General features: G+C 38.2%; 4 protein-coding genes across 6 annotated transcripts; all 4 read right to left on the reverse strand.

Annotated features, from left to right (window-relative positions):
• Positions 1-529: 529 nt before the first annotated feature.
• Positions 530-58,680, reverse strand: SLC16A10 (solute carrier family 16 member 10). Its single transcript, XM_014055140.2, has 6 exons — positions 58,083-58,680; positions 32,427-32,571; positions 28,322-28,754; positions 15,404-15,547; positions 8,075-8,303; positions 530-7,307 (listed from the first exon to the last, which is right to left on the reverse strand). The coding sequence occupies exons 1-6, from the start codon at positions 58,480-58,482 to the stop codon at positions 7,072-7,074; spliced, it is 1,587 nt and encodes a 528-aa protein (XP_013910615.2). The 5' UTR covers positions 58,483-58,680; the 3' UTR covers positions 530-7,071.
• Positions 58,681-90,677: 31,997 nt separating this feature from the next.
• RPF2 (ribosome production factor 2 homolog) lies at positions 90,678-106,894 on the reverse strand. Its single transcript, XM_087718639.1, has 10 exons — positions 106,768-106,894; positions 104,797-104,929; positions 103,897-103,934; positions 101,919-101,958; positions 98,252-98,333; positions 97,600-97,676; positions 96,315-96,414; positions 95,801-95,903; positions 92,158-92,302; positions 90,678-91,217 (listed from the first exon to the last, which is right to left on the reverse strand). Exons 1-10 carry the CDS (start codon positions 106,788-106,790, stop codon positions 91,041-91,043), a joined length of 918 nt encoding a protein of 305 aa, XP_087574765.1. The 5' UTR covers positions 106,791-106,894; the 3' UTR covers positions 90,678-91,040.
• A 2,118-nt stretch (positions 106,895-109,012) lies between these two features.
• GTF3C6 (general transcription factor IIIC subunit 6) lies at positions 109,013-115,110 on the reverse strand. 2 transcript variants are annotated; one of them, XM_087718641.1, is made up of 6 exons: positions 114,901-115,110; positions 112,880-112,960; positions 111,708-111,771; positions 110,974-111,018; positions 110,776-110,886; positions 109,013-109,664 (listed from the first exon to the last, which is right to left on the reverse strand). In XM_087718641.1, the coding sequence occupies exons 1-6, from the start codon at positions 114,985-114,987 to the stop codon at positions 109,384-109,386; spliced, it is 669 nt and encodes a 222-aa protein (XP_087574767.1). In that variant the 5' UTR covers positions 114,988-115,110; the 3' UTR covers positions 109,013-109,383. The 2 variants fall into 2 exon arrangements, with proteins under 2 accessions (XP_087574767.1, XP_087574766.1); XM_087718640.1 differs by having other exon boundaries at positions 109,013-109,685; positions 114,901-115,086.
• Positions 115,111-118,505: 3,395 nt separating this feature from the next.
• Positions 118,506-138,686, reverse strand: AMD1 (adenosylmethionine decarboxylase 1). 2 transcript variants are annotated; one of them, XM_014066197.2, is made up of 9 exons: positions 138,072-138,686; positions 132,302-132,388; positions 129,700-129,826; positions 126,201-126,303; positions 124,916-124,958; positions 124,677-124,821; positions 122,275-122,367; positions 122,018-122,173; positions 118,506-120,798 (listed from the first exon to the last, which is right to left on the reverse strand). In XM_014066197.2, exons 1-9 carry the CDS (start codon positions 138,203-138,205, stop codon positions 120,664-120,666), a joined length of 1,023 nt encoding a protein of 340 aa, XP_013921672.1. In that variant the 5' UTR covers positions 138,206-138,686; the 3' UTR covers positions 118,506-120,663. The 2 variants fall into 2 exon arrangements, with proteins under 2 accessions (XP_013921672.1, XP_087574770.1); XM_087718644.1 differs by lacking the exon at positions 138,072-138,686 and adding an exon at positions 136,476-136,976.
• Between the last annotated feature and the right edge of the window lie 685 nt (positions 138,687-139,371).

The raw sequence follows: 139,371 nt of genomic DNA on the forward strand, positions 1-139,371 counted from the left end.
ATATGTGTTAGCATGCTTCTTTAAGTACTGTTGTCAAGTTCCCTTTAGGACTTGTAAAAAAAAGGAAAAAGAAAAAAATAGTTCAAAAATACAGAAATAAAAAAGATGATCCAACACAAAAAGGCAGGGATACATTCTCTCATAAAAGTAATAACTAAAGTTTGCTGTCCAAGACTGGTTTGCTTTCTCAACAAAACATTACAAAATCATCTTTCTTAGAAGAAATTTTTGCTGCAATGTAATTAAAGCAGAAAACATCTGATTATAATTATGCCCTGTAGATCTCTATGAGAAGTGAACAAAAATATAAAACAATTTTATATATGCAGGCATCTCAATAGCCTGTGGACAATATTTTCTATCTGTTTAAAACTGAAATTGTAAACAAACACAGACATATACACACACACACCCTCAGAAATGAAATTCTTTATTGTATATGTTCCACTTCTGTAAACCTAGCATAAAATTGGTTGAAGCACCTCCTTGATTTTTCTAATAAATAAAAATCTTAAGATATGAACAGAAGTCCTTCCATGGATATATCTTTTATTGGTAAATACAGAGGTAACCTTTGTCTGTTCAGTGCTTTTGAATCTCCTTTGAAGAAGCCATTTAAATTCATTTGCTACATTTCTGTGCCTCACAAGTCCTGGAGCTAAAAAAACAACAACTAGAAAGACAAAGATGCTGTAATGATCACATTTATTTAGATAATCAATTTACTGGATATGGCAGCCCAATTCAGAGATTGTGACTTTGGGTGGCTTACACAGAAATAAAACAAGAAACAGGAACCAGAAAACAACAGAAAATAGAAGAAAATTGAGCCAAGCCAAAATTATAAACCACTGAAAAATGATTAAACATCTTGTCCCAATGCCCAGAGGAACAGACAGTTTTTCAAAGCAATTGGTGCACAAAATGACTTCTCAAGCAGGAGCCAAAAGTCCAAGACCATCCCTAAATAGGCCACCAGAACTGGAGGCTACAGCAACTTGGGTCTTGCTAGGATTTTGCCGAGTGGCATGCAGTTGCTGAATGTGTGCTAAAATATTGTATATCTTTTACTTAGTAGGATGCAAGCAACAGTATGTTGGCATGCAAGCTAGTCTCTTAGATTGTAGATAACTTAGCTTGCATCACATAGCACAGTGATGGCTAACCTTTTTGTCGTCGCGTGCCAAAAGCATGCCTTGCGCCCCCTGTGCATGTGCACACACCCCCGTGCCCCATTTTGGGCCTAGCAGACCTCTCTGCAGCCTCTTGAGACCAAAAACAGGCTGTGGAGGGTGGGAATGCATGTGCAACTCCTCCCATGTGTCTCCTGCACGTGCCCCACCACCCAACGCATGTGCGGCAGAGACCCGAAAATCAGTTGGCCAGCGGGAGGCACATGCACATGCATGGTGGGGCGACGGTTCATGCCATAGGTTCGCCATCACGGACATAGCATGTATGCATTTAGTGTAAAATGGTTTTGGTTACATTTTTTTTTAGAAAGACAATTATAGTAGTACAGATGAGTTGTTATGGGCTCATCTAGTGACAACGTATGTTAGATTGTGACTTGGAATATAAGAATAAATGAATAAAGAGCATGGATTAATTGATTAAATGAAAGAAGCAAATATAGGTATGTTATATGTCTGTGAAACTAAGGGCTTATCTGCCCTGCCCTGTTGCCCTGTCTGCTTTGGCTAATATCCTTTAATACTACCGTAATCCCAGCAGTTCACTGGCTACATCTTAAAGGCAAGAGTGACCCTCACAGCTTAATCAATGGTTACTCTGTGAGTGTTCCAGAACCATCTTCACCAGGAATGCTAGAATAGTACAATGTTTATAACACTGTTAACAAATATGGTAGAAGGTTGCTGGTTTGGAACCTGGTATATTTTTTTTAATTACTGTTTTTATTTCCCTGAGTCATTTATATTTCCCTGTGAGATTGCAACATTTTTCATTTTTCCAGTCACTCAGGGAAGTAGAATTTAACCCTCAGGTCCAAAGGGTTGCTTTCTACTTCATGACTGTAAAAATGGTAAAACTGCTAATACAGCATTTTTGCTAAAATTCACTCTAAAGGATGTTGGAGACCAACAGAATACTATGAATTTACTTTAAATCTGGTGGTTGTGTCTGTATAGGCATTTTGATGCTTCAACTTTCTATTTATCAATTCTGCCTATCTTATCTGTCTTCTATCTATTCATATATGCCCAGAAAGACCCACCAAGAAAAAGGAATTAGAAACTACTTTCCTAGAACAGAAAAATGGAAGATAGTAGGTACTTCAGCAAGAGAATTGGCAATGGGAGGATGTGGTACAGTGGTGGGTTTCAAATTTTTTTAGAACCTCTTCTGTAGGTGTGGCCTGCTTTGTGGGAGTGGCTTGCTGGCCATGTGACCAGGTGGGAGTGGCTTGCCAGCCATGTGACTGGGTGGGTGTGGCCAACTTGTAAAAAGGGTGAAACTCACTTAACAACACTCTTGCTTAGCAACCAAAATGTTGGCTCAGAAACTCTGGCATTTGAAGCATGCAAGTCGTAAAGCTGTCAAGTTACAAGACCCTTGCACCCCTAACCCTTTAGAAAAAAAATCCCAGGGGTGTTCAAACTTGACAGCTTTAAGACTTGTGGACTTCAACTCTCAGAATTCCTCCTCTTGCTCTTCATCTTGATGATGTGAGGATGGGGGGGGGGAGCTGGAATCGGTTCTAAACAGCACTGTAGCTTTGTGGAACCTCTTCTATAAAAGAGGTTAGAACTGGCAGGAACCCACTCCTGATGTGGTAGTGGTTTGTTAGGACTCAATGCCAGCAGATTGAAAGTGTCTCATTTTGGACAGGATTTTCTTAAACCAAACAAAAATCAAGAAGTGAATGAAGTTACTCTAATATTCGGGGGTTGATGAATACATGCAGAGGAGATATGACAAATGAAAGCTAAAAATCTATGTCAGAAAGGATGAATTGCTGTCAAAAAATGTGATACTTATAAAATTAAGATTCTGTAGGTTGACAATAGCTGTAGGTTAAACTCTAGAAAATAGTGTATATGGCAGTGATGAGTTTTAGTAAAATTGTGCGATGTTCTGAATGAATATGATGTAGGAAAAAATATTTTGTTTGGTAACATCAATGGATGGGTTTGAACAAGGTGAGAGAACACAAAAAACTAAATGACAAGAGAGAAATAAGACTGTTTTGTTACTGGAAAGATACAGGTTGTCAATGAAAGTTGATAATAAAAAATTAGTTGATTTTGGTGATCAATAAGTAGGAATTTAGTAACTCTTAAATTGTTTTAGATTGTTATTAAATGTTTATTCATTAACAAATAATTAACTATAATAACAATAATGAAATGACAATGGATACAGCTTAGTGATATATACATGTACTGGCAAACTAGTAAAAGCAATTTGGATATAAATTGCAAATTGTGACTTGGAAAAAAGACCTATAAATTTTATTAACAAATTTTTATTTAGATCTTGTCACAAAGGTGTAAGTTTTTTTCTTTTTTTGGGGGGGGGTGTCTGATGAGAGGAGATGGGACATAAATAGTAAATGATTTTTAGCCAATTATAATAACAACAAGGAAATGTCAATGGACATTGTTTAATCCTATATACATGCTATGGTATTGGCAAAAGTAACGGATATAAATTCTAAATAGTGAGTTGGGGGGGAAAGTGGGGGGAAAGGTTTAGAAACTTTATTGACTTTTACTTAAAAGATGTCATAAAGGTGTAATGTTATTGGAGGTTTTTTTTGAAATAGCTAATGAATGCCATTATGTGGTTGTGTCTTTAAGTATGAATGATTTGAGGTAAAAGCATGTTCAAATAATTGTAGTCAAATGAGAATTGTGGTACATTGATAGTAAGATATACAAAGATTTTTGATTTAAAGTGTATAATCTAATATGAATTATAAATAATGACTGTGGAAGAAATGCACAAAAGTTATTTGTAACCAATCGACACGCTTTCTATACAAGATGTAATGAATGATGATTCTTTTTTTTGTGTTTTTGTTCAATTAAAATAAAATAAAAACTTTTTAAAAACCCTAAATGAGCAATTTAGAGACCCAAGAACAAGTAAGAATGGTAACTGGTAAATGTCTGCTTAGAAAAATCTGTTTCAAATATGTACTTTAAATGTAAGTTCATTCATGTGCAAAAATGATTATGATGAAAGGTTAAGAGAATTAGTAAAGAATGTAAGGATGTACAGAGAGTATGTTTATGAAACTACCACCATTTTTGAATAGTGTAAAGAATGGATTTGAGAGAAAAGAGAACTTAATGGGGAAAACCCTAAAACAAAATATGACTGAAACTAGAATGACCCCATGAATGAAAAGATGATGATAAGGTGAATGATAAGGTGAAAGGACCTAGACCAGTGTTTTTCAACCTTGGCAACTTGAAGATGTCCGGACTTCAACTCCCAGAATTCCCCAGCCAGCATTCGCTGGAACAGAATGAAAACACTGATACTGAAAGATCAGGTTAGGGGAAGGCTGTCATGGAGAAAATATATCTATCTGGCTGATAAAGAGTCAACACTCAACTGATGGCACATAAGTAATCAATCATTGAGTGCCGCAGAACTATGTGATGTAATGCTAATAGAAAGTATAAAAATAGTAGTTGATAGATTTATCAGGAAAAGGAAAATATATAGTTGAAAAAATGCAGTCAAATAGAGCAAGGATGAAAGAATGCATTCAAGAATGAAAGAGGCAGAGGAAAAGCTTCAGTGAAACTAAAAGAAATATTTTAGAAGTGGGTGAAAATGGTCAAATAATGTAGTAATGGTCAAATAACGTAGTAACAGAATTGGAAGGGACCTTGGAAGTCTTCTAATCCAACCGCCTGCTCAATTTCAGCCTATACCATTCAACCGCCTATACCATTTCAGACGAATGGTTGTCCAATCTCTTCTTAAGAACCTCCAGTGTGAAGCATTTACAACTTCTGGAGGCAAGTCATTCCACTGATTAATTGTTCTGCCAGGATATTTCTCTTTAGTTCTAGGTTGGTTCTCTCCTTGATTAGTTTCTTTGGAGACTAGGTAGAGAAATAGAGTGAATTGATTTGAAGTGATGAAATACTTTAGCATGAAACTAAATCAGATTTAGTCACGTTTCCTTATCTTGAGGCTTTAATTTGACGGGTTCACTATTTCTTATTTTGCACACTGCATAATGTTGCTTACTGCAGGTGAAAAAAAGTATGAGTATGTACATAGTACATAATTGATGGCCAGTTTACATCCTTCAGCTGGAGGCCTAAAGAGCTGCTAAGATGAACTGGATGCTGCAAAATGCCTCTATTGAGAAAAAATGATAGAATACCGCAAGACCTGGAGAGTCTATGCAGCCAAATGCAGCTTTAATTTCAAAATACTGAGAGATAACCCATGTGGGTGTTGCCACGTCATTCTCAGTATCTATCCTGCTTGTTTCTGCTGTTGATGCAGAACACAGGACCTGAGCAAGATAGAATCAGAATTTGGCCTTCATCCACAGGATTGTTATTTTTAACAACTGTGCTATTGCACAGGAAGGACCAGAGAAATGCACAGCGGTACTGAAACTTGAATAATTAATGCTATCTTAAACATATCTTTTGATTTGAAAATAAAACAACAGAGAAAGCAAGTCACATGTAAAATTGCTGAACTCTGAATCAATAATAAAAACATGCAAATATAACTGAAAAATTCACGTCAGTGTACTTAACATATGTTCATATAGTCCTTGACTTATCACCATTTGTTTAGCGTCTACTTGAAGCTACAAAGGCACTGAAATAAATGAATTACAACCAGTCCTTACATTTACAACCATTGTAGAATCCCCATAGTGATTAAAATTGGGGTGATTGGCAACTGGCATGTATTTACAACAGGTACAATGTCCTGGTTCATGTGATCATCATTTAAAACCTTCATAGGGAGCTTCTAACCAGCAAAGTCAATGGGTAAGGCTGGATTTACTTAATGACCATGTGACTCGCTTAATAATCATGGCAAAAAGGTCATAAAATTGGGTGTGACTCATCTAATAACTGCTTCACTTAGTTACAAAAGTTGCAATCTCAGTTATGGTCATAAGGTGAGGACTACCTGTAATATTAAAATCTTATTAACAAATAATTGCTTGAACTATAATTCCTAGGCACTATATGACATGACAGTCATGTGTTTCAGCACATTCTTTCCCATATACACATGAAAAGAAAATCGGCCTTTAATTGAATTATTCAGTATGAAATACCCCTAATTTTACTATAGTACTATCTATATTGAGACAGGAAGCTGGAACTGCTAAATTTTAAGCAACAGAAAATTTACAAAAAACTAATAAGTGTCAGTATTGCATTATAATATTCTGTTTTATCCTGCACATATCAATATTGTAAAAATAAATGCTCAAATTGTAAGTTATGTTAGGTAACTTACAATTTGTAAGTTTGGATTAAGCTGGACCTTATATTCCCTTCAGAAGCAATATGGCATGGACTGAATCAAACAAGGCCAAAACGTCACCAAGAAGCAAATCACACAACGAGACATTATTCAACTTGGTAGCACTCTAAAGAGCAGATGTCATTTTGCAAAAAAATTACCGCAATTTAAAAAACCCTGAATCTACATCCCCGAAACTTTTAAAAATTAGCAATAATAGTTTTAAAACCACTAGATGCTACTAAAAGTTCCAGCTGAATCACTCTGCTGGACAGATTTTAAAATGAAGGGATTGGGAGGAAATCAGCTGGTAAGACAGGACAGATCTTGACTCCCAAATATACATTCATATATTTCTACTTACACATTCACTAGCATATATTCAGTTATAACATTGGTCATATAAAAGTGGAAACGTATTTTGTAAATGCAACCAAAAACAGCTGAAAAGATTTCTTCATACTTTTTCCACACTGCTCGCCATACCTTTGCCAAAAAGCATGACCATGGTGCACTCAGTTTACAAACAGAAAGCTACCTAATTTTATAAAAATAAATTCAATCTGGTAGAAAAAAATAGCAATATTAAATAACAGAATCTGATTCTTTGCTAGGTTTCTCATATGAGTCCGATACAGGTAGGGGTTTGATTTCCAGCATTTTTACTGTGGTTTCTCCATTCACTGGTGTAGCTTGTTCTTTGCGTTTCCTCTTTTCATGCACCCATGGGATGGCACATAATATAGCTCCTCCAATAATAGGTGGAACTCCTGCTAGGTAGAATGCCACATCATAAGTGCCTAGGTGATCCCGTAACTTTCCTGGAAAAAGGGGAAAAAATAACACTAAATTAACACTCAAGCTAAATAGCTATATTTTTCAGGAGGTTTTTAAAATGTGGAAGTACTCCTGAGTTCATTATACGTACAATAATCACCAAACATAAGTCTTAAAATAATAAAAAAAACCAATCTTGTAGATTAATAAAGCATTTCCTTTCTTCAAAAGCAGTCTCAGAAAAAGGAAAACTGCTATTGGGTGATATATAAATTGTGTTCAGGGAATTGATATTGTAAGAAGGAGGAAGAGCAATGATTTTCTACAATCCCCCTTGTAGTAAACCTTTTTATGCTATTCCAATTGAAAGAATAAGAATAAATAAAGAGAGATTCAGAAAAGGTCTCTTCCTTCCAGCAAGAAGCCTTTACTAGATCCTGGTTCTTGATTGAGGGTGATTTTGTCAATGCAGATGGTGTTCAAGTGTTATTCCAGTTGTTTTTGGATTGCTCCCAAGGAATCTATTACTATTGGTACTAACTTCATTTGTTGTTGTTGTTGTTGTTGTTGTTTACACAGTCCGAAGATATTTAGACTAATTTGGCATTTTTATCAACGTGTCAAGTCCTTTCCAAGGATTTGAGATAGGCAAATGTTTTTGGAAGATGATATTAAATGTACTGTGGCAACCTAGCCTAAAGGACTGGGCATCTTACAAAATATTAAAAATACACCATTAAAACAGTTAAAAACATAACAGCATTACTACTTGATATGCTTTTTATATGTTTAATGAAACTTTTCTGCTTACCTGCAATAGGTGGGCCAACTGTCATTGGTATAGACATCAACCCCAAAAGGAATCCAATTGCTTCAGAAACATGATGTGCGCCAACTAACTCAAAAGCAATGGGTGCCATGATACAAATGAAGCATCCATCAAAAAGGCCCATGATAAGGCAGACAACAATAAGAGCTTCAAAGGTATTGCATAACGGGATCATCATAGACATCAGGCCAATTAACAAAAAGGATATCACCTGTACAAGAGGAATACAAGAGGAAATGAAATGGTGAAAAACAGCAAAGGGATTCTATTATTGTATCCATTGCAAATGATTTTTTCCACCAAAAATTAATTTAAAAATTCCACCTAGGTCAAGCTTAGATTTTCTTAAACAAACAAAACTAAGCAAAATCTGACATAGTTGTACTTAAATTCCTTATATTCTTCAATTCAAGGAAATCCCAAAGTAGCAAAGTAAACTAGGGAGTAAGATCTTTATAACTGCTACTATAAAGAAAGTAATAGTAAACCCACTTTTTATTGTTATCAAGAGAACTAAGCTGATGTGTCTATATAGTCATCAGAAGTCTATTTGACTTAGGAAAGTGTCCTTTTATCTAATTGTGTCTACTTGCTGATAGACAGTTCTTCCACCAACGGATTGGGATATCTGTGGACAAAGTAGATGATTTTCACATTTCTTTTTTCTGTGCAAATCTCTCCAGCAACTTTCAATGTTCTCCAGACACCTCAAGGCGTCTTTGGAAGATTTCATGTGGATTGGCAGAGAAAGAGAAATTAATTAGCATTTACTCTTTTTTCCCCCATGAAAGCCAGTATTAGACCAAAAGGCCTCCTACAAGTTGAGGGACATCATTAAAAACATATTCTGTTAATTATTTATTGTAAGGCGTCCAAATTACTTTATTATATGCAGCACTACAATTACGAAAACATGGCATAACTCTTATGCTGTTTTTGAGGTCTAGTCCCTTCTTAGACATGAAAGCAGGCTGGGCCAGTCACTCTCTCTCTCTCTCTCAGCCCAACTCACCTCACAGGATTATTCTTGTGAGGAAAATAGAGGAGGAAGGGAGGAAGGAGTATTAGGTACATCTGCTGACTTGAGGTATTTATAAAAATAAATGTGGGATACAAGTGGTCCTTGTTTAATCTTTTAGTCTCTTAGCAACCATCCACAGGTATAATAAACTGCCCCAGAGCTACTTGTGACTCGATTACAGAATTCTGATGGCCGCATACACTCCCTCCTACCCCTGCAGTCACAATTGCTTATAGGCTATTTGGCAACTGGCTCACATTTAAAGTTATGTGCCATGTCCTGCGGTCACAATTTTTACTTTTTTTTAATGGTTTCTGGTGTTTACTTCCGACTTTCAACAAAAAAAAATAAGAAAATGACTGCACATAACAACTGTGATATTTGCTTAAGAACCACTGCAAAAAAGACTGTAACATTGGGTGTGGTGATGTGATGAACTGCTTAACAACGAAAATGTCTTATGACTGTAATTCCAGGCTCATTTCCAGAGTCAAGGATTCTGTGTTTATGTGTCTGGTGTAAGTTATAATCAGATGGAACAATTGAGAATCCATCCAGATGTCTGGCCTGAAACATCATTCAAATGCAAGACAGACATCCCTTTCCTTTGTTCCCACTGGTTCCTCTGGATGAGAACTATAGAAGGGGAAGGAAGCTCTGTCCATGTGGAAGGTTACCAGAGCAGACTGTCCTCCTCTCATCAGTGGGAATGTCAAAGCATTATTTACAGGAAATGTAGTAATAGATGAGGTTCAAAGTTGGAAAACCATTGAAAGAATATATGAATCTATATTTTCTTCTGCTTATATTATTGTATACTGTCAGAAATTTGTTGTTTTCTAGCCTCGCAAATTGGAACCTTAATACTGGATGGCATTACTGCAAATGTTATCTAACTGCTGCGTCTCACTTCTATTCTTGGCTTCAAAGCTAGGAACATAGAAGAAATTGTTACACTGGCCACATAGATAAAGGAACCAAACTAGGGAGTTTTCCTGGCTCATAAATCCGTAAAGCATTCTGCCGAAAAACAACTTGGCAAAAGGAGGCTGCCACCCCCTACACAAGGCTATAGGAATACTACATAGATAAGGTAGACAGAGGCAGGAGCTTGAACAAAAGAACGCTTTAAAGATCACATTGGTAACTAATCTTTGTCTGTTTATCTGATTGGATAAACTTTGTTTCTATCTGCTTAAAATGAATATAATACTCTGAGCCACTCTTCTGTGGTGTGGCTATTCCTTACATGCATTTGTTTGTATGTTTTGCATATAGTTTTGTCACCCAGCTTTTGCTATGGCAATAAATAAAAGCTGATATGTTTTTCAAGCCTCATCTGCAGTCTCACTCTCTCTAGCATTTCAGTGGCTTGGGAAAACTGCTGGAACCTTACACCATCAATTTCAAGAAGGGTGTGCAATTTCCTTTGAATAAGTTGCATTCCCTCTAAAAGGCAAGGAAGCAGTTTGGAAATGCTCTTAGGCTGTGCAGTTTTACCAGAAGTTTAAATGGCCATGGCTACGTGGCCAGGGAATTTTTTTTCCATTCATAAATACCATATTTTTCAGAGTATAAGATGCACCTTTTTCCCGCAAAAAGAGGGTGAAAATCTGGGTGTGTCTTATAAACTGAATATAGGATTTTTGGCCTACTGAAACCCCACCCCCTTTGCAAAAATGGACGTGCAGAGGGTTTGGGAGGCTTGCAAAGTGCTCCTGAGGACTGGGGAGGGTCGTTTCCCCCCCCAGCCCCGCAGGAGTAATAGCAATAGCAATAGCAGTAGACTTATATACCGCTTCATAGCTTAGTGATTTATGCTGTGTTACTGGCTTATGTGCTTTTTCCTTTTAAAGACTGGATTGCCAAAATATGTTCTTTGCAAGGCTGCCTTAAAAGATATTTTAGAGTGTTTAGGTAAAGAATGTAGAAGGTTGCTTATAGGAACTTGGCAAATGCAACATGTTACACTTAATAATGATAAGGATAATCAATACATCAGTAATTTTTACTTTCCTGGGAAGTAATTAAAAAAAAAATCTCTCCATTTCCCTAGAATCAGTCTCAACTCCGTTTAACTGCATGGTCACATCCAGACATGATTTGCTCTCACCTTATCTTGGGTTGCTTACCATAATATCCTGGTCTGGTCTAATAATTGGATATATGTTATCCTGGCAGTTTTCATTTAAGTTCTAAGCAGATGTGATCTTGTTTAGCTTTCTCGAGATTAGTTATGGTCAGCTAAATGCTACCACCCGGTGTGACCACAACAGCATTAAAAGAATGAGAGTAATTTTTGCTGAACTCATCCAAACCTAACATCCTGCCCAAGCAGAGTGCCAGCTCAAGTTCAGTATTCTGTCCATTGTCCCATATTGTTTCTTGTAAGTTTCATTTCTTTCGCACAAGCATGCCTATGTTTTATTTTGTTTTTTAAGAAAAACACTTTATACATTACATATAAAATGTGTGCTGTCTAATATTAAGATATTGGGTTTCAAGATTTCTGCTAGGCAACGAGTCGGTCATTGTTGATCTAATCTTCCTTTGCCTATATCCTAGCACTGAAACAAACAAAAAACTTCAAATGAAAAGCAGTGAATGCCTTCTTCCTGTTAGGTGAAACTGCATTTGAGGAACTCAGCCTTGAAAAGTGGAATAAAAGGGATCAACTTAATGACTTTTCTTACAAGTGATCTTGCTGGGGCATAAATATAAAAAATAAGTCTTTACATTTCTATTACAGAAACTACTGCTGCCTTTTGTTGTTCCATCACATTTTTTTTCTTTTTGTAAAGGCAGACCTCAGCATAACCAAAACCACAATGAATCTCACCTGATCCTGGACTGCAGAAGTCCAAACCACATGTTTGACATTTCCCAATTCCTATCTCCACAAACACATGTAGGGCATTCACTGACTTTTCAGCATTGTTTTAAACTAAATTAGTATTGTCTGTAAACTTATGTAAATGGCTACAAGATAGGTAAAAAGGTCTCTTTGCAGCATGAAATCTGAGCCTTTCAAGAAATTTATTTATTTATTTAGTTTGTCAAACATGTACGAGATAACAGGTATAGGTATAAACATGGACATGAACAAAGGAAATGAGTACGAATAAAAAGGGACAGTAGGACAGGGACGGTAGGAACGCTGGTGCGCTTATGCATGCTTCCTTACAGACCTCTTAGGAATGGGATAGCAAAGTTATGGGTTAGCAAAGTTACTAACATGGATTGAATGAAAGCTTAGACATTAACGCAAATATTTTCAGTTATTTTCTAGAATATGAAGGAAAGATACTTTCTTATGTTCTATGGAAAATGTATTCCTCATTGTTCTGGAAATTCTGAACAATATTTGTAACTGTTGGTCCTTCGGGTAATACTTGGGAGGCTTCTGTCCCATTTATTTCTTATCCCAGTTTGGTAAGTACGATGGTTGAGAGAGTTCTAGCCATGACGATAAATTTAGCTGGAGGCATGACAAGAACAGATCTAATGCAGAATATGATTAGAAAGAAAGGACAGAAATCTGATGTCATAAATGTTCAGCATCTGTCCTTTCTTTGAATAAAAGCTTATCATTTGCAATCCATTAACTAATCTTAATTGTCACAGTATATGTAAAACTATAGAAGACTACTGCAGCTATGAAGTATATTATATTTACCCTCTGAGCTAGGCTAGGATATGTATAGTTATTTCAAAGTTCATTCTGAACAACTTTCTTTAAGTGCTTCTTTTAAAAGTTACTTTAAAACAATCAATACTTTGTCTATAGAAAAGAGAATATTTTGCCAAGGTTTGGTCACCTGAATTGATTGGGGCATACTGGCCAAAGTCTGCAGCATCACTGGTGCCAAGTACCAAGTGTTTACTTGACATTACTATTTGTGACCTTTTAAGAAATTCCTTATATAGATAAGCAGCAAGCAGCTATACAAAGAAAAACAAGTACACTCAATCCTTAAAAAAAAATTAAATTCATACAAAAAAATATTCATATTCCAAACTTCAGGTCTTGGTCTTGCCTAAAGAAATGTAGCATAGTAATTTTCCCAAAGGTGCTTTTTCAGGAAGCAACTGGACTTCCTTGTTTTTTCTTTGAAGATATTTCGCTTCTCATCCAAGAACCTTCTTTAGCTGTTACAGGATAGTGGAGAATAGAAGGATTTATATTCCTTGTAGACAGCTGGTCATTTACATTATTTTAGAGCAGGGGTGTCATTGCGGGCCTCATTAGGGCTGTAGTTGACCTCGGGGGACCTGGTGGTTGTGGCAGACTGGGTGGGCGTGGTCAGCTTGACACCACTCACTGGGTGTGGCAGACTGGGTGGGTGTGGATGATGGGTGGGTGTGGATGATGGGTGGGTGTGGATGATGGGTGGCCAACTTGACACCACTCCCCAAACTGCTGGCATGTTTCCTCTTCACACTGGGTAGACCGGACCGAAGTCATGTTGGCCCAATGTTTCCTCTTCGCATTGGATAGACTGGGCTGAAGCGACAGGGGCCGGCCCCTTACATTTTCCAGGAAGGCCCTGAAGGCCAGATCCAACCACATCACAGTCTGTTTTTAGAGGGTTATTGAAGCACTTGAAGGTTTATTTGTGTCCTCAAGTCACCTGAATCGTGCTCCTGGTTGCAGACTAAAAGAACCTCTCATCGGCTCAGCGGCTTTCGATACCATCGACCATGGTATCCTTCTGCGACGACTGCGGGAGGTGGGGGTGGGAGGCACTGTTTTACGGTGGTTCTCCTCTTACCTCTCGGACAGGTCACAGTCGGTGTTAGTCGGAGGGCAGAGATCGACCCCCAGGCCCCTAACATATGGGGTGCCACAGGGTTCGGTCCTGTCCTCCCTTCTTTTTAACATCTACATGAAACCGCTGGGCAAGATTATTCGACGGCACGGGATAAAATACCATCAATACGCGGACGATACAGAGTTGTATCTGTCCGCCCCGTGCCAACTCAATGAAGCGATGGACGTGATGAGCCAGGGCCTTGAAGCCATTAGAGACTGGATGGGGGTTAACAAGCTTGTACTCAATGCTCTGAAGTCTGCTACCGGTTCGCTTCACTAGTGGTTCACTTTGTGCATGCATGTGTGCCTTGCGTGCATGCACCCAAAACACGCATTTCATGTGCATGCACACAGTAAGTGGGGTAAACAGCTGTGCTGCGCGATTTAGATTCACTAAAAAGCAGAATTTCCTGCTTTCTAACAAATATAAATTGCGTGGCACAGCTGATTGTCGCACAGCTGATTGTGGGAACTGCCGATTTGCCTGAACCGGTAGTAAAAAAATGCTTTAAAAAGTTTTTTAAAAGTTCCAACGATCAGCTATGTGACAATCAGCTGCGTTGGGCAATTTCTAGCATTTTTTTTACTACTAGTTCGGATGAACCAGTAGCATTTTTTACTACCGTTTCGGGTGAATTTCACCCATGCCTGTATCCTGTCAGAGCTGAAGAAGCTTCTTGGATGAGAAGCGAAACGTCTTCAAAGAAAAAAACAAGAAACTCCAATTTTTATTTTTGATTTTTTTGATTTTATTGACATTTGTAGGCCGCCCTTTTCCCTGAGGGGACTCAGGGCGGCTCACATAAAATCAGGGAAGGGGAAATGCAGACAATAACAAAGACACATATAATAAAAACAGTAAACAACATGCATTCATCATTCGGGAGGGGCAACTATCTTCATCCCCAGGCCTGACGGGCTAGCCAGTTCTTCAAGGCTGTGCGGAAGGCCTGGACGGTGGTGAGGGTACGAATCTCCACGGGGAGTTCGTTCCAAAGGGTCTCCTGAAATAGTAGCTTTGGGACAACCATGACCTGGGTGACTAAGGATCTCTACAGACTTTTAAGCATAGTAATTGTATACATCAAAATTAATGCTCGGTTGAAAATACATGACATCTGACAGTATCTCTGCCAATTTTCAAGATTCAATATTGCATAACTATAGATTTAAATAGTTAAAACATGCTATTGATGTAACATGCTATTTTCAGAAGCACTACTTCATGGATATTAGTCGTGAGAACTATGCCTATACAGAATTATCTCAGGTCTCCTGGACCATTCTTGCGCCTCTAAATACTTAGCAGTTCAGTAGTCTTTAGATGCCAGACATAACTCTGCAAAAGTTATGTACGTCTGAAAATATTAAGGGCAGCAAATATAGAAAAAAAAATCCACCAAAATGTTCATATTATTGGCCTGAAACATATAGAAATACATTATTAATGTACTTTCTATTAATTATCTAGCAGTACCTGTAGATAAACCTTTTTTGCACCAGGAATATAATCTGCAATTCTGCCAAAGACCAGTCGACCAATTCCTGAAGTAATGCCAAGACAAAGCAGAAGTGTTACATCTGGAACATTTTCACCAATACGTTCTTTCACGTGCTTTAGCTATTCAGGAGGAGAAAAAACAGGATTTTAATATAACAAAAAAATCTAACACATAATACTTTAGTTTAAAATCAGCCATATTTTAAAACTTTATTACATTTATACACATTGTTTAAACAATCATATCTCAGCTTTACGAATTTGTTCATAAATGTTCTTCTTTTGTTCTTCTATTTGTGATGCAATTAATGAAATTCAGAACCAGTTTCAAATTATGACTTAGCTTTGTACTGTAGTCAGTCAGAATATCCTATCCTGACTAATTAGAGACTTCTTAGTTTAATAACAGCCCATATAAATGGGCAAACAAATAAACAGCACTCATTGATAAAGTACTTGTTTATATCTCAACTTAGTAAACCAAGATAAGGTCGAAAAGGATGTCGTTAACCTGTTCTCATTTATAAAAATCACAGAACCAAATCACAACATGTACAATACCTTCATATACAAATTTAACTACAATGTCACATTGAATTCAGTTTCCCTATTGTAATTACAAGTTGATTGGTTTCAATCATATAATTACCAGACTTGGACTTGGAAAAATATAAGAACTGGAAAACCCATTGATTTCTTGAAAGTGTTAAAAACAAGTCTTACAGCTACACTTTGTAACCTTTATAATCAAAAGTTCAAGAAATAAGAAAAACAGCTATGAACTGCTACCATATTTGCAGAATATCTTCCATGAACCAACATCTAATCAATGATAATTCTAACAGCATCATTTGTAATCTGGAAAAATACAAGTAATTCAGTGAAGATTCCACTCTGTGTTATTCTGCATAATTATAGCACTAATCAACTTTTTACTGGGCAAATGTGTGAAAGGAAAGATGAATGCTGGGTTCTTATTCAGCACCTGTGTCAGAGAGACTGGCTGAGCCAGGGGGAAGAGTCAAGCAGGGAATTAATCTGGAATCCTTATGTAGGCACAAGAGGGCAAGGTCTGATACCTACCTACACACACACACACACACACACACACACACACACACACGAATGCCACTGAACCTTTCTTGCAATAAAGTAACTAATTGAACTCATCTCATATGGATCTCATTGTTCACACCTGATAACCTGCTAATTCATGAATCAAATTGTTTTTGCTCAATAAAGGCAGAAATATCTTCAGAAAAATAAACAAGGACAACACTATAGGTATAAACACTTTATAAAAGAAAAGTTTCTAAACATTAAAGTTAGTATCAAAGGAATCAAGAAGATGTGAAATTATTCTTAAGTACTTGTATGCATTTAAATTTAAGGGATCACAATTAAAAATAGGAAATAATATGTATCACAAATTATTGGACATTTCAGGCCAGAAGAAACCCTTCAAAGCTATATAAACAAAATAACAGAATTCTCATTCATCTCACAAACCCATTTATCTAAAAGGTTTAAGAGACTAATCAATAAATCCCACTGATAAAAATTATTTTTCAAATGTTCATTTTTTTCATGCCATTTTGATTTTTAAAAAACCTCTGTAAAAGCTCAAAGTTTTAGATTATATCATTTTTGTAAAAAAAAGAAAACAGTAGTGGTTGAAAAATAGAACTGTTAGTATGTTAACAGGCAAACAACTCTTTCTATAGATAGGATTTATGGGGTCTTTTTAATCATAAGAAATTAATTTAATCCCTTGGTACTACAGGAGAAATTAAACTTTATAATGCTCTTAATATTTACAGGAAGAAATGATCTATAATACCAAAGAACAGTATTTTCTTTCCCTTTTTTTCTTTCATAAATGAACCATCTGGTGCAAGCCATAGCATAGCTAAGATCTTTTCCATTGCTTAGTTGAGAAACTCTTTACCCAACCTTAAATCTGCAAAAAAATGAATTGGCATGAAATTGGCTACCTAGCTGCTAAAACTTCTCTTGCTTCAGTTTCTTCTTTCCCAAGTCTGAGCTGCCTCTAAATGATGAGTGACAAAAATCTTGCCAGATTCTGACTACTTTTCAGATATAACTGAGGAGAGTACTTTGCTTCGTAACTCAGGATGACTTACGTCTGTCTCACTTATGGCCTGTGCCAGGATGAAAGTAATCTCATTAGAATGCAGCAGAAAAAAAGATATTGCTGGGATATCGTAAGGTGCACATGGAACACCAATTCAATATTCTAACACAGTGTTTCTCAACCTTGGCAACTTGAAGATGTCTGGACTTCAACTCCCAGAATTCCCCAGCCAGCGAATGCTGGCTGGGGAATTCTGGGAGTTGAAGTCCGGACATCTTCAAGTTGCCAAGGTTGAGAAACACTGTTCTAACAAACCTGAGCAAAATCTGAAAGCAAAGGGGCTCTGATTAGCTTGACTTGTACTTCTGTATTTCTTGCTCTTAGATATACTGAGAACTGTTAAGTCCTGAGTAAGTCCTCAGACTTACGAATGACAGCTCGGCAACAGCCTGGCGCGCCGGAGCCAATCAGGCGCGACCTGCAGTTGCCGGGCTGTCAAACGCGCGGCTATTGGCTCCCTGTCTGACAGCTCCGTATAAATAGCTGTCAGACAGGGAGGGGGTGCCGGTCTACTGTTCTTGTCTTGCATTGCCTGTAAATAAACGTTTGGTTGTTTTACCGTTACCTCAGACGCCTCCCGCCTGGTTCTTTCACAGAACTTAACAAGAACGAACTGGACTTGAAAGCAAATCAAACTTATTTCAGAGAATGTTTTCCAAATGAATGTTCTCAGGAATACCATGTCAAAACTGAACATGACTTCAGCTATAAGCTATTCTGATGTCCTTCAGGAAGAGTGTAATGATCTGGCTCTTCCACCAGAACCTGGGCCCAGATTATTTGTGGTAGTACGCTATGGGTTCTTACAGTTTTGCATTCCTTCAATTGGTTGTCTATTACGTGTGTTTGTGTTAATGTTTCATTATGTTTCTCACTGATTATATGTTCCCTCAGAGTTGTATGACAATTAGATGACCTACAAAGCCAACTAATAAATAAATAAACCATTGCAGAATCACTGGATTATTTTGCACCAGATGATATTCTCACATTCTAATTTACTTCATGTAATTGTTGTCAAGGTGAAATTGGATTATACCTCCCAGAACTATTATGAGAAAATATTAACAAAATAAATTCAAAAGAGCTATTTAGAACTACTTAGATGAGTAAGACTCAGTCTGCTCTAAAAATGCATTTTAAATGCCAAAGGAAAGCAGCACAAAAGACCTGCACTTGGAGAAAATTTGACCTGTTTGTCTTTCTATTCATCCGTCTATCTAGATTCTAGTGTACCAAAAGTAGGCCCCATAGACAAATTCAGGTCCCATAGGCTGTTACATGAGTTATATAAAATATTCAAATATTTTCTCCTGAATACAACCTTAGTGTTTTACTCCTGACCTTCAAAAATTCTTAAGTACAGTACTTTAAAAAATTGCTATATTGTAATTGACTTATGGGATCTGATTTTTATCCATCTATCTATCTCTGTTACATCTCGGGGTACCTGAGAGACCACCTCCTGCCGATTACCTCCCATAGACCGATTAGATCTCACAGGTTAGGACTTCTCCGGATCCCATCTGCCAGCCAATGTCGGCTGGCGACTCCCTGGGGGAGAGCCTTCTCTGTCACAGCTCCAGCCCTCTGGAACGATCTCCCCGTGGAGATCCGGACCCTTACTACCCTCCCGGCCTTCCGCAAAGCCGTTAAGTCCTGGCTGCTCCAGCAGGCCGGGGGGCTTTCTAAATATCCAGCCCCACGGAAACTGTGACTGTTGTGTATTTTAAAGTGTTGTTTTGTTTATTTATCCCCTTCCCTTGTTTATTGTAAGCCGCCCGGAGCCCTTCAGGAGTGGGCGGCATACAAGACCAATAAACTCAAACTCAACTCAAACTCTGTTATTGTGACCCTCTAAAATATCACAGAAACTTAAATAGCAGGATCAAGAAAAGGATTGGACATAATGTTCTGTTAATTATCCTTGCTGCCTCATATATCTTTGCAGATATATCTTTGAAAAGAGATGCTCATAATCCACAAATTAAAATTTTATACATATATTCTATACACAAATACAAATAAATATCATGTTTTCTTATTTATATATAAGGCAGAAAAAACAGAAACAATCCCTCCCTTTCCCCACCCCCTCAAAAATGATGATAAAATTTAGACCATCTTATGGGACATGGCTGATAACATGTATGAACTTCAATAGAAGTCATTCAACCATTTGAAATGCAGTTACCTCTCAGAGTGCAAACTACCTTCTAAAGAAGTTAAAATAAGTTTTGTGAAATAAGAAAAGGAGTGCCCCATCTTTTATTTTCTCTTTATCTGACAGCCTCTGTGTTAACCTCAAAAGCAAGACCTTTTATTTATCTCATTCATTCATTAGAGTTGTTAGTACCAATGCTTGAATCAATAACTTTACACTCCTACTCTGGAAAAAATGGTTTGGAGATGCATTCTTACACTTTTTTTTTAAAGTCACATGCCACCAGCAGTTTTTTGTTAACTTTTATCAAATGCTTACCCACAAAATGGTATTAAAGATACAATAGATATAATAGTTTTAATTTTTATCACGTGAGGATTGCCTTTGATACAGGAGTAAATCAAATACTTCTCTTCTGCTGACTTGGGAGAAGGAACCTTGTTTTGTTTTTTTGCTCACAGCAAAATAGTCCTATTCAAAAATCAGTCAAGCTGGGTACATGCCATCTCAACAATGCTCAAAATGTAACTATTTTTGTTGTTTCAACCCTGAAACAAAACTATCTGAACACGCATGTTTTGTTTGAACGTCAAATGTTTGAAACAACTTGCTTGAAAGCTGTTTCCTATGACTCAATACTCCAAATGTCAGTATTTGAAATGGTCAGATTTTGTTCCGAAAGCATGGAACACCCACAAGTCTCCTTTGAGCTTGGAACACTCTAAAAGCTTTGAGCGGAACACATTTTGCATGATTCTATAGAAGAATAAAGGTCTCAATATTCACAAGAGACACAGGTTTCTACCAAAGGTTTCTATTTCTTTGCTTTCTCTAAAAAGAACGTGTCTTTAAGTGATTCTTCCCTTTTCTCATCACAAGTAGGATATGCAGAAGCTATAAGTCTGTTCACTTTTCCTTTTTAAAGTATATGAGCTGTATACTTTATATACTTTAATGCCACAATTAAAGAAAAAAATGCTGGTGCTAATGTGGTAAAATACATGAGACAAGGGATTTCATTTAAATGTTTCATCTTGACAGGCAAGATTCTGAATAATGTGAATACATAATAGAGGAGGGTACAATTCATTCTTGGGAGACAAAAGAAGGGTTTGAATGAAATATAAATATATTGAAATACATACACTGGGAGCAAAAAAAACCACCTTGTAGAGAAATAGCCAACACAAAACAATGCTTCTTCCCATATATTTCTACTGAAGCTTTTCATGAAAGCATTTATGCAGACTGAGAAATGTTGAATAGTTATTTTGGAGCAGGGGATGAAGTGGTTCAGTGGGTTATAATGATGCTGGAGATGGTCTTTGCTCCAGCAGTTTGAGCCCTAGCATTGCGTGGTGGGGTGAATATCATGGAAATATTTAAAAAGCCTCCCTTGTAAGAAAATATGTACAAGAAAGTAAATAATAGTTGATCTCCACTTTGGCCTGCTATAGTTGTAAAGACTCTATGGTAATAGGGAAACAGATGTTTCCCTCCACTTTCACTGGAGAGAGAGGGGGAGGGAAGAGAGAAGGAGGAGGGAGGGAGGGAGAGAGAGTGGGGAGGTAAATTACAATTAAAAAGGATTAAATAAAGCAAATGTAAATACTGGCAAGCAAAAGTTCCTAAGTGCAAAGATATAGCAAATACAGTGCTGTTAAAGGGGAAGAGGGGGGAAGCACTAACCTGCACTGTCAAATTGCAGCAGAAGTTGAAATCTGAAGGAAAATAAATGTAAAGATTAGGAAAGCAAGTAAAGCACATAAGAGTCATGGAAGTTTGGGGCCTTACATATATTAATGTGAAAATCAAGATCACACTTTGGTACACAAGTATCATATTAAACTTAGAGAAAGTTAATGAAAAAGAAGCACAACATGGAGACAAAGAGAACAGAAAAAAGATAGGAGAAAGATGATGGGAGATTTAATTATGGTTAATGTTCATAGAGAATAACCCTGAAAATAGTACAATTTGATTCATATATAATTAAAAAACACAAAATAATACCTTTAAAGCAGTTAGTTGCTGTCAAGCAAAATAAGCAAACAAAAATGGCTAAAAAAAAACAGTTAAATAACATAAGCCTGAATTCAATTATAAGTGAATGGGAATATTTGCATAAGTCAACTGATATAAAGAAGCATAAAAAAGCCACAACTGCATTTTGCCCTTGAGGTAGGTTGTATTGGGGGGAAGGAGAATGAGAAATTTGCAGTGATGCCATTCAACCCCTGTATATTTATTTCTTTCAGGTTTGGCTTATTCAAATTATTAACAAAGGTATATAACAGTGATGGCGAACCTTTTCGGCACCAAGTGCCCAAACAGAATACACACACGTGTCAGAGCACCGGAAGACCAGGTGGCTGGCACACACTGGCCAGGTGGTCTTTGGGTTTCCAGTGCTCTGGTGTGCGTGAAGATCAGCTGGCCAGTGTGTATGGGTGTGCCGGAAACCAGAAGAACAGCTGGCATGCCCATAGAGAGGGCTCTGTGTGGGTGCTATAAGTTTGCCATCACAGGTATATAGGGAAAGAAAGTACTGATGACACCTATTTGAAGCTGATAAGGGCAGTTGGGGGGGATCCCTATTATTAATGTTAAAGAAGGTTTCTACAATTCTCGCCTCAATCTATAGCTCTCATAGCATATTTTCTGCTATCAATGAACTACTCCAAATATCCTGATTTAGGTTTACCTTAAACCGCAGTTACTCAATCGCAAATGAACTTTGGTCTGTTTGGCCTTTGGCCTATACCTTTTTCCAACATCTTTTTGGGGACGTTCTCCAACAACTACCATTACTCTTCATTTACAATGATTTACCAGCTACCAAAATAATCATTGCCTTTTAACAACTAGAAGCAGGGGTGCAGCTGAAATCAAATCTCTTGAATACCAGATTCCTAGGCTTCTTAAAGCCTACAGACTTGCCCTTGGCTAGCAAACAACCTTGTGTCTGTTTCATACTTTAGTTGGATGAAATGCTGCATCACAGGGTAGAATTTTGTCAACTAAGGTTTCTCAAATGGGCTAACTTTGCTGGGATCCATTATTCCTGTGGGAATGAAATTTAGTAAAATTTTTGCTGCTTCAGTGCTGTTGCTATTCAGTACCACTGCTCAGCTACAGTCACATGGTCCTCATTTTCAATGTTCCCTGACAACTTTCCACAAGTTTGGAAATCTGAAAGGAATTGATATGACTGCCAACACTCACTGCTACCTTCCCACTAGCACAGCCCTTGCTTATGGGAAGCTTGCAAAGAGAAAGTCAATGAAGAAATGGGACAACTGTCTTCCACCTATCCTGTGCACCCCATTGACCTCTAGCCCATTCCTTTGCTTCCTCCCCAACCTAGCAGCAGCCATTGCCTATTGGAAAGGGCAGGGAAGGAGAGGGAGGGAGGAGAGGAAGGGAGCAAGAGAGGCAAGGAAAAAAGAGGGCGGGAGGGAGGGAGGAAGAAAGGAAGGAAGGAAGGAAGGAAGATAGATTTATAAGGTCACTGCCAGCTTCCCCTAAGGGAAATCAATAGGGTAAATCAGTGTTTCTCAACCTTGGCAACTTGAAGATGTCCGGACTTCAACTCCCAGAATTCCCCAGCCAGCATTCGCTGGCTGGGGAATTCTGGGAGTTGCAGTCCGGACATCTTCAAGTTGCCAAGGTTGAGAAACACTGGGGTAAATGACAGAAAATCAATAGTCATTCCCGCTCCCACTGGGTTTTTTGTTTTTTTTTTGCCCACCCATAATCATTCTGTCTCTGTTCAAGTAAGAAGATATCTCTGAAACAATGGCCCAAAGGGTCACTGCTTGTCTACTGAAAACTATAGTTGATCTTTTCTGGGCTTTGAGGGAAGCCAGAACAGGGGCTGCCTTGAGGAAGAGACCAAAATGTCTGTCAGATTACCTGTAAATTGCTCTGCACATTATTGAGATCCAGTGTATTTGAAACACAGGACTCGGGAACAATCGTTCATCGTTGAAGCACATATTACATCAAGTTGCCTCCAGTTAGATATTTTAACTAGTTTTATGATAATCTAGTGATGAACAGCAGAAGTTTATTCCTTATTAAGAAACTAATTGTTCATTATTATCTATCTATCAATAAGTAACTGAAACTCCGATCTGTAGAGATCAAAATGAGGACTAGATAGATGAAGCACAGACCAGGCTTTTCTGATCTTATTCCATCCAAAAATGATAGCTCTGAATTGCTATTTTCATTGAACATCTAGAAGGAAAAAGATGCTTCTTGTTTGCTCTATTATAGTTTGCATTAGTTTTATTCTTGTATTTGCAATTTTCAATAAAATTATATTTTCAAAAATAGAAGAAAGAAAATAAGTGGACAAAAGTCTGTTTTACAAAAGCACATTCCTCCAAAAAATCAATTTGAACTAGATAATTCTAGTTCTATTTTCCAATCTGAATGAGCCGTAGTACCATTAAATGAAATGACATTTTTTATTGTAAAGAATTAAATAGCCCTAGTATATTGTACCATATAATACATTATATCACTTTTTATCAAAAACACTCTCTCTAACCCCTATTAAAGACATTGAAAATCCAGTGTAGAAAATTTATCTACATAATATATTATTTCTCTTTGGATATCCAATATTATATAGGGGTGAGTTAAGATAATTTAAATGAATTAATTGAGATATAAGAAAAAGTGTAATTAAATTTCTTTAGACCAATATCATTCACTATACACTGTCTATCTTCACCACCATCTTTATTTCCACCATATCACCATACCCACCATATGAATTATATGATACCTTTTGTTCTTTAAACTTATTTTTCTTCCTATTTTTGTTTTGTTTGTTTGTTTTTTGGTCTTTCTTGTCTTATATTGCATTTGCAATTTAATCCTGATTCATTTGTTATCTATGCCCAAACCACAAATGTGCTTTTATACTTGCCATTTATTTTTGCATTTTATTCATATTCATTCAATATTCATTCATTCTCAACCCTCTCTCTACATTTTATTATAAACACTTACATATTTGTATTCCCACTACATTATACCAGTGCTTATATTAGTCTTTTGAAAGGTCCAAGCACTTTTTTGTACTCTCCTGTCTCATTCCCATCCATTCATTCACGTGAAGAACGGTTGCAGGAACTGGGTATGTCTACTGTAATAGAAAGAAGGACTAGGGGAGACATGATAGCAGTGTTCCAATATCTCAGGGGTTGCCACAAAGAAGAGGGAGTCAAACTATTTTCCAAGGCACCTGAGGGTAGAACAAGAAGCAATGGGTGGAAACTAATCAAGGAGAGAAGCAACTTAGAAATGAGGAGAAATTTCCTGACAGTTAGAACAATTAAACAGCTTGCCTCCAGAAGTTGTGAATGCCCCAACACTGGAAGTCTTTAAAAAGATGTTGGATAGCCATTTGTTTGGAACAGTATAGGGTTTCCTGCCTAGGCAGGGGGTTGGACTAGAAGACCTCCAAGGTTCCTTCCAACTCTGTTGTTGTATTGTATTGTACTAATCTAACAGAATAATTTTTCACTAAATTTTGCCAAATTGCATCCATTCGGAATGTTGCACATTTTCTCCAAACTCATCACTTTTCACTGAAAGGTAACATGTATCAGTTTGTTGATTCCCACTTTCACACATATCTATAACTTGTATGCAAGTCATGTGACATATAATTTAGCCCTTTTACTCACAATTTGCACTTTTACTTTCCTGCATCAGCTCCATTTACAAAGGCAGAGCACCTTAATTCAAGTTGTATCTTTTATATGCCATAGTTATTACCATGGCTTTAGTTATTTTGTACAACACAAGGTGTTCTATATAATGCTATATGCTCTTCCATAAAAGATTATAGTAGAATATTTTTCGAAACTACCCTATGGGATAGATTGGGTTGAAAGCCACATAGTCAGCTCCTGTGCTGAGGGAGGACTGGAACTTTGGTTTCCTGGTTCCTAGTGCAGCACATTAAACTACTACACAAAGCAGATTACAGTACAGTACAGATGTCACAAAGTCATCCCATGTCCTTCCATGGCTGAGAGTGAACAAACCTGGCCTCTATAATCCTAGCACAACAGCTTTATTACTACACCACATTGACTCTTTTGAAGTTGAATTTCTGGTTGTTGCTTTTTGAGTTAGCAAGCCTCCTCTGAGGCAGCAATTGAAAATTCTCACTTTCAAAATTAACTTACTAAAACTTTCACTGGCCCAACCAATCTTGTCAATCTTGACATGGCCTCTACAGAGTCGAATTAAAAATATATCAGCTACCCTTAGTCTGAATTTATGCCTGATTCCAGTGCCTACTTTTCTCTAAGTTGCACCATTTTTTTCCCACATTGAAATTTCATGTCGTGTTCACACAATGTCTGAGAGATATCCATATCCCTGCCCTCAGCTCAGAATTATTCCCTTGGTGTCACAAAGTTGCTTCAAGGGGATCCAAGGAGATGTACCTAGAACCATTATTCCCAAATTTACTTCTTCCATCAACTAAGTCAGTGTAATCTTTTTTTTGTAAGTGTGTCATTGTGCATGAAGAAAAAACCTCTGTTATTGCCTGCACAGAATAAGAAAAACAAATGGAAATAATATTAAAATGCAAGGACATTGAAATCAAGGAACTCCCTTCCTGTGACTAAATGCAAACTTAAATTGTTTAATCAATTCTAACAGTTAATTATTCAGCATCAAGTTTCCCCACCTCAAATTTCTGGGCTTCAGAAATCACCAAACAAGTTCTCTGAAGAAGTACATATAGTCCTTGACTTGCGACCACAACTGAACTCAAAATTTCTGTTGCTAAGTAAAATAGTTGTTAAGTGAATTTTGTCCCGTTTTATGACCTTTCATGCCACAGTTGTTAAGTGAATCTTTGCAGTTAATGATTCAGTTACTGCATTTACTAGCACTGTTCTTAAGTGAATCTTGCTTCTCCATTGGCTTTGCTTGTCAGAAGGTCACAAAAGGGGATCACATGCCCCAGAACACTGCAACTGCCATAAATATGAGTCAGTTGCCAAGCATCCACATTTTGATCACGTGACCACGGGAATGCTGCAATGGTCATTAGTGTGAAAAATGGTCATAAATCAACTTTTTTCAGTGTCATAATTTTGAATAGTCACCAAATGAATGGTGCTAAGTTGAGGACTACTGTCATGTCAGCAAGGTCAGACTACAGTTATCACATTTACCAGGCATTAAAAGTATGAATTAAAATCTTAAGTTTTTCACATTTTATTGTCAAGCATGAAAACACCCTAAACTGAGGAGTCCGACCTCCTGCTTTCTATCTTTGTTTTTCTCAGGATTCATTGTCAGCAGAAATCCAACAATAAAGATGGCCCAATGGATTTCATTTCATCGCTCTATCTTACCCAAGGTGTCGTGAAAGAAGGGGAAACTGAATAGAGTAGAGTAAAAAGATATGGAGGAAGAAGTGTAATACAAAGCAAGAGAGAGACAAAAAAAGAACTACATGAATACTAAAATATGTATAGTTGCAGTTACATCTATAAACTTCTAGCTCTATCGTGCTACATGGGGGATGCACAAATGTAAATTTCCCTTCTCATATAATATACAGCCAGAAAACTGGAAATTTTGAAATTGATCAACCAAAAATATTTTCCTAATATAAAGCAGAAATGAAAAAAGATACAGTAGATTTTCTAAAAAAACAACATCCCAAGGAGTTGTTTCAGAAATGTAAATTCATTAATTTGAATCAGTTTCAGAAAAACTGTATAAGTTCTTAGGAATGTAAGAAAAGTTATTTAAAAATGAAATGTGAATTAACATTTTAAGTAATAAACATGAACTTATATCTTGATTTTAAATTTTATCACCCAACTATAAGGTTTCTTTGCCTTATTCAATTTCGTCCTAGGTTCAGACGTAGGAGAACAAATCCATTCTTACTCTCCACATGTTAGAGTTGACCTTAAGGTTTTTAAATTTATCATTTGGTATATAATATCCTAATTGTATCCTAGATATGATGAACTGCACATATATCTAATAAATAAATATGTATCTGTACAGTCACATGACTGTATCTCAACGAAACAGACCAAGATGTTTTGCCCCAACAAACAGTTCCTTTGCTTTTCTTTTTATAGCACACAAACATAATGGATTTATTAATTAAGTTTTTATTTACTCAAAAAATAAATATGATCTGTAGCATAAATCAGGATCTTAAACAGACTTCAAACTATGAAACATAACAGGTAAAAAAAGAAATTATGACTGAAGATTTCTTAGTTTAGCAATAATCCCCAAAGACTGGTTTTGAGCCAGCAACTATTTCATTCATATCTTAGCTTTTGTCTTAAGTCTTAAGCGAAGATTATGCTCTGCAAATAATTGTCTGAAGATTAATATAACTTTTTACACAAATTAAATAAAATAAAGGAAATGAAGAAATCTTAACTGGTCTTTTGTTAAAAAGAACATTTAAAAAAAAAACTAAGTATTTTAACATAAAGTTTATCATATTCACTCATGTAAGCAATAAAATATAAAAACAGAAAGAACTACGAATACTTACTAGATGAACGTAAGGTATGAAATATCCAAATAAAGCAGCTGGAATCCCCAGTGCCCAGATTCTATAACTCAGAATTTTGAAAATGGAAAAATTGCACACTTCTTTAGCTGGAGGTAATTTGAACTTCTTCCCTTTTTCACTTTGTTTGGTATTAGGCGTGACAGGTTTGTAAGTAAAGCCAGCCAGGAAGAGAATAAATAAAAAAATGCATAGGATTCGAAAAGTCCCATAGAGGCCAACAGTATTGACCAGTTTATCTAAAAGAAAGGGCAGTGTTATAGTAAACAAACTACTCCCGGCGGTAACAATGCCATTCACTAGTCCCAGGCGCTTCTTGAAATAATGTCCCAAAATGACCAGGGATGGCTGATAGCTAAATGAGCAGCCAGCGCCAAATAAGATTCCATAAGTGAAATACAGCGGTCCAAGTGAGCTACAACAAATAGAAAACAGTGTTAACTGTGATCTTTGGCATATTTCCTTTTTTAATTTTTCAATTTTGTTTTATATAGACATTTGGATATTGTTAGGAAATCAAAAATAATTTAGTACTTATGATGCTGGCTCTACTCTAAAATATTGTTTATGTCATATCTAAAAGGCTATCTTTCTATAATGTTTACATGAGCCAACTTTTATCCCAAAAATGTACTTTTGCATAGTTCAAACCAACATTAATTATACATTAAATATATTTTCTGACACTATGTTTTTCACATGGTTTGCATAATAAAGACAAATATTTCTTGTGGTATGGAAATTATAATTCTATTATAGCCTAAAATTACATATAACCTTTTCTACAGTTATATCACATTGTTGATTCATATTCAGATTCTATTCCCATCATATACTTGATCATTTGGCTCCTATTTCCTAAAAGAACAGTAATAAGGTGTATGCTACATTTTGTTTTGTTATTTTCATCCAATTCTTCTAATTTATGAAGATTAAATCAAACTGAATTTTATTTTTGTCTTTCATATTCACAGTCTCCAAATTTTTGATTGCATTTTTATATTTTGTAAAAAAAATGAGCATCCTCAAATATTTATAAATTACATCCATGTAGTACTATTATAATATATTATGCACATTATAAAATATACACCTAAATATATGTATTTTAAAAGAATGAGATAAATATAGACATTTTATTTTTTCTTGCACTCCAATGGATCATCTTGTGCATATCCCATTTTTGAGACCAGTATTCTAGCTGTGCCAGTAAATCCGTACCATTTGTAAATTTGATAAATGTACTGTTTATCTCTTCTGTGGGCATATAAAAAAGCATCTTCTGAAACGTTCATTAGCTTACTGGAAGTGTCAAGAGAAGCTTCACAGCATGATTGAAATGCATGAATAGAAACAATTTCCAGCTACTGGAACTGGTAAATGAGGCTGAAAGCAAAACCACACATCCACTCCACTTCCAGAAGTGATTAACTAAATAGATAAAGAGAAAATATATCTACTAAATATTCAGATGGAATGTAAAGTGCTACTATATGCACCCTTAATAATGCAGGGATGTATAATAGAATTTTTCCCAATACTGTACACCATTTTAAAACCCTATGCCTTTTTACAAAGTACTTTGAACAATCTTTTCAAATTTGAAAAAGAAGATCTGAATGATTTTGTCTTGAACAAATGGTGTAGAGACATATGCAGGTAACCTTGAAGAAGGAATACAAGGGCAGTTACATAAGCATTAACTTAGTCCTAAAAGAGAAGAAAGTGTGACAAAGAAACTCAAGATTGTCTGGCTTTGATTTGCTTAAGTATAAGGTTCAGAGGAGAAAGAAACTGTTGTGCTTTCAAGATTCTGTTCCTATAACCAGTGGTGAGCTACAAATTTTTTTAACAACCGGTTCTCTATGCTAATGACTGGCTGGCTCGGAGTGGCCAACTCGATGTCATTTGCGTCAAGGGGTGCTTCACCTCGCCTGCCCTCTCATGACCGTGGGGATACTGCAATGGTCATAAGTGTGAAAAACGGTCATAAGTCACTTTTTTCAGTGCCCTTGTAACTTTGAATAGTCACTAAATGAACTGTTGTAAGAATTACCTGTATAAAAATACAAAAAGCTTCTTTGCTTGCAAAAAGCTGCCCTAAATACCAGACATTAGATTAGAAATGGGGAATGCACATCGAAGATCAATGAGCTACAGCTGTCCTTTTCCTCAGCGATACCTGCACCTGGAGTTACAAATCAGGCAGGTTGACAGAGCACATTGAGGAATTAAAATAGCTAAAATACAAGGATAACTATCAGCAGCCTTGCTGCAGGGAATTCTTGCCTATGAATAAAGCTATCTATTTCTTTATCTCTTAAGTGCTAACACCTTTTGTGGGCTCTTAAGGAAGATGGAGGTTGCTTTCTCCCTCTAATCATGTGCCTTGCCCACTCTGAAGCAATGCAAGAGACTCCTGTCCCAAAGGTGCTTTTTCAAGAGGCAACTGGACTTTCTGGAAACCAAGAAAGTCTAGTTGCCTCTTGAACAAAGTACCTTTGGGACAACCATGACCTGGATGACTGAAGAATCCCCATAGACAAGAGACTCCTGTGCTCAGTGAACTGACAAAGTGCAGTTTCCCACCCAAGAGAAGCAATCTTTAGATCCATTTGCACCACTTTAAAGATACCAGCTGGTCTCACTCATCTCACAAGATATCCTCAGGTAATTATCCAGATTTAAGGAAAGATCTCACGCCCCCAGAAAGGCAGTAGAAAAATCAGACAGAATGCCAAGCTTGCATCTTGCCTCTCAGCCATTTCTTCTATGGCTATGCTAATCCTTCTGTAAATAGGTGTTCTAGCAGTGTTGGAAGTATTTGGTTTTTTTTTTTTGGTATTTTATTAGTATTTATAGGCCGCCCTTTTCCCCGAGGGGACTCAGGGCGGCTTACATAAAATAAGGAAGGGGGGGGTACAGACAATAGACGCAAAACAATACATAAAATAAAATAGTAAGCAACATTCATTCATCATTCGGGTGGGGACGGATTATCTTTATCCCCAGGCCTGACAGGCTAGCCAGGCCTTAAGGGCTGTGCGGAAGGTCTGAACGGTGGTGAGGGTACAAATCTCCACGGGGAGATCGTTCCAAAGGGTCGGAGCTACTACTGAAAAGGCTCTTTTGGAGTATACTCCAAAAAGCTTAAAACAACCCTTCAACATTCTTTAAGAAAGTCAAGCCCCAGGAATAAAAGTACCACAAAAAAATCTGGGGGTGGGGGGGGAATGGATTCCGGAGAATCTCAGTCTATAGACAGAAAGTCTGTACTTAAGGCTTATAATGTAATAATCTTAACCCAGAGGCAGTTTCTGAAAACACTTAAAGCAGCAAGGCAATTAAGATAAGGATTGGGCTAGAAATACAGGCATACCAGAATGTTTCCTTCCTGCCTCCCTTGCAGGATTAGCCCTGTAAAGTGGGAAAAGATTTCTTCCAATAACCTGTTCTCCGAACTGCTCAGAAAATTAACATCCGGTTCAGAAGAACGGGTGTGAACTGGTAGCAGCCTACCTCTGACCTCAACCATAAAACAGAGTTCCTATGATCTGGGTGGAATCTGTTTATCTCAAAGCATTGACAAATAGGCACAAAGAGTTCATAGCTCAAGAGCAGTCCATGCAAAATCTCACTATTTTCTTGAATATACAATAATCCCTGGGGTAACATGTTTTCTCACTTTTAATACAAAAATAACATAGAGCAATATGAGGAAAAGTTCATTTACACAAACCCCAGCAATGGCTGCTTAAATCATGCTTGATGACAGAACAGATCATGATCTTAAGAGGGTGCTGTTGGATTCTAAAGTGCTAGGATAATATTTTAAATATGACATAATTTTAGTGTTTTGATTAAAATTATGTCATATTTAAAGTATTATCCTAGCACTTTAGCACTTTAGAAGCATACTTAAGATCTGTTCTGTCATCAAGCATGATTTAAGATCAAGATCATGATCCAATGATAGGAAGTTGGGAGGTTGGGCAGAAAAAATATTACAGTTGTCAAGGGAGTGCCCCAAATATACTGCTAGAGGCCAACTGCATTCTGAAAAGTCAGTAAAATTTAGTATTCTTACCGTACAAAGGAGCTTGAAAGGAGCCCAACGAAAGCCACAGCTGCTCCTACTACAGCTACTTTTCGACAACCAAACAAGTTGGTAAATACACTGACAATGGGAGAACAGAAGAAAATCATCCCCATCGATAAAGAATTCACCAATGCTACAGGAAAGATTAAAAATTAGAGTTGATTTAGCATGGCAGGTTTGATAATATGCAGTGTAATATTTATTCCAGTTTTCAGATAGTGTGAAACAAAATATGGCAAACGAATAATAATTTGTATTTTGAAAAGCTCAAGTGGACTTGAAATTTAACATTTTAAAAGATAGGAACTGGTATAGACATGTTTTCTATAAATTTGCAAATACTTATAAAGCTATATTATAAATATATATTGAAAACCACCCTAAGGGTTGGAAGTGGGAGATATATAGATTATTGAATGTGCATAAATAAATATACAGGTAAACCATTATTTGAAAGATTGTTTCCCATCTTTTTTTTAAAATGAGATTTTGACATGACAAAATAATTTCTTGAGACTAGAAATGAATATTATATGACTTTCTACTTGCACAAAGACTGATACTGCAGAGTTTGGAAAGATCCTTTATCAATTACAACAATCTGAATATCTTTTCTGTCCATATTTCAATATTGTACTTCTCAGAGACTCTTCTGGAAGATAATTTAGAAAATGAGACTGCAGAACTATTTATAGAAGTTTTTATTTCTGATTTAATTGCTTTTGTAAATAACTATAATTTGATATTAAAAAATCTCTTAACAAGATGCTTCTTGTTTAATTAAACTGTAAGAGATTAATTCTTGTCATATTTTCCCTTTACATACAATGTAAATACACAATACACAAAACACACACACACACACACACACACACAAAGACTGACATATAGAACTTATTTCCTTATTGTGCAATAACGATAGAAAACGTAACTTACATGAAAAAGAGGTTTAACGTGATTTTACTGGAAGTAATTGTCAGGTTCAAGTAATCAGAAATAGGAGTTGAGTTCAAAGCACTAAAAGTCTACTACATGCTACGGATACACAGTAATTCGATCTACTAATTGTCAAACCAAATTGGCATTAGATAAGGGTCAATGGAGGGAGAATATAATGACTCCAAACTGATGACACATTTGACCCCACTATCAGGCTTAGTCTGCTCATCTCCTACAGTAATTCTGTCACTAAGCAATGCAGTCATAAAGTAAAATATCATGTGACTATACCCAGTTTATGATGTCAGTTCCAGTTGCTGCCATTAAGCAAATCACCTCGGTCAATAAGAATGAAGTATTATGACCAAAACTTGAGACTTCCCATTGACTTTGCTGGTTGGAAGCAAACTGTGAGGTCACGAATGGTGATCCTTGACCACAGGTACACTGCGATAGCCGTAAATTCAAGGACTAGTCATTAAACTCCTTTTCAGTGCAAATGTACTTTTGAATGTTTGCTGAACAAACAGTCAATAAGCAAAGACTACTTGTAGTTTATAAAAAAACTGAATATAATTTTTTTTATATCCACTCCAATATATTATACCTGAACTCTCACTGTAAAATTACCATAAATTAAAACTATGGATGGTGATGATTACTTACAAACTGAACAGAATTCTTCATAGCTTTTTTGAAACAATAAATACTTAGTAAATATTTATATATAAACTTTATCAACTAATGTTGATTATAGTTACTAAATTAGCTACAAATTCAAGGGCATGGTAACGAAAATAATCTTTTATGGCTATGAACATGCATATCTGCAAGACTGTCTGCTCCAAAAGGAATCTGCCCATCAGATCATCTTCAAAGACCCACAAGGAGATCTTATCTATGGTAGACCTTCTCTTCTGGAACAGCTGGTCCATCATCCATATCAATGTTCTGCAGTGGTATTAATATTCAGATGTTTTATAGAATACAGATGGGCAGGTTTTTTTGAAACCAGGGCTGAATAATAAGTTTTGTGGGGACAGTGGCTATTAAATTCAAAACTACTGTGTTCTGGGAACTTAAAAAGGGTTAACAAAAAAAAAGTCTACACCACCCATCCAAAGTCACAAGTTTTGCTACTACATTTTGGGAGGCAGCAAAATGTGCCAGATGCCTCTGCCTCCCAACTGCTCTCTCTCTCAGATTATTATTCTCCTACAGCTATCAATAGAAGGGAAGCAGGGCTCTGTCCCTCATATCCAGCTGTATGCTAATGAGCTGAAACTCTGGAATGATGCTGTTTATAAATTTTAACAATCAATCAATCCCCATGAGCTGCAAAAAATTCAACTACAGACTTCATGCTAAGGGTGCGCTTTTAAACCATTAAGATTCTAAACTTCATTAGACTCAAAAAGTCCTTTAAAAAGTCCTTTAGAGAAAATGAATGGTGTAAAAGAGGAAAACATTTGGAGCATACAAATCTTTAGTGCCTTAAAATCAGAGGTGGTATTCAGCAGGTTATGACCAGTTCTGGAGAACCGGTACCGAAAATTTTGAGTAGTTCAGAGAACCAGTAAATACCACCTCTGACTCACCCCATCCCCATCAGTCCCAGCTGATCAGGAGGAAAAGAACGTTGGTCTTACCTGAACGTGTCTTTTAGGTGATGTGGAGGGAGGGGTCACAGCAGGGTTTTATCACAGCCTGATTGGTCTGTTAGACTGAGAGAAAACTTCTTAGCCTTCAGCTATCCCATTGGCTCCCAGTTTCCTTGATGGCGAACAGTGTCCTTATAGCAATAGCAATAGCAGTTAGACATATACCGCTTCATAGGGCTTTCAGCCCTCTCTAAGCGGTTTACAAAGTCAGCATATTGCCCCTAACAACAATCCGGGGCCTCATTTTACCCACCTCGGAAGGATGGAAGGCTGAGTCAACCCTGAGCCGGTGAGATTTGAACAGCCGAACTGCAGAACTGCAGTCAGCTGAAGTAGCCTGCAGTGCTGCATTTAACCACTTTTCCACCTCGGCCACTGGGAACAAAACACACAGAGACCCCAGGAGAGACCTCCCAGCCCTCCCCTGGACCTTAACTCAACTAGCTAGGGTGGGAGTGTGGCCCCTCCCTCCACATCACCTAAAAGACACGTTCAGGTAAGACCAACGTTCTTTTTCTGGTGATGTAGCGGGAGGGGTCACGACAGGGACATACCTAAGCTACAGTCCCAGGGAGGGAAGAAGAAGGACCTGGGGGAGGGGCGACTGCCACCTGTTAAGGGATCCTTCTACTGAAGGATGCCTCAGCCGAGGCATAAACGTCCAGCCAGTAGTGTTGTATAAACGGAGTCGGAGAGGCCCACGTGGCCGCTTGGCAGATGTTGTCAAATGGGGCCCTGGTGGCTCAGGCCACAGTCGTGGCGGCACTGCGCGTAGAGTGGGCGGTGATACCTGCAGGGGAAGCCTGACCCGATGTTTCGTAGGCAGTCATGATGGCCTGTCTCAGCCACCTCCCTATGGTGGATGAAGAAACCCTAGATCCCAGGGACCCCGGTCGAAAAGAGACAAACAAAGCCTCAGATCTGCGTATTGTCGCAGTCCTTCTTAAGTAAATCCAGAGAGCCCGGCGCATGTCCAGCCTTTGCCAGAGCCATTTGCGCTCATGGGGCAGATCTGGGCAAAAATTAGGCAGAATCACCTCCTGAGCCCTATGGAACGAGGTATTCACCTTTGGGAGGAATGTGGGATCTAGGCGGAGCACCACTCTGTCATGATGGAACTGACAGAGGTTGTCCCTAGAAGAGAGAGCACCCAACTCGGATATACGCCTGGCCAAGGTGACAGCTACCAGGCCCTGGAGGGATCAAGGTCATGGCTAGAACACCACCTCGCAAACGCCTTCCAAGTGGAGTTGTATATTCTGGTGGTGGAAGGCCGCCTAGAAGCTTCGATGGTGGCAATGACCCCCTCGGACAGATTAACACTCCTCAGGAGTCGCCGATCAAGTGCCAAGAGATCAAGTGGAGCCACTGGGGCTCCAGGTGTACCAGGACCCCCTGACACAAGGCGATTTCCCCCCGAAGTATCCTCCAGGGCGGGGAGACCGACCGTTGGGTTAGGTCCACAAACCACGGTCTCCTGGGCCAGTAGGGGGCGAGTAGGATGACCTGAGCCCATTCCCTGACTATCTTCCTGACTGTCCCGGGAATGAAGGGAATGGGAGGGAATGAATAAAGTAGGCCCACCGGCCAGTGGCTCCTGAGAGCATCCGTGCCCTCCGCCTCTTGGGACCAGAACCGGGAGAAGAAGTGCGGTAACTGGGCATTTCTGGGTGTGGCAAATAAGTCCACCATTGGCGTGCCGAACTTCTGGGGAATGAGGTGCCACTCTCCATTGTCCAGGGTCGCTCGGCTCAGCCAGTCTGTTTGGTGATTCGTCTCCCCGGAGATGTGCTCTGTGGCTATGGAGGCTAGGTGTCACTCCCCCCACATCCCCAGCCATAGGGCCTCCTGCCACAAGGCCCGGGAATGTGCCCCCCCTTGGCGATTTACGTGTGCCTTTGTGGCCACGTTGTCCGTGAGAAGTAGAACGTGTTGGCCCTGAAGTTGATGCTGGAAGTGTCGGAGTGCTAGCCGCGTCGCCTTCAGTTCTAGCCAGTTTATGTTGTGGCAAAGATCCACGGCAGACCAACGACCTGGGGCCATGTTGGAGTCCATTACCGCCCCCAGCCAAAGAGCCTTGCATCCTTTGTTACGGTTACTCTGTCGGGCTCCCAGAATGAGCCCCCCCCCATTATACCGCTGTGAATAGCCATCACAGGAGGGACGACCGGACTTCTAGTGTTAGGCGCAAAGTGCAGTTGGAATTGCTTAGGCGCCTCTTTTGGGAGGGGATCAAAGCCAACTGGAGTGGACGTAGGTGCAGCCTGGCCCTCTGGTACAGTAGACTGGGATCTTAAACTCGTCTTTGCAAGCTGACTGAAGTGACAGGCTTGCTGAGGCGCGGTAGACTGGGACCTGCGTTTGGCCTAGACCACGTGTTAACTTCAAAATGGCCACCGGAGCTCCGTCGGAGTGTTTTAAAATGCTCCACTTTGCCGCTGCTTGAAAGGGCTAGTTGCTGGAGGCTCCCTAAAGTCTCCAACGAGCTTCTGAGGACTGTGAGGGAGCCTGCGACAAAGGAGCAGCTGGAAGTCCCCTGTAAGGCTCGGCTGAGGCGCCCCCTCGCCTCTTTCGTGCCAAAAAGCCTCCGAATCGAGCCCCCGTGTGGTGGGCTCTTCTGCGGCTGCGAACGGCCCCCGGCACCCCCGCAATGGCCCCGGGGATCAGCACAGGGAGCCTGGCCCACAGAGGGAAAGGGGAGCTGCCCTACGGGCCTTCCCCACTGTATTAGGGCAGCAGGACTGTCCTATCTGGGCGCAGCCGAATTTACTCAATTTAAGTAATTTAGACAATTTAGAATAGCCAATAATATGAATTAAAGCTAGGAATTGTAGAAATTTCACTAGTAAAACCGTTTCCTACCTAGAGAGCCAAATCAACAGTCCTAGCACCAGAAAGACTGAGAGGAAACTGGGAGCCAATGGGATAGCTGAAGGCTAAGAAGTTTTCTCTCAGTCTAACGGATCAATCAGGCTGTGATAAAACCCTGTCGTGACCCCTCCCTCTACATCACCAGAAAATGGGGATTTTGCAGTAACCTTCCCCTGGAGTAGTGAGGGAATGGAGATTTTACAGTATCCTTCCCCTGTCATGCCCACAAAGCCATGCCCACAAAGCCATACCACGCCCACAGAACCAGTAGTAAAAAAATTTGAACCCCACCACTGCTTAGAATCCCAAAGATATGAGGTCTTTCTTATGTATACTGGTGCTCTTCAGTTAGCAACCACTTATTCATGTACAATTCAAACTTATGACAGCTTTGAACAAATAGTACTTACAAAGACTCCCCCAAATTCCGGGTAATGGAGAGCTCCTGCAATCATGTTATTGTGATTGGAGTGCTCAGCAACTGAACCACATTTCCAAATTCTGTAGCATCTTGCAGTCACATAATTGCAATTTGCAACCTTCCCTGTCAACTTTCCACAAAGTTGATGGGTATTGAAGTCAGCAGGAAGTCAGAAGTCACAATCACATTACGTTTTTGCTTAACAAATCATGATAATTCATTTAACGATGGCAACCATGGACTGCCAGAACTATCATTATTGAATGGCACAGTCACGTAACATTGTACTTTACTGTTCTTTACAACTAAGTCACTTACCAATGGAAAGTCTGGTCCCAATTGCCATCATTAAGGAGGGATACCTGTATGCTGTTTCACAGTTTCTAAGGCTAAAGGCAAAATGGAATTCAGAATTTATGGACAGGGTCTTTGTCTATTTTAAAAAGTATATCTTTTATTATGAGTAGACTGCTCTTTCAGTAGACCCTATACCAGAAAGTAGCCCTCCCAGAATTTTGATTATACTGGCTGTGAAATGTGGAAAACTATCATAAAGTGTATAACAACATCATGTCCACTGGGATAGCTAAATTTTGCACAAGAATTAATAAGTAAATCCCATTGTCTTCTAATGTTTTATTTGTGGGGAAAAACAATAAAGATAGTGTAAGCATATTCTGCTGCAAGTTCTATTTAGTCTTAGAGTAAATTACTTTCAGATACTACAATGAAATTTGTGAATTTTATATAATGACTTATATGGGGGGGGGGGAATGAACATCCCCAGAAATGTCAATATTCTGATAAATACCTTATTTGGCATTTTAAAGGCTTCTTGCCCTTATGATATTTTTTTAATTTGATGTAGAAAGCCTGTAATAATTTAAAGTTTTGGACCTGGACTGAAAAGGCCTTCACAAAACCAGTGAGTAATTTTGAGTCAAGCATTCTTTTTCAGTCTAGTTTACCTATACTGGTCATACATCCTTTATTATAAAGTACAGTGCATTATTTCAACAGTTTTTAAGATTTTTTTTTTTATTTCTTGGTTTTGTTCTTGAATTTTGCAAAGCAGTTATAAACAAAAACAATTTTATCCTTATGAACCTCTTTCATATTTGCTCCCTTTTCAACTGTTTTTTTCCAAGAAAATATGGTCATTGTAAATTTATCTCACAGGCCTGCTTTGGATCTAAAGTAAGGGAAACCACTTACACCCTATTCCTTTAAAAAGCTTTGAAGTTTCAAGAGGAAAAAAAACACACTATAATTCAATCAATCAGTCAGTCAATCAATTAATCAACCAGTGGTTTTTAACTGGTTTAACATAATCTTTAACATAATCTTTATTTCAAAGAATTCCTCTGAAATCCAAATTAATCTCATAAAGTCTCCTATAGAATGAAAAGTATAGCTAGATCCCGTCTCTACATTCATGGGAAGGGGCTAGGTGGATTTCTACATTTTTGAGAGTGGGGTATGCTGGCCGGCCTGACAGCTTGCCTGGAAAAAGGAAAAAAATAAGCAGAGATAACAAAGAGGAATGGCAAAAGAGAAGGCAGTCAAGGGAGTTAAGATGTTAAAGTACAAACTCTTCTGTTCCTTAAAATGTTAAGCAGTTACATCAAGGAACCCTTCTGTAATGTAGCTGTCCACATTGATACAGATCTGTTCAACTACATTCTTGAAGAATGAACCAAATGTTCAGAGCAAGCATTCTGTTTATATTATACAAGTTTACCAAGTTCTTTCCTTTTCTAAAAGATCTTGTTTCTTGCTGCAGGCAAGGAATCCACACAGGGATTCCATTTTAATCACACTGTACAATTTTTCCTCTTGAGGGAGAAAAGAATTACCTGTCAATGTTACCTATCTCATACATGGTGTTTTAGACACCATTCAAGTAGAAAACAATACAATAATCAAAAAACATTAAGGGAGAAACCACACCAGAGATGGGTTCCTATCGGTTCGGACTGGTTCAGCCAAACCAGTAGTGGTTGCCAGCCTGGATCCATGCCTCCAAACTGGTTCCCCGATCGGCGCAGCATGTTTTTCCCCATTTTTTAATGTTCTGTGCATGCGCAGACCTATTTATGGGCAACTGCACACACGTGTAGAGCAAAATTGTACAGGCCTCAAACCAGCAGTAATGCCGGCAGCAACCCACCCCTGAACACACCCTATCAAACCTGGAAGGCCAAGCCACCATATATAAGCGAACAGTAAACCTCATACTTTAATATTAGCAAGGATTATATAAATACACTTAAAGTTGTTACAACAATGATTCACATTTAAATTGGAAATGAGAAAATTAACATCAATACTGGGATTTAGAAGGAACTAAAACTTTAACCAAACTAAAATTTTTAGTTCTGTTTATATTGCTATATAACAGTGATGGCAAACCTTTTTTTACAGCGTGCCAAAATTGTGCATGTGCATGCTATTGCTCACGCGTGCATGCCCACACCAATTCAATCCTCCCTGCCCACCTGTGCATATGTGTGCGAACCCCCACGTATGCACGCACGACTCCTCCCCAGCCTCTGGAGACTTTCCTGAAGCCTGGGGAGGGCTCCAGAAGGACAAAAATCAGTTGGCCAGTGCACACATGCGCGCCGGAGCTGACAGCTGGCGTGCCAGCAAATATGGCTCCATGTATCACCTGTGGCACGTGTGCCATAGGTTCGCCATCACAGCTATATACCCATTTTATTTAAAATAGTGTGGTTTAGAAACTACTTTGAATAGCAGAAAAGTATGGCAAATATACCTGAAAAGATGGTAAAAATGAAATAAATTCTCCATCTCTAACGCCTGAGACACATTGATTCTATGTCTGGAAAATAGCTATCAATCATTTGAATGCTAGATATCACAACATTATAAAGTCATTTATAAATACTTTTTCAGAAAATTCTTACAATTGTCTTTTTTAATTGAAATTTTAAAGTTCTAGCATATTTTGATATGCTGAATGAGAAAATAAGAGAAACTAAGCAACACATTTTCCCTAGCACATAATAAATTATGGTTTAATCAAATAATTTTAGGAATCCAACAGGACAACAAATAAAAAAAGACTTTCTGAAATTCAGTGGCACATAAATTTAATAAATCAGGTGTATTTCTACAAAAGTTTGGCCAATTTTCAAAAGTAATTTCCACTCAGAGAAAAAAAAATTCTTTATTAATTCTCAAGTAATTCTTCTTATAGTTTCTATCAGTGAAAGTACCGGATAAATGTATTCTAGACACACACATACACAAAGAGAGAGATTCAAATTCAAAATGAGAAAGAATTAATTGACCATAAGATGAACAACCTGCCCCCAGAATGTCATGGATTCTCCATCACTGGAAGTTTCAAAGAAAATTTGGACCAGTGTGCCTTTTTGGCAATAGTGCCTGCCTTCTGAGGTGATTTTCTCTCTTTCAGGAGATCCTTTTTCCTCCCATCCTTCTAACTTTCTGCAAATTATTTAAAATTTGGTGGTTCTCTCAGGGCTTGGGCTAGGATGGTGGCTGATCCTCTTTGGATTTTTTGGTTCTGCTTTCTGATCAACTGCATTCTTTTCTTCTGATTGTTTTCATAAAAAATATTTTCAATTTTTAATTGTAAGCTGTGCAAAGCTTCTGTGGAGTTGGGTGGGCTTGAAACTGAATGGATGTATAAAATGAATGATTTTTTTTAAAAGGAAGTGCTCAATTGGCTTAAACATAATGCAATCTTTTTCATTTAAAGCAGAGTGTTAGGCCAGCTTCCGTAAAATACGTTAGGGAGCTATAATGATGTACTTTAGGAATCCAGGGGAGACAGGTAGAACATCTTCATGGCAAAAATAATGTATCTAGCAAGAAAATAAAAATCAGATGAGTAGTTCAAAACCAGTCAAAGTCATTTTCATTTGTATACTGTATCCATTTAAAAAATGGGCAAATTTCCTAGATTACCATGTTACAAACTGGTCGCATTCATTGTTTCATGCTGGTTGCATTCATCTTTTCATGCTGATTTTAAAGACAAAAAGAAACCCAAAATAAAAAAAGCAATGCAATTCCTCCCATCTTTAAAACCCTGAAGCATCAGAAAAGTCAGCAAACAAATTAACAGCAACAATTTGCAATATAGCTACAAGGACCATTCTAGACCAATTCCTGAGATTTCCTTGATAAATTTATTTTTTCCAGAGGAGGATTGGCATTGCCTGCTTCCTAGGGCTGAGAAAGAATAACTGGCCCAAGAATTGGCCTTGTGCCCAAGAATAGGAGGAAAACTCAGTCTCTTGGTTTCTAGCTTTAATACCACAACCACTACACCACACTTCAACATTTAAAAACATCTTGCCGCCAGATCCATTTCTGCAGTTTGTTAGCCAGACAAGCAAATTAGACATATGGTGCAAATCCAGAGTTATAGAACAATCACTGATTCTAAACTGACCTAGGAAAAGTATGCAGACATAATATCTTAAATATCACTTGCTAGGGAACATAAGCAGAAGACTACTATTGCATTGGTTACTCTGGGAACAAATGTTCTACCTACATTCTTAAAGAATTCAATGAATGCTGGTAGCAAAAGATAGGAATCTAATAGAAGCCTAGTACAGTATAAAAAAATAAAATATGGTTGCAAGATCTATGTAAAGGAAGGATGGCAATGTTCACAAATTTCACTATTCCTACGGTCACTACAAGGTGGCAGAAATTAAATTCACCTTGTGAAAAGCGAAATATTGTTGAGTCAGATGAAACTTTGGGTACATGAATAGAAAATTCCAGGGCTGTGTGCTATGCTTGGAAATCACCACCACCATCCTACACTACATCACCACAATAACACTATCCCAGAAAATGTCAATAGCAAATCATTTCTGTACTCTTGTCAAGAAAAGAACTTGGAGATGTCCATACAATTGAACCTGAAGAGTCATTTCTTTTTCATTGTTTTAATATGTTCCAATGACTTTAAGCATCATCACAAAAGTTAAACAAATTTGTCTGCAAAACAAAATACACAAAATGAAAAGGGTCTGGTCTTCTCTTTCTCGCCGCACTCAAATGACAAATCAGCTATAGTCAGCTGTTACCGTATTCTTCAGACTATAAGACGCACCCTTTTCCCTCAAAAAAGAGGGGGGAAATCTGGGTGCATCTTATACACTGAATACAGCAGTTTTTGCCTCCTGAAACCCCGCCCCCTTTGCAAAAATGGGCATCCATAGCCTTTAGGAGGCTTCCAGAGTGCTCTTGGAGGCTGGGGAGGGCAAAAATGAGAGAAAAACAGGCTTTTTTTTGCTCCCCCCCCCTGGAGTACTCTACAAGCCTCCTAAAGGCTATGTATGCCCTTTTTTTGACAAAAATAGGCCCGTTTTTGTGAAAAATGGGCCATTTTGGGGAGGTCTGCAGAGTGCAAAAACCTTTTTTTTAATTTGCCTCTTCAAAATCTTGGTGGGTCTTATACTCCGGTGCATCTTATACTCTGAAAAATATGGTACTTCAAATAGGACCTGGTGACCGAAACTGTGCTTAGTCATCTCACAAGTGCAATGAAAAAATCTTGATGAGGGAGGAAAAAGTGAATTCTATGCTGCAACTGCAGGAAGCCACACATCTAATATTTTATGGAGTGAGACTGACAAAATAATTAACCTTCCACCCACAGGGAAGCTGTGATGGTGTTGTTTCCCTTCATAGTGGAAGAGAGTGCTGGGCTGAAGGCTTACCCCTTATGGAGAAGCCCTACCTCCTTAATTACTAAGATACAACAGAAAGTCCTGAGCTTGTAAACTGACATTCAGAAGACCTACTTCTCTTGGTCAAGGAGTTCGTTTGGTTTTGTTTAACAAAGCTAGGCATGTTTAAACCCTAAAATAGGGACTCTGAATAGCTTAGTACCTTTGAAGGATTCCAATAAGAAGACTAATCTTGATTTGTACCAATTGTTCAGCAAAAGTTGTATCTTAGTAGCCATGTTAATTTCCTACCATAGTATCTTCCATGAAAGTGGCAGAATTTGTTCATATCCTGCCTGAACATCCTGTTCCCTAAGAAGATGTGTTGAGCTGAGCGGTGATGGGAAGCATAGTGGGGTGGCAAGGATATACAGTTACACCACTGGGGACTTTTGTCCTGAGTTTAGTTACCATGAAGCTTTTCATTCCAATGCTGAAGAGCAAACTAAACATGATGGAGAACTAAAATAAATGAAGGGCATGGAAGCAAAATAATAATAATAACGATCCTGCTTATGGAGGGTACCCAGGTAACATGGATGGCTAATGGACATGCTGGGTATGAAAACTCTGGATCAGGACAATTTAAAGAATGGATGCAAAGATGGGGCTATCTACTGCTATAGGAAAAAATGATCAACAACTTATAGCACATTCCTCAATTGCAGAAGAAATGGTGACAAATTAGAAACATAGGTTTATCGTAAAACTACTCACAGCAGTCAAGTGCTCCATACCAAAGCAACAATTCAATCTCCCACAAGAGCTGTGTAAGAACTCTATTTAGATTAGCACAAACACCCTGCCTGAACATCAGGGAAAAGGAAACAGAACACGTATACAACATCTTTGCACAAAATGGATACCCATGCAACTATATTTTTAAAAATATCTGATATTCAACCTACTACAACACAACCAACACAAGCTATGAAAAAGATAACAATGCCATACATCAAAAACAATGCCATACATCAAAAACAATAGATTATTACAACTACATGACATTACCATAGCACATACAATTATAACTCTTCAAAGCATCTTAAATAAGCTGAAAGACCCAGTAGCACAAGAAGATGTCACCTACAGGAGTCATCTACAACGTACAATATAATACAATAGCAGAGTTGGAAGGGACCTTAGAGGTCTTCTAGTCCAACCCCCTGACTAGGCAGGAAACCCTATACCATTCCAGACAAATGTCTATCTAACATCTTCTTAAAGACTTCCAGTGTTGGGGCATTCACAACTTCTGGAGGCAAGCTGTTCCACTGATAAATTGTTCTAACTATCAGGAATTTCTCCTCAGTTCTAAGTTGTTTCTCTCCTTGATTAGTTTCCACCCATTGCTTCTTGTTCTACCCTCAGGTGCCTTGGAGAATAGTTTGACTCCCTCTTCTTTGTGGCAACCCCATAGATATTGGAAAACTGCTATCATGTCTCCCCTAGTCCTTTTCATTAAACATACCCAGTTCCTGCAACCGTTCTTCATATGTTTTAGTCTCTAGTCCCCTAATCATCTTTGTTGCTCTTATTTGCACTCTTTCTAGAGTCTGCACATCTTTTCTACATCGTGGCAATCAAAACTGAATGCAGCATTCCAAGGGTGGCCTTACTAAGGCATTATAAAGTGGTATTAACACTTCACGTGATCTTGATTCTATCCCTCTGTTTATGTAGCCTAGAACTGTGTTGGCTTTTTTGGCAGCTGCTGCACACTGCTGGCTCATATTTAAATGGTTGTCCACTAGGACTCCAAGATCCCTCTCACAGTTACTACTATTGAGCAAGGTACCACCTATACTGTACCTGTGCATTTCGTTTTTCTTGCCTAAATGTAGAACCTTACTCTTTTCACCATTGAATTTCATTTTATTAGATAGTGCTCAATGTTCAAGTTTGTCAAGATGCTTTTGTATCTTAAGTCTATCTTCTGGAGTGTTGGCTATTCCTGCCAGCTTGGTGTCATCTGAAAATTTGATGAGTTCCCCATTTATTCCCTCATCCAAATCATTGATGAAGATGTTGAAGAGTACTGGGCCCAAAACAGAGCCTTGGGGTACTCTACTACATACTTCCATCCATGTAGATGCAGTTCCATTGAGGACTACACATTGAGTGCGGTTGGTCAGCCAGTTACGAATCCATCTGGTGGTGATGCTGTCCAACCCACATTATTCTACTTTATCTAGTAGTAGGTTATGGTCTACCTTATCAAATGCCTTACTGAAATCTATATCGACTATATCGACAGCATTCCTCTGGTCCACTAATTTTGTCACTTTGTCAAAGAATGCAATAAGATTAGTCTGGCATGATCTGTTTTTGACAAACCCATGTTGGCTTTTGGCTATTACTTTGTTTACTTCTAGGTGTTCGCTAATTCGTTGCTTGATTATCTTTTCCAGAATCTTTCCTGGTATTGAGGTCAGGCTGATAGGTCTGTAGTTTCCTGGATCTATTTTTTTCCCTTTTTTGAAGATGGGAACCACATCAGCGCTTTTCCAGTCCTCTGGCAGTTCCCCAGTGCTCCAGGATCTCTGAAAGATATAGTTCAGTGGTTATAGCAATAGCAGTTAGGCTTATATACCGCTTCATAGGGCTTTCAGCCCTCTCTAAGCGGTTTACAGAGTCAGCATATTGCCCCCACAGTCTGGGTCCTCATTTCACCTACCTCAGAAGGATGGAAGGCTGAGTCAACCTTGAGCCGGTGAGATTAGAACCGCTGAACTGCAGATAACAGTCAGCTGAAGTGGCCTGCAATACTGCACCCTAACCACTGTGCCACCTCGGCTCTTATGAGATCTCGTCTGCCAGTTCCTTCAGAACCCTGGGGTGTAATCCATCCGGTCCTGGTGATTTGAACTCGTCTAGGATAGACAGGTGCTCACGTACCGTTTTCTTCCCTATTTCAACTTGTGTTCCTAATCTGATTTTTGTGGTGCTGTTTTTGATAGGTTGGACTATTTTATCTCTTTGTGTAAAGACAGATGCAAAAGATGAGTTAAATAGTTATGCTTTCTCCCTGTTGCTTGTCACCTTCTTGCCACTTTCTCCCAGCAATGGACCAATTGTTTCCTTAACTTTTTTCTTGTTTTTAACATGTTGGAAGAAGCTTTTTTTTTGTTGTTGTTATTTTTTACTTTTGTGGCAAGCCTTTCTTCATTGTGAGCCTTAGCTTTCCTTACTTCATCTTTTCAGGCTCAGGCTATTTGCTGATATTCTGCCTTAGTTATGTACCCCTCTTTCCACTTTTTATGCTTATCTTTTTTGTCTTTCAATTTGTCAGAGAGTTCTTTATGCAGCTATGCTGGTTTCTTTTGGAAGCTGTTATTTTTCTTCTTCATTGCTATTGTGCTAGACTGGGCTTTTGTAATCTCATTTTTCAAAATTTCCCAAGCTTCTTCAGTTGTTTTCCCCTTGAGGATTCTCATCCATGGAATTCTTCCCAAGCTTTCTCTAAGTTTACTGAAATTAGCTCTCTTAAAGTCCAAGACTCTAGTTTGACTTTGTTCTACTATTTGTGTTTGCATAATGTTGAATTCATTATTCATTCATTCAACAAGTACTATAACTATCACTATGTACAGACAGGCATAAGACTGGCAGATAACATCCATGAACTTGAACTAGCAGTCAGAAGACATGATGAAAATTCCTTAACTGTATTATACATGGCAGACTTAACTATAGTTTCAAATGGGAAATTGTGAGCATCCTAGATCAAGCTAAGTCCAAAATTGCTAGGGAATTCCTGGAAATCTACCATCCACAGACACACAGAGATAAACCACATTTATACATTACTCCAAAGTGGCACTCAAAAAGCTAAAAAGGAAACAAAAAGACCAAAATACTTCCTTGCCAGCAATCAACACCCAGGTAAACAGGGATTAATCCAGACTGACAATCAAGCAGTGAACAATACCCCAATCCAGGAGCTACCAACTCGGTATAGGGTTTCCTGCCTAGGCTGGGGGTTGGACTAGAAGACCTCCAAGGTCCCTTCCAACTCTGCTATTGTATTGTATTGTAACTCAAACAAAATCAGAAAACAATAGCCAGTTTAACCATGAGCTACAAATATTCTCTTCCATTGGTAAAATCTCTTTCATTCTAACGACCTTCCTCAGAATTTTTATAGAACAGAATAGAATAGAATAGAATAGAATAGAATAGAATAGAATAGAATAGTGTGATTGGACACACTATGATTTGTCTTTGGTGCATATGCTCTCAGTGTACATAAAAAGACAAGATACATTCGTGAAAAATCATAAGGTACATTTAATGATAGTCATAGGGTACAAATAAGCAATCAGGAAACAATATCAGTATAAATCATAACAAAGTTACAGTCCTGCAGTCATAAGTGGGAGGGGATGGGTGATAGGAATGATGAGAAGACTAATAGTAATAGTAATGCAGCCTTAGTGAATGGTTTGACAGTGGTGAGGGAATTATTTGTTTAGCAGAGTGATGGCGTACGGGGGAAAAACTGTTCTTGTGTCTAGTTGTCTTGGTGTGCAGTGCTCTATGGCGTCGTTTTGAGAGTAGGAATTGAAACAATTTATGTCCAAGATGCTAGGGGTCTGTAAATATTTTCATGGCCCTCTTTTTGACTCATGCAGTGTACAGGTCCTCAATGGAAGGCAGGTTGGCAATAATTGTTTTTTTCTGCAGTTCTGATTATTCTCTGAAGTCTGGGTCTGTCTTGTTGGGTTGCAGAACCAAACCAGACAGTTATAGAGGTGCAGTTGACACTCAATAATTCCTCTGCAGAACTGTATCAGCAGCTCCTTGGGCAGTTTGAGCTTCCTGAGTTGGCACAGAAAGAACATTCTTTGTTGTGCTTTTTTGATGTCCTTTTTGATGTTAGGTGTCCATTTTAGGTCTTGAGATATGATAGAATCTAAAATTTTGAAGATCTCTACTGTTGATACTGTGTTGTCTAGTATTGTAAGAGGTGGTAGTATAGTAGGGTTTCTCCTTAAGTTTACCACAATTTCTACATTTTTGAGTGTGTTAAGTTCCAGATTGTTCTGGTCACACCATGAGGCTAGTTGTTCAACCTCCTGTCTGTATGCAGTTTCATCATTGTCTCAAATGAGACCAATCACTGTTGTATCATCTGCAAACTTCAGTAGTTTAACAGATGGACTGTTTGAGATGCAATCATTGGTATATAGAGAGAAGAGAAGTGGAGAGAGCACCCAGCCCTGGGGGGCTCCTGTGCTACTTGTACAGGTATCTGATGTAATTTTACCTAGCTTCACCTGCTGCTTCCTGTCTATTAGGAAGCTTGTGATCCACTTACAAGTGTGTTCAGGTACTGCTACCTCATTTAGTTTAGTTGGAAGAATGTCTGGTATGATGGTACTGAATGCTGAACTAAAGTCTACAAAGAGGACCCTTGTGTAGGTCTTTGGAAATTCAAGATGTTGTAGGATGTATTGCATTTGTATGGTCATTGTTAGAATACTAAAGTCGGTACAACTGGAAAGCTCCAAATCTCTAATGAGCTCTACTGTGAAGTAATGACAGTTTCCTCTGCCATAGTCTAACACTACTCTACTGCGCTGATTTTACTGAAACTGACATGAAGTATATTACAAAGTGTGATCAGCCTATAAAAGTAGAGGACAGATAATGAGATAGCTCTGGCTAGCTTGATACAGACAAAATCCTCTCAAGTCTATCTTTTAGGGACATAGTTGTCTCCAAATATCTAAATTAGCTCTCTGCTAAACAACATACCATATTTTTCAGAGTGTAAGATGCTCCAAAGTGTAAGACGCACCTAGCTTTTGGGGAGGAAAACAAGGGGGGGAGGAGGAAATCTGCCTCTACCTCCCAGCAATTTGCCTCCTTGCAACAAACAACAAACAATACAGACAATATATACTATTTGTGGTGTTACATTTCCGACTATACTTGTACAGATGCTGTTAAAATTGATGTGGCTTTCTGGAAGTATATATTATTTCAGTTTAGCCTGATTAGAAGAAAAAAAAATCTGGCTCTGCCTGGCAGCAATTTACCTCTTGCAGCAAACAGCCATTTTCACTTTCAATTTCAGTTTCAGCTTTCAGCTGTTTCAGGCTGCAAGGATTACCATAGCCTATTGCTGCCTCCACAAGCCCATTTTCCCGTTTGCTACAAGGAGGCAAATTGCTGGGAGGCAGAAGCCAAAGGGTGGAGGCTGGTTAGTGGGCGGGGCTACATTCTGTGTATAAGACGCACCCAAATTTTCACCCTCTTTTAGGAGGAGCGAAAGGTGCATCTTAATACTCCAAAAAATACGGTAACTTATCTATTTTTAAAAAAGCAAGGGAAGCAACATTATGTTGCACATAAATGAGTATTAGGAACAGATTTTTGTAAAATAAATAGTTCATTGTACCAAGCAAGTCAGAGAAGAAATGTAAACAACCTCACAGAGATTGCCCTTTGACTTGTTCCATTGCAATTCTGACCTCTTGGGAGTACAGGAATGGATGATAATTGATTTATCCAATAGAATCAACTTTGAAACACTAAAAAATCCAAACTTCCTTTATGAGATACATATAATACATGGATTCGATCTGTTTAGACATTATTGCATATTTATACCCAGAGAACATATAATTTAATATTAATCCATTTATAAGGTGGAATATATACAAATGTTAATATATTCATTTCAAAGTTTCTAAAATATTGTTCCTGAGTTAATTTTTTAAGACATTTAGACCTAAATGGCAAGAAATAGGAACTACTGATACTTTATTAAAAGTTGATCAGTTTTGTAACATCTGGTAAATTCTGATAAAAGATAACTTTATATTTTATTCATAATAATGAGCATTAAGTCTTATATTTTATGTTGTTTTAATTTTATATTTTATTCATATTAATTAGCATTGTCTCACATTATATGTTCTTTTAATTTGTTATTAGAAAAATAAAGCAGCAAATCTTTAATATTTCTTTCAGCCAGCATTTCTCTCCAGCACCTTCAATAGCTAAATCTAATTTTTTAAAGCTGGAAATTTATATAATAGATTTTGAATAATTTGCATCATGAAAAGAAAAAAAGGAATGCCTGATATTAATAAATACATTAATTAGCAACTCCTTTGGCTATCTGTATTTTTTCAGAGTACCTGGATAAAGGGCGAAGTACCAGGAGATAGGAAATATTTTATCTTCAAACAATAGAAGAAAAATGACTCCAGATAATACAGAATAGTGAGCCTGGTATCTAAACAGTTCAAGAACAAATTTATTAAGGGATTGGTCTATAAACCATAAGAAAAATAATGCGCTATTAGGAATCAACGTACCTTCTTCTCTACCACTGATTAGGTGAGCCTAACACATTATGTCACATTAAGGGATAAGAAGCAAGCCATGGCATTAGAAAATGATAAATTTCATGTTGCTTGGCACTAATCTCTTGCATACTATATCAGAAATTCATTTGCAAAACTAATTTAAAAACAAATTTGACAAAGCTTGGTTTAGCATAACAAACTTTTCAAATTACTGTCAAAAAATCTTATTTGCATCAGTTTCTCTAACAGATTCATTTATTCCATGAGGCCCTTAAGTTCTGCAGGCCCAGTGTGGCACACCAGCCTTGGGAAGCGCATTGGTGGTTTTTAAAATCCATGGTCACTAAACGTCACCTCCTCCATAAAGGATCTTCTACCTAATTTTTCATAGTCATCACCACCCTGAAAGACGTAATGCTGGGTGCCTGCAAGGTCTCTAGACCTTATTGACACTGCTGACTCCATTGCTGCCACTGTGTTGCTAGCTGCCACAAATCCCCTCTGAGAGTTGTGTTGGCCTATGTTACATAATGCTTTTTTTTTCTTCCACTCAATCATGTCTGATTCTGAGACTTCCTGGAAAGTCCCTGCGGGGTTTTTTTTGGCAAGATTTTTCAGAACTGTTTTGCCATTGACTGGTTTAAGATCACCCAGCTGTCTTAATACCTAGGGTGGGACTAGAATTCACAGGTTCCCGGCTTCTAGCTTGATGCATTAATTACTACACCAAACTGACTCGTATTGCATTATGCTGATTTGTAATATATATATATAAGAATAAAACGAATGGAAAAAGAACACTAATAGCAATAGCACAGACTTATATACCGCTTCATAGTGCTTTACAGCCTTCTCTAAGTGATTTACAGAATCAGCATATTGCCCCCAACAATCTGGGTCCTCATTTTACCGACCTCGGAAGGATGGAAGACCTTGAGCCTAGTGAGATTCGATCTGCCAAACTGCTGGCAGTTGGTGATCAGCAGAAGTAGCCTGCAGTACTGCACTCTAACCACTGCACCTCTTAGGCACATTAAATTTTGCTCTTGACAGTTAAATTGAATGTCTTTATGAATATTACAAATGTATCAAATTACCTGAAAAGATTAAAAAACAAATCATTTATCTTTATTTTTTGAAGACTCTAGAGCAGGAGTGTCAAATTCTATTTCATTGAGGGCTGCATCAAGGTTGTGTTTGACCTCGGGAGCCCGGAATGGGCACGGCCAGCTCAACGTCACTCATCGAGGCTCCCTTTTCTGCCACCACAGCCTCCTGCAACCCTCTGCCAGTGAAAATGGAGCTCAGGGAAGCCATGAGTGGCCCATTAATGATCTGTTTTTGGCCAAGACAGCCTTCTGCAGCCCTCTGCCAGCAAAAATGGAGCTCAGGAAAGCCATGCGCAGCCTGCCCATGCTCTGTTTTCAGCCATGAGGGCCTCCAGAAGCCCTCTGTCAGCAAAAATAGAGCTTGGGGAAGCTGCATGCAGCCTTCGTTTTCGCTGGCAGAGGGCTGCAGGAGGCTGTCGTAGTCGAAACAGAGCCCAGGAAGGCTGCACGCACCCTCCCAAGCTCTGTTTTCACTGGCAGAGGCACCATGGGCCGGTCATTCACTGTGTCCAGGGCAGCCATGTGGGCCAGATCTAAACACCCTGTGGACCAGATCCAAACCATGGGCCTCAAGCTTGATACCCCTGCTCCAGAGGATCATGCAATTACCATATTTTTCGGAGTATAAGACGCACCTTTTTCCCTCAAAAAAGAGGGTGAAAATCTGGGTGCATTTTATACACTGAATACAGCATTTTTGGCCTACTGAAACCCCACCCCCTTTGCAAAAATGGATGTGCAGAGGGTTTGGGTGGCTTGCAAGTGCTCCTGGGGGCTGCGGAGAGCAAAAATGAGCAAAAATGCAAAAAATAGACCATTTTTTGCTCGTTTCCCCTCAACCCCCAGGAGCACTCTACAAGCCTCCCAAAGCTCTGCATGCCTTTTTTGTGTGTGCAAAAAACAAATCGTGCAGAGGATTTGGGAAGCCTGCAGAGTGCAAAAACTTTTTTTTTTAATTTACCTCTTCAAAATCATGGTACATTTTATATTCTGGTGCACCTTATAGTCCAAAAAATACGGTAAATGTAGACTGGGGGGGGGGAATCTTACAGATTCATTTATCTCCGCAAACAAAAAGTAATTTATGAGGTCATGGAATTAAAAACAAAAAGTGATCACCGTAATAAGACCTTAAACCACAAAGTTTGTGCAGTCTTATGCACCAAAATTTCTGTTTCAAAACAAGTAACCAGAACAGATAGAGTTGATTTTCTGTTACCATGGTAACTGCAAATGGTCACTAAACAAGGCAGTCACTAAACAAGGCATTTTGTGATGCATTTTTTAAAGCAATAATTACTTCAATATTCACTAATAAAACAAGTGTTTTTATATTCAACTCTTTTATTCACAAACTAATAGTATCTTCAAGTAGTCTAAAGCAGATTTTCTTCTGTAAATTTTTTGTTGTTGTTTATATCAGATGGTCATTTCAGCATTCAATTCTCACCGGCTCAAGGTTAACTCATGCCAATGTTTCTCTGCTCCTCTATAAGGAAATACTATATTTAAAGATTCTGATTCATATGAAAATGGATGCTTGGGGCAGAGAATTAACAAAGAGGCAGTTGTTTCATGAGAGCCACAAGAAGGCTCTGAAGCTGAATGAATGCATATGTTAAACAAGTCTGAAGAAAACACAGTTGCTCCTTTTATTTACTACATATTTGGAGCAGTCCCTCATGCTCAGCACTAGAATTATTCCTATATATTATAATTATTTCACCTCTTTCCAAACAGCTTTTACCATTCTAAGCTTTTCTTCTGCATAGTTCTAAAGATGCTTGGTATGAATGTTTTCTGGTTGTAAGAAAGATAATTTTACACCCATTCACTACTGCTGCTCTGAAGGCAAAGAGAGACTTGTTAGATTCAGATGAGTTTAAACAGCACTGCCACGGAATGGGACAGCTTGCCACTACCAACTCACCGCGGCCAACTCACCAAAAGAAAACTCAATGCAGCACAATTCAATAATTCTATTTAATTATTTAAAATTATTTTAAAAATTATTTTAATTTTTATCATCACACTTCATTTTTGTCCCTCCTTTGGCATCCTTTAATGATTCTATTGTACCATTTATTTTATACCAGTAACTTTTCTCCCATGGCAAGTTGGCCACGGCGAGTTGTCCCATGGCACGTTGGCCACAAGTTGGCAATGGCAAGTCAGCCATGGCATGTTGGCCGCAAGATGGACATGGCGAGTTGTCCTAGTACAAAGAAAATAGATTATATCTAGTTATTTTTGCCTTAGTTCTGCATTTGTAGCAGCCTGTTAGTTTGAATAATAGCAATAGCTTCAAAACCTTAGCAATAAATGTATTTAACTGAGGGAAGCCTAGTGGCATCTCTTTTCTTTTCTTCTTTCTTCTTTCTTTTCCTTTGCCCTTATTCCTGACAAACCACCTGTTTCCCCTTTTTAAAAAGAATCTGTGCCTTTGAGTCACTCCTAATAACTATCTAGATTAGTCCTTGCACTACACCACCTTCTCTTCCCCTATTACTATATGGAACAAGAGACAGTTTTCAGATGTCCCACCAAGACATTTGAATATTTCAGCCCATACCTGCTGCTGTCTACATTCATTCAGTTTGTAACAATTCTAAGGTGCAATTAATTCTAGCTAGAAATTAGAACTTAGTCTATTTATTAAGATGACGGATTATATTAATGTCTGTGTGTATAAACACAATGTACACATATCATAAAGCATCAGATAAGTGTAAGTATAATCTTTATTGTCACTGTACTTAAATACAACGAAATTGGTTAAACTTGCTTCTTAAAAAAAGATTTAATATATTCCAACTAGAAACAACAATGTAATGATATCTTGTTATACTTTTCTATTATAGTCAATGCCAAGCTAACCAGACATATTAGACTTTTTAAATTACTTAAGCAGTTAATATTTTTCTAACTTAAATATATAATATTCCTTGAGCCCAAGTTAAAGCAATTATTTAAAGTTTACCACTTACTCTTCAGTGTGCAAAAAAAAAGGGATTACATAGCCTGTATTTTGTATGATGTTCATGCTCAGTTTTAACTAGACATTTGCAGTCATTGAAATCATAATAGGAAGATGCAACCTTATTGTTCTTAGTACACCACCACCCCTGTTCTCCATTGGCTCCCTGAGTCTGCCCAAACTTGTGCACTATGTCGATGACAGTTTCCCCTAATAACTGATTTTCAAAATAATCTGATAAAGGTGCTGTAAAGGTTGTTTTAGGTAAAGAAATATTAACCCAAATCAGATGAATGGTAAAGAATATACAGTATGTATAATACTTAGATTTGCAATGTACAACTGAGTGGCAACCTCCAAAAATGTACTGTGCAGTGAGTTATCAACCTGTAATCTTACACATGTACAGATGGAAATATATATTAGCTATGGTGGCGCAGTGGTTAGAATGCAGTATTGCCCACTGCAAGCAGTTCGATTCTCACGGGCTCAAGGTTGACTCAGCCTTCCATCCTTTTGAGGACGGTAAAATGGGGATCCAGATTGTTGGGGGCAAAATGCTGACTCTGTAAACCACTTAAAGAGGGCTGTAAAGCACTGTGCAGCGGTATATAAGTCTAAGTACTATTGCTCTATCCTGTTGAGTTAAAACAAAACTCTTACACAAGCTGATACATATTTGTAGTCTACACTGAAATCAACATATGGTCGACATAATTTCAGCTTTTTTACTGAAGGAAAAAAATATTGTCATAAATACTAGCCACTAAACTTTCTTTAGCAAGTTCATGTAACTATGCATATCTAGATTTGGAATGTTATATTCCTAAACAAATTAAAATCATTTTAAGTTCAAAATAATTGGGTGCGGGACACTGTCACTTACAAAAAGAATGATAAAAACGTATTTCTAATTATAATATACATTTTAGATATTTCTATCTGTTTTTTATTTTCGCAAAATAAAGATGTAATAAAAAGATCTATATTTTTAAATTAAATTCACATGCCTTAACAGTTTTCCCCCTTCTTGCATTATTACTTCTATGTGAATAGCATGATTTTAAGTACTATTCAATTGTTTTAAACTTGTATTTCACAATTTTACCCAGCAAATATTATTTCCCCTTGATTATTGAGGTGTACTGGTGATAGTTACAGGCTAACACATGGTTAAATAAAGTATGGTTTACTTAGCTCAAATGTCTGGGTTCGCACAACACACTAGGCTAAACCCTAGCCAATGTACTGTGAGCTGTCATACTTCCTGCTTTATTTAACTAACAACTAAGAGTAGCCACGTAGAATTCATTTAATCCTAAAGAACACAAGGTGGCATTTGCCAGGATATCCTTGCCTCCAGGATGATGTTTTTCTTTTCTTACACAAGAGAAAAGACCAATTTCTCCAGTCTTTTAGATGGAGAGACGGAACTGCAGGTCACAGAGCTGATGCATTGTACCTGTGGTACAAAAACAACTAGATTTTTACAAAGAAATTTCCCCACACCACTGTCAGATCAAAACTGGCATCCCTCCCTGCAACTACAATGCATATATTAAAAAAACTGTAAAAAAAAAGGTAGGGGGGGTGTTTCAAAATGACACCACCAGAAAAAAAGTGTTTTATGCAGGATGTGAAACAAAACCAATAACATTAAGAGGTTGGTCCTCAGACCAGATGACTTCATAGATATGAGAAATACAGAGTTTTAGGTTACTAAAAAAAAAGATAAAGAAATCCTTATCTTTGTGGCAGCCTGATTCAAGGACTACATGGAGGCAGAAGTACCGTTTTCTTGCAATTAAAACGGTATGCCATTGTGTAAAGAAAAGTTCCATCATAGATTTCAAAGCAGAATTTTGCATTTGTGCACACAAAACACACAACGGTGCACAGAGCACAGATCTGGGGGTTGGCAGCACACCGTTGGGCAGGACCCGCAGCACTCCCGCCTCCTCGGTTATCTAGCTGTCATGCACTCCAGCACTCCAACTTGCCAATGTTGCAGATGTCCTGGGGCTACAAGCTCCACGAGTTGGAGGAAAGCAGCTAGGTTCTTCTTCTCATAGCTTTTCCTCTGTGCTCAAGAACGGGACATCCCTCTCTCCCCCGCCCCCACGCCTTTGAGGAATCTTTTGGGTTTTTTTTTTACTATTTCAGTTTCAACTGCAGTAATACAAGAGCACACAACAGATAGAAACTCAAAGTAAACCGCTCCAAACTTGATTGCAGAAAATATGACTTCAGCAACAAAGTGGCCAATGCCTGGAATGCACTACATGACTCTGGTCATCCTCAAACCCCTAAAACTTTAACCTTAAACTGTCTACTGTTGACCTCACCCCATTCCTAAGAGGTCTGTAAAGGGGCGTGCATAAGCGCACCATCGTGCCTACCATCCCTGTCCTGCTGCCTCACTTATTCCTATCCATTTCATTCCTATTCATGTTTACTCTTATACCTGTTCTCCTGTAAACGATTGACAAATCAAATAAAATAAATAAAAATAAATAAATAAATCCCCGGACCCGCCGCCTAGTTGCTTTTAAAGGCAGCTGGGGAAGGGAAGCCCCCGGCGGCCACTTTTCCTCCCTTACCTGTCCTGAACATCAGCTGCTCGTCTTTGGGGTCTCCGAATTCCGACAGCAAGGACTTGAAGAGGACTCCGCACGAGTTCTGGATCCCGAAGACAGTCCCGTTGCACCACATAGAGGCCAGCATGACCACCCAGCCCCAGCCTCCTTCGGGAGGCTCAGCCGTCTCCGGGTGCACTGGCGGCGGCGGCGGCTCACCCTGCTCCGCCGCCTTCTCGGGAGGGCTCTGCGTCTCCCCCAGCCTAGCCACCAAGTCCGGTTCTGCGACCCCGGAGGCGAGCAAGGCTTCCTGGGGGCACCATTCTCCGTTCTCCTTTTTCGGCTCGTCCTCGTTCGCCGTCTCACTTTCCTCCGAAGCGGAGAGAGCGTTCCCCGCTTCCACCTCCTCGCTGACGGGAGACATAACCGCGAAGCGAAGCGCCGAAAGGCGGCCTTGGGCTACGGCTCGGCGCTCCCTCGCTCCTTAGCACCGCCGAGGCAGCGCGAACATGCCCCGCGTACGAGGAAGGAGGAGCGCGATCCAGAACTTGGCCGCCGGGCGCGAAAAGAAACGTTCTCCCTCGCCGCTCGGGCGACACTACTCAAGAGCCCCGAAGCTCGATTTGCATATTATTGCCCCTGATCCGCCTGCCGCACGAGCGAGCCAGCCCCTCAAGGCGGGGCCGTCCGCGCGAGCCTTTTCCAGGTGGTTTTTGAAGGAGCGGCCCACGAGGAGGCGTGGCCTTCGAGCTAGAGATGCGCTTCTGCGACCCGCCTTCTTCGGGGCGACCCGCCTTTCAATATTCCGAACGTCCTCATTGGCTAAAGGGGGTGCTGAGGTTCCGCCCCATTCCCCCTCTCCCTGAGGCCCACGAAGCGGACAAACCGGGACAAAGCGCGGAGCGCGCGCTTGAGTAAGAAAAGGCGAGAGCGGGAAAAAGTGGGGGGGGTCGGGTTTTTGTTTGTTTGTTTGTTTGTTTTATCCCCGCGCGCGCCGAGCGGCCAAGCCCATCCGTCAAAGAGATGACGACCACCCGAGGAAGGCGATTGGATGGGGGTTGAGAGTGGGGCGGTGACAACGACAATTGCTGCTGCTGCTGCTGCTGTACTCTGCTGCAGAAGCAGCATCGAAACCCGCAGGCTTAGAATCAGGTCCGCTGGCCACGCGTTCTGCGGCGGAGGAGTCGCGTGAGAAAGGAGATCTTTCCCCGTGCTCACGACGACGGCCTCTCTCAGAGGCTGGCCTCTGTACATGCGTGTGTGTCTCTGATGTCAGCCACCTCCCCCAAAGTTAGCGACAATTTATTGGCAGGGCTGAAGGGAAACAAAAAGACTTTTGCCAAGGTACAGGGCAAAAGGGCAGGAGTTTGCACGTAGGGACAAGTAGAAACAAACAACTGAATATTGCTAACTTAGTAGATGCACCCCACATCACCTGGACAAAGATTGACCCAGGTAGATATGGTTCTTCTTTAATGAAGCCGCCATAAAAGGTATCAATCCAGATTAGGACCCATATATTAAAAGATGCTTTAAGTATATTAAATATTTAGCTCTAGTATAACGCATTCTGGACTAGAGCCCAGCCTTAATCATCAAAGGTTTATCAACCTCACTTCACATACGTCCAATGTTCAGGGTGAGCGTTATCACTAAAGTAAGAAAACAGCAGCAGGTGTTCTTTCAAGAGAGATATCCAGTAGCTCTAGGACATGGCAGCACAAATGTCAAGGCCTTGGGTGTCCCACCCACCACCCCACAGAGGGCCTCCAATCTTTGTAATCTTTAGTGTACAGAAGGTATTGTGGTTTAGGTCTGAAAGAGCACAACGGAGAGAAAAACCAAGCTTTCTTGATCTTTCAGTAGGTGGTTTCCAAGAAAGAGGGGCTTGAAAAGTGGAAAGCCAGATGTTTATAAAAAGTAGAAAAGAACTTATAAAATAACTACAAGGTGGGAATCATATGGTTATACCAAATGGACCTTCCCGAAGGAAGTCGATTGTTAGAGCTGGAATGTTGACATCAACAGGCTGATTGAGAATGGGAGATTGGATTTCCTCAGTTTACCATGACGCTGCAAATCCCTTACTAGGCTGTCCTTGGGACTATAATAATTATAGTAAAAATCAGTTATATTCATTATACTCAATTATAATAATTATAGTCAAACTAGCGGCCCACGGGCCAGGTGCATCATGTGCAAGCCACGCCCACTCCAGCTCTGCAAATGGGGGGGAAGGTCTTAAAACATCACGTGACAGCAACATGACACAGTGAGTTTGACGCCCATGGATATTATGAGCTTGCAAGGGCACTTCTATGGTTTAGATGGGATTGCAGAGGGGCTTTGTCTAGGACTCTGGGTGGGTAGGAAGAGTCAATAGAGGGATGATAGGATTATACAAAGAGTGGAGCTGGGTTTGATCCTGGCCATATCCAAAAGATGGGGGGAAAGGGTGCAGCCTCTGTTTCATTTCTTCAATTTATTTTCTCCACTATAAAGCAATTTTGAATGCACTGGAGGTAATCTTATTAACTCTTTTTAATAAAAAGGGGATTATTTTTAGTCTTGGTGTTTTCTGTCCAGTACAGATTTTGCATGTGTGACCCCTTAGAACATCTCTCAATAGCCTTTTACACAGTGGTTGTTGGACACCCTAATTCTTCCAGAAGTGTAAGAAATATTTTAGCAGGGAGAGGGGAATCTTATCACAGCTGCAAAATGCTGAGCAGTAGTTATTTTAACGTTGACCCTTTTAGGGAGAGAGGAACATGAAGAACATGTCTTTGTTTAATGATCACATTTGGGACCAGCAATTCAATCATTAAAGGAAACTAAATGAAACTGTGACCACGCTTATGATCTTACTTCAGCATTCCTTTGCTTTACAATCTTTCCTGTGAAGATTGTATATGTATAGGATTCATCACAAAGTTATTTTTTCATCACTGTGGTGAATAGTCACTAAATGAGGCAGTTACTAAAAAAGACTGACTGAAATTTTAGTAAGAAATTACTGAGCCATTGTAGGCATGTGATGAATAAAATCACTCAGATTTATTTAGTTTTGACTGGTCAATTGCTATAAACTTGATTAAAGGTGGATTTTGCCCTAGTTCCTGGGGACAAGAACAAGATCTTTTCGAGTGTTAGTACTGCCAGATGGCTGTTACATTCTTATCCTTTCTAGTTGTTTAAGGCTGCCCGAACGACTGCCATTGGCTGTGTCCAAGCTGTGGTAAATTCACCTTGAAGCGAGGAGGTGTAACTATTTTCTTGAAAAGGTGGTATTGAGCAAATGGTATATTTTCTTCAAAAAGCCATCTTAGGACACAGCAGTATTAGATGATTTTTCGATCTGTTTCCAAACTCCCAGCTTTGGGGAAGATAGTAGGGTTGCAAATCTAGAGGACCCTGAAAGAAATAGATTGTCTGCACACTTTTCTGTCAGGCTATAGATTAGCATGTCTAAGATGACACTGATCACACTTATGGAAGACTTCTGGTGGGACAGGACAGGGTTGATGTGACTTGGCTGGTCTTGCCTGATCTATGCGCAACTTTCAATATAAATTGATCATATCTTTCTGGGCCACTTTTGGGGTTGGGGAAAGAGATCGTTATTCTATAGCAGCTGTTCTCTTCTCTGGTTTGCTAGATCCAAACCAATTCTCTCTAGTTCCAATTGGTTTGGCAGTAAGGATATGATCAAGCACATAAGTCTGGCTTTTGATTTAAAAGAACAGCTGCTCCCCAGTACAACTCTACGTAAGACTGCCCTTAAAGACCACTTGGAATGCGGGCATGGAATGCACCAGTGCAAGTAGTTATGGGAGTATGTCATTTCACTCTTACAGCATCACTACTTCACAAGCTGTGCTGGTTGACAGTTGGCTTTTGGATGCATTTCAAGCTACTAATTGTCTCCCATAAGGTTCTTCGTGGCTTCCTGGTTACCTACAGGCTGCCATCTCTAGAACCTTTTGGTAAGATCTTCCAAGGTTGCTTTGCTCCAGATCCCATTGGTAAAGCAGAGGAATCTTGCAGAACCTTGGAGGGTCTTTCTATACCCAAATTTGTCCTATGGAACATCATTGTTCTGGAAGTCCATATGGCCCTGATCCTACAGCCCCTAAGACCTATAAGACCTGGCTTTTTAGTAGGCCCTGGGGCCGGGTAGTTTGGGTTCCGGCTAACCAAAATATGTTCTGTATTATTTTGGAAAGGATTGTTGTTTTCTATGATGTGGAATGTGAAGTCATATTATTGTTTGTGATAATTTCCTTGTTTTTGTTGTTCTAATTTATTTCTATTTGTAAATCACCTAGAATTGTGACTGTGATTGAAGCAGCCTTTGATTAAATAAGTTGTTGATATATCTCTGTATGTGTGTTCTTGTTCATGGAGATAATGAAATGGAAATCCTGGACATTAGATTAAGATTTCCTAAGTTATGTCTAAGGTAAACATTCAGGTCTTATGTTTTTGCATGTATTGCGAAATAACATTTTGATCTTGTCCTTAATATTTGGTATTTGATGTAATGTAAATCATGAAATTTAATTATAAATTTAGAAAAGATTAAAAAAAATAAAAGTTCAACTCTGAAAGTATAGGACAATCATGGCAATGTGTATACCTTTGGTCAATCTTATATATCAGTTGCATCTGCGTAGGCAAGTAGTTTTATGTATACTTTATATATTGTTTTTATGCTTATAGTATGTTATTTGTACACCACCAAGAATCACTGAGAGAGAGATGGGTAGTCCCTAAATATGATAAATAAATAAATAAATAAATAATATTTGATATGTTTCACAACATTATTTGTTGATTGTCAACTTTTAATTATTGTTCCACCTTTATATATGATTAGATTTTTTTAAATCTCAGAATTAGCAATTTTATTATTGTTTTTCTTTATATTTATTTTAATGAAATATATCTGATAGATGACTTGGCTGTATTTTCTTTTGTAAGTTCAATAGACTATGTGCAACAAAATAGCATTTATTTCTAAATATATATTATCTATTCATAAGCATTCCTGTGTTCTTGGGTTCCACCACAAATGCGCGTATGACAAAAGCGCGTGTGACTAAACCGCGGTGACAAAACCGCGCCATCAAAACCACAGAGACGAATGAGCGCTGAAGCGCGTCGACAACAGTGCACAGACAGAAGCGCGCTGTAACATAACCCTAAAAATAACCCTAACCCTAAACCTAAACCTAACCCTAAACCTTACCTTAACTTAAATCGCACTTCTGTCAGCGTGCTGTTGTCGGCGCGCTTTTGACATCGCAGTTTTAGCGCCGTGGTTTTGTCGGCACGCTTTTGACGTTCGCGGTTATGTCGTGCCACGGTGTTCTTGAAGTAGCTTATGAAAATCTCAAAGTCTTGAAATTGTCCAGAAAAAAAAAAAAAAAAACAGTACAAGCTGGTGGAAAATGGCCTTCTATTCAGTCAACACAATTCTCAAATGAACCCACCATAATAAAGAGAAAAAATGAAACAAGTTTTTTGGTGACAGAACAATCAACCAGTGGAACAGCTTGCCTTCAGAAGTTATGGATGCTCATTTACTGGATGCTTTTAAGAAGAAACTGGACAATCACTTGTCTGGAATGGTATAGGGTCTGTGCTTGGACTAGAAGACCTCCAAAGTCATTTTCGGTTCATACAGCATTTCTATAGAACAATGAAAACCAATAATTTTATTCTTTTGTTTTTGGGGGAGGTAGATTGGCTGGGAACATAAAGCTGATTTAAAAAAGCATCTGATATTAGTGTTTTCCTTCCACACAACGGGAAATCTAATGTATCCTTTGGTCATGTAGGACTTTCTCAAGAAGACTGGATTGAAACCCAAGACTTGTGATAGTTCCTAAAGTAACAGACATACAAGAAAAACATGTATGCCATCATCATCATCACCATCGCACTAGAAATTGAATCACCCCTGTGCGACGAATAGGCATACCAGGTTTCTATCCCAGGGAACTTCAGCCCTACAATTGGGATAGGTTAACAGCAGAGGAGGCAAATGGATGTCTTGCTTTGGTGTTACAAATAAAACATGAAGCTGGGTAACTTGATTCAAAGTATTTATAGGTTTATTGGGAAGGTTCCCAATAAACCTATAAAACAGAGGTTCACACATTTTGCTGACTTTGCTCTATTTCAGCTGTGTTTTATTGAACAAGTCAACAGAAGTCACAATCAACTGAAAAATATTAGCACAAAAAAATTAAAATAAAGGGAGAGGAACCATGTAAACAATGTTCTTTTTAAAAACCACATTTGTTTCGGGCTTAAATATCTGTCTCCTTCCTGAGTTAAAATACTGAAATTCAACTGTTCTTGAATTGTGACAAAGCAATGTGAGTGATGACATAACATTTGCTGCCCCCATTTAATAAGTTATTTTAGGAACCTGGTACGTTTAATGTTTTATACTGAGCTGGAATTAATTTGTGTGGCATTTTTATGTAATACAATATTAGGAGCTTGTTTATCAGGTAAGTAAGTGCAGTACACAAAGATACTGAAGTTACGTAAGTGCAGTACGTCTGGCAATTTAGATAAATGGCTGAATACCAAAGCTGCAAACATCTGGTAAAGTGGGGATGCCAAAGGATAAAATAGTGTGAGGGTCCCCGTAACCCTACACACAAAAGTCATGGACTGTTATTTGGAAGTTGCATAACTTCTTGGAACCGTTCCTGGAACAAGCTAATGCTAAGAATAAAGATGGCAACTTGGAGAAGAGAACTGGGCTTTGGAATGAGAACCAGAGAATTTCCAGCTTTGGTACAATGCTGCCACATGTTCAGCCATTGCATTGCTCCATAAATCTGTGGGATTTTGTTTTGCTGTTGTTGTTTACTTTTTAGCTCAGCCTTTCCTTACAGGCAAAGTATAGCCACCCGGCAAAGATCTACATGTTGCTAATGTGAATTTAGACTTTGTTAGGATAAAGATGGAGAAAATGTAAGCACTCATGATTTTCTTTGCAATTGCTTTCATAGGTTCTGTGAACACAGAACTATTTTCGAGGTCTCTGGTTCAGTGCTATCTTTAATTACACTCTGCCATAAAAGCAGAGAACTTCCCAATATTTGCTTAAAGATGTTGCTGATGAGTAAGTGAAAGGAGAGTGTTCGTAACTGATAATACGAGAGACAGGTATGTAATCTTAGAAATACACTTAACATTTAACCAAACCAGATAAGAGCAAACTTCCAATGCTCTAAGCAGATGGTCTATGCCAGGGGTGAAATTCAGCAGGTTCTGACAGATTGTGGAGAACTGGTAGCAGAAATTTTGAGTGGTTCGGAGAACCAGCAAATACCACCTCTGGCTGGCCCCAGAGTGAGGTGGGAATGGAGATTTTGCAATATCCTTCCCCCAGGAATAGGGAGATAATGGGGATCTTGCAGTATCCTTCCCTTGCCACGCCCACCAAGCCACGCCCACAGAACCAGTAGTTAAAAAAAATGAATTTCACCACTGATATATGCCCTCTGGAATAACATCCCCCACAGAAATACTATTGGTTTTCACTTTCTGACTGTTCCAAAAGTGCCTTAAGATCTGTTTCTGCTCTCTGGTCTTGGGTTAATCCAGTGTTTTTCAACCTTTTTTGTGCAAAGGCACACTTTTTTCATGAAAAAAATCACGAGGCACACCACCATTAGAAAATGTTAAAAAAATTTAACTCTGTGCCTATATTGACTATATATAAAGTGTTTTTCCCACGGCACACCTTACACTATGTCACGGCACACTAGTGTGCCGCGGCACAGTGGTTGAAAAACACTGGGTTAATCTGCCAGTGAAGCATCTTCTGTGTTTCTTTGAATGTTATTATTGTTGTCTGGGCAATGAAGTTTTGTTATTTTTAAATGTGTTTTAATTAAGGTAGGTAGGTAGGTAGGTAGGTAGATACAATACAATACAATACAATACAATACATGATATGATATATATTTAGCAAAGACCCAGCAACTTAGGGGAATCAGATGACCTTAATAAATCAAATTGATTCTGAAAAGGGTGCCCTGATCCCACGGTGAAAAGTAGCATCTTACATGGTATTTACAAGCTATGACTTGTAATCCCTACCAGGTTAAAAAACCCTACAATCCCAAATCTGAGACTGAGATAAAAAAGTAATGAAATGAGTCAACATTATTCCTTCTGTGGTTTCATAGGTAAAGGTAAAGGTTTCCCCTGTCCAGTCATGTCCGATTCCAGGGGGTAGTTCTCATTTCCATTTCCTAGTGAAAACCAGCATTGTCCCAAGACACTTCCGAGGAGCCGAGGTGGCGCAGTGGTTAAATGCAGCACTGCAGGCTACTTCAGCTGACTGCAGTTCTGCAGTTCAGCTGTTCAAATCTCACCGGCTCAGGGTTGACTCAGCCTTCCATCCTTCCAAGGTGGGTAAAATGAGGAGCCGGATTGTTGTTGGGGGCAATATGCTGACTCTGTAAACCGCTTAGAGAGGGCTGAAAGCCCTATGAAGCGGTATATAAGTCTAACTGCTATTGCTATTGCTACTTCCGTGGTCATGTGGCCAGCATGACTATACATTGAGGTACACAGAATACTGTTAGTTTCCCACTAAGGTGCTACCTATTTTTCTACTTACATTTGCATGCTTTCATACTGCTAGATTGGCAGGATCTGAGGCAAGAACCGGAGCTCACCCTATCACGTGGTAGTTGGGTCTCACACTGCAAACTTTCCAGTTGACAGATCAGTGTCTTAACCATCAGGCTCCTGTGCCGTTACTTCTGTGGGTTAATATTTAATATTAATATTTAACCATCTCTCAAGGCCACCTGATCTCTATTTTGTCTCCATTATGTCTGCTCCAAATAGCTACCAACTCACGACTGATCTGCGAGTATGCTATTCCTGATAACTAAAGTGTTTTGTTTTCTCTACTGCCTTTGACGACATTCCATTAGCCAGCAGGGAAAACATCCATCAATCAAGGCAGTACAGTCTGAATAGGGAGGTCCTGTTTCCAGATTCTGCTGGGTTTCTCTAGGATAATGTGTCCCATGATCCTTCCACATGCCGTTTAAGCATCTCCCAAGTTAAACAAAAAACTAAAAAAAAAGAAAAAGAATCATATGGTAGGACATCTGAGCAGAACTGGGAAGCAGACCGTAACCTGATTGTACAAATACATAGATTGTATAAATAACAGAAACTAACCATCACTAGACAACCAGTTCTCTTAATTCAGCAAAACGAACTGATAAGTAAACAAGAAAATCCAGCTCATCATTTCTTATTTCAAGGAAGAACTATTACATGTAAAGCAACTGATGTCAGTTGACAATATTGTTAATAAGAAGCATGCCATATGTCTCTCTCCCCCCCCCCCATGTAAAATAAAGTGGGTCTGCTAACTTGTTGTCATAAGCCTGGGCTGAAGTTGGGAACAGAAACAGGGAAATGAGATAATGATTATAAAAGGAGTTCTGGAAACAACCATTGTAGAGACGGCAACCTTGGGAGGAAAATGGCTATGGCTGAGGTTTGTAGGCACTCCCAAAACATGTTCTAATATGATACGAGCCAGTAGTATGCTGCAGCTGCCAAAGAGGCCAATGTAGTCCTAGGCTGCATCAACAAGAAGATAGTATCAGGGTCACTTGAAGTGTTAATACTTCTTTATACAGCTTTTGTAAGGCCACACTTGGAATACTACATTCAATATTTTGATCAACATGATAGAAAAAAGATGTTGAGACCAGGGGTGGGTTCCAGCAGCCACTACTGCTGGTTCACTCATGGGCAGGCAGCACGTGCGTGCGCGCTTGATGCATCCTATGCACGCATGTACAGTACAATAAAAATTGTTCTGCGCTTGCGCAGAAGCCAAAAACAAGACGGCCACTGGGAGAACTGGTTCCGAGTCATGGTAGGCCTGGGTCGCTGCCGGTTCCAGCGACCCAGCCTGCCCAACCACTACCGGTTTGGCCGAACCTGTCCGAACCAGTAGGAACCACTGGTTGAGACTCTAGAAAGAATGCAGAGAAGAGCAATAAAGATGATTAAGGAGCTGAAGGCTAAAACATGATGAACAGTTGCAGGAGCAGGATTTGTCTAATCTAACAAAGAGAAGGGGTGACAAGATAGCAGTCTTCCAATATTTGAGGGGCTGTCACAGAGAAGAGGGGGTCAACCTCTTCTCCAAAGCACCTGAGGGCAGGTGTGGAAACTTATTAAGGAGAGATCCAATCTAGAACTAAGGAGGAATTTCCTGACAGAATAATCTATCAATGGACCAGCTTGCCTTCAGAAGTTGTGGGTGCTTTATCACTGGTGGTTTTTATTTTTTGCATTCAATTTTTTATTAGTTTATAATAAGGCACAAAGTCTCAAGCACAAAGTCCAGAAGTGGTTTCCAAGAAGAAATAAAAGTATTCGTATTTTTTTTTCTTTAATCAAAACAGTCAATTTAGCCATCTTTGCTAACTCTTTATCAGTTTTTGTAGCCATTCATCCATTGTAGGGATTGAGGTGACCTTCCATTTCTTATCACTGGAGATTTTAAAGAAGAGATTGGATAGCCATTCATCAGAAATGGTATAGGGTCTCCTGCTTGAGCAGGGGGTTGACTAGAAGATCTCCAAGGTCTCTTCCAACTTTTCTTCTATGTTCTGTATTCTGTACACCAGTAATGGTTTACTCTAATCTTCGCTACTATTTGGAACTGGGTGTGTGCATGTGAGCTTGCTTCGGTCATGCGCAGAGCGTCCGTAATGACATCTGGGTGGTTGGGTGGAGCCTACCATCACCACTGCTACCAGTTCACCTAGGCAAACTAGCAGAATACCACCTCTGCTGTACACATGTTAACTGACTTCACCTCCAGGATAACAGGAGACAAAATGTTGCAGATTTTATTTATCTTGAAAGCTGTGATGTAATCATGAAAGTTTATGGAGAAACAATAATACTTTTAAATGGGGATGCTTAGGGACAACCTAAGGCTGTTTCAACTGTGGGTTCAAAATGGAGATGCAAAAAACCAACATGCAAATAAGCGAGAAAGATTGGGGTTGTCAGGATGAGGTACTGCACTAGTCCTTCATGAGGAGCTCCTGATTCCTCAAACTGCCCCACAAAAAGGAACCCACAAACCAGATTCTTTATTAATAAGTATTAAAACTTTACTACATATAGTAATTGAAGTGCTTGTTATTAACACCGAACATTGATCTATCAGATATAGCTTATGGTTAAAAAAAATGGGGTTCTAGCACCACAGTAAGATAAAACCACCCTAATTGCTCAATGTCTTGGCACATTGGTTTGCAGACTCAGCCAAACTCAAGAGAAACAGGAGCAATCTAAGGGAGGGTGCAAATAGGCCTGAACACCTGTGCATGGTATTTATTTATTTATTTATTTATTTATTTATTTATTTATTTATTTATATCCTACCCTTGTCATTTTTATAAATTGTTCAAGGTGCTGAACGTAATCAATACTACTTCCTCCTTCTATTTTCTCCATAAAACACAATCCTGCAAGGTGCATTGGAGTGAAAGATCGTGGCCGGCACAAAGGTTTTGCAGATTTATTTATTTTGGAAAAATACATAAATGTATTTATCCTCTTAAAAAATAAATAAATTTAGTTTGGTTACTCTTTTTCTAATGGACTATTTGCTGACTTTGAAAGATGCTTTCGGTTGTACGGAAAAGGGAGAGCGGAAAGCTTTATCCCACACCAACCTGGATTCACATGAAGATCTGCACTGCTTTGCCTGAAAGTGATTTGATTGGTGAGCAAAAGGGGAAGGGCTGTTTTGCAGTTCAAAGGGACACTTTTTGAATACATATTCAATAGAGATCCATCAAATTGTATCACTTCATACCTTTAAGAAAACCCTGAAGGCTCAGTGTTTAAATGACCTGCTCTGAAGTTGTATTTTTATAGACTGCAGTGGTATACAGCTCCACAGTCATATGAAATGACCCAAGGAACATTGAATACATGTTTCAGTAAAACTCAGCTTTATTGGAGCTTGGGTCAGTTTTACTCCCATGATTAAGATGTTTGTAGAAGATTTTTTTTCCACTTACTCATAAAAATCTCATTACAGGTTTGTTTGTTTTTAACGTAGCTACAATCTCCCATATGCTGCCAACTACAATAAATTTCAAAGATACAGCTTATTGGGTTTGTTTGTTAAATATTGCTAGGGCAGGAAGGAACATGTTACTTATGTAAGCAAGGAAAATCAAGCTAGGAATGACTTCCTTCCTGTCAACATGATTGATGGCTCAGCCCAGAGGTGGGTTCCTACCAGTTGGCACCTATTCGATAGAACCGGTTCATCAAATCTACCGAACTGGTTAGAAGAGGTTTCACCAGTGGACCCGGAAAGCAGGCCATACTTACAGAAGAGGTTCCAAAAATTTTTGAAACCCACCCACCGTTGGATATGATTATTCTACACTATCATGCTCATATTTATAAAACTCAGTGCCTCTGTGAAAGGTAAGGATGACTACTGCGTTTGTGGTGCAATCAGAACATTGTGTGTTTTGAAGTTGTTTTAATGCAAACCAAAGATGCCTTTTAAAAAACAAGTTTACATCATATTCTTATGCATGCCAGTGCTGTGTGTGAGGTAATTTAAGGTGGTTCTGACAAGTGTCGTCGACATCTTCATATCCGGTCACATGGGTGGCAAGCCACTCCCATCTGGTCACATGTGCGGCAAGCCACTCCCACAAAGGAGGCCACACCGACAGAGTAGGTTCGAACATTTAAACCCACCACTGGCTCAGCCCCTTCCAAATATACCCCATTTTAACTATTCCTCTGAGCTGAATGTCTAGAAAAGGATTGTGTGACTCCTGGTATACTAGTCAGGCATTTCCAGACAGGGATTAGAGACCCAGTTTAGTTTCCTTGAAGGGATCTTTCCAATTAGCCTTAAATTGGCCCACTAAGGTTGTGTGACTTGTCTACAAAGTGACTATCTCCCAAATTGACTACAGTGAAACATTAACAGGGTTTTAAAACACAATAAGGGTAGAGGGCTAAAGCACTGTTCTACAGGGTACTTGTAGCCTGTTTCCGCTGACTAGACTGAGATTGATTGATCTGCCTCTATCTATCTATCTATCTATCTATCTATCTATCTATCTATCTATCTATCTATCTATCTATCTACCTACCTACCTACCTACCTACCTACCTACCTACCTACCTACCTACCTACCTACCTACCTACCTAGAGATAGCAATATGAAGCTCTGCACCAAATGTTAATTTTTTTTCCCTTTAAAACCCAGAGATTTTAAACAGTCTTGACTTGGGAAGGATGGTGACACATCTTAAATCTATTAGCTTTCAGACTGGAATATTGATTGTTTCTGCAGGGTTAATGCTGTTCTGTTCAAAGAGCAGCTGATTCTTTTGAACAGATTCCTTTATATCTTTAATTCCAAAGCCTGCTGTATAATTCATTAAGTGCACTGTTGATAATCATTCCTCATATTTTCATATTTTCTGAATGTTTATTTACATAAAAACTTGCCAGTATGTTTCTTTTATTGCTAATTACATTGATAGCTAATGTTATAGTACAATTACTAGTTGTCAAAGGTCATGACTGATACTGATTGCCCTCTAATAAGTAATAAGAAAGTGTATTTTGGTTTATGCTGACTAGTTCAGATTTTCTAAAAGCTAACACAGCTGCTAGGACACCATGCAATCAAATTATTGAGTGTGCAAAATCTCCGAGCCATATGCTATCCAGTGCAACTCATATCCCTGTAAGCAAATATAGAAATAAATTGGAATAAAAGAGCAAGCACTGCATTTTGTAAATCTGTTTTGAAACTTTTTGAATCTAAATATGCTCTTTAGAAATGGATACACATGTTTATTCAATGCTCCGTTATTTCTATTTTGAAGCTCATGTGAAAAAAGTATCTTTTCTTCCTAGAAAGTCATAAATTCATTTTCTCCTTAAAACTTGCATTACCTTGTGCATAAATCATTACTCGCAAGATTTGAGATGACTTTGAGCTCTGCTTTTAATGGCAATAAGAATCAGATGCCAAGCAAATAATTGGTTCAAAAGAGAAGTGGACAATCCATGTAAGATGAGTACCCCTTCAGTGGGCTGCCAGAACAGATTGCACAACTGAAACCTGACAACACAACTGCTTGATTTCCCTGTGTCACATGTTTGCCTGTTGGTTGCCTTCCATAGCTGAATGGATGAATCAATTTATTTGTGAAGTTGGAAAGACCAGTAAACATTATTTTAAAGACTATGGTTCACCACATTAAGGATCATAGAAAGGCCTTCTTCTTACCTTAATGCACATGATGCTAATTACTGATGGGCAATAAATATAAGAGTAAAATTAAATGTATTGGAGGTAATAAAGAAAAGCAAGAATCCCAGAAAACTGTAAGATCTTAGTATTATTGGTATATAAATGATGATGATGATGATATCCATTCAGTTGTGTCCAACCCTTGGCAAATCTAAGGCCTCCCATATTTGGGCATACCAGGTGCTTTGACATAACACACACACACACACACACACACACACACACTTAGGGAGATACTTTGTTTTGTATGATTTGTGCCATTTTTAGATAGTTTTAGCCTGGACTGTCTGCTTTAGGTTTTTATGGATTTTGTATGCCATCTAGAGTGCATTAAAGTGGGGCGGGTACAATAAATGTAAATATATACATACAGAAAACACCAAAATAATAAGGAAACAAAGGAATGAGATAAGAAATGGAAGAGAAGAGCAGTTAAATCTAGTTTATACCATTTACGCTTGTTCCTTAAACCAGTGATCCCCAACCCCCGGTCCGCGGACTGGTGCCGGGCCGTGGAGTACCTGGCACCGGGCCGCGCAGCGGCCGGGGACCATGATTGCTGCAGCGGCCGGGGGCCATGATTGCTGCAGCGGCCGGGGGCCATGATTGCTGCAGCGGCCGGGGGCCATGATTGCTGCAGCGGCCGGGGGCCATGATTGCTGCAGCGGCCGGGGGCCATGATTGCTGCAGCGGCCGGGGGCCATGATTGCTGCAGCGGCCGGGGGCCATAGTTTCTTTCTGTATGCAAATTAGGGCTAACTGGCACAAGGGGTGTTACTGGACCGCTGGTGGCACTCTGACGTCACCAGCGGCCCACCGCCCCCCTGTGTCCAGCGCTGCCCTTCTCATTCCTTTTCAGCGCTTCAGCGCTGGCCGATTCCTGAAAAAAACCTGAGCGCCTGCGCAGCTACGTAGGGCTAGCGTAGACAGCGCTAGTAGCGTAGCCTTGCGTAGGCGCAGTTTGTCCTACGCTATCTACGCTAGCCATACTGAACTGCGCCTGCGCAAGGCTACGCTACTAGCGCTGGTCATCGATGCGCTCAGCGGGCCACGGTAAAATTATCAAAGGCTGACTGGTCCGCGGCGATAAAAAGGTTGGGGACCACTGCCTTAAACTATCTCTCTCTCTCTCCTCTCTCTCTTTTGCAGCATTTTATTATATCCAAATAAAAGTCTTCCACTTTTTCCTGAGTAATTTGTTTTTCCGTGATAGTTTTGTTTTGCAATTTGACTGTCATTCTTTTCCCTGTTTATAAATTCATTTGATGTTTATCCCACATTTTGTTACAGGAAGTCAAGGCAGACTCTTTGATGTTTCCTTCGCTTCTGTGGATGAAGGTGGACTAATATCTGCATCTCCATTTTCAACATATAATTGATTACTATACCTTGCTGTCTATATACCACCTCAGTATACTTTTTCTATGTTTCCACTACCACATTCATTATTTTCACAAATAACCCAAGCTGGCAAACATATCATAATGCGCTATATCTTCCTTATTAAATACTGCATCTGTGCCCTATGATTTCTATTACATCATACAATTCATCTAGCATATGCTGTAATTCATTTAAGTTTTCCTCATCTGCATACCAAAGAATATGCACATTTGCATATTCAAAAGATCCAAAGGATGAAGGTAGGTACTTTAGTAGACTTCCACCAAGTTCTTACCAGGAGTGCTTAACAAGCTATTCCCTTGTAAGTTTTGGATGCACTTTTGTTAACTCCTTCTGCATTAGTTGCCAACAACTTCTTTCTTCCATCAGGAACAAAAAACCATGTGCTTTTAGCAGCCATTTGGCAAACAAGCCATATCTGTGTTTTGCCATTTACATAATTACACTAATATACTAATCCTATACCTTCTAGGATTATCTAATATACTTATATAATTATATAAAAAACTATAATATAACCTATTATAATATACTAATTCTATAGACTTACTTTTTTTTTTCAGCCATCCTAACAGAATTGATTGCTTCCTCTTCATCATTTTTTTTCTTGGCTATTAGCATTTATAGTGCTCATTTAATTTTTTAAAACATATTATCTGTTTCGTGTACATTTTAAATTCTGTCACCCTTAATTTCAATCCGCTTCCATCTTTCATTTTTAATTCCACTCGTTTTGATAGAAGCTCAAGCTAAAAGATGGAAGCTAAAATATTTTTAATATCTTTACTCACTTTCAAAACAATATTTCTATCAAAATAACTTTCTCTCCATCTTTTAATCTTAATCTCACTTAACTCTTTGTGACTATTTTTGCAACTGTCATCCACCTAGGGAGTGTTATTCTGATACATCAACTACAGCTTAAATGACATTATTTCATTACTTTCTGATATTTATGTTAGCTCTTATGTTCACAGTGAAACATACACCTTATCTACTATATGTATTCACAAGATTAGGTTACATTTGCTCAAGTCTATTATATTCTTATTCTTCAGGGACACATCTTCATTTTTCTTTTAATTTTTAAACTCATGCTGTTCATTTTTCTTCTCTTACAAGAGCAAATTATTAAATCAGATGTTATGGTTACCATGCACACTCATGAATGCTGACTCTGTTGTCTGCCATGGTGAATGCAGACAAATCAGGATTTTCATATATAGCTTTTTACTACCATAAAGCAAGCAAATATTGAATTACCAGATGTAGTTATATTCATGCCTTTGCTCCTGCTCAAGATAAGTATAGTACTAGTCAGTTCTAGTATATTTTGGCCAGTATTCCACAAGCAAAACCAAAGCTCAAACTTTACATATAGCATACTTACGCTAGTCTTTGCAAACTTGGATCTCTCAACTAAAGACTTTATGATAAAGCATTATATTAGTGCCCTAGATAACTTCAACAAGGACATATGTATATCAACACTCATTGTTCGTACTCTTCAAAGCATTATTTCCAGATTTTAAATGCAGTTGCTACAATGCCTGTAATATTCCATTCTAATTCAACGTAGCAGAAAAATAACATTCAGTACCCAAAACTCAAACAATTATTCAAGGAAAACAGTAATCCAAGACACATGGCATTTCCCAAAATAGAATTAATTTATGCCTCTCTGTTAGATCCACTTTGCTATTAATCAATGGCTGGGCTCCTCCTGTTAAGACAGTTTGAGGCAAAGGAAATGCATTTGGCTAAAAATAAATATGTTAATACCAATGACTAAGAACATGGATGATTATATTTGTAAGCATGTGTGAGTATATAAATATATAATTGGGTAAATGAACAGGGCCCTGGCTTTTAAAACTGAATATCAATTTAGAACTTATAAGAACAAATAATATCTGGAAGGAACGTGCATGCCTATAACTTTGGGAATAATATGAAGCTGGTTTGCAGATATCATATTGGTTTAATAAGCTGCAAAGTTAACAATGTCAAATGCAAGTACATATCACCAATTCTAAAATCTAATACATTATTATTTATTATTTCTATGTGGTGCCTTTTTCCCATTGCATAATTCAAGTAATTGAAATAGTTTCCCACAAATGAGATAGGACACTGAGTGCCAAAATTGGAGCACACATGCAATGGAACCTAGAAGAGCAGCTGGTGACAGCGCATGTGCCCCCAGAGAGGGCTCTGTGTGCCACTTCTGGCACATGTGCCAAAGATTTGCCATCACAGGTATAGGGCCTCCTGTTTGAGGAGGGGATTAAACTAGAAGGCTTCCAAGATCCCTTCCAACTCTGTTATCCTGTTGTCCTATTAAATCTCTCATCCAACCGCTAACTGCATTTTTACAATGTGAAGGGATGATGTGGTTTGCTGGGTATTGATTTACTGTGCTGTGAGACTCCAGATACTATGGCTTACTCAACAAACCACGATTAACAAAATAATTAACTAGCATAATGTGCCTATTATTGTTGATCATATTTACTTACCAATGGTCCTATTAACACATGAAAAAAGACTTGATCATTAAACATTTAGGGTTTGAAATGAGATTCCTCCACCTCACTAATGACAAAGATTACATCCAACCAACCCCAATTCTGTACTTTAGATCCTTCTGCAAATTTTGGATGATTTCAATCTATAGAAGGAATGATAGCATTCAGTGTGGAGCAAAATGCATCAACAGATTGTTTCATCCAATCAGAAAATGTTGGCAATGCAGTCAGTGCCAATACAAATATTTGTACCTGACAATACATCTGTTTTTCCTGCTCCCTGTATTGAGTATAATAACCGTTTTTTTCCCTTTGCGTTTAAGTTTTTTTTTTAGCTCTGTCAGTATTTAGCTAGTCTGGTGTATGATTAACAGGGCTGCAGGCTACAGTGTTTGCAAAATCTTTATTGCTGCATGAGCAAGAAATACATCTGAAGTTTCAGTTCTCAAGCTGAGTCTGTAAAATCAACATGTAGGAAACATTTCCGTGCTGCCCTTTCTCAACTTGGTAAAAGCTGTTAAAATAAATGTTTTAAACCAAATTAATTAATTCCAATTAATTACCCAGCTGAATAAAAAAATACAGGTAATTCAAATGAAAAATGCCACATGATTATTAAAATATGTTTGTCCTTTCTGATACTTACAAAGATTTTTTCCCTTTGTTTCCTTTTTTTGCAAGTACTTTTGAATCCTCCTCCTTTGTACAGGTTTAATGGAGAACCTATAGCCCATAACACACTGAATTCTCCCCCACACTGATCCTCACTTCTAAACTATTCCAGAAATCTCCCATTCTCTACAATGGGTCCACAATCTTAAACACTCAAAGAGCCACAAAGGTCCTAACCGGAAGCCCCCCCCTTCAGTTCTGGAGCTGACCGGAAGACCGGTTCCCCCACCATAGAATACAATACAATACAACATCAGAGTTGGAAGGGACCTTGGAGGTCTTCTAGTCCAACCCCCTGCCTAGGCAGGAAACCCTATACCATTTCAGACAAATGGCTATCCAGCATCTTCTTAAAGACTTCCAGTGTTGGAGCATTCACAACTTCTGGAGGCAAGTTGTTCCACTGATTAATTGTTCTAACTGTCAGGAAATTTCTCCTTGGTTCTAAGTTGCTTCTCTCTTTGATTAGTTTCCACCCATTGCTTCTTGTTCTACCCTCAGGTGCCTTGGAAAATAGTTTGGCTCCCTCTTCTTTGTGGCAACCCCTGAATAGAGTCTCCTCCTAGCCTGGCATCCTTTTTCCTTTGCCGACTGGAAGTCCAGTTCCCCCACCATAGAGTCTCCTCCTAGTGCAGCATCCTTTTTCCTTTTATTGACCGGCGACAGGGAGCTGCAGCAGAGTGATGAAAGAGCCACATGCGGCTCCAGAGCCACAGGTTGCTGACCCCTGCTCTATAAGATAGTTGGGTGTGCAAATATTTGGAGAGTCAAAGATGGGATTCACACATCACATTAAGCCATTAACTGATCTACCTTTTTTGGAGTTAGTATATTCATTGATTTCAGATACTGCTGTTTGGGAATCATATGATTCATTGTCACAGGCAAATCCAGCTGACCTTGCAATAATAGTAATGATAATGATAACATGATCTGGCAATGGCTAAGGGCAGAAAAGTTGAAGAAAGAGACAGAGGGGCTAATTCTCACTGCACAAGACCAAGCCTTAAGAACAAATGCATACAAAGCCAGAATTAAGAAGACAGCAACAGATAGTAAGCGCCTATGCAAGAACTCAAAGAAACACTGGACCATCTCATTAGTTGCTGCAAGAACATTGCACAGACTAACTACAAAGAGTGGCATGACAAAATAGCAACAATGGTGCACTGAAAGATCTGCAATTTGCTTTCGTCTTGCCAGGCTCCCTTCATCAAGAGGCAAATGGCTACTTCAGGTATGGTTACATGGCATGCACACAGATCTCACTGCTTAGAAACGGAAACGGCTGGGTTGGCTCAAGCTGAAGAATCAAGGATTATCTTCCAGCATTTTTCTCCGCCTAATAGTAGGTGGGCTCTTTTGTCCAGTCCATTCTGGAACATCACAATCCGCTTGAAATAGAGGAAGACAAATGTGTATATAGCTGCTCTCTTCTACCCTGTACAGCACATGTGAAAGATCAAATTTTCCAGAGCTGTAACTGTAAAAATAAATGAATGATTTTAAAAGAAATACATTTAAATCCTGAACAAAGCAATTAAGGATTTGAACTGCTTTCTTGAAGGCAGTCTGAGTTACTAGGGTTCACGTGCAGCATGAAGAAAGCCACACTTCCTTCCAAGTAAAAGAACAAGGTTTCCTTCAGCTCGTGGTCTTGTTTTGCTTTGCTTAAACTGTTATGGAGCTGAGTCACGTGAATGATGCAAGCCCAACTTCTTCCTGCCATCAGCTTGTTTTTGTTCCGAAGACAGCCTGAGGATCTTCAAGCAAACTGCAATATTAATCTGTGATCTATTTATTGAGAAGGATGTGGTAAGAAAAACCATTCAGAAAATCATATTCAATTCAATATCCGTGCAGTATTGATGTTTATTTTCATAGATGCATTTCCGCACAGTGTTTGTGGCCTGCCAAATCAGTTTAAGCAGTTTTAGAACTTGTCAATTTCATCCAGGAAGGGAACAACTGCTAAACTCTTGATCACTGAAACCAAAGCTTTAATTAGAAGTATATTTTGTCTGGACTGTGCCCAACACGGTCTACTGGATCTGTTTCATGCATAAGATAAACGAACCAAGGTTCACCCTGTTCAAATAAACATAGGTATATTTTATGTACTCACCCCAACCTATCCAGGAAATATTTCTTATGTCAACCTAATACTTCTAAAACTCATTGGATCAAAAGGAGATTGTGTATTTATGCCTGTTAACCTCTTCTCTATTTTCTTTCTTCCTCATGACAGCATCTTTAAATTGTTCGAGTTAGTGCCTTGTAACATTATTTGTACTCTCTATTTAATGGTTATTGCACAATGTAGGTTTGTGTGACCATTTTATTTTTAGGGACAAACTCTGTGAAAAAATGTCCAGTTGCTGTCAAACTAAATGGACAAGAATTCTGTATAGACTCAGGAGACCAAGTTAATACTTGCAAAAAATTATATCTTGAATTCTGTTACATACTGAAAGACAGTATGGTAGTTTCCACCAAGGTCCTCTGATCCGGCGGGAAAATACTCGAAGGTGATTGGTTAAGACGTCTGACAGCTCCCTATAAAAGGGATGCTGCGAGACAGAGTCTTTGCTGGATTGTACATACCGTAGTTGTCACTTAATAAAAAGCTGTAGTTACTGCAAGCCTGAGTCTGCTTCCATTCACCCAATCTAACACATTCTTTAAACAAATGTTGATTCCTTTAAGGAAACTTTTTTGAAAGTCTCCAGGTATCTCAACTGATAGGGCCACTGCTGATAGAAAAATAGAATGATCCATGTGTTCTAAAGAATGGCAAGGCGAAGTAAAGGCAAAGACCAAACTTAATATTCTGACAACTTTATAACATTTTTTGAAAAATGTAAACATTCTCCACCATGGAATAAAGTATTCCTTCCATAGACTATCGATATTATAGACAATTTGTTGTTTCAGCACATATTAACCTTACTTTAGGAGTTTGGCTGCCTTCGCAACACAGGATTATTGGTTATCTTAATATCAGAATATATTGTTTCTTCATTGGAAATTAGAGTTACCAAATTAAGGTTTGGGGATTATGCTAAGAAAATTACAATAAAGCAAAGAATGTTTATGGTTTGGCTCTACACCAGCCTCCTCAATGTTAGCTAAAGTTACGTGAATGGAACTGCAGTATCTTTGAAGACCCTAAAAGACTCCAAATTGGGAATGGAGATTTTTAGTTTACAACTTTGCATCAAGATTTATTCCTTGGAGATATGCCCACCCAAGATTCAGGTGTGGCATCAACTGAGAACTCAGGGCAAGGATAGAGGATGGCTATGTTATCCAAGATGCTCTGGTGGTATCAAAGGCACAATTCCACAGGTTGGGCTTGCAAGATCTTATTTGTTAGGTTGGGCTCTGAGGGGCGGTTAGGCCCTTACTATTGCAACAGTGGCCACGTTGGCAATGGAGTTCCCTAGGCTTATTGCCCTTGGACACTTCAAACTGCCTTGCTTGGGGACAGAGTCAGAGATGATTTAGGAGTTCATAGCCACCAAGGGCCTGATAGTCTGACATATAACAATGACTGCATGTTAGATTTAGGTTTTTTTCTTGCAGTAAAGGCAATGGGATATACAGTAAGAGGAGAGTGCTATTTCCTCTGTCATGGTCAGATTGTTTTTCTTGTCCCTGAAGTTGTCTGACGGTATCCTCCACTGCAGTGGGACTGGAACTATTTGATTGGTACAATCTAGAGGACTGAAGCACCCTGTAGGGTTTAGAGGAGATTGGGGTTGTCTGTGAAGATCTAGTCTACATTCTGACCAAGGCATTGGTTGCTGCCTGGAGCAAATTGACTGTGACAATTTTGGATTGAATTATACCAATTCTTTTTCCTCAGACCCCCAAGGATTACTGAGGAGTTGAGGGAGACGAAACAGCTGAAAGATACCTAGAGCACCACTGGAGGACAAGGAGTGATCACAACCAAACATTTCCTGGACCTAGAGCCGCATTCCAATCTACCATAGATAGTAATGAAAACAAAATACCTGTGATGGCGCAGTGGTTAGAATGCAGTATTGCAGGCTCACTCTGCTCACTGCCAGGAATTCAATTCTGACCGGCTCAAGATTGATTCAGTCTTCCATCCTTCCAAGGCCAGTAAAATGAGGACCCAGATTATCGGGGAAAATATGCCGACTCTGCAAACAGCTTAGAGTGCTGTAAAGCACTATGGGATGGTATAGAAGTCTAAGTGCTAAGGCCACTAGGTGGGAATCAGGAAGAAAGCCTTTTATGTTGCAGCACCTCTTTAAATCATGTTCTCCCTGACTCTCTAGGGCTCGGCCTTTTGCAAGGTTCTGAAGACATAACTGTATTCCCAGGCTTGGGGATTGGAGTGTTTTCTGGAGCCTGTGAATTAGTTTTACTGAAATATTTGTATGGTACTGTGTATGTAGTCCTGCTTTAACAACTGCCTCAGATAATGACCATTTGCAAAGACGATAATAAATAGTAATAAAAATCTTTTTTCAACCAATGCATCCATTTACAAGGAAAAAAGCCTTCACTGTAGTCAGTTTTAGGCAACAAAGGGTTCTAATTAACTAATTAAAGTTACAAAACTAAGCTTGTTAACTTGAAGTTAGCACTTTTGGGAGATTTATAGAGACTTTGTGCTGTGAAGAAAATTAACTCAGAAGAGATAGCTGGTTTAGGCAATCTCTCCACCCTGTGACAGGATGAAAAGAGAGAGAAAAGTGAATCAGGCACTGGACCCTGTATTAGAAAATTTTATCTGAATGAGACAACAGCAACCAGCAAACTTTTTCTCTCCGTCACAGTTCATTTAGTGACCATTTCACCAGAATCATTTGCAATCACTAAACAAGGACTACTTTTGTATTAGAGGTTGTTTTGTTGTTGCTGTCTCAGCAACCAACTGCCTCTTTATTTTTATTGTTGTTAACTCCTCACCATCATTTGAGATGGGCAGCTACGTGCATTGAATAAATATTTATTTTAAATGACCATATTAGGATGCACTTCTTTCTCTCTTTGGCAGATATAAACATTCGAACATGCTGACATGATCAGTTATCTTGAGACAAGAATAACTACACTTCAGTAGAGAACCCAAATAAAAATCTGAAGAGATTTAGAGCTAAAAAGTAGGTCAAATTAAAAAAAAACTTGGGCCTCCTGGTTGACTTGACATCCATTCTGAAATAAGGGAGTAACAGCAATGAGGTCATGACAGGAAGAGCAAATTTTTGTGAAGAACGAAGGAAGGAATGCATTTGAAGCATTTCTCAGTAGCAAAAGCTAAACGACTGAAGACAACAATCCTAAATCAACAGTTTTAATTTACTGGAGAAATCAAAACATTTGGAATTATCTGCAAAGATAATCCTGTCAGGTTGAAGAGTGGAGAGGGGATTAGCAATATTGTTATTGAGATGCACACTTTATGATCCACTTCGAATATGGAATGAGAGTGTAATCAAAGGAATGCCATTGCAAACATTTGAGTGGGAACAACAGAAAACATCCTTGCCTTCTAATTATCTGTCATGTGTTTTTATAATATGCATGGAAATATTGCTCAGAAATCTAAATATTTACGTGTAATAAACATTATGAAAAAGTATCTGCTACATTACTGCATGGCACTGATCATACATTTTTCCCATGAATTTTACCTTTATAATGGGGTCTATCCTTTAAATGGCTAATTTTATTATTCTGGTATTCTAAATAATCATTTAATCCCCTTATTAAAATTGCATATATTACTAGATTTTTTTAAGCCCCAAATTTTTAAATTTACAATTGTCTTTGAATGGTTATAGATTGTATAACATATTTTATTCCGGGCAGTTTCTGTGTGTATACTGAATTCAGCAATTTACATGGCACTTTTTCAAAAGATTTGTTTTGCCTGTCAATGTCTGAAATAAAATGAAAAGTTCAGAATGAGAGTATAAAAACATAGTCAGCTTTATCATTTTGGAGTCACTACTGAATTCGAGATGTTTTTTTCATTTTCTGCTGAAGGGCCAGCCACAACTTAATGCGTCACAGGCCACAGGAATTCAGGCCTTAACTATATTGCCTAATTTGGAACAATTCCTTTTTCTCCTCTTTATGTCTTCTGTATCATTCTTTAAAAAATTTTTTTATTAACAAACATGTAAAATACACACACACAAAACTTAAGACATACACATTTACACAATACAATCAGGAGCTTCCTGTTCTTTCTAATAGCAATTATCAATCGATACTGCTCACCTTATATTATTTCCCCTTCTATTGTATTTTATTCGGATTTCGCCATTCTTAACCCTCTTATTTTACTCATAACTATTATTTTTGAGTTTTGTTATATTCCTTCATTGATTCTTGTTTCTTTCCTCGATCCACCTATACCATTTATCCCATATCTGGTAGAATTCTGATTCTTCTTTTCCCTGGATTTCTTTAGTTAGTTTGTCCATTTCAGCACAATCCATAACCTTTCTTATTATTTAATCTTCGCTTGGAGTTAATTTGTTTTTCCATTTCTGGGCAAAGGCAATCCATGCCGCCGTAATTATATGTAGTATTAAATACTGGATTTCTTTTTTGTATTTCGCAGACATTATTCCTAATAAAAAAACTTCAGGTTTCCATTCTATTTTAACCCGTTTTTGCCTCCAGCCAATTTTTGATCCTTCTCCAAAAAATTTTAGCCTCCTCACAGGTCCACCATAAATGGTAATATGTTCTGTGTATTGATTCACATTTCCAACATTTTGGGGAGGTATTTGTTAAGATTTTAACCCACCTTCTGTATCTTGATTTTATAATTTAAAGCTATTTCTTGTAAATTATCTCAGGAAGGTTTCCTGATACAGCTTGACAAGGAAGCATTTAACCATGATGAAAAAGAAAAAAGCGATGGTGGTATTGTTTTGAGTTACAGTATGCAGGCTGATTCTGCTGATTGCTGACTGCCAGCAGTTCGATCCTAACTGGGTCAAGTTTGATTCAGGCAATATGCCGATTCTGTAAACCGCTTAGAGAGGACTGTAGCGGTATATGTCTAAGTGCTATTGATACATTTTAGAAGACCGCTTTTTTGCTAGCTTTAAAATATATTTTAAGAAATGTATAGTCAAAATTGCATTCTTCTACACTTTTATCTGTGTCTTTTTCACCAGCCGCAATTTTATAATAAAACAGGTATTTCTCTTTGCTGACTGGTGCACTCAGCTGGATAGATCAGATCTGTTGCTGCAAAGAGGGCTTTCACATTTCCCCCTTGTGCTGCAAAGCAACAGTAAATTGAGGCATAAGTTGAACAAGTCTCATCCTGCCAGGAGCAGCTTCATCGCCACTTATATTCCAAACAATGTTTTGGACAAAAAGTTGTTTTCCATAGCTATTAGCAAAGATCACAGGATAAGTATTTCAGCTGCACAATTACACTTTTTTGAATAAACAGTCTTTTCTTCCCATAATCTGGATTTTGGGCTACTTCTATTTTCAGGTATGTATTCACCTACAGAACTAATCATTTTCTAAAATGCCATCCAGCTCTTGCTTTAAGAAACTGATCATGGAGCTGGATCTAGAATTGCTCGGATTTAAACTACAGGACTGCTATAGAGGACAATATATTTACCAAACAAATCCTTCGTGCTAGTCAACCACAAAGGAAAGCAAGAAAAAACAAACCCTGATTTATTCCCGGTAACCGGATTACATGGCTTGGAAGAAATATTCTAAAGCTAAAAATCTTACAGGAACACCTGGACAAAGTGAAGGAAATTAGTGCAATCTTGTGAAAGCATATTGTTAATATGTTAGGGTCAGATTGATTACTGTTTGTTGATTAATCCCAAAGTCTGACATCACATATAGTACAAAACCACGACCCGTGGCCTAGAAGACACAATGGATTCACCCATAGAATGCACTAAGCCACAATCAAACAAATCACTATTTAGCATGAGACATGTACCAAAACAATTTTGCTTACTCCTTTGTACTGTGAGCCTATTCAGCACAACTTTGATTAACACAAATTGTGAATCCATTGTTGTGATTGGGTTGCAATGTTATGGAAGGATGGAAAGACAGAATGGGAGGTAGACACACACACACACAGCTTTACCATAACAAAATCACAGATAGTGAAAATAAGATCAATTATTACATCACAATAATATTTCTACCGCACAGGTCCATGGATCTTATAAACTATGCAGCAGCAGCTACAAGGTGCTTTTAAGCTATGAGGGCCCCAAACAGGGTACATGCTGTTCCCATCTATTTTTATAATTTCTGACAAGCTTGGCTAGTTTCAGCTTGCTACTCTTCTCATACTTCCTAGTATTTTTCCACCTAAGGCCTAAGTGCTATCACATCATCCGGTTCACATGGAAACTCAATGTTCTGCAGATTTTGTGTTTTGAGAACTGTCTCTTGTTCTGTAAACTGTTATTCCTAAATCTTCATAAAAGTGTTCTTTCTAATATTCTTACACATGCTGCATAAACTGAAATCTCCTAGAACAAGTCATTCTGCTTCTACATCCTATTTTGAATGTCTCTCAAATACTGTATCTCTGATACAGGTTCATTCCTACTTTCATACAAATGCTTGACACAAAATGCTCTCTCTTACATTTATAAATGAATGAAAACATATACATGACAGCTATATAGTAAAACTAAATAATACGGTCACCAAGTAAACTTGCTTTTGAGATACAACTGGATTCCACTTACGTTCAGTTCAGTTCCTTTATTTGTATGCCGCCCTTTTCCCTGTGGCGGCTCACAAGTCAGGGGAGGGGAGGACAAACAAGTCATGAACAAAATACAATACATTGTTAAAAGATAACACAACAGTCATACCATTCGGGTGGGGGTTAGGTCCTTAGCCCCAGGCCTGCTGGGATAGCCAGATTTTAAGGGCAGTGCGGAAGGTCTGGAGGGTGGTGAGGGTACGAATCTCCACGGGGCGTTCGTTCCAGAGGGTCGGAGCAGCCACCGAGAAGGCCCTCCTCCGGGTAGTTGCCAGATGACATTGGCTCGTTGATGGAATTCGGAGGAGGCCTAATCTATGCGATCTGATCGGTCTGGTGGAGGTAATTGGCAATAGGCGGTCTCTCAAGTACCCAGACCCAATACCATGAAGGGCTTTGTAGGTGATAAGTAGCACCTTGAAGCGCACCCGGAGAGCAACAGGAAGCCAGTGCAGCTCACGGAGGATAGGTGTTACGTGGGTGAAACGAGGTGCACCCACAATCACTCGCGCGGCCGCATTCTGAGCCAACTGAAGTCGCCGGATACTCTTCAAGGGCAGCCCCATGTAGAGCACATTGCAGTACTCCAGCCTAGAGGTCACAAGGGCACGAGTGACTGTTGTGAGGGCCTCCCGGTTCAGGTAGGGGCGCAACTGGCGCACCAGATGAATCTGGGCAAATGCCCCCCTGGTCACAGCTGACAAGTGATGCTCGAAGTCAGCTGTGGATCCAGGAGGACTCCCAAGTTGCGGACCCTATCTGAGGGGCGTATAATTTGACCCCCCAGCCTGAGAGATGGAGCACTGGGCCAATTAGTGGGAGGGAAGCACAACAGCCACTCGGTCTTATCTGGATTGAGTACAAGCTTGTTAACCCCCATCCAGTCTCTAATGGCCTCAAGACCCTGGCACATCACATCCATCGCTTCATTGAGTTGGCACGGGGCGGACAGATACAGCTGTGTATCGTCCGCATATTGATGGTATTTTATCCCGTGCCGTCGAATGATCTCGCCCAGCGGTTTCATGTAGATATTAAAAAGAAGGGGGGACAGGACCGAACCCTGCGGCACCCCATACGTTAGGGGCCTAGGGGTCGATCTCTGCCCTCCGACTAACACCGACTGCGACCTGTCCGAGAGGTAAGAGGAGAACCACCGTAGAACAGTGCCTCCCACCCCCACCTCCCGCAGTCGTCGCAGAAGGATACCATGGTCGATGGTATCGAAAGCCGCCGAGAGGTCAAGGAGTACCAGGATGGAGGCGTGGCCTCCATCCCTGGCTCTCCAGAGATCATCGGTCAATGCGACCAAAGCGGTTTCTGTGCTGTAGCCGGGTCTGAAGCCTGACTGGAATGGATCTAGATAACTAGCTTCCTCCAAGGACCGCTGAAGCTGAAAGGCCACCACCTTCTCAACAACCTTCCCCAGAAAGGGGAGGTTGGAGACTGGACGATAGTTGTTTAAAACGGCTGGATCCAAAGATGATTTCTTCAGGAGGGGTCTCACCACCGCCGTCTTTAGAGCGGGGGGAAAGACCCCCTCCCAAAGGGAGGCGGCAACAACCGCCTGGATCCAGCCCCGTGTCACCTCCCTGCTGTTTACAGCCAGCCAGGAGGGGCACGGGTCCAGCACGCATGTGGAGGCACCTACAGCTCTCATCGCCTTGTCCACGTCCTCAGGGGTAACAGTTTGAAAATCAATCCAGAGATGACTTACCAGATTATCCCTTAGTGCCTCGGCTGGGTCTGCTAAATTGGAGTCCAGGTCCGCCCGAAGCCGAGCAACCTTGTCCGCCAGGAATTGGACGTTCTCAACAACAACACTGATGCTTTTCCATTTTCATAGCGTTTTTTTCTCTGATAATTTAAAATCAACACTAGGTTGCATCTCATTTGTAAATGCTGCCCACTGCTCATTTCTGTGCCCCCCCCCAACCTAAGAATTTGTATCATTATCTCACTCCAATTGTTTTTTCTGACTTCAACCATTTAGGTTAGAAGATAATCTCCTTCCATTAAAAAAAACCCAAAACTTCCTTGTGTAATTCAGGGCTTGTGCTTCAGTGTAATTCAGGGCTTGTGTACACCCACAATATATATCAACAACAAGCAGCAAATTGGGTAGGAAAAACATTAGCATTGCAACTAGTTAGCTTTTGAAAGAGTTACTTCCTTTATGTGTCTGTGTTAAATTATTGTCTGTTTAAAAATGATGTACAATTTTAAATGGACAAATTAGTTTTAATAAAATTTGCCTTTTCCTCATCTTGGTCTAAATCAAGGTATAAAATCTAACTATGTATTTAAATAATATATTTAAATTCAACTTTTTCATCATAAGCATATCTGTTCCATTTGACTCCATTAACCAAACATATCTAATGCTGCTCATAAAAACTTACTATCTAACCAGGGTCTGGAAGCTGTTAAAGACTGGATGAGAGCAAACAAACTGGTGCTCAACCCAGACAAGACCGAGTGGCTGTTGTGTTTTCCTCCCAATAATTTGACCACCGTACCATCAATCAGGCTGGGGGGACAAAACTTATACCCCTCAGATAGGGTCCGCAACTTGGGAGTCCTCCTGGATCCATAGCTGAGTTTTGATCACCATCTATCAGCTGTGACCAGGGGGGCATTTGCCCAGGTTCGCCTGGTGCGCCAGTTGCGGCCCTACCTGAATCGGGAGGCTCTCACGACAGTCACTCGAGCCCTTGTGATCTCTAAGCTGGAATACTGCAATGTGCTCTACATGGGGCTGCCCTTGAAGAGCACCCGGAGACTTCAGCTAGTACAGAACGCGGCCGCGCGAGTGATTGTGGGCGCACCTCGGTTCGCCCACATAACACCTATCCTCCGCGAGCTGCGCTGGCTGCCTGTAGATCTCCGGGTGCAATTCAAGGTCTTACTTACCACCCATAAAGCGCTCCATGGTAGTGGATCTGACTATCTGAGAGACCGCCTCCTGCCAATAACCTCCCTGCGTCCCATCAGATCGCATAGAGCGGGCCTCCTCCGTATTCCATCCGCCAGTCAGTGCCGACTGGCGACCACCCGGAGGAGAGCCTTCTCAGTTGCTGCTCCGACGCTATGGAACAATCTCCCCGTGGAGATTCGTACCCTGACCACAGTCCAGGCCTTCCGCACAGCCCTCAAGATCTGGCTAGCCCGTCAGGCCTGGGGATAAATTTTCTTGCCCCTCCCGAATGCTGAGTGAATGTTGTGTTTTAGTACCTTTTAGTTATTTCACATTTTTTTTCTGTATTTTGTCTTTCACTCCCCTTCCCTTACTATTGTAAGCCGCCCTGAGTCCCCTCAGGGAAAAGGGCGGCCTATAAATGCTAAATAAAATCTAAAAAAAAAATATATCTAAACTATCTCCACATGTGGCCTCTTTATGATTATTGAAGCATCAAACATTTTTTTCAGAAACTAAAGAATGGAGGAAAGTAATCACTCCAACATACATCACAAAAATCAGCTTGTTCAATAATGTGCTGTCAAGTGGAAACCGAAATAATTTCAAACATTATGTTATTCAGGGCATCTTGAACAATAAAAAAAATTATAATTAAGGCATTGCCATCAGCAACTGATTAAAAGAAAATGACAAGTGTATTCACATTTCTCGCTATCTTCCACTCATTTTTATGACATGTGTGCCAAATAATTAAATCACACTAATTTTCAAAGAGATAAATAAGGAAAAAGAGAGCCATCTTTAACAATGAATTATAGATTTGGAAAGATTTTGAACAAACAACTTAACTTTCCACTTGAATAAGGGGGAAATGAATGAACTCTTATATATCACATTATAAAGGATAAGCAATCAATTAAAGTTCCTTCTTGGTACCTAAAAGAAGATGCTTTTTAGTTTGAATTTTTGTTTTTGTTAACCACCTCAACCCCTGACTCTCAGAATGAGATGGATGCCCAATTTAGATTGTAGCATAAATTCTTCTTTATTAAAAAGAAACAACCCTGGCCCTTATTGGATATTGAAGTGTTTGTGTAACAGGTTCTGAGAATATCAGCATCTATCTGAAAAGACTTTGAAAATAAGACCTCAGTAAAAACTAAAGTTTCACCCTGTGTCCTATGACCAATTAGGTCACAGAAAGAAAAACTATATATGATGCCATGTTTTGGGGAGGTCTGGGAGGCATTGCTTTTCTGGGTTGGGAGTGGCACTATGGAGCAGCCTCCCCTGTTTTGGAGGTTTTTAAGGGCAGAGTTATTGTGGAGAACCTTCTCTTGATATTGTCATGCCACCTTCATTTTCTATTATCATTGTTTGTAATTTTCTATTTGGATGGTATTGTTTTACTCTTTATAGTTGTTAAATTGTGGATTGGTATTTTTTAATACTTTTAATACTATGTAGGCTGAAGAATCTCTGGATTATGTGGGTTGGAAATGTAGAAATGAATACAGAAGCTGAAGAGCTATCTTGATAACAAATTGGACTCTGCTCAAACAAATCTTCCCAGGCAAGGATTTTTTTTGTTTTGTTTTCTCGCTGTACATTAATTGGGTATCAGTATTTCATAGCATGATGGATACGTTTGTTTATAGGCATGTACATTGGTTGCTTTCTTTCTTTTTGCAATGCCTGCAGCTTTTGTTGCTCTTCCCTAAAGCAAGAATATATACTATAATCCAAAAATATTAAGCTCTTAGAATTTCCAGCAAGCATGGTTATTTGCTCAGAATTCTGGTTCTTGAAATCCAGACATATATGGAAAGACAACAACCCAGATTGGTAAACAGCAATGATGATAAATAAGAATACAGACTTAACTCACAGCAGTCAACCAACAACATATTGAAAGGATGTAGGCCGAAAACATTCTAGAAATTGTTCTTTATTTCTAGACAAGGCGTTAGCTCTATATAACTTCAAGAAAATCTGTTCCAAACCCCTGGAAAAAATAAACAAATGATATATTTTATATTCTAAATAATTTATGATCACGATTGGGAAAAGATTATGGCAAGGTCAAGCACCTATAATGGCCTCAAGCCATTATATACATATCTGTATAAAAGATCAGGTAAACTTGACTAGAAAAAAATTATTAAGATCCTCCATTGTTTAAAAACATCTTCAGAAAAAGGCAAAATAGTAAAATTTACATGAAGTAAGGTTTAAGTTTATATGGCATTTCACTGATAGGAGCCAAATTCAAATGCTCCTTCCAGTCTAAACTTCTCATTCCAACTTTAGTTTCTTTGGATCTCCTCCATCTTCAGTTTTCTTTTCAGACGGTCTTTTCTTTAAACCTTTCAGTTTTCTAGTCTGCAGTTTATCCAGGTCCTGTTTCTGCATGTGTATCCGCCCATATTTTGTCCCAAAGACATCATGAGAGACATTCTTCTTCTTCTTTGGCTAGAAATACAAGAAAATGCCCATTTTTGTGATCTAGAATGACATTTCTTCAAAATGAAATCCTTCTCCAATAACGACCGGAAAATGTCCTTCCATTACAATTGAAATCTAATTAGTTACTTCATTATTTCACCTAATTTAAGTTAATTAGGAGAAACAAAGCTATGTCATCTGGAGAATTGTATTACTCTCTCATTTGTGGACCAAGTTCAATTCTAACGCTCCCTAACTCTATTGCCTTCCAATGTTCCGACTCCTCCCAGAATTCTCATCAGGAGCCCAGTAGGTTGACCCACATACGTCATACGAGGAAGGCAGTCAAGTTAGAGAAAACTGGTTTAATTTGCAAAAACTCCACAAACAACGATTTAAGGATTACAAAATTAGACTAACTCTGTCATGTCAAGTTAGCTCTTTATGGTATTATCTAAACACAACCATGGAGAGCCAGTTTGGTATAGCTAAGGAACCAGCCTAGAAACTGGGAGACCATGAGTTCTAGTCCTGCTTTAGGGATAAAGTCATTCTCTTTCAGTCTAAGAAGGCAGCAATAGCAAACTACTTCCCAAATTTTGCCAAGAAAACTGCAGGGATTAGTCCAGGCAGTTGCCAGAAATCAAGACTGGCTTGAAGGCATACATACAAGGAAATCCCTACCTCAATTAAATAAATGGTGACTACAAATAAGACAAGCAACCATCATTTCCAAAGTAAATTCAAAGGACATTTGTAATCTAAAATAATCCTTAAAGTACCTTAAGAAAAATGGGGTAGCACATATTAGTGGATTTAATTAAGTAAACATAACTATAAAGAGTTGTAGTTCAGTTGCTCTGATCCACAAACAGAAAATATATATATTTTCAGTTATGTATCACTTTCAGTTCTGCACTTGGGGCAGATTTTCCTGGCCTAAATGTATAAAGACTTGCCTACATACCTTGAGAGCTTTAGGCTGCTTTAGTGACAGTTTATACAGATCATCTGATGCCAAATGTGTTCTCCTTATTACCAAATCTAATGAGGGTCCCATATCTTCAAGTTCAATCCTTGGTATTTTACAACCAGACTTTTTCAATAACACCCTTGAAAATAGGACAAGGGGAAAAAAACCTTATGTGATTAGTTCATCTGACATTCGAATCCTTGTAGCAATCCTCCTTCTTCCAGACAGTTCAGTACAAAGAACAAATCAGTTCTATGCAGTTCATATCAATATCTCACGCCAAAGCACAAAACTATATCAGGTCTATATTAAAAATATCAATGGATAAATATTTACTAAAACCAAGTAGTGTATAATCATGATCAGGACTAAGCAGAAAGGAGCACCCCACAATATGCCATAAATTTTGCTTTCCAAAGGAATGTAAGCAGCCCTTTCTCCATAGATTCTTTCTGGAGAAACACCATGAGGAATAATGGCCATAAGCTTTTGAGAGATAGAAAATATTGTTTCATTTACCATAAAGATAACATACTTTGGCTTATTTTGTAGAAGAGTATTTTGAGGTAAGCATTAATTTATAATGTCCTTTTTGGGCTTATACTAACTTTCAAAGGGAGAAATTTAATGAAATCAAATAGTGCCAAAATATTATTAAAGAAGTTATAGAAAATAAATTAAAGGTACAGGATATATTGTAGGAAAAAACAACAGAAATACAACAAGAATGCAGCTTGGATAAAAGAGATAGAGAAAGAAAAAAAGTGTGTGGGGGGGGGGGAACAGCAGAAATGGTGAAAATGGCAAGGAAGTTCAAATATTGGTCAGCATTGGACAAAGATGAACTGCTGGGTTTTGGGTTGAAGCATCTAACTGGGCAATTAGATTTTAGTATCTACATTTGGAAAAAAACCTATACAATATTTTTTTTTCTTCCTTCTCCTCCTGTATGCCTCCAAATTTAAAGTCTGGGTAGAAAAAACAAAACTTCAACATCATTCTGCTGTGTCTAGAAGACAGCTGGATACTGTCCTCATCACCATATGCCCATTTTACCATTGGCATCATTCAGTTCTGTCCCTTTCTTTATACATACTCCCCATCTACTATTAAAGCAATAGAGACATCCAGTTGTTCATCGGTTTATTTTTGATCCATATTTAATTTTAAAACTAAGGACTTGGTGCAATTCAGTTTCCAAAATAGAAGCCCGATCATCTCGTAAGGGAAATGGATTGGTTGAAGGATAGCTGAGTAATTTCTTCTCCATCCTTGTTGAAATTACACACAGAAATAACCAATTGTAGCCTAAGAGCAGCTAGCTGCAATTAATATACTTTAACATAAATTCATTAATATTAATTCTTAATTAATATACTTCTTGGTTCATCAGTCCCAAGTTCCCTTCCATATACCAATTGTTTAAAAACATGCACAACAGGTAGAATGTTGCAGTGCCAAAGCTGGATTAATAAATATCAGACATGACTAAGTTTGAAAAGAGATGTAAAGGTAAAGCTTCCCCTCGCACATATGTGCTAGGCATTTCCGACTCTAGGAGGCAGTGCTCATCTCTGTTTCAAAGCCAAAGAGCCAGCGCTATCCGAAGACATCTCTGTGGTCATGTAGTCAATATGACTAAATGCCGAAGGTGCACAGAACACTGTTACCTTCCCACCAAAGGTGGTTCCTATTTTTCTGCTTGCATTTTTCCCATGCTTTTGAACTGCTAGATTGGCAGAAGCTGGGACAAATAACGGGAGCTCACTCTGTTACGTGGTGCTAGGGATTCTAACCACCAACCTACCAACCTTTCTGATTGACAAACTCAGTGTCTTAGTCACTGAGCCACCGTGTCCCTGTGAAAACAGATGTACCAGCTCATAACAATGAGCTGGTACAGGTAAACAATGTCTTCTCTATTCTGTCTTTCATCATTTGAAAGTAAAGCAAATTCCTTTTATAATCTTATCCGAAACCCTGTTCTTATTGCATCTAAATTATATTCCTGCTCATTAACACTTAGAAGATTGACAACTGCAGTTAATTTTGAGGGCATTCATGATATTAATTAAAACATTTAAAAATTTTCAACAGCCGGAATTTCCCTGTATTGTGCAGCTTACAAGTGGAAGCAGTTTCCAAAATCTTCAGACTGATACATATGTCTGATTTATTCTTTTCTCATTATTCTCTCCAGAGATGGTTAGTCAACCAAGCATAATATAATAGGTCTGATATTATTAGATTATAAACATTGGCGATCATATACTCTGATCTTATGTTCCAACCTCCTTCTCTTATCTTACGAAAGAGAGACAGAGAGACTATGATAAAACTTCACACCCTAGACTTTGGACAGTTGCATAGCCACATGAAACTCAATTTTTATTATTGGATTCTATACAGGATTCAAAAAGAATTCTCAAAGTTTGGGATATTATTAGATTATAAACATTGGTGATCATATACTCTGATCTTATGTTCCAACCTCCTTCTTTTATCTTACGAAAGAGAGACAGAGAGACTATGATAAAACTTCACACCCTAGACTTTGGACAGTTGCATAGCCACATGAAACTAAATTTTTATGATTGGATTCTATACAGGATTCAAAAAGAATTCTCGAAGTTTGGGATATTCCAGATATGGTCATGTTGTATGAAAACTTCTGAGAATTTATCTCAGTACGTATATAGTAATATGTTTTATATTCACAGAAGACAAGTGGCCCTAATATTTCAAACATATTAAGAAACCAAGATGAATGTATGTGGGTCATAATAAACCAGAAATGAGATCATAGCAAAGCAGAGGGAATTTGAGATCAACAGTTTGTAAACAGGTCTCATGTCTATGTTCAGCTTTTGGAGAAATGCAAAGAACAGAAAAGTAGGGATATCAGTATTCAACTATCACTCTATTCCAAACCCTGAATTTCCAAAGATAACAATATGAAGCTAATAGTTATTCTATAATCCAAAATAGATAATTAAATCTAGATAAACCTTCAAGGAGAGAATACAGTGGGGCTTTACTGCAAAATAGGTGACATTAAGCTGTGTTAGCACAGTAAAGGTTAATGAATATTAACACAGTGGGAGAGCAATATTGACAAAGCCAATCATAACTGGATAGTTTGAACCACAAGGAATATTGTAGAAATAATAGAGTACCTCCTGGTTAAAAGGAGAGTACTTTGGTGTGCGTTTTCTGGGGAAATTTTTCGGAGAAAGAACTTGCTTGTGGATATATGTATTTCATATGCACTTTGCTAGTGCCGAGAATCTATAGTTTTTGTCAACATGTTTGGCTTGAAAATAAAATCTCTAAGTACAATTAATATGCCTGTAACATTCTTCTTCTTCTAAGTAGATGAGGATTTAAAGTAACATTTTAATTGGGTCTTCAGCCATTTCACACAGACAGCAGGTGTACCACACAATGCAATACTTTATAATCTGTGGGATAATACCATGGAAAGCCAGCCTGAAAAGATGAAATTAGACTTTTTCCCACCTAAAACGCCTGTCCTACACTGCTCTAATCCAAACATGCACAAATGTACCACATCTCTAGTCCTAGTCAGTGTATGACTGCACATTGTGGCACATATCCAAGCACCACACAGACTTACTTGTAACTTCTCATATAGATCTTTTCATCCACTGCTGTGAAATGCAGAACATGTTCTAAGCCGGCCAGACGAATACTGGACACAACAGGGCCTCTGAAAAAATCTGAAGGGCAAAAAAGAGCAAGAGTCAGTTCTGAAAAGATGGTCCAAGGATGCCTGGGATCCCTTAAGACTCTCTTTGGGGTGTGCAAAAACAAAATTATTTGCAAGATATTAAAGATATTGGCATACATCTAATAATGTAACTTTTCTGATTATTCATTTTATTAGTTTAAAAATAGTTTTTTCATGAAAAATATCTTATGTTGATATCTACTGGATTTAATATTTTTACAAGATTCAATAACAAACTTATTTTTTCCTATGGCAAATATAAATAAATATAACCCATACAAAAGGAAGAAGCTTTTTGGGGGGTCCTCCATTATTTTTAAAAATGGAAAGGGATCCTGAAAGCAAAAAAGTTTAGGAAACAGGTCTGTATGACACTAGCAGGTTAACTCAAATGGCTTACCAATTAGAAGGCTTTTTAACCTTCTATGTTCCTCATCAATGTCAAAAGCATCTCCTGCAAATATCAGCATGGGCTTTGTTCCCTCTGGACACTTGCTGTTCTATTAAAAAAATTAAAAGATTAAAGAACAAAAAAGGTTGGCAGAGGACCAAGAGAAGGAGAAAAAGTATCCCAGAAGACCTATCACCAGCTCACTCACAACAGGAACAGACTTGCTGGGTAGACCTTGCCAATGTTAACTGGCAGCTCAGATGTTCCTTTTCTGGATATGGTGGGATTACACTCCCAGTTGTCTGCAGTAACTGAGAATTCTGGGAACTACAACCCAATATATTTAGTGGGCAACATATTTAAATTTAAATAGGCAATTAAACAAGTAACCCAAAAAAATTAGGCACTTCAAAAGTTAACTATTCTTTGATATGCTCATAAAAACTGAAATGAGAGCCATCATATCAGAAAAATCTTTTTTCTAAGACACTGCACTGTGATATATACATTTACTGTCTAAAAACAAAGCAGGTGCTCCTATAGTTACATATGGTTAAAAATAAGTTTCAATATAGGCCGGCTTAAGCTGCTGAAACCAATTTGATCTTCTAAGTTTTTATTTAAATCAGGTGACAGACCACTGGTAAACACTGCCCTGGGAATGTCAGCCAAAAGTAACAGCTTAAATATCCTGGAATTCTTGGAACAAGTAGAGCAGCTGATGTTGTCAATCAAAAGCAGTAACCCATCACAGCTGGCTGGACTTGACTACCCAATTTCAAGCCACCTGGACTGTAGCAAACTACAGCTTCTTCACTGACAATCCCATCACCCAAGTTTAAAAAGCAGATTCCAGTGAAGTATAATGGGAACAAACCATGGGAAAAGATTCCTGGACAAAGATATACTCTTTCACAGATTATAGTCACATTGAGTTTCAAGTAGTATCCCTGATTTTTCTGTTTATATCAGTTTAAAAGTGTTAGCACAAAAAAGTGTTTACTGCAAAATTAAATTAAATTGTCAAGAAAACTGTAGAGATTAATCCAGGCAGGCGTCATTACCCAAATTAGGTAACATCATCAGTGGTAGCAAGGAGCTTCTGCAAGAAAACAAGCAAGCTCAGATAATACCAAGGACCCTCATGTCAATCCTGAGCTACAAATATTGTCCTTTATTAATACATTAAAAGACTGATCAAACAGCAATTTAGAAGCAGAAATCAGAGAGAAAAGAGATACACCCCCAACAAATTAAGTCAGCAAGGAACTGGCGATATTTTGGAATACGTTACCTTAATATCTTTGAGGGCAACAAACTTCTCAATGCCCAGTTCAATCATATCCAGAATATGATAGTCATACATACGACCTACCAAAAGAGAGTGAAAGATAATTAAAATGTGTCTTTTGACAATGCAATGCATTTACATTTTAGAAATGAATCCCCTTTTTATGGTACACGGTTTATACACATAGTAAGTTTCTAACAAATACAATTCTTCATGCATCTTTATGATACCTGTGAAAACATAGCATTCATATGTTTTCCTTAAAAAATTAGAAAATAATAGAAGACCTGACAACTAACATAACAAGACATTTCCTCAAACTCACTTGACAACAGTGAGTTACAGCAAACCATACTGGCCTAGTCTGCAATGAGCTAATCAAACAATTAGCATTATGGCTTATTGTTACATGATAGAGAAACTTTGATTCCAGACAAAGTTAGCCAAGCAGAAGTATCAAAGCACTGATTGTAACCCTGAAAGAGATGAGCTTGTATCAGCTGGCCTTGACCACAATTCCTCCACTGACCCTTTTCTTTAAATTCCATTTATTTAGCTCAAAACAACAACAGGCTTGTTTTCACACACTGAGAGGCTCTTGATCTACTTTCTCTAATCTACAATAATTATATGAATAAAAACCCAGACACGGTACCTATGGTCAGATTATTAGGTCTCTTCTTGCTATGAGATCCAAACAGGAACAAAGAACAATCAGACTTCTTAGAAAAAAATTCCTAATAACAAAACACAGAGGTTTAAATATATTGAAATGCTTTGCAGAACACAACACAAGGCATAATTTGAGAAGACCAAGCAGCTATTATACCACTGTAAATCTTGCCAAAAAGAGAAGATTCCTTCGGCTTACCATTCCCAATTGCATTTCCACCCTCTCCTTGTTTAGAAATTGCATTCTGATCTGAAAACTTGGTCATTAAATGATATGGTTGCCAAACAAACATGGGACAGACACGGCAAAGAAAACCAGCTGCTGCTGTCTCATTCAGATAAAGTTCTCATACAGTATTCTGTGCCTGACCTGTTTTTCCCGTTTTTGCCCGACTGCAGGTAGAGATTGCCTAAACAAGCTATCTTTTCCTGAGCTGCTTTTCCCTAACATCACAGTAACAAGTTTAGCACTGTGACTTTAATTAGTTAATAAGAATGATCTGCTGCCTAAACCAGGTGTGTCAAACTCAATCCCATTGTTGACTGCATTGGGATTTTGTTTGGCCTTGAGGGGCGGGGAGTGTGGTGGCCTGGTCATCGCAGCCAAGTGGATGGGTGTGGCCGATTCCGGGTGGCAGGGGCTGGTTCCTCGCTGTTTCCCGGACAGCCTATGGGCCAACTCCGTGGCCTGCTGTAGGTCAGATGCAGCCCATGGGCCGCGTTTGACACCCCTGGCCTAAACTGACCAGACTCTAAATCAGTTTCACACTGAAGACTCCTGTTGTGTAGAATCACAAAGGCATGCATTGGTTGGAAAATTGTTTTTTTTTTTACTAGTGTTTATTAGAGTTGCAGTTGCAAATGGTTGCTAACCAGTTACTGAATGAACAGTGGCTGTAAAGTGCACTGGTGATGTTACCTAGTATAGTAATGAAATGTCTGCAAGAAAATAACTGAGCTCAGAGAATACCAATGACCCAAATGTGCAACTCTGAGCTATAAATATTCTCTTTTATCAGTAATCTAAGGAGTACTCTGGGTCAAAATCAGCAATGGATTTTGCAGTTATCCTTTTTCAGAAATTCAGAAAGATTAATTGAATAGAAATTGTTATCACAATATGCTATTTATAAAATACCCAATACTGTGTCCCCCCTCCGCCCCCAAATCTGACATAACTCTTTCAAATTCCAGTTCTTTCTGGGTTAACATAATGACAGCTTCAAACTGAGAACAAACTTCTCTCAACGTCTTTACAAGAGAATACACTGACCTCAGGGTAAGTTATAAACCAAAGCAATAGGATTATTGTTCCTTTTTATTCATAACTGTTCCACACCCATAATGTAACCCACAGAGGAAAAAATATGCAAAAACAATATTCTCATTTTTAGCTTATAATCAAAACATATTCTGCTTTCTCAAGCTACAGTATGTTTCTATAAGGCCTGGAAACCGTTCTTAAGCCTTAGAAAATATTTTTGTGAGGAAAATAGGAGGCAGAAATATTGGCCATGTTTGCTCTCTTCAGTTGACCTAAATAGAAATGTAAATATTTTAAAAAGCTGGATAAAAATATAATAACAATATCATATGCTGGTAAATGCAAAGGATCAGCTATCTTTTCTGCGACAGATCCATCTAGAGGCAAAAAGTTGTATTACTAGAGAACTTATAAAATAACAGCAATATTTATTTTACTTGTTTCCATGGCCCAATTCAAGCTATACCAAGCTAACCATCACAGTTTGACTGAAAAAGAGCATAAGCTTAGGAAATCTAGAAATTATTGCTTTCAGCTTAAGCTAGATATCCTGTGACCACTGGGTCATCTCATTCCTGAGGCATTTCCTCATCAGATTCCTCCAAATCTTCAATTGATTCCTGCCAGCTTCCCACAGGACTGAATAGAGCAGGCACATGAAAGAAAAACAATGGAAGGGCTTCTAATATATTGCCTTTACTGGACTTTAACATTCTGGGAGATATTCAGATATATCTGCTTTGAAAATAGTCCATGTTGAACTAGCCATGAACATCATGAGTTAACCACAGGAAATGTTTTACAGCATTATATTGCGTTATAAACTGTTGGGTGATGATTTTTATGTCATGTTTTATAAAATTTTATTTTTATAACTTTTACAAATTGCATGGGAGGCAAGTTGCCTAAGTTAGCTTGGTTCAATAATTGTTCCCTATGCTGCATCATTTTGCCCAGTTAAAAGTTATGGGAACAAGAGCTTTAGTAGTATATACTGTATTTTTCGGAGTATAAGATGCACCAGCGTATAAGATGCACCAAGGTTTTGAAGACGCAAATTAAAAAAAAGTAGGTAGGTAGGTAGATAGAGGGATAGAGAGAGAGAAATACAGTGGGTAGGTAGGGAGAGAGAGGGTAGTTAGGTAGGTAGGTACATAGGTAGAGGGAGGGAGGGAGGGAGGGAGGGAGGGAGGGAGGGAGGGAGGGAGAGAGAGAGAGAGAGAGAGAGAGAGAGAGAGAGAGAGAGAGGGAGAGAGAGAGAGAGAGAGAGAGAAATACAGTAGGTAGGTAGATGTTTCCAGCTGTATTTATCTGCGTGCTGGAGAAGGAAATCGCTGACAATCTGCAGCACCTAAGACTTTTTTTCTGCTCGCACAGCACTTGATCAATCTAATTCTCATCAATCACTCTAACTAAAGAGTTTTCCGAAAGGGGGAAAAAAAAGTTTTTGCACTTGGCAAACCTCCCCAAAACAGCTGGATTTTTGCGAAAATGGGCCCATTTTTTTTCAAAAAAAAAAAAAAAAAAAAGGCACAAATAGCCTTTGGGGAAGCTTGCAGAGTGCTCCTGGGGGGTGGGGAGCCCCAAATGAGCAAAAATGGCCCGTTTTGTTTATCAAGAAAATTGCATGCATAGCCTTATGGAGGCTTATAGAGTGCTCCTGGGAGGGGGGGGGAGGCAAAATTGAGCAAAAAAAACCCAGCCTGTTTTTTGCTCATTTCTGCCCTCCCCAGCCCCCAGGAGCTCTCTGAAAGCCTCCATAAGGCTATGCATGGCCATTTTGGTGAAGGGGCGGGGCTTCGGGAGGCAAAAAATGCTGAATTCAGTGTATAAGATGCACCCAGATTTCCAGCCTCTTTTCTGAGGGAAAAAGGTCTGTCTTATACTCCGAAAAATATGGTAGGTAAAGAGTAACTTAATTCACTCAACATTTATGTCATTCAGATTGTAATTAATCCTGACATGTTTGAAACAAATTACTGTTAGTATTTAGAACTGCTTTGGATTCAGATGACATGTTAATCATAGCTTTAAAAAACCCACCAACATGTTCAAACTCATCACGGCTGTAGCAGAAGATATGCAATGGGCAGTGGCACATATAGTTGTCTCACAACTGTTTGTTTCCAGCATTGTAACAAACCTCCCTCAGCAGTTCCTCTCTCAAGATGCTTTGCACGCAATTTCAATCATTTCTCCTACAAAGGAAGAGTTGTAGTCCAAACCCTCTTAGTTTACATCAGACAAGAGAGAGCTAATTTAGCACAATGTTGGGAATAGCCAATACAAACTGGATGTTGTGTAACTAAATTAAATTTCACAATTCCAGAAAGTGTTTAGATCTATTTTTCTATCTCACATACATAAGCCTAAACCTAATACTCACCAGAGAGGACTGGTCTTCAAAGGGCCTTGTAATATTCTTTCTGAAAAATATTTTTAAAAAACTCGTAAATACCTGTTTTAACCTACCCACAACTAGTAACACCCTCCCCCCCCCCCAAAAAAAACCCTGCTTGGTTCGTATTATATGCTAAGCAAATCATGGATGCCTCCTCCTATAGCTTCCTAGTTAGCACTTAACAGCCATTAGAAGAAGTCAATGAATGTTGTCTGAACACACCATGGTTTAGCCTGATGTGCAAACTGATCTAAAATAAAATGCTGCTGCTTTTCTTACCTGAGAACTGCGATGCCATTCGTTTTTAATGTCGGTCATCAGAACTACCTTACCAGTTCATACAGCAACTAATTAAATATTCTTGGGTACTGTATCAGCAAAGAATTTGTCTCCAGCTTCTGAAATACCTCTTTGAAATATGGGAGGGCTCTTTCTATCACTGCTTCCAATACTGAGCTATCATTCATTACTATACAATTCTTTGGAAATGTATTTGTGCTGTGACAGAAGGCCTGTGCACATACGCTCCAGGTGGATTAGATGGTAACTCCCAATCTTTTCAGTCAGCAGAGCTAATAAAATTCTGTATATACCGTATTTTTCAGAATATAAAATGCATCCTTTTCCCTCAAAAAAGAGGCTGAAAGTCTGAGTGCGTCTTATAGACTGAATACAGCATTTTTAGCCTCCCGAAACCCCGCCCTCTTCACCAAAATGGCCATGCATAGCCTTTAGGAGGCTCCCAGAGTGCTCCTGGGGGCTGGGGAGGGCAGAAATGAGTAAAAAATGGGCCAGAAGCACTCTGGAAGCCTCCTAAAGGTTATGCATGCCTTTTTTTGGAAAAAAAAACCAGGCCCGTTTTCCCGAAAAACAGGCCATTTTTTGCTCATTTGGGGGGGCACTCCCCAGAAGCACTCTACAAGCCTCCTAAAGACTATTCATGCTCTTTTTTGAAAAAAAAAACAGGCCCGTTTTCCCGAAAAACAGCCCGTTTTTAGGAGGTCTGAAGAATGCAAAAACTTTTTTTTTAATTTGCCTCTTCAAAATCTTGGTGGATCTTATACTCCGGTGCTTCTTATACTCTGAAAAATACAGTATCTAAAAAGCATTAAATTAGATAAGGCGTTACACATCAAATGATTTGCCTGGTTACGTACACTTCCTATTGTGCAGCGTTTTATAGATTTTTTTTGCATTAAACATAAACATCCCTCAACTACCACATATGCTTGTGGATAAGCCCATCTGCCGATAAGCTGACACTCAAATGTTAAACCAAAATACCACAAAAAGTATACCTCTTGTGGATAAGCCAATCCTTGACATTTTATGTATAATTGGTTTATCTGTGGTGGTATATTTTTCATAGGATTTTGATTAGAAATTCAAGTGTTGGCTTATCTGTAATATATGGATACCATGCTGCATATACTCACAGATAAACTCATCTCCAGATAAACTGAACTCAGTTTTGGGGAGAAGTTTTGAAACCTAAAAACTACTTTTCATAGGTTGTACTGGTTGACAAACTAGGGTGCATGTATGTATAATTATGTACATGCACGTGTTTGCATGTATCTGTGTGTGTGTGTGTGTGCATACATATAAGTTAAATTATGCAAAGAATTCAACAAGCATATTTTATCATTCTTTTTAAATTGTTAAAGTAGCTGGACCTTCTCTGAAGCGTTAGATGACCTTAAAACACCTCTTTCAACTGCTTTGCACAATCCTATTATGATGTGTTAATGTACATGCATATGTATGTGTCATTCATATATATACAATATAACCATGTTTCCCTGAAAATAAGACTGGGTCTTATATTAATTTTTTCTCTCACAAATGCATTAGGGCTTATCTTCCAGTTGTCTTATTTTCGGGAAAATAGTGTGTATACACATATATACCAAATACCACATAGATCTGTATCACATTTGAATATCAGAGAAAAAACACTTACCTTTTATATAACACAGCAAAGGGCTTTTTCAGGGCATACTATAAGAAAAGAACACTTTAGTTTAGAAGTCACATTTAACAATGCGAATCTTCAAATGTTTCAGATAAAAAGGAAATATATTTGTTTACATCAATTTAGAACAAATAAAAGTCTAGATTAATGAGTGTCTGAAGGACTTCACTAAGATCACTAGCAGGTTTCCAGTAATGGGTCTACCAAATAACTCTGCTAATCCCTTGCAGACTCTGATAGCAACACTGAAGCACAAATACTGTCATCTCACTACAAAGGTTTCATCTGAATGAGATCAATTACATTCTCTCACAATGGTGATGGAACAGCAACATTATATTAACATCTGGTATCCTTCGTTGTTGTTCCCTACTCATATCCTTACAGTTTTATTAAAACAGATAACACTTTGCTACTGGAAGTCACTTTCACACTATCCTTGCCAAATTGGGGAGTCCTTCTGATAAGAGTAAAAAATGATGTCAGCTTCATGGAAGGTATCCTCCTCTGGAATGTTTTAAAACTATTTTCCTTTTCCTTTCCTTTTTTCTTACCTACTTTTCTTCCTCCAGCTCTAACACTAGGATCTGCTTATAATGGGAGCCCTTAAAGACAAGTGTCCTTGAAGAATTATTTACAGTAGTGGTTCTCAACCTGTGGTATGCGGATCCCTGGGGAGGCGATGTTATCACAGGGAGTCCATGGAGGCTTGAAGAAATGTTAACTGTTTTAAATCTTGACCCTTGGGAGTCTGGGGCCACAAAAGATATGTAAAGGGAGGCGGTGGTGAAAAAAATGTTAAGAACCACTGGTTTACATTGTATATTTTCTGGATCCAATTCCCAAAGAAGTGCCATTACTTTTGCAGAAATTTCTAAACATACTTACAATATTTTTGAGTACTTCTGCTACTGTTAAATTTGCATTTCCTCCTTTTATGAGCATTGCATTTTTGGTGTTTTCTGTCAGTTTAGGCTCTCTTTTTTCAAGAAATCTTTTGGCTCTCTTTGTTTTAGGCTTTCTGCCATGAAAAAAAAACAAACGAACAAATAACAAATGAAGTTTCACAAAATATTATTTTATTTAGCACTCCTAAATGCTGCCCATCATAAAATCGTAACGACAATTTATAAAAAATATAGACATGATATAACCAGTAGCAGAACTGAATCTATGGATGAAAAGGAAAAATGATATCCAATGCATCCGAGAAAGACTACCTGCCTCTCAACTCACTGAAGTGAGGCATCCAGAAGTCTAAAAGATTAGCCTGATTCAATCCAGGTTGCCAAGGCTGGGTTTTTGATCCCTGTCTGGATGTTTCGGTTTGTATTTTTTTTAAAAAACATTATTATAAGCTGTATTGTACAGTATGCATTAAATGGGTAAAACCCAACCTTAGGTTATTGGCTATGTGACTATTTTTTTTTACCAATTGGACAGAATTTATCTGAAATTACAATCTCCAATTCATTCTCAAGAATTGGGCAAAATAAAGTTGAATATATTTATTCCTCCTCCATGGTTTAAATTTTATTTCTGCATAAAGAAAGAAAGAAAAGAATGGAAAGCTTGCTCACATTCTTTCTATGCCTGCCAATAATTTAATTATTGTTTTCTATTTTAAAGCAACATACATTGTTTATATCTCTGGAAGAGACAATCTAAGTGTTTGAAAAATTAAAACTAAGTTGCAATATAATTCCTGGAATCTCTCCTTTATAATTGACCAATGTTTTTCTTCTCTCCAACTAAGATACTACATACTGCAAAGATGAAAAACAGCATATCTTATCTTGGTTTGTGGTAGTATGACCTCTTGCCATAGGTACTACACACCCACATCATCTCTTCATTCCTCACTTCATTTCACTCAGGGAAACCAGTACAACTATACATCATCTGCTTCAGGATTCCTCTTTTGCAAGTTGAAAAAATAATTTTCCATCAGAACTACCACCACTCTCTCCAAGAATATTACTAACTTTATTTGATATACCAGTGAATAAAATAGAACCCAAATTTGTAACCATCCAAACACCAGCACGAAACCAAAACATCACAAAGCCAGAGGGTTTGAAACAAAGCAGGAAACAAAAGGAACTTACAAACTTGTCAGATTGTGTGTCCAATCACACTTGGCCAATAAAGAATTGTCAGATTGTAACTACTGTATTTCATATCTGTCTGCTGTAAAATTAGCACATATTCCAAAACATGGAGAGGCATACATACATGCACCACTGGTAGTAGTACCTATCAAATAAGCATTCATTCATTTCACTTCATTTGACATGTAACTGCAACGTCTCAAGAGAAAACACACACCTGATCCCGAAAGTCTTAAAATTAAGAAACATTCCTTAATAAAAAAACAACAACCCTGCAGTTTAGCTGGATCCCACCAAGAAATTCAATGTTTCCTCTTATTATATAGTAAAATGATCCCCCCTCCCCCGTTTCAAGATATTTAGTGATTTTCCCGCAAAGCCTATTATTAGCGAAGTGAACACCGGCAGAGTTGTAGACCTCACACCAAGTCGGGGGAAACTGATCGCTGGCTGGTCGTTTAAGACCGCTATATTTAGGCTTGCTATAAGCAGATTTCTACCAACCGAAGATAAGCGGCGGGAGTTCGGGAGGAACCCGTGAAATCTCATGCCAAGCTTAACCGCAAGCCTAAAACCGGCTTTTTCTTTTTTTCGCACCAACTTGATAAAAGCCTGCGCATATCATTTCCAAATTACACAAATGCTTCCCCCCCCGCCCTTACGAACCCAGAAATGCTTTTCATTTAATAACCCTAAAGGAAAAAAAGAAGGACTCAAAACGGATCAGTGCTGAAAACCCGGTACTTACACCACACGGTCTAAAGGCTCCATCTTCCCGGTACAGGATAGCTAGCAGCACCCACGTGGACCAGACAAACTGAGGCCACCGGAAAGTTGTTTTTTTTTTAAATCACGTTGTGACATCATATCCGCAGTGGCTGGAACATAGAGATAGAAAATAAAGAGTCCCCTACAAGCGGTGTTCTTGGACATGTTACATTAACAGATTAACAGAGTTGGAAAGTAGAGATAGAAATAAAGAGTCCCCAACAAGCGGTGTTCTTGGACATGTTACATTAACAGATTAACAGAGTTGGAAAGTAGAGATAGAAAATAAAGAGTCCCCAACAAGCGGTGTTCTTGGACATGTTACATTAACAGATTAACAGAGTTGGAAAGTAGAGATAGAAAATAAAGAGTCCCCAACAAGCGGTGTTCTTGGATATGTTATATTAACAGATTAACAGAGTTGGAAAGGACCTTGTAGGTCCTCTAATCCAACCCGCCCCACTTAAGCAGAAGACCCTACACCATTTCTGACAAATGGCAATCCAATCTCTTCTTGAAAGTCTCAAGTGATGCAGCTCCCACAATTTCCTAAGGGAAGCTGTTCCATTGGTTGATTGTTCTCAATGTCAGAAAGTTCCTCCTTATTTCTAGATTAAATCTCTCCTTGGTCAGTTTCCATGCGTTATATACTTAGATTAACCACATAATAATAATTTTATATATGTATGTGTGTGTGCATATGATGAAAGAAATGTCCTTCTGTGTTCAGCTCCAAGTGGGGAAAAAGACACTGGAGACATGGAGGCTGCTTGGAAAGATGGTTTATTGGTGGACAGGGCCACATGGCTTGAGCCCTGAACAGAAAAGGTGATCACATGCTTCAATGTTGGTGGAGAAGAAGAGAACGGCTGAAGGAGGGGCTTGCTAGGCTTTTTATAACCTGTTCAGTCCCACCTCTCTGTTTCCTGTTCCTGTGTAAGAAATGTATTCTGATTGGTTGTTAGACTCCCATGGGGCCATGCAGGGGGCTACTCTCTAGGCTGTGTTTTGAATCCAGGTATGGTTGAGTTCTCATATGCCATGTGGTCAGTTGAGTAAAATTCCAATATTATCATGCCTTCCTGTAGCTGCTGGTGAAGTCTTTATTATGTAAAGTGGACTGGCCTGGCCGTCTTAATGGCCCATTAACAGTGGGGATGGCCAGGAAGCTACAGGCAACTATTCTGTCTTTTAAAACATGTTTCTCTCTTTTCACATCCAGAGAAATATTCTGCCTTTTCAATACTTCCTAGGAATTGTTAAGGTAACGTCGGAAGACAGAAGCTGTTCCAAGTAGGGTGGTTTTTTGTAGAGTCAGAATGTTTAAGTCTGATAAATTTAGAATTTCCAAATAGCAAGTTAGCCGTTTAGGTATTGCTCCAAGGGCTCCAATTACAATTGGGACAACACTCCATTTCTTTTTCCACAGTCGCTCAACTTCAATTTGCAGGTCCCGGTACTTTGTGATTTTTTCTTGCTGCTTATCTTCAATTCACGCATCACCAGGTATAAATTATTATAATTATAATTATTATATTATATACTTCAGGCAGCCCTTGACTTACCAGTTCATTGAATGACAGTTCAATCCGAGCACTGAAAAACAGGACATATGAACATTTTTCACACTTACAACCTTGCAGCATGCCTATAGTCACACGATCAAATTCAGATATTTGACAACTGGTTTGTATTTATGACGGTTGCAGTGTCCCGGAACCCTTTTGCAGCCGTCTGACAAGTAAAGTGAATGGGGAAATCAGATTCACTTAACGGCCGTGTTACTAAATTCACAACTGCAGTGCTTCACTTAACTATTGGGGCAAGAAAGGTAGTAAAATGGGGTAGAACTCACTTGATGAATGTTTCACTTAGCAACATAAATTTTGGGCTCAATTGTGGTCATAAGTTGAGTACCTGTATACACAATTTGAATCTTACGTTAGAAGCCAGAAATTAAGAGTCAAGGAATTCATGATTTGTACTGTGTTATCTCCCGCTTTTAGGTCAAATTTTATTTGGGTAACATCCTATTCGTGGTGTTTCACTTAAGTTTCAGAAGGGGTTAACGATTCATTGTGCTCCTGTTCGTATATATGTGCAAGGAGGTTGCTGCTTGAAAATATATAGATTATTTTAAACCATAGTTTGTAAATTGTGATACATGATTTTACATTATAAAAAGCAAATGCAGCTATATTGGTCAAAAAGAAAAATCCAAGTCCTTATTAGAGTTGCATCTTTTATTATATCAAAATCACAAAATAGAAAACAAACTTGAGCTCTTCAGAATTCTTCACCAGACAAGATAGTAAGCAAAGGAACTAACTGGGAGAAGGCAAGAGAAGGGAATCTGTAATCAAAATAAGGGCTTCCAAGTTCAACAGAAGCCTCTCTTTCCACTTTCCAATTCCTTTTAACAAAGAGGTACAGAGAACTTAGGAAATGTATTAGATCAATATCACCAAAGGAATGTGATACTAACAAAACCTTCACAAAATAATTTGCATACGAATTCAGAGTCTTTCTAATGTACATATCAGGTATCAGTCAGTTTATCCTATAAAGGGACTGCTGCTCGATCAAACAACTTATATCAATGTGGAGGCTCTTCTGAAGCCATGTTCTGAGTGTTCTCTATGGAAGGATTCTCTGTGATGGGATCTGGTGTATCCAAAAGAGGTTCAGCATCATCCTTTGCAATGTCAGCTGTAATCCCGGGTTCCAAATCCCAATCCATGTTTCCTTGGTCACTGGCTTCTTCTTCAGATTCTTCTGCCAGCTTATCCTGGGATTCAGCTGTTTCATCATCTTTTTCATATAAGAAATTGCAAATCATGTTTGGTCTGCTGTATGAGAAGTCTTTGTCCTTAAGATCTAGCCATTCTATGCCGCCCCCTGCCAAATTAAAACAAGGGGAAAGAGATAGGAAGGAGTTAGTAAGAAGAAAATAAATAAGCAAACGTCATTTTATTGAAGATTTTGTCTCATTCCTTATTCATATCTTATTCTCCTCTTCCCTTATCCCCTCTTTTCTGGTTTCCCCAGCAATGATACCACTCTGTAAATGACCCTCATATTGAGACTGCTGAACAGCAAAATTCAAAGATTATTTGGCTGCTACTTGTGATTAAAAACATTCATGTTGAGATAGTACTGAATTACAAAAATGCATATTGCATGACTGCTATGAGCTACTACAACAAAATGTGAGAAAAAACACTACTTCCAAATTTAAGGATTCTAAATCTAAGTGAAATACAACATTAAATGGAAATATTTGTATCACATTCATCTTCAGTAACAAATCCTTCTTATGATGGATAACCAAGATTTGAACTCCAATAACAGCAGATTTGGGTTAATCTGCAATAGATCTGACAAGTAACGTTAAAATGGATAAATGAAGGTAGATGGGGCTCTAGCCCTTCCCAGACATGCAAGGTTATTATTCTGACGTCAAACAGAACATACACTAACTCTGTTTTTTCTCAAATTGATTCTATCAATCAAGGAGTGGGAACATAAAACAATCCTGAACATTTTACAGTTCAGGATATTATGATGGACTGGTTAAGATCGCATTAGGATAACAGAAAGAGTTGCTGAGCTACAATTTTATCAAAGCTCAATTAAAGTTATCTGATGTTGGAGTGGTGCAGAGAAAGCATGCATTTACAAGCCATGAAAACAGCAATGTAGAGCAGTCTGTGACTGTTTTACAAAACAGTAATTTAGTTTTGCTTACAATGTTACACAAGCAATATTGTTATGTTGCTATGGTTTATAACAATGTACTCTGCAATATAATATTTAAACTATCTGTGAATCCAATTAGAGTATATGAAACCTGGACAGAAAAGAGCAAAAAAGCAATACATGATATTATAGTGTATCTTATGAATATACTTAAAGTGTTTTTTTAGACAGAGGGGGGGGGAATGAAGTTTTAGAAAAAGAGGATGAATTTCTAGAATTTGAAAATCACCTATGTTCTCTTCCCCTTCCTTTTTCTCAATCAGAAGTGTCCGCGTCATCTTTAGTTTCTTCATTGTGTGGCATTTATATTTTAGTTGCAACTTTTGGTCGCCTTCCACATCTACAATCAAGAAAAAAAGCAGAATATTTCTCATTTTTTTAAAAAAAGTTGAGATTCTGAAAAACTAAAATACAAAGTACTGCTTACCATGATCGTGGTTTTCCTCAAACACTACACACGTTCCAAGGGTATCTGAGGATGAGAGTAAACAAATTGCTAAGGGAAAATATGAACTTATTTTAAAGAGTAATATCTATTTGACTCTATGCAAGAATTAGAAGATTGCATGCATAAATTCAAATTTTATTTACAGCCCAAGATCAAACACGATAAAAGACTTGTATATAGTACAATATCTAAGTGGTGTGCTGGCATAGAGGTGAAGATGCTCATCTCCCACTCAGAAAGTTGACTTTAATCCTGGACATTTTAATAGCACATGAGAGACAGATTCTACTTCTAAGTCTGAACAGAAATAAGTTTGGTATTAGATAGGAGGCTTACGTATCTTCCAGTTGTTGCCCCAATAGGTAATGTCCCAATTTTGGCTCCAATAGTCTCCTATGTGGAGCACATATTAAGCGCTAATTATAAATGTGGCTAGTATTAAGCTTAACTCACTATTCACAGAATTGCATGCTTTTCCTTGATTTATTTTAAAATTTGGTCACCCAATCAGGATTTTTTACATAATTGAGACAATTACTGATTTGAAACTATAAGTTAATTTTTGATCCGTTTATTGACTAGCTGAGGAAGATTTCCTCTGTTTCTATAGAAAAAAATTACAAAGAAAGACAAAAAGAAAGGAAGATGGTTCTTAAGGTTCATGTTCCTTTACATCATGCCTTATAAAATAACTTATTCATTACTTTTCTTACCTTCATATTCTCCAGCAAAGATATATCTGTCTATTTGCAAAATAGGTCTCTCTGTGTCAATTCCCTAAAATCATAAAGAAAGAAGCACATTTGGGAGAAAGGAAGTCAGTGAATTCAAAGCATGATCTAAGCCAGGTGATATCTCTAAAACTGATAAAAATGACATGCCATTACAAAATGTTTTGTGGATGGACAGACATTTATTCCTGCCATTTGTAATGAGCAGGAATATCCAGACATCATGAGAATTCATCAGTGCCCTGAATATGCTTTTTAGAATGAACAAGCTTGGATAAAATGGGCTGCTGGTTGTGTCTTTAGTATTTATAACCAAACTGGGATGACAATAAGCTAAATTTGAGTTTAACAAATAGGAAGTGAGCATAGCAAAGCATTTTGTTCTTTTGTAAGGCACCAAGAAATCTACAAAGCAAAAAACTGCTTTATATTTTAATATAGAAAAACAATGACAAACAGGTTTCAATTATAGAATGCTTTAGCAGGTTGGTTGCCAAATGCAATAACAATGGCATATACAAGTAAAGCATCCATAAGAATAAAGGAAATCCTTAGTAAATCATAAAACAGAGAGTAGGGCCAAGATACATGCTGTTCCCTTGGTTGTGCAATATGGATAAATGTTTAATACTTGTGGTAATAATAGACATATGTTGGTTGGTGAACATATTGTATATATACTTTTGTATACAAATTATTCTGATTTGTTGGCTGACAGCCAAAATGTTTTGCAGCACAATTAGATAACTTGTAATAAGGAACATGGATCTGGAAATCAATGTATCTAAGACCAAGCTAGCTCTGTTTGATAAGGAAAATAGCATGAAAATAACTACAAGTGGTAATGGGAAAATCTAAATTAAGAACATGAATTTGTGTACTCAGTAGAATGTTGATTAAGCACAGGAAAATGTATGGACAGATTTTAAGATGTGGTCTGTTGTAAGGAATGGAAGCATGTGTTCTGTTGCAATGAATGTTTGTTGTAAGCAGCAAAAAAGGCTGAGTAAAAGATCATGCTTGTGCCCATTCTATTAAGCAAGAAACAAATATAGTAGCTTAACTCCTGCCATTTTAAAAGATTTTGAATAGAATCACAACTGTACTTTTTAATAAAAAGATACATTAATTTGTATTATGTTAAAAACACTCACCAAAATCTTGCATTTATTATCACATTTTTCCAGAAAGTCTGAATCGATTATTCCAGACAATTCTACCACAACTAATTGTTCCTAGAGGGAAAATTACAAAACATTGTAAATAGTGTATTTAACAGCTCAATCTTTTAGCCTGGCATATATACCCATTTGCAAATATACATTATTGTCACAGACATTGTTGGAATATGGGTGTTTAAGCATGATTCTGACACTATGAAAAAGCAGCCATCTAATGTTTTCGCTACCATTTCACCCAAATGTAAAATACTGTAGAAGTTATTTCTGTCATCCTCTGATATTGGTTTGCCCTCGTCACCAAATAACCAAATGAGCTAATATGGTATGGGAATTAGCACCAGAGAATCCAGGTTCTGTTTTCTTCTTGGACACTGTAAAGGACACTGGTAGATAGTTGCTCTCTCTCTTCCAGATCTATTCCAAAGGGTTGTTGTTGGAAAAAAAACAACAACGTAGAAAGTAATGTATGCCACCAAGTAAGCTGTGTTGCTGACTTGGCTCGGGAGGGCAGGATCGGGCCAAGCGAGTGGTGGACCAGGTTTGCATGAATGGAAGTGCACGTGCATTCTGGCCTACTACCCGCACAAGTAGAGATCCACGTGCACACCAGCCCACTTCTTGCACAGCCCAGTTTCGAATAGACCACAATCTGGTAGTGGGCCATGGCCCAGGGGTTGGGGACCCCTGATCTATATGGTTAAAAGGTAAAGGTAATGGTTCCCCTCGTACATATGTGCTAGTTGTTCCCGACTCTAGGGGGCGGTCTTCATCTCCGTTTCAAAGCCGAAGAGTCAGCGCTGTCCAAAGACATCTCCGTGGTCATGTGGCCGGCATGACTAAACACTGAAGGCGCACGGAACGCTATTACCTTCCCACCAAAGGTGGTTCCTATTTTTCTACTTGCATTTTTACATGCTTTCGAACTGCTAGGTTGGTAGGAGCTGGGACAAGTAACGGGAACTCACTCCGTTATCCGGCGCTAGGGATTTGAACCGCCAAACTTTCTGATCGACAAGCTCAGCGTCTTAGCCACTGAGCCACCATGTTCCTTTCTATATGGTTATTAGGAGCCAAAAAGAACTTGACAGTACACAATCAATAACTTTATATAACCTCTTTCCTCCAGGAGCCCAAGTTAGCATACATACTATTCTCTCCTTCAGTTTTTCCCCATGTAATGAAATAAAATGCACATTAAATGATATTTATATCTTAAGTAGTGTTCCCCCCCTTTTTTTCCCCAAAGGGAAAAGGGCTAGATCTCATCAGATCCAGATTCCTCCCAAGCTGTAGAAAAGAATTCACATCGCACATCGAATCAAGCAGCTGTTGTCTAAACAGATGTCGCGTTTTCAAGGCCCAGCCAGCAATGTTGGTTAAGGCTTATGGGAACCGACGTCTAGAACATCTGGAGGACTTCAAGTTGGGAAAAGCTGGAGTTCTTCAACTGCCCGAGACGGCTCAAAACAAGGACGATAGGCAGCAGTACTAAGAGCCTCAGCGCCTCCTTATGGGTGAAGTGGAGCTTACGCTGAGGCGGGATTCTTCCCTTCCTAAAAGCAAGTCAGCCTATAAACAGGCTGACGGGCGCTCTCATTCTGCTGCAGGAGTTGTGTGCCATTAATGAATGCGCATAACACATTCAAAAGCGAAAGGTCCTTGCTGTGCTCTGTGCTTCTTTGCAGACTTTTCATTACCCAAACCAGGTAACATCGTAGCATTGATGTTGTTACCTAGTTCAAGTAATGAAACGTCTGCAAGGAAATCAGCGAGCTCAGCGAGCATCAAGGACCCCTCATTTCAACCCTGAGCTACAAATAGTCTCCCCTGTTGATACACCGGCTGGAGAGCAATCCGCAGGCAGCGAAATCCCCCGCTACATCGTCAAGACTCGGCAATCCCGAACGAGAGAAAGTTCCTTCCCCGACGGTTGCCGTTGAGAGGCATCTTGCAACGATCGCATCCCCCTGGGCTCTTCCCCTCCGCAAACCCACCTCGACCTCTTCCTCTTGCTGTGTCCCATCCGCCGCCTCCATGCTACCAGGGCCTCCGCCGGCTTCACGTGACAACGCCGCCGCCATCTCAGCTGAAACCTCTCGCGTCTTCTGCTGCAAAAGCGCCGCCAGGCGGGCGGAAGGGCTAGTTTTGTGTTGTGGGTCGTGGCGCGAACCTCGAACTCAGCAGCCTGGTTTTTAAACACGGCTTCTTCACGACTTAGTCTATATTGGGGAAACAGTGGATCAGTTCGCCGGGGGTGGTAGTGGTGTAAGTGCCTAGTGCGTAGAGTAGCCCGAAGCACTCGAGTTCACCTGCCAATATGGCTTTTCCCTCTTTTACCATTGGGTAGAAGCGTCTCTTAGCCCAGAATTTTCCCCCCGAAAATGGAAATGAATTAGGCTTAAATTATCCTAGTTATGGACACATCGTGTTAAGAGTCAGCTCTCTGGGGAAGACGATGTTGCTGGGAAAGGTGGAGGGAAGAAGAAAAAGACGACCAAGCAGCAAGGTGTATGGACTCAGTTACAGTACTAATGAATAGCTGAAGGATTAGGCTAAAGACAGATGATGGAGAACATCACTTTCGATGGTCATTGAGTCAGCGATATTTTGTGGCACTTAATCCATCAATCACAAGCATCCTCCCAGATTTTAATTTTTAGAGAATGGTGGTTGAGGGTTTCAAAAAAAATACTTCCCTCTAACTTTGTCCTGTGATTTATATTTTTTTTGTTCCCACATCCTATCACAGTGATGGCTAACCTTTTTGTCGTGTGACAGTGCACACGAGTGTGCCTGCACCCATAGTGCAATGTGTGTGGGACACCACTCCACACCATTTTGGGCCTAGTAGGTCCCCCTGCAGCCTCTTTGGGACCAAAAATGGACCGCGGGAGGGGGCACCATGCTCCTCCTCCCCCCTGTGAATGCAAGTGCGTCTCACTACACATGCACAGCAGACCCAAAAATCAGCTGGCCAGCAGGAGGTGCACACGCATGCGTGGAGCTAAGCTGGGGTGAAGGCTTGCATGCCCACCGTAGGTTCAGCATTATGGTCCTATTTTATTTATGCAAAACCACTTTATAAATCAGTTTTATCTGCTTTAACAGTGATTTGTTGTAAGAAATTTGCTGTAAACGTATTAGGGTGGAGAATATCTACCCATTAGCATCACTAACTAGGGATGAGAAGTACTATTGCAGTTGCATAGCTGACACTTTCTACGACAAAGTGATCGGCTTTATCATTTTTTATATTTACCGGTATTTTTAAAATATATATTTAAAAATAAATTAAAATAGAATGGTAAAAACAGTATGGCTGTAAGCCTGGACCATACTTGTGCTATAATCATTGCTGGAATTATTAACTGGAAACACAGCTGGACAATTCGGTTGGAAATAGCTAATGAGTATTAACCATGTGTTACATATCCACTATGATATGGATTATACCTGCCCTGCAGAAATGGAGGCAGAGGTTTACTTCAGGTCAAACTGTCCAAGAAAAAAAAGCATGGATTGGCTGATTATGTAAAAATCAATAACAAGCACCAATGTAAATTAAAAATTGAAACTTATTGAATGTGCAGGAAATAAAACATAAATATCAAAATAATGTAATACAAACAAGAAAATGCAGGGAAGGAAAAGCATTACATGGTCTATTTCTACAAAAGATCAAGGGGAAAGTGGATAAAGATAAAACCTAGCAATGGCTTATAATTGGAACATTAAAAAGAGAAACTGGAAGCTTGATTTTGGCTGTGCAAAAGCAAATTATTTGAACCAATGCAGCCAAGGCTAGAATTGAAAAAGATGACCAAATGATTCAAATTGCAGATTGTGCAGAGGCAGAAGAAATAGTATGTATACTCAGTATAGTATACTCAGTTTAGTTTAGTATACTCAGCTCATGCAATATCACACAAACTGATTATGAACAATAGCAATACCACTTAAGATTCATATGCCACTTTATAGTGCTTTACACTAAGTGGTCTGCAGTCAGCATATTGTCCTCAACAATCTGGGCCCTCATTTTATTCAGGATGGAAGGCTGCAGTAACTGAAATGATTCATCGGAACATGTAAAAATTATGTGCCAGTAATGAAAAAAGGGTGGAAACAGTTGAAAAAGTAGTAAAATCTTTTTATTATGTTGTGAACTTATACTTAACTCAGGAAAAAATTGATTTAACTTCCAATTTGTTCCTTAAGATTCTCTGAATTGTGCAGTATATGTTTTTTTTTTCCAATTTCCAATACTTTTGGGTGTTCCTTCTGTTGCATGATAGTTCTGGCATATATTACTACCATATAGGAATTGTCTATTAACAATTATTGACAGGGTTGAGTATCATCTGTAAAACATTTTATATCTGTTTTCTCTAAAAGAGTGTGTGTAAATAATATTGATTTGTTCCACAATTCTTCCTGTTGTTTTATTTGGTCTTTAAGTTTTGCATCCAGTTTATCATATATGTTTTTGTTTAGTCTGTCTTATCATATCTAAGTTTTTTATATATGGCCTAATAGATGAACATGATTCTGTATAAGCATTGCAAATTGTCATTTAAAGAAAAAAATTCTTGGTTTTGAGGTCAGATTTGTAGATACATCAGCCATCATGTTGACTTGAAGGTGGTCCTTGATTTATAGCTGTCACTTAATGACCAAAGTTACAATCTATCTGGAAAACAGGGTTTACAATCTGATTCTGAAGTTTCAATGGTCAGTTCCCCCCCGAATCACAGGACCACACTTCAAGAGGCTCTTAGCGACATTTTTCTCAGTTATCCAAGAAATTTAGTTCAGACGACAAATAATCCGTCAATTATATATGGTTCCATTAACATATGGTGGAAAGATCTAAAAATAGGGACCTACCAATGTATACTATCTTTAAGAAAGCAATGCTTTTTGCAATACTGCATTTTTTAAATCATGCTTAGAGTCATTCATTCTTTTGCCACCCCTATAAATCTCACATCTCTTTCCCCATCTGGTATGCCTCACAGCTCATGAATGGGTAGAAACATGTGCCTTGAGATGAATGGGAGTGGTGGGTCAATGGTGAATTTATTTGGGGAATACCTTCACCAACTTTGGTCTGTCTCATTGAGTTTTGCTTCCTACTTGATGTGCTGCTTTGCTCTTTTTTAAAAACAACAACAACCCACTCTTGAAGTCCTAATTACTGACTTCAGATGGAATACAATTACATGAAAATTTATGGATTTTGAAGTTATAATATTGTAAAAGCCAACTGCAAACCTGAGCATACCACACAGTTCTGATTGGAATAGTCTGTAAGATTTGTAAACAGAAATTCATACATAAGGGCACAAAGCCAAGAGCTACACAGTCGAATGTAGACTAATCCAAGTTAAAATGTTATAGTAAGTAAAAAATAAGCAGTAGAACACGTAAGACTTTGTTCCCTCTCCAAGATATGGCATATCTATAAATTCAGCTTTGAAGATTTTAGGAATTTTCATCTCTGAACAATAAACCAGTGTTTAAAATTAAAGAGGGGAATAAAAATCTCATGAAGTTTTACAACATTCTAACATTGATTATACAGTATTACAATTTGAGAGACTTTTAAAGATCTTTAATATCAGCTTTCATTCTTAATCATCATGCTTTATCATTGAATAGAAACAGAGTTCTAGTTTGATTAACAAGAATATCATTTCCAGTAGATTTAATCTTCTTGAATCTCCCTGGCATTCAGTAGCACAAAGGGTCTATTGAGAAAATACAGGTAACATCTGTTAATTAGTATCAAGGCTTTGTTGTTAGAAACACAAAGCAGAATTATCTAAGTCAGGGTAGAGCATTTTTACTATTTGTGACAGCTTAGAAAGCAAACTTTTATTGAAGCATTATGATTTCTGGTACAGATATATCTTTGTACATTTTAATGTTCCATGTCTAACACCAGAGATAATTTTAAACACCAAACATATCCCCCTCCCATTTTGTTCAGCCTACTAATTCATGAAGATCCATTGAACTGCTTTATTTCTATCCAAGGCTTATGTATAAGTTTTGCATTTCCAGCATTACTTCAAGGAATCTGTAGTCGAACAGATCTCAAGTCAAAGAGTGCTATTGACTTGGAGTACTCTTTATAAAAACATTTGAAAAATTGGCCCTTAAAAAGCAAAAGCACCATAAACTGCTAGGTGCTACACAGAAACAACATTTATTGATTTTGGTAGGAAAAAAATGTTCCAATTGCTTGATTTCCAAGCAAGTAACATAGAAACACTAAAAATGTTTCCTTTATGAATACAAAAGGAAGAAAACACTCATAATCAAAAACATAGCCAAGGATTAGAATGACACATCTATAAGATTTGCTGGTCTCAACAGCTGATATTCCCACAGCATTTCAGGTGACTGAACATGCTCTCTCAGGAACTTGCGTTTAATATCCATGAAGCAATATCCATGTCTATTTTGTTACTAATGTACTACATATAAATGTTTTACATGACTGTATTTAGGCTCCTCATATTTGCTTACTGCAGTGAAATCACCCAATGCCTTCTACACCATGTAAAAAAGAACTGCATATTAATTAGGAAGAAACACAGATGAATTCACAATATTGCTAAATTTAGCTTAAACATCACATGCATTGTTGTCACAGGACATTACAGAGTGGAAGGGCCTGTGTTTGAATTAGTATAAAGTTAATATTTGAGCCAGCATATTTCACAGTAAGAAATGGCAGCTATTTTGTGCAGTAATTTGAAATCACCATTTTACCGTTTTCTACCAAATTTCTCTGTTAAAATTACCATGAAGCGCACCAATCTCCTAACCGATTAAGTTCCTAGATGCCAAAACTGCAACTGAACTCTGTGAAAAGCCTGTAATCAACTGTGACCTTAATTGTCAAATTTTTGTTTATATACTTAAAACAGATGTCCAACGACTGCCACCAATTGCTATGGGTTGCCTTTAAACAAAGGACATGGAGCAAGAATGGGTTTGCCAAAAATTACACAACTGTCAAAAGTAACATGTTGACAAAAAACAAATATATTTTCACCCATAGGTGAAAAGGTAATGTGCTAACCACAGCAAATTGCCACTTCAATTCATTGTAGAATTGTATGCAGATCCAATGTGATAAAAATTGTTTGATATTTTTAAAGTGAAAATATCCCATTAAGAATAACCAGTTTTGTTCTACCAGTATCAGTTTCAACATCTTAAACTATGAGTTTTAATCTGTCATTCAGTTGTAAAAACGTGCCAATTAGAAACCACACATTCAATAATTGTTTTAAAATTTGTTACAGCATACAAATGAAAAAAAATTAGCAGCTAAGTCTTTTAGTTAAGTAAATCTAGGGGAAATTCTAATGAGGACGAAATCCTTGTCTGTGGGGAATTTTTGGTGATACTTGGAGAAAAACTATGTTGCATGTAAACCTATTTGAATCGTTTTTATAAATGCTGTAGAGTCTCATACAGTAAAATGTTTCTACATGCGCTTCAGTTTCACGGCAAAAGTGAAATAGAATATCTAAACACAGAAGAGAGTGTTCATGCAATATATCTAAAACTCTGTTATAATAATGCATACAATTGAAAATTATACTATGATTACATCTAGGGCTTTCTGCAACTACAAGGTGGATATGAAAAATATGGCCCCTTGTATCATTTACTAGAAAGCAACCACCACCATCTCTATTGGGTATATTTTTGCGTTTTTTCTTCTTCATTCCTCCTAATCAACTTTGCTGCTTATTCTTGGCAAAACTGGTAAAAACGAAGTTGTAGTCATTAAACTGGGCAATCTGGCGATCAAGACGCTTAAAACCTTCAATCTTCTGGGCTGAAGAAAACACGGTGCGACATTTTGAGCTCTAAAAGAAAGGAAAGATACTAAAATCTTAAGAGAAAACTAATCAAACATTTAAAATCAGCTTTGGAATATTACAATGTGTAGAAATTTCTTTATAAGAAATTCTATATAAGATCTCAGTTTGAGAGCTGAGTGACAAGAACCACAGTTGGTAGGTATAATTATTTGAAAGAAAACAAGAGAATAAATGTGTGGGAATAAGTTAAGAAAAGTTTCACAAATAATGTTGAGATTGATAATATTATGTAGAACAAAAAATAGAGTAGCAAATAAAACCAGTTTGAAAGTATATGTTATTTCCACAATGGTGACAGATGAAAAGGATAATTTAAAAATGAAATTAACATAGATTTAACAATTAAACTCAGGAATTATAGAAACCAGGAAAACCAGTATAAAATAATGTATCTGAGAGATTAACACTATTAAGAACTCAGTAAGAATTGAGCAGGTCTCCTGGCTTCCCAAAACCACAAATTATATATCTGTTAGAAAATATGAATAAGAAATACAGATCAACCACATTAATAAACAAGAAGAATATAAAGATATATGCACTTGACTACTTATTAAATTTATTTGCAGCAATCTTCTGGATATGTAAAATTGAGACGATCCCTTTCACAAATCAATTGCATAAAGAAGATCAGCAACTTATGGTTTTACAAGAATTATTCAAAATCAGAAAATTACATTAAGTAACTTCAAAATAGTAAATTTTACATCAGAATACAGTGATTATGCAGCTAATGTTGATTTCCGAGAAACTGGTTATGGTGGAAACAACTGTAGGTACTATCCCATAGAGCAGCTCTATTACCATAAATCATCTATCTTAAAGATATGTAATAATTGAGAATGCATATGCCTCAAATTTATATCTCAGAATTACTAGTGGTTGCATAACATTTACCATATATAAATTTATAAGGATTGCATTAAATGAGGTGGCTATAGCAATAGAAACGTATGCCAAGTAAGTCTGTTATAATGAAATTCAACTATTTTCCCTTAATTGATAAAGATGTTAGTCAACTGGAGGATGGGTGATTCCCATTAACTATTACAGATTAAGTTATTTGCTTACTTCTGTATGGATAGGGACTGGTTATGATTTCTACTCCCAAACTAAACATAATTATTCAATTATGTAACTTAAGAGTTTTTAAAAAACATATCAAAAAGAGCAATCCAATGTTCCCAAAATAAAATATATTTACCTGATTAACAAAGAGAGTTGTCACAAATTTTCCTGGCTTAAAAATGTCTATGACCTTCCTAATTAGGTCATCGTAGGATGTCTGACTTATGTTTGTTTCAAAACTAACATATGAGAACTCTGGTTCTGGAGTGATGTGAATAGTCCAGTAAGTTCCCTGGAGAGGAGCAAAATAAATAACCTATGTTAGTATTTTAATGTAGTTACATTGCTTCTGCAAATACTCAATGGAATTTAGAAAAAATATATCAAACTCACATCTGTTTTCATCCCATTCATTGAATACCCACAAGGATTGAACATTGTAGCATCAATGACAGAACCTGGTATCAGGTCACGAATTCCACTCACCTATAAAATAAAGAAGATTCATACTGATGAATATTTCAGAACATTCATGTTATGTCTACCACAGTTATTTTTCATCCAAATTACTAAAATTTTATTCTCTCAAGATAATGAGGTCCCATCTGAGACACATATTGTTCTTTCACAGTCCTGAAGATCTGGCTCTTTATTAAGGTGATTGAAGCCCCTTCTGAATAGTGTGCCCTTTTTTAATTATTGCTCAGTTTTACCATCTTTTGCTCGTTTTTTAAAAAAATATTTGGTTTTATCATTGCTCTTTGCTTTTATTACAGGTATTTCATTATTAAATATTTAAGGAAACATTAAACATTGTTCCAGCTAATATTCTGAGTTAAGTATTGAACACTGTTTTCCCTTTTAGGTATTTTGTTAATTTTGAATTGCATAAACCATGTTTATATAAAATGAATATGGCAGTGAAGTGAAAGAGAAAAAAGCATAAGAAAAAGTAAATGTAGTTGTTAAATATGTAATAAAATCCCAACCAAGGTCTTTTCTATATGTATACATGTAACTCTTGTCAAAGCAAAACAATAGTAAACTAAAAGTGCATCTGACATGAAGGCTTTAATTGCCCCACAGCTTTAGAATAGTTAGAATTCTTGTATTGATAATTTAATGCTGCTTCTGTATTTTACCAGAAGATTTTTTAAAAATCAAACTGAACTAGAAACTAATGCTTAAAAAATACCAGTTTTGATAGTGTAAAGCTGAAATAAGAGCACTACTTAATTAGAAGATTGGAGTCATTCACTGCTTTAATTCAACTGATTTATTTGTTTTAGGTTAAACTATAACTTACAGAATAGTTTGGTGTAATGATTAAAGGATCAGAGTAAAAACTGGTAGTCTGGAAATTATAGTCCCACTTTTGACACAAAGCCAGCTGGGTGACTACGACAGGCAGTCTTTCATAGAAAGAGAAGGAATGAAAAACACCTTCAGAAATTTTACCCCCCAAAATGTCTAGGCAATTGCCAGGAGTCAACATTGACTTGAAGTTACCCTCCTCTCACAAAAAACCTTATGTTTTAGTCCATGAATTATAGTCAAGAAAATATTTTAGCATGCTAAAAAAAACCATAATTTGGAATATATTCAAATTTGGACTATGTAACTCTATCTTTATGGAGCCGAAAGGCAGATGGTACAGGTAGTTCTCGACTTACAACCACAAATGAGTCCAAAATTTCTACTGCTATGATCTTTCTTGCTGCAGTCATTAAATGAATCACTGCAGTTGTTAAGTTAGCAATAAGGTTATTAAGTGAAACTGGCTTCCCCATTGACTGCTTGTCAGAAGGTCGCAAAAGGTTAATTACATAACTCTGGGACACTGTCAACATCATAAATGTGGACCAGTTGCCAAGCATTCTAGTTTTGATCATGTGACCATGGAGATGCTGCCACGGTCATAAATATGAAAAATGGTCAAAAATCACTTGTCAGTGCTGTTGAACTTCAAATGGTCACTAAACAAATGGTTGTAATTCAAGGACTATATTATCAACTTTCCAAAGAAATTTGTTTATCAAATTTCTATGGCTAACCATCTCACAAGAAGTGACATGGATGGTATACCACAATAAAATATAAAACAATAAACATGTCAAAAAAGTCATTACTAAAAAATATATGGTATACAAAGATTAGATTAGAAAGGAATCCACCTCAAGATCTTCTTGAACCTATATATAGGACTTGTTAGAAACTCCTGAAAACAAACAAAAAATGAACAAAGAATACAGAAAATAGAGGACAAAATCAGAAGCAGAACAAAAAATGGAAGAATAAACCAAAGACTGATACAATACGGAAGATACAGTCAATAGTTTTAGAAATGGAAAAAGTAGCACACTTTTTAAGATTTCAGAACATATATGAAGATAAAGATGATCTTCTGGAATAGATTATAGAGTTGTTGTGCCCTAGAGATAGGGAAACAAGAGGTGGGGTGGTGGTGGTGGTGATGAAATATTTAGAATCCATTTGAGCTATGCCTATGTCCCTAGGGAGATACATGTGAGATTTGTGAAAAAATCAATAAGAGATGAAATATTGAGAAGGGTAAGAGATGACCCATTACAATATAAAGGAAAAGAGATTGTGGTTCTGAAACAGATCCCTAGGAGGGGAACGGATTCACAGAAACAATACAAATTTTTGACTATTAAATTAATTGAAAGAGAAGTAAATTTTATTGATCCCGACAGTACGCTGTTCATTAAGCACATATTGTATGTAAATAGAAAACAAATTATATATATGTGTGTGCATAATTCAAGACTTACACGAGTGACATCATTTGCAGTAACACCATCTTTCATGTAGAACTGGTCCATAACTGCTGGATCAAGCTCGCTCATCAGAATTTCCAATGTTTGATCTGGCTGATTGATTACTCGACTCTCTGGGACATCCAGAGTATACAAGTACCTGTTTTAAAAAATGCATTTCAGAAAAAAATATTCTAAACTGGTATAATAGATTTATACTGTTCCAAATGTTACACTGATAGAAGCAAACTTACCAGCAGTCAGAATTCATACGGCCCATGCAGTATGCTGCTCCATCTGTGGCAGATAAAGTGAAAAATGGTCTTATAAAAAGAACTCTTTCCCTTATATTCCTGAATTAAATCTGACTATATGAACATACAGATCTATATAGCATTCTGTAACTCATAAAGAAATCATGGAACATTGTACCAATAAATGCTTTTAATGAATTGTTTTCTGGCTTTATATATTTACTATTACATCTTTTTTGTCAATATTTTTTCCTATTTATTTACTACTGCAGTATATAGTGGTTAAGACTAGGGCTAGAAACAAGGGGATTTGTGAGTTCTAGTCCTGCTTTAGGCATGAAAGCTGGGTGGCTAACTTTGGGCTAATCATTTTCTCTCAGCCATCTTGTCAGGATGGGTTACAAGCTGGTCAGTTATTTCCTCTTGTAAACAGTAGATTGACATTTGATTGATAAGAAAGAGAAGAGAAAAGAAGTGGACCTGCAATTGGGAGAAACACTAGGAAGAAAAAGAAAAGTATATTGTGAAGAAAAAAAATATAGCCATTCCATATTTATTGGTATGAAAGTAATTTACTGTAGTTATTATATTATAGAAAGTAGCCCATAGTTTCTTTTTACAGGTGTACAATATTTTCTTCCAAAGCAGAAAATGTACTTTGGGTCTGGTGTGGGTATATTTACTCAGCCTCTCAATGGTTCCTTAAAGAAATTATATCTTTCCTTAAGTAAACAGCTTCTTTAAGAAACCAACAGGTACACAGCATGCTCATGTTGGATCCAAAGCACCTTTTGCCGCTTCAGAATCAAATAATGCACCTCTATTTTTTTAACTGCACAACTATTTTCTATACTAAGTAGAAGAATCTACAGTATTTCAACAAAGTGTATGCTCCATAAATGTTAGCATATAAATCTATTACATATCAAGGTCTGACGGTGTATTAAATTAGGCTTTAGTTACAAATAGCACTTTCATTCTTAGTATCATAAACAGATAGTAAACACTGCATCAATGTCGCACATATAAAAATCTTCATGGATAATTGTTTTGAAAAAGTTAAATAAAATAAAATACTGTTGACAGAGCAATCTTCTGCTTTATTATTTTTATTATATCTTTCAGTCAGTTTAGCCTTGAAATCATGACTAATTTGAACAGTCTCCTATGCATAAACATTCTGAATTGCCAGATTTTACTTACAATATTGTAAATTGAAGAGATAACAGTGCATTTATACTTATTGAAGAGATAATATTGAAGAGATATTAATATATTTGCTTACTTGGAAATATTTCATTAAGGAACTCTACTTCTTCCTGGAAATTCCTATGTGGGTACTCTTGGTGGGAAGGCTTCATGAAATTTTTACGTGAATAGAAGAAGCTCTGAGGAACCAAGAGTTAAAATAAAATAAATAGGTTTTCCTCAATTTCATCCTTGTATAAAAAGAAATTATCTACTGTGTAAGGTTTTACCACTGTATGCATATACAGACATGCATCTATACTTAAATAAATTAATGCAGTAATCGCTTGGAAATTCATAAACAATGTAATTTGCTACATAAAAAATTCCAAGGGGGAGTATAAATATTAAAAAGTGGCATCTTTGGAATAACATTTATTTTCATCTGGACCAAATTTTTCAATTATATACTATTTTTATTTTTTAACGAATTTATGCATTAAAATTACCTGAAAATTACCTCACATACTATTCCCCATCCCCAATATTCCTGTTATGGCAAATGAAGACGCTAAAGAGACAAAAACACAAGCTCTGCTTGGCACAGCAGCATGGTTTATATTGACTTAAAACCAGAGAAGGTAGAGGACTGGGATGGATATACATACTTGAACGGTAAATAACTCTGAAATAGCAAGTCTTTATATTTTCTTTCTTCAAATCAGGATAATCTATTTTGTTATTATAAAACTTCAAAATGATTGCTGCATTATATTTGTATAATGAAGAACCGAACTGATATTTAAGAATATACAGTATGCACACACACACGTGAAAAAGTCCTGCACGCTTTAAGGTTTACGACATTTTTTGGATAGGCCATTGATTTTGGATGGAGTTGTGAATTTTCTTGCATGCGTACAATATATGCTTACAATGACTATGAAAACAGATTAACTGATGCATACCCAGTGGCATATGTGTTGCAATTACTAAGGCCGATGCTAGTGTTTTGTTAATATTTTTATTGTTTGTGGCCCTGAAAAGGATTGTTTAAGTAACCAAACATGGTTACTAATATGAAATTGGCCAGCCCTTATTGCTTATCACCAGGTGGCATTGCTTCAGCATAGACTGTATAAGCCTTTGCATGTGATCTTTGGTGTCAATATGGTTCCAGGCTGCAATAATGGAGTCAATCAGCTCCTGCTTGGTCTTTGGATGCTTCTTGCTTATTTCGTAACCAATCTTGGCCCACAAGTTCTCAATTGGGTTCAAATCCGGGCTCTGAGCTGGCCAAACCAGGAGTCGAACACCATGCTTCTTCATCCACTGCTGGATGGACTTGGCTCGATGACAAGGAGTGTTGTCATCCTGGAAGTAAAAGTCCTTCCCTATAAGTTACTGAGCTGAAGGTCTTTTCCAGGACTTCAACATATTGCTTGGAATTCATGATTCCCTGCACGATTTGTATTGGACCAATAACAGAAGCAGTGATACAGCCCCAAATCATCAGGTGCAATGGATGCTTCTCAGATAGATTCAGGCAGTATGGCCTAAATTCTTCAGCTGGAAATCTTCTGACATACTCATTGCACTGATTCCCAGTCAAGTAGAAATTGCTCTCGTCACTGAAGATGATCTTGGCCCACTGTTCGTTGGTCCACTTGGCATACTTCTTGACCCATGTACGTCGACAAGAGTCGTGAGCATCTGTGAGCAAAGGTTTACTTCGAGCCCTGCAGCCTTTGAGCCCTCTGGCAAGCAGTCTGCAATGCACTGTGTTTGTGTACACTTTTACATCATATGTTTTACCCCAAATTCTTGTAATCTGAGGTGAGGTGAACTTCCTGTCAGCCATCGAAATGCGTTGCAGAGCCCGATCTTGCTGTTTTGTTGACTTTCTTGGTCTTCCAGAGCGGAGCCTCCCATCAACTGAACCAGTTATTTGATATTTTTCAACCACTCTGCTCACTGTAGTGCGATGGTATTTCACTCTCTTGGCTATTTCTGTACAGGAGTAACCCTCTTCATGAAGCATAATGATGCGATGCCGCTGCTCAGTACTGGTGAAAACAAAGACCTTCATCCTTGCCTGCAGCCAGAGTTAAATTAAATTTCTCGATGCTTTTCATGCCTATTTATAGTCAGAGAGTATGACAACATTGATTGGTTCATAGATTTAGCCTCTCTGCATTTTGATTGGTCAGCCAAACTCGCTGCTGATTGGCTACTTTCGATCCTAACATTATCAAAAATTGAAGTTGTGTTTAATTTAGCACATAAACTCACTCAAAACCTTAAAAAGACTTTGGTTATATTTAATAAAAATTATGCATCTCAATCTGACCACAGAAATTTTCATCAAAGTACTAATTCTGAGTGGTTTCTATGAATGAAAAGTTGATTAAACATGTAAATACAGCTTAAAACTGAAAGCATGCTGGACTTTTTCACACAGCTGTACATATACATACACACACACACACACAAACACACATACACATATAATTGGCATTTTTTCAAGTGGATTTTTTTTAGTCAGGAAGTACATAAGGATACAGTTGGATATGAAAAATGTTCTTACAAGCATTTGCATGCAGTTTCAGCAGGAATATAGAAAAGGAGAATCAAGAACTTTAATAAAATATATGCCAATTAGCTTAAGGAAGTGCTCTTAGATCTTTCCTTCTCCTGACCATTTTGCAAACCTCATACTGAAGCCTCCAATAGCATCAGTTGAATATCCCCCACCTTAAGCTGGCATCATTTAAAGCCAGCCTGTTTGAGGCAGGATCCTTATTTCATCTTTACTATGAATATGGATTATCTGATTAAGTCTGTGCTGCCACTTAGAAGTTGATATCTTATGTCTTACAGGTATGGCATTTTTATTCAAAATTTTAAAGAAAATGTTATTTTTTACTCCTGCTGCCCCCAACTTAAGTCAAACAAAAAAATCTGAATCTATCCATTCCATTTTTATGAAGATGAGCTATCTCAGAGAACTTTTGATAGCCATATTAGTCAAAAGCCATACTGTGGAGGGATGCATTTTATAAGTCAGATGTGGGGTAAAATAACTTTTAAAACTTTCAAAAAAAATATTGGGCAAATTGGTCATTTGTCACCAATAAAATTATTAACAATAATAATCAATGGTTTTGTACTGTATGTCATCCTAAAAGCAGCTATCTTTGCGGGCTTTGTGTTGAGACTCTCGCCAATCCAAGATTCCAGAAGCACTGATACTTCACTGAAAAGTGTTTAAGTGTAAAAACTCTTTCTGCATAAACTCAGCAACCTTAAGATGACCATTCATGAGTGGCAGAGCACTACAAGAGTTGAGGCAAGATAATATATAGTGCAAGAAAGACCATCTCATATGAGTGAGATATGAAAATCCCAGAAATATTAGGGTAATTAATTTGAAAAACATTTCTTGTGCAATATTGTACAATAATAAATTACTATTAGATGCTCAGCATTTACTACTGATATATTTAATAAATATATACCAAGAAATAAGTCAATATACTATTTAATATATAATTGATAGTTAACTCCAAAGATCTCTCAGAATTTTGTTTTCTTACCTGAATTGAGTCAAACCCACAGTACTCTCTAGCAAGCTCTAATAGGGGAACCAGTGCCTGCAGTAAGAGGGTGGTACCACATGTCTTCAAAATGAAACGTCTCTTGGAGACAAACATGCTACTCTCACTGAAAAATACAAAGATATAATTAATATATTTCATATATGTACAGATTTTTTAAATTCCAAATCTATTTGATAGAAGTCCCTTAAAACGTCTAAGTGCTTAGGAATTAGAGACACAAAAAACTTGGCTTAGTTAATACAGATCTCTGTTCCTTTAAGAATTCTGTAGGTATGAAAAGGCTCATCTCATATACTGGGCTTTAAATCAAGTAGATTTGATTTAAATCTAATAATAGAACTCTTTGTATAAAGGGTGCAACATGACTCCTTTCCTTTTTTTCTAGAGTAAGAAGTTCCTTGCAGGCTTTGATGCTTTCATCAAAATAACAAAAGTAGCCCAGTGTTGTTCTGATATAAACTGCCTACTTTTAGATATGCAAAATGCATGCAACACATTTAAAAAGTCCAACTTGCATTATGCTGCAGTGATGCTGCTTTCATCATTTGTCCCTTTTGACCCTTCCACACCCAATTGGGCAACTCTGATTAGACAGGTTAAGTCTTATTTAATTCTGAGGTAAGGAAATATGTCACAGTGTATTAAAAGAGATTTCAAAATACAGGTATTGGAGTAAATATTAGAATCAGAATTGTGATTAATGGTTACAGTATTAAACCAAGTTTGAATCCTTATTTAACCATGGAACTCTTAGGCTATTAATTAATTCAACTGAATCTATTTGATAATAGTTACTGAGATAACATTAAGGAAAACCCCATGTAATCCACCTTGAACTTTTTGGAGGAACAGCAGGTTATAACACAATAAATTCAAGGACATCCTTTCATAGATATGGCTGATTTTGAAACATACTTCTGTAATAACAGGTATTGTGGACAAAGCACTTTATCATGTTAACCAAAATAAAATTTTAAAGAGAGACATAAACATAGAGGAAAAATGAATGTGAAATATGGGAAAGCAGTACTCCTAACTTGTTCTTCAATTTGAAATTTCCCTAAGGTGGCACTTCCTATAGATCTTAAAGCTCCTTGAAGAGAACTGAAACGGTCCTTGGATGAGAAGCAAAATGTTTTCAAGGAAAAAAACCCAAAAAAGTCCAGTTGCCTTTTGAAAAGCGCATATGGAATAACCATGACTTGGATGATTGAGAATCTCCATAGACATTTGCAATAGAAAATGTTCCCTTCCATGTTATATGAAGTAATCCTATCTTGTAGATAGAATCATTGCATAGACTCCATTATAATATAGGTCAGAGTTCAGGAAAAAAAGTGCTTCCTTAACTAGTCATTATATTATATGCAGTACGGTAAATACTTTTCACAATTGGAGGGGAGGGTTCCTAAAAGCACCCCATTTATAACTTGTGGACAAATACTTAATGATCATTTTTTTCAAACTGCATTGGCACAGTCAAAAAACACTTTCAACATTATTTTAATAGTTTTCTATGTCAAAGCTTTATTAAAATATTAATTTATCAAATTAATATTTAAATCAATCAGTATTAAATATTCATTTTAAAATTAAGATTAATGTTTCAAGATTAAGACATTTGTTTCTATTACAGTTTGATATTGAAAATTCATTCCCAATCCCATTTTCAAAAATAATTTTGAAAAATTATGGTTGTACATTGAGGAATATGTTTATACTGTTTGGGAATCTGTAAAAATGAGGTTTTACTATAGTCTGGGAGCTATGCAGAGAATCACCTTTCTTTCTGCCAAATAAGTAAGCCTCCAATAGTGGAATAGTTTCAAAAGGGCATATTCTCTAGCTCTTACTTGTCAGACAAGTTTAATTGCTATTTTTTTAACAAAAAAACAATTTCTGAAATAGTCCAGTCCTAAGCTATATAGAATTTGAAAACTCAGTGCAAATTCCTTAAAATATACTGCTAACTAGCACAGAACTTTCACTGTCACCAAACGTCTCCAGAACAGGTTGAACCTCAGTCCTCAAGGACTGAAGAATTAAATCCAATAATCAACACACTTTATATTTAAGCTCATTGAATTGTTCATGTAGATCACTACTGAACTCATTCAGGATTTAACAGTATTACTCCTTAGAAATGGATGATAAAGTCAAGAGTCCTACTTTAAATCTCCATGAGTCCCACCTATCTCAATTATCAGGTAGATTTTGTGGGACAAAATGAAAAGCTGTGGGACATTATACACTGGTTAGTAGTTCCCCAGCACCATATTTTCTGACATTTTCTGAGCGTAAGGATTGGGGATCCCCAAGACACATTACAATCAAAAAAGTTGAGATAAATTCAGTGTTAAATGTTACTAGAAGTTGTACAAAAATCTAGGTAAAGTACTTAGGCTATATTTCCCTAGTCCAATAACCTATATCCATTTCCACCAGTTGTTAAATTGAGGACTACTTGTACATTGCACATCACTTTATACTTTTGTAGCAAGTAAATTAATATTTATGTAAAACTGTAATACATTAAAAACAAGACCATGCATCGTGTACAGGAATTTTATTTACTTACCTGAGTACATAAGCTTCCTGCTTGTCAGTTTTTGTCACACTTATGATCAAACAATGCACATTCTCCAGAAGTTTGTCCCACTCAAACCTGCCAAAAGGAATACAATAAAGGAATTGGGTGAATTTCATCATTTTTTAAATAAGATAGCACTTTGTACTATCACAAAATGTCAATCTACATTTCAATATCAAAAAAGGAAACTTAACATAATGTGCAAACTATTGTACAATATCTATAGTTTAGCTGAAATAATATAATTATCTTTCTCATTATTTTACTTATTTAAAAACTTATGTTTAAGAATGACATAAAAGCAATGACAACATGGTGGGAAGTCAGAAATTACTATTTGAATTTGTAAACTTACTTGAATTTCTTATGGATTCTTGGCAATTTATATTACTTCTTGGAAATAATTTTATTCTCCTGAAATTGGCATGCTGAAATACTGCATATTTCCTATAAACCAAATTTAATGTCTAGTTTTGACCCTGTCCAATACCCTCTGATACTAGTAAACAAGTGTCAAAGCTTTAGGCACTCATAGTAAATCTAAACTACGTTATAGAGTTTGATGTCACCACCATAGTTCATGACTACAAAGGAGAAAAATGTGTAGTTTATTTAAATGTAAAACTTAAATAGATATTATATAGACTATAAAATATAAAGACATTACAGTATTCAGTTAATCACATATTACACTCTTGAAATTTGAATATTTGTTCAAGTATATTGTGACATTGCAATAGGTAGATCATATTGTTCAAACTATCTGGATCAGTCACTCTTTCTTTGCCAACCCACCTAATAGGATTGTTGTTGTGGGGGAAATAGGAAGAGAAAGGGTATTAGGTACCCCTTGAATTATTTATAAAAATAACGTGATGCCTTGAGTTATTTATAAAATTAATAAAGGGATATAAATAAAAAATACACTCTGGAATAATTCTTATTTCCTTAGAATTAGGTGAAAAAACCCTTATATAATTCTCGTGAATACTTTCAAATCCCCAACAACCATTCCATGCACATATGCCAAGCCTGTTCACTTCACAGCAAGCCAAATACTTCTGTCATTATCTTAAGATAGAACTGAGGATAAACTAAGTTGTCAGATAGAATACTAATCCTTTGATTGATTTTATAGGATTAAACCGTATACTTCCTGGTGGTTGTACACAGGAAAACAAGAGTTCTCTTATACCAAAGACCATATATTGTTGCACAGGCCTGTATATTTCCCTCTTGTATTAAACTGGCTCACCCTACTCTTCTAGAGGTGTGCACAAACTAGAAAATGTACTTTGTTTAATATGCCAAACAAATACATTGTGTCTTAATGTTCATCTGACTCTTTCAGATGGGGCATAGTTTGGCTGAACTAAATTACAGAATACTTTCATTATTTGGATTTGGTCTATGCATGAAATGTTTTGCACACCCTTATGGTCCTCCTTTAAATAATGACCAACTCATAGGAAATGGCAGCCCTATCTATATTTTCTTGGCAGGAGCTACAGTACTGTTTAAAGGTCTACATAATTTTGGCTGACTCAATAGCTTCAGTCACTACAATCTTACAGAAGAGCTGTGTGTTTTCAAAACTGACTGCTGAAGCACATTCTTGCTTCAGCAGTTGAAGCTTGCAAAACAAGAAGATATCATGCTCCTTAAGTTTGCTCAGGAAACAATAGAGATAGGGATAACATCTAATATCTCAGACTAGGCAATTTATAATCCATACCAGGGTCTTTAAAAAAGGAGGACAATGTATTGTGTGGAAACTCCTGGATTAGTATCAAACTGCCCAGAAATATGAAATGATAGCCATTTCACTGCTGCCAAGTCCAACAGTATTCATCACTTGCCATCCCGGAGAGCCATAGATTCTCTAACTCTAAAATATATGGAAAAATGTATATATTATATCTAACCAAGATTGGATATATCTATCATCCATTTCTGAAAGTTAGGACATCTGTTCATAATAGTATGAGAGGGTGTTTGTTATTCTTATGTGGAAACTATTTTATGGTTGCAGCCTGTCTTAAAAAAGGATTGAGTAATTCAGGACTGGAGTACATAGAACATTTTTATTTTGATGTATTTCATATCAGAAACGTTTCAGGATAATTTCAGCATGCCAAGTGCTATGAACTTTGGGGCGGCTACCAATTGATTTCTGGATGCGATTTAAAATGTTGATTTTAACCTGCAAATCATTTTATGGCTTGGCATTTCGGTATCTAGAAGACTGATTACTCCAACTTGAATAGACCTGCTCTTACTCTCCACCCTCCTTAAAGAAGAGAACTAAAACCAAAGGTGTTGCTGTTTAGTAATAGTGCCAGTCCTGTGGAACAATCTCCAACCGATATCAAAATGGCTCCCTCCTTGATTCAGGAGAATAGTGAAAGCAAAAATGTTATTCTCAATTTTATATTTACCTTAGTTTTACTTTGATTTATTGGATGTCATGTTTTCCTTTCCTCAGTTTTATAAGCCCACCCAAATTTGGAAGCAAATACAATACTTAATGTAGTAAATCAATTTATGAATATTAGCCATATTTTGTGTGATTTATACATTTTTCTTAGTTCAAGAGAGGAGTGGATGTCTAGGGAAAAGATCAGGCAATGGATGTTTTCAAAGAAAGGGCATTTCATATGGAGTCCTTTGTGATCTCTGAGCTCGCTTATTTGCTTGCAGACATTTTATTACCCATCTATTAACATGATCAGAGCTTAGCTGGGTCAAAGGAAATTTTATTTCAAGCTAACATTATGTATAGATCAACATGTGTTTCAGAGGGCCTTCACACTAGCTGAGTTTAATATCTTACTGTCAGCAGTGTTGGAGAATAAATACTGCAAAATTCCACATGGTGGAAAGCTTTGTCCTTATAAAGATGGGAGTACTGAATTACAGGGTCATGCTCTGCTTTACTGTAATTTTTACTAAGACATTTGTAATAAGCTATTAAGGCATCTTCTTCGCCCATTTCCAGATTGGACAAACAAATTCTATGTACAGTATCTTTCGGCATATAATAAATTCCAGGGAAACTCATGCTGTCAAAAACTAGTATACAGAATTAATGTATTGATGACAGTAGTCTAAACACAAGTTCAGACTTTTACGATATATGCTATAGTGTATTTTACATTATAGAATTTCTTTTATGTAATTTGGGTCTATCACGCATCATATATTTAAATAATTCCTGTAGTAGTATTTGGGGTATTATTGAAACTATCAGAGTAGCTATTGACATACTTCATGAATAATTGTTTATAGAGAAACAGACAGTTGCCATCCATAGAAAAATAAATGGATAAATTCAGAGTAACTTAATAATTAAACATTTACCAGAACAATTGAATGGGCACACTGGTATTTAACATTCCATGCTGTATGATCAAGATCATAGGTGATATGTATCAGTAATTTCTTACCCGAACTTACCACATAAACAAACAATTTCAAGGACAAATTTAGACAAGGGGAAAGCTTGATATTAATATTGTGAGGAAAGGGAATAAAACATAATTAGACATCCAGTCTAGGTACTTGTAACTATTCAGTTTCTTATATTTTGCTATTTATAGATTTGGCATTACAAAATGAACAGTACAAATCATAAGCCAGTTTGTTCATCAGGTGAAACAACCAATTTAGTTAAAAATGGATCTGCATGAAATATATTACAAAACCATTAAATCTGTAATGGATTAATTCAAACAATATAAAACTAAATTATGCTACTACATATTTGGTATATATAGGCATAACGTAATTTGAAGTCAGAAATATACGAACCCAATAATTACTGTTTATATTTTTGCACAGTAGGCAAATTGATTCATAATGCAACTCTTATCCAATAGGATTTGACATGGCCTTCTAAATTGACATTTTTTGTTTTCAGAAAAAATCTGAAGTTAAAGTGCACTAATTATTGAGAGAGACTTCACAAAGGTAATTTATTGGCAGAGTAACTCCTGCAGTTCACTACAAATGCATAAAGTTACATAAAGCTGAGTACAGATATCAATTTTTACAATTTTCTTCCTATTCCAACTATCATTTATTTGACGTTCTTAGCACATTAGCAGTAATTATTAGAGAATGAGAATAAACATACACAGAAAGGGTACATTATTCCATTTACCTTTAATTATTCTCTGCTAAATGTAGCTCATTCAAAAACATATAGACTAGGCATTGTTATTTTCAAATGCCTAAATTCTACTGGAGCAAATTCAAACTATTATTTTGTACGTGCAGTGCAAGTAAAATACTAGTACTATTAGTGTGCATTTAAGGCTGTACAGAATGCAACCCTTCCCCCATGACTATTGAGAAGTTGGCGCCTCCTCCACATTCCTGAAATGCCCACTAGATGACAGTCCCAGACCCAACCTCTTAAAGTAACACTAAAAAGTAATGCTTGATCTCATTAACTGAGGACAGCCTTTTTTTATCTGGAGTTTGAGATTGAAGCCTATTTTTTTAAAAAAAGGATGAAAATTGAGTTAAACACAGGAGGGGCTTCTATCTATCCCACTGCATTGCCTGAATTCCAGAAGGACAAATAAATGCATACATAAAACCTCCCGCTCCCAGCCAGTCATGCTCTTGCTAACTCTTTAAGGCGCAAAACAAACAAACCATAAATCCTACAAAAATATCCTTGCCAGCTTCCTCAACAGCTTCCATTATTATTATTATTGTTGTTGTTGTTGTTGTTGTTGTTATTTTACTGTACTTGGAAGAGACCAGAAAAAGCAGTAGAAACTTCTTTCTCTACTTCCGACACTTTGGCAGAAGAGTTGCGGTCAAGAATCAGATAACTAAGCTTGAGCCAATTTCAGAGAAAAAGCACTCAGTCTCTTTACGAGTCTGCAAGCCAAGCACCCAAGAACATGCTGGTGCAGGGATGTCCGTGGATGCCCTGCCCGCCCACTTGTGATGGCCAACTTGGTAGGATTCGCCGAGTTCTTATACCAACAAGCAGTTTACCCGTTCGGTTCGTATGAAGCACTGCGAGAATCCCGGTGGCCCCCGGACCTTCCCACGGGATCAAACACCCCCCTTTTGCCTAAGACAAGAACTTATGTTCACAATCCGTTGTTAAGGAGCGCAAAGCCAAATAAATAAGGTGAAAGCTCGCCGTGCATTGCAAATGAATATATTCCGGAGGGAGGGGGGTGAAGAGAGGCGACGACCGGCAATCTCCGAGGCCTGGTTTAATTTAAAAGGACAGCCACGAAAAGGTCACATCCCGCCCTAGCAAGGTCACAACTCCGCCCTTCTCGACGTGAACTACTCTTCTGTTTAAGTTTCCCTCAGAGCGCCGGCCTATGGGGGGAACTTAAAAGGCCTGCCGTCAGCCGCCGCACGCGGAGTCCGGGCCTGCATGCGTCAGGGGAACGTTAGCGGCCGTTACTTGAAGGGGCCGGCTCGCGTTCTCCCCCCACCCCCAGCAAGGCCGTCCCGGTGAAAGTCCCTCCCCTCCCTTCGGAGCAGGCGGACCCCGACCCTCCCTCGCCTCGCGCAGCTTAACACCGTCCTGAATGGAGCAGCCGCCATGCCCGCCCCTCTTCCCCGGCCATTAGCTTAGCTCGCTTCCCGCCCAGCGGTGCGGCGTGACGGCCGCTGTTCACCAGGGCATGCGCGCCACCGGCCGGGCATATTCCCGCACTCACCCGGCTAACCCCCTCCATGTTCTTCCATCCTCCCCGTTTCCCACCGGCTCCTGACTCACCTGGGAATGGTGCGGAGGTCGCCGGAGCCATTACTTTGGTGCGGCTCCTGCGGCGAGGGCTGTTGCCAGGCGAACCACACCTCCAGTAGCTTCTCAGTCCCTTCGAAGAAGTGTGCACCGTTCTCCTCCATCATGGTGAGACAACTCCGCAAAACCAACCACAGAAATTAAAACGACACCCACCCCCCACCGACCAAAATCTGCTGCTGTCGCCGCCGCCCTCACCTACACCAGCTACAGCTGATAGGACTGTTGCTTCTAGGCAGGGCCGCGGCGCCTTCTTGGGGTCTGAGCCCGTCCCAAGCAGGTTTTATCTTGGAAGGGGCAGTAATCTTATATTAAGTTATAAGATGAAATACATGCATGTGTGTGTGCGGGCGCGCGCGCTCATATATAAAATATATACCAGCGAGCGGTTGCAGAAAGGGTGGCGGGTTGTTAAGGATCCTTTGGGGTAGGGGAAGGAGGGAAATGGAAGGCAAGAAGTGCGGAGCAGGCAAGCGTGCAGGCGATGCGGTGCGGTTCGGTTCCTTGTATTCCGTGTGTTCCCGTTACAGAGAAAAGCATTGAGCGAGCGCTAGCTAATGTCGCCGGCCATACTGTGGAAGCGAAGTGAGGGAAGCCACGCAGAGTTTTTATAACCGCACAGGTACAGGGGGTCTGCTGCTATTGGATTTCCGCTCGTTAGCCCCGCCCATTCCCTTCGCTGATAGGGCATTCGAACTGTCTGACAAGCACTAGGAGCTCGTCCCAGCTTGTTGGCTGTTCCAACTCGTGCGGTCTCCACCGAGGTGCGCTGTAGATGGCCCCGGCTGGCACATGCGAGAGCTTGAAACAAGCGAGAAAATAATCGGCAGGGAGTAGTTATGTTATTCTTTTTTTTAAAAGCCAGCACAAAAAGAACAGCGAATCCATGTGTAAGGGTAACATAATGCTCAAGAGATCTGAAATAAGCTTTGGCCCTGCTTGAGATTTACTTTGAGAATTCCCCAAATCACGATTGTTGCTGGGGGGTTCCTGAAATTCAGTCACGGTGGATGAGTAAAGTAAGACGTGTATGTGTTTGAGAAATAATTATTTATAATAAAGAGCGCAGGAGAAATGTGCTAACTGAGGGAAAGAGTGTATTTGTGTATAAAGCTTCCTAGAGACTTCTGAGTAAAGAAACATTGAATCAGCCTGCGTATGTCGCTGAAAGGACTGCACAGAAAAGCTTAAGGTTTAATAATTTCTTCTTTCCCTTTCAAACCAAAATATTTATTTCCTGTTAATTTTGCTTTTGAGGGTTTTTATTAAAAAG

Source organism: Thamnophis sirtalis, unplaced genomic scaffold (genome assembly GCF_051295495.1).
Source record: "Thamnophis sirtalis isolate CommonGarterSnake01/CBP01778 unplaced genomic scaffold, rThaSir2_p1.2 scaffold_6, whole genome shotgun sequence".
Taxonomy (NCBI): Eukaryota; Metazoa; Chordata; class Lepidosauria; order Squamata; family Natricidae; genus Thamnophis; species Thamnophis sirtalis.

What these genes read in the sequence shown, in the direction of transcription:
- GTF3C6 (XM_087718640.1), bottom strand. Translation starts at nt 114,987, where the DNA reads ATGGCGGCGGCGTTGTCACGTGAAGCCGGCGGAGGCCCTGGTAGCATG. An exon ending in AGCAAGAGGAAGAGGTCGAG is followed by an intron (nt 112,961 to 114,900) that starts GTGGGTTTGCGG and finishes TTTTCCCTCTAG; the next exon opens with GAACAATTAGTTGTGGTAGA. An exon ending in ATAATAAATGCAAGATTTTG is followed by an intron (nt 111,772 to 112,879) that starts GTGAGTGTTTTT and finishes TTATGATTTTAG; the next exon opens with GGAATTGACACAGAGAGACC.
- SLC16A10 (XM_014055140.2), bottom strand. Translation starts at nt 58,482, where the DNA reads ATGTCTCCCGTCAGCGAGGAGGTGGAAGCGGGGAACGCTCTCTCCGCT. An exon ending in GCAGCTGATGTTCAGGACAG is followed by an intron (nt 32,572 to 58,082) that starts GTAAGGGAGGAA and finishes TCTTTCCTGTAG; the next exon opens with CATTGGTGAATTCTTTATCG. An exon ending in AGTTGGCCCACCTATTGCAG is followed by an intron (nt 7,308 to 8,074) that starts GTAAGCAGAAAA and finishes CCCTTTTTCCAG; the next exon opens with GAAAGTTACGGGATCACCTA.
- AMD1 (XM_014066197.2), bottom strand. Translation starts at nt 138,205, where the DNA reads ATGATGGAGGAGAACGGTGCACACTTCTTCGAAGGGACTGAGAAGCTA. An exon ending in CAGGAAGCTTATGTACTCAG is followed by an intron (nt 129,827 to 132,301) that starts GTAAGTAAATAA and finishes TGTATTTTTCAG; the next exon opens with TGAGAGTAGCATGTTTGTCT. An exon ending in GTGGGTTTGACTCAATTCAG is followed by an intron (nt 126,304 to 129,699) that starts GTAAGAAAACAA and finishes TTGGTTCCTCAG; the next exon opens with AGCTTCTTCTATTCACGTAA.
- RPF2 (XM_087718639.1), bottom strand. Translation starts at nt 106,790, where the DNA reads ATGGAGCCTTTAGACCGTGTGGT. An exon ending in CAGAAGTACTCAAAAATATT is followed by an intron (nt 103,935 to 104,796) that starts GTAAGTATGTTT and finishes CTTTTCTTATAG; the next exon opens with TATGCCCTGAAAAAGCCCTT. An exon ending in ATCTATATGAGAAGTTACAA is followed by an intron (nt 92,303 to 95,800) that starts GTAAGTCTGTGT and finishes CCTATTTTCAAG; the next exon opens with GGTGTTATTGAAAAAGTCTG.